The sequence below is a fragment of the Seriola dumerili genome, unplaced genomic scaffold, assembly GCF_002260705.1.
Source record: "Seriola dumerili isolate Sdu_G_001 unplaced genomic scaffold, Sdu_1.0 BDQW01000716.1, whole genome shotgun sequence".
In the NCBI taxonomy this organism is placed as follows: domain Eukaryota; kingdom Metazoa; phylum Chordata; class Actinopteri; order Carangiformes; family Carangidae; genus Seriola; species Seriola dumerili.
Window position 1 is genome coordinate 388328 of NW_019174971.1, and position 141662 is coordinate 529989.

At 42.0% G+C, this 141662-nt stretch overlaps 10 protein-coding genes across 14 annotated transcripts in view; 5 read left to right on the plus strand and 5 right to left on the minus strand.

Annotated features, from left to right (window-relative positions):
* Positions 1 to 7511, minus strand: part of slc19a1 (solute carrier family 19 member 1) — an 8145-nt gene extending 634 nt beyond the window's left edge. Inside the window, exons 1-7 of the mRNA XM_022765522.1 lie at positions 7456 to 7511; positions 5999 to 6072; positions 5396 to 5805; positions 3134 to 3920; positions 1154 to 1346; positions 726 to 867; positions 1 to 72 (exon numbers count right to left, since the gene is read on the minus strand). The exon at positions 1 to 72 is cut by the window's left edge and continues 634 nt beyond it. Of these exons, the coding sequence (XP_022621243.1) occupies positions 1 to 72; positions 726 to 867; positions 1154 to 1346; positions 3134 to 3920; positions 5396 to 5701 (1500 nt within the window). The 5' untranslated portion in view covers positions 5702 to 5805; positions 5999 to 6072; positions 7456 to 7511. The remainder of the gene's footprint in view (positions 73 to 725; positions 868 to 1153; positions 1347 to 3133; positions 3921 to 5395; positions 5806 to 5998; positions 6073 to 7455) is intronic.
* Positions 7512 to 8133: 622 nt separating this feature from the next.
* On the minus strand, positions 8134 to 10407 carry LOC111236708 (C-X-C chemokine receptor type 1-like). Its single transcript, XM_022765546.1, has 2 exons — positions 10366 to 10407; positions 8134 to 9778 (listed from the first exon to the last, which is right to left on the minus strand). Exon 2 carries the CDS (start codon positions 9771 to 9773, stop codon positions 8700 to 8702), a length of 1074 nt encoding a protein of 357 aa, XP_022621267.1. The 5' UTR covers positions 9774 to 9778; positions 10366 to 10407; the 3' UTR covers positions 8134 to 8699.
* A 4868-nt stretch (positions 10408 to 15275) lies between these two features.
* Positions 15276 to 23153, plus strand: arpc2 (actin related protein 2/3 complex subunit 2). Its single transcript, XM_022765563.1, has 10 exons — positions 15276 to 15496; positions 16622 to 16656; positions 17486 to 17598; positions 19338 to 19383; positions 19690 to 19876; positions 20089 to 20182; positions 20446 to 20572; positions 20711 to 20811; positions 21673 to 21773; positions 22669 to 23153. The coding sequence occupies exons 1-10, from the start codon at positions 15423 to 15425 to the stop codon at positions 22688 to 22690; spliced, it is 900 nt and encodes a 299-aa protein (XP_022621284.1). The 5' UTR covers positions 15276 to 15422; the 3' UTR covers positions 22691 to 23153.
* Positions 23154 to 24278: 1125 nt separating this feature from the next.
* Positions 24279 to 28350, minus strand: LOC111236697 (keratin, type I cytoskeletal 18-like). 3 transcript variants are annotated; one of them, XM_022765523.1, is made up of 8 exons: positions 27900 to 28350; positions 27736 to 27818; positions 27424 to 27580; positions 27153 to 27314; positions 26916 to 27041; positions 26050 to 26279; positions 25623 to 25657; positions 24279 to 24732 (listed from the first exon to the last, which is right to left on the minus strand). In XM_022765523.1, exons 1-8 carry the CDS (start codon positions 28269 to 28271, stop codon positions 24377 to 24379), a joined length of 1521 nt encoding a protein of 506 aa, XP_022621244.1. In that variant the 5' UTR covers positions 28272 to 28350; the 3' UTR covers positions 24279 to 24376. The 3 variants fall into 3 exon arrangements, with proteins under 3 accessions (XP_022621244.1, XP_022621245.1, XP_022621246.1); XM_022765524.1 differs by having other exon boundaries at positions 24636 to 24727; XM_022765525.1 differs by lacking the exon at positions 25623 to 25657 and having other exon boundaries at positions 24636 to 24732.
* On the plus strand, positions 28269 to 32297 carry LOC111236700 (keratin, type II cytoskeletal 8-like). Of its 2 annotated transcripts, none has more exons than XM_022765528.1 (10): positions 28269 to 28356; positions 28520 to 28809; positions 29634 to 29842; positions 29948 to 30008; positions 30131 to 30226; positions 30323 to 30487; positions 30661 to 30786; positions 30881 to 31101; positions 31205 to 31230; positions 31478 to 32297. In XM_022765528.1, exons 2-10 carry the CDS (start codon positions 28648 to 28650, stop codon positions 31663 to 31665), a joined length of 1254 nt encoding a protein of 417 aa, XP_022621249.1. In that variant the 5' UTR covers positions 28269 to 28356; positions 28520 to 28647; the 3' UTR covers positions 31666 to 32297. The 2 variants fall into 2 exon arrangements, with proteins under 2 accessions (XP_022621249.1, XP_022621250.1); XM_022765529.1 differs by having other exon boundaries at positions 31430 to 31542.
* A 25-nt stretch (positions 32298 to 32322) lies between these two features.
* gpbar1 (G protein-coupled bile acid receptor 1) lies at positions 32323 to 36773 on the minus strand. Of its 2 annotated transcripts, none has more exons than XM_022765545.1 (2): positions 36608 to 36773; positions 32323 to 34941 (listed from the first exon to the last, which is right to left on the minus strand). In XM_022765545.1, the coding sequence occupies exon 2, from the start codon at positions 34934 to 34936 to the stop codon at positions 33839 to 33841; it is 1098 nt and encodes a 365-aa protein (XP_022621266.1). In that variant the 5' UTR covers positions 34937 to 34941; positions 36608 to 36773; the 3' UTR covers positions 32323 to 33838. The 2 variants fall into 2 exon arrangements, with proteins under 2 accessions (XP_022621266.1, XP_022621265.1); XM_022765544.1 differs by having other exon boundaries at positions 36538 to 36773.
* Positions 36774 to 39710: 2937 nt separating this feature from the next.
* Positions 39711 to 45380, minus strand: aamp (angio associated migratory cell protein). Its single transcript, XM_022765527.1, has 11 exons — positions 45063 to 45380; positions 44763 to 44909; positions 44552 to 44671; positions 43970 to 44109; positions 43429 to 43573; positions 43171 to 43254; positions 42585 to 42700; positions 42247 to 42341; positions 41628 to 41718; positions 41002 to 41156; positions 39711 to 40862 (listed from the first exon to the last, which is right to left on the minus strand). Exons 1-11 carry the CDS (start codon positions 45151 to 45153, stop codon positions 40787 to 40789), a joined length of 1260 nt encoding a protein of 419 aa, XP_022621248.1. The 5' UTR covers positions 45154 to 45380; the 3' UTR covers positions 39711 to 40786.
* A 10737-nt stretch (positions 45381 to 56117) lies between these two features.
* On the plus strand, positions 56118 to 108062 carry LOC111236691 (histone deacetylase 4-like). The gene is made up of 26 exons (XM_022765515.1): positions 56118 to 56264; positions 69560 to 69628; positions 78657 to 78985; positions 81877 to 82027; positions 83777 to 83900; positions 85693 to 85811; positions 91680 to 91808; positions 91915 to 92024; positions 92641 to 92775; positions 92866 to 93058; positions 94805 to 95028; positions 97746 to 97964; positions 98472 to 98667; positions 99448 to 99581; positions 99687 to 99789; positions 99891 to 99937; positions 100442 to 100549; positions 100902 to 100957; positions 101256 to 101343; positions 101472 to 101591; positions 102138 to 102235; positions 102620 to 102738; positions 102941 to 103074; positions 103685 to 103769; positions 104175 to 104319; positions 105538 to 108062. Exons 1-26 carry the CDS (start codon positions 56243 to 56245, stop codon positions 105575 to 105577), a joined length of 3297 nt encoding a protein of 1098 aa, XP_022621236.1. The 5' UTR covers positions 56118 to 56242; the 3' UTR covers positions 105578 to 108062.
* Positions 108063 to 110310: 2248 nt separating this feature from the next.
* Positions 110311 to 119013, plus strand: prps2 (phosphoribosyl pyrophosphate synthetase 2). The gene is made up of 7 exons (XM_022765556.1): positions 110311 to 110612; positions 114140 to 114323; positions 116001 to 116099; positions 116448 to 116572; positions 116893 to 117066; positions 117153 to 117312; positions 117715 to 119013. Exons 1-7 carry the CDS (start codon positions 110491 to 110493, stop codon positions 117805 to 117807), a joined length of 957 nt encoding a protein of 318 aa, XP_022621277.1. The 5' UTR covers positions 110311 to 110490; the 3' UTR covers positions 117808 to 119013.
* Positions 119014 to 120430: 1417 nt separating this feature from the next.
* On the plus strand, positions 120431 to 122227 carry LOC111236729 (thymosin beta-12). Its single transcript, XM_022765580.1, has 3 exons — positions 120431 to 120538; positions 121822 to 121934; positions 122077 to 122227. Exons 2-3 carry the CDS (start codon positions 121835 to 121837, stop codon positions 122109 to 122111), a joined length of 135 nt encoding a protein of 44 aa, XP_022621301.1. The 5' UTR covers positions 120431 to 120538; positions 121822 to 121834; the 3' UTR covers positions 122112 to 122227.
* Positions 122228 to 141662: the final 19435 nt, after the last annotated feature.

Below are 141662 nucleotides of genomic sequence, written 5' to 3' on the forward strand. Positions count from 1 at the left end.
GAAGATGACCACAGCAGCACAGACAAAGTAGACGACAGTAAGAATGGTGAAGTAAATGAAGTACACCAGGAACTGTAAAAGGAAAAAAAGAAATGGATCTTCAGTCAGACAACACACAGATAGGACAGTAATTATACTGACGGAGAACGCTGTGCTAACTATCACAGAGTGAGTGACAAAAGCTCTTCTTTGCTGTGACAGATATCTTTTCTGATGTGTTTACTAATACTAATAATGTGTTTGTCTTTGCAACCTGCTGGAAATTCTTAAAGGTGAAAACAGCACTGAATGTGTCCTAAATTCTGAAGGAGATAGTACAACTTAACTAAGTTGAAAAAATCACTGATGTCTGTGCCTACATGTTTTCTGAATAAAGCTTGCAAACCTGAGTCTTTAAAGCACTGAGAGAATTAGAGCGCTCTTGTTTCTTTATTGTTCCCTAAACAACCTGGTATTTTGCCAAAGCAGGAAAGTCACAGGTGAAGTTAATCACATTAATTATGGCTCCGTTTCTGCAATGACTGCAGTGTAAAGCAGCAATTAGTGTTATTGATTACACCTGTGATGGCAACTGTAAAAAAAAATCTATTCAGCGTTCACTCTGTATGTTTCCCCCTTGTCTTGTAAATTTGAAAACATGAAATACATCCAGGGGAAGACACAGCCAGTGTTTGTGTAAGACACTTATATACTGTACCTTATACAGTATGAAATGACCGTTTTACCTGAGAGTGCACATCCAATGCCAGGCCCCTCTTGTCAGAAAATATCAGGCTGATGATGCTCTTCAGAATTGTCCCCAAGAAGGTGTTGATGCCAAACACCAGCGCACACAGCTCCTTGGTGAGTGATGAGGCTATCTGGAAACTGCAGAGAGACAATAAAAAAATTATATAAATATCACAGAGCAGTTTGTTTCTGTTGCAACCACACAACCACACGTTGAAAGAGTTAGACTGAAACTTAGTACATCAGCAAGTAAACACACACAATTTACCAATACACAATTAAGTCCCCTGATCTGTTAATCTTGTAATCACTATAACTCTCTATGAAACTATGATCCTATTCATAGAGGATATAACTTCCTGCTGCATCACTTTCATCTCACAATTAAGGAAATAGATTTATTTAACATTTTTTTGGCACTCACGTGGCAATGGGCACCAGGAACTGGTAGAAGCCTCTGAAGAGGACGTAGGCAGTGTAGCAGACCCAAATGTTATTTGTGTTGCCCATGAGGAGCAGCAGACCTGCTTGCAACGCTGTGATAATACCGATCACCAGCTCAGACCAGACATTCCACCGGATTTTAACATAGCCTGCCATGAAGGAAGTGATTGCACCTGGATAAAGACAAACATCAGTCATTACCCTTCAAACTGATGAAGTTCAACTTTATACATCTAGGTTACAGAAAACAAGCGGTTTCATAGTGTAAATAATGTCATTGCTTTTAATGTAAATAACTTTCAAGGATATATTTTCATCTGTATACTTCAGAGAGGTCTATTTGTTTTCCTGTCATCACTGCATAACTAACAGCTAAATAACCAACACTTCTATAAGAGTAGAAAGTTTTGTCTGTTCATTTACCTACGGTCAATTTTTACTTTGTAACGTAACTTTTACTGCACATGACGCAACGTCTAGGTTATTTAAACAAGCTGCTACCTTTGTGCTTTACAGCTGATTAAAGGGCAATCATTGATTGATCTAAACCTGACGTAATCACTTCAGAGTAAGGGTTTGATATCGATTATCCAACCTTTTAAATGCCGTTTACATTGTGCATATGTTTTGTGTGACAAATATGATCCTTTTGTCAGCCTTTTATCTCTGGTCCTGACCCAGTTTTGACATTTTGGTGCATAACACTAACACCATACACTGTCAATAAAGTGTACCATCAGTTAATCATTTCAAGTCCTTCTCCTGCCCTGAATTTCAGTTGGAAACTCTGCCTCAAAACAGATTATGCAGTGTTTGATTTTCCCCAAAACAGAAAAAAAAGCAGAACTCTAGGTTTACAGCAAGGAAGCCACAGGTGGTTCTAATGACACTGACGATGTCGCTGCTCCAGTATTTTACTGTACTGAAATAGACTAATTTACTGTACGAGCGACATCTGTGTTGAGACGCATCTGATGTGAAAAAAAGCTTGCTTTCAGTCTGTTGTAAAGAAAATGAATTGGATTCTTTCACTTTTGTTTTTAGACCAGCAGACTGGCTGACTTTTTCAATGATCAAATTCATATTTTATACTTTTCCAGACTCCAGTCTACACAGGATTTCTTCAATAAAGCCAGACACAGCATTTTAATAGACTTTGTACTTTGTGTTACTTCACACTACACATTTTAACTAGCCTCTCTACGTGACCAGAACCTGCAAGTTTCATGCAAACATTGTACGGATCAACTGATCAGCCATTACATTTCTGTTCATACTGAACGAGAGAGGCAGCGTTACTCTGTGCAATTCTATTATGGATGGAAAGTAAGAGACTGAGCTGAAGATGACTGGAAGATGCTGACAATATGTTCTGTCTGTTTTGCAGTGGTTCAGTTTTATATCCCAGCAGTCTCAAGATTTTTCCCTACAACATGTTAAAAAAAAATCAAAACAAGCTCACCACAGTTTTATAACAGATGTTTTGACAGCAGCCATGTGGGAAATCTGAGCTGCACAACACAGAAGTTCCATTACAAATCTGTGAATTGTGGTCCATCGCGTTCATGTTCAACAAATGCCACTTTTATCTTGCAATTCCTTTACAGAAAATCCTAGATTACAAATTATTATTGAATTATCAGAGGAACCTTTTCATTCATCTTGCAAAGATTCTGCTGTTAATGCAAAGCTAAACACTTCCTGCTGGCCTTGAGCTGGAGGGCTATTGATAGATATCGCCTGTGCTCAACAACATTAAGATTAATGTTGTTGAGCACAGGCGAGTTCCCATTATTTGTGTCTATATTTAACATGCTGGAGATGCACCAATGTGAATAAAATCACAAAGGACTGTGGAACTAACACCCAACAAATGTGCACTATATGAGCAAAGAGCAAAAAACAGAGATTAGACTGTTCTCATGAAAACTAGATTCTGTAGCTCCAAAAAATGTCTCACTCAGTAAGGTAGAAGCTGCCTCCACTCCCCCGTTGTAAACATCCTTGTTCTCAGTGGCTGGGTAGACTTTGTTCCACAGGATGTGGACGTAGAACAACACCAGGTAGTACCCGGTGGAGTTGAACACCCACCACAAGGACCAGAGCCTCAGGTTTGGCCTCCGGATCACGTTTCTCACCTCCAGCAGCATCTGCACAAAGATAGAATCCTTCCAGCGTGATGAAGAGCACGGGGGGGCGGCAGAGGACGCCTCACTCTCTTTCGGCTTCATTTTGTCCAGTTCTGATTTGGTAGCTTCCGATGCAGCCAGTTCCTTTCTCTCCTGATTCCGCATCTGGTTGAAAAACAGGGAGCGTTTAGGCCACGGCAGGCACAATGCGAGCAGCAGACCAAAGCTGACGAAACCCAAAGATATGGCGTTGAGGGTGTAGAAGCTGACGTTGCCCAGAGACATGCAGAGCTGACCCAGCACCGAGCTGGTGAACACCCCCAAGAGGACTGAGGTGCGCGAGTATCCGGCCACTCGCTGGTAGAGGACAGGGCTGACCAGGGAGAAAATGTAGGAGGAGTAGGCAACGCGGCAGGCCATGGTGATACCATAGAAGAACTCCATCATCTGCATCTCAAAGAGGGTGGTGCCCAGCAGCAGAATGAGCCAAATGACCACCTGACTGATGCCCTGGATAATCAGGACTGGCTTGTAGCGCAGAAGATCAGTCAGCAGGAAGGCCGGCACCAGCACGACCATGTAGGAATACGTCAGCACAGGAGTAATCTCATTGGTCACCTGGAAAATGACATAAAGCCCCGATGAATGTGAGAAATCAGTGAGGTAGATGAAATCTTCACTCTATTCAATGCTTAGAGAGTCTATATCAAGTATTATGACATATGACAGCTTGTTGCACATCAGTTTGATTGTTTTATATATTAGTTTGCATACACAAACCTCATTATAATATCAATATATTTTTTAGAACATATTGTCCAACTACAGTCCTAATGCTGTGGGCAACACATTTAATGTACAAAATACTTGGGACTCATCAGGCCAACAACAAACACTGTGGGCTCAACTGAGCTCATCAGCATGCCTTATTAAAAGTAACGTCCCTAATACTTTGCAAATAACACAAAAAATCTTCTAGCCAGATGACAAAAAATTATTAAAAAACAGAGGATGACAAAGAAGTTTAGACAACTAAGTGCAGTTCTGTTGCAGTCTTGGTCTTACAGATACAACACTTATTTTCCTGGCTGATGACCTTTGGTGTTGATGACTGTAAATGTTCCCATGAACAGTTTGGTGGCATGATCAGCAAATATGAAGTCTTATCTCTCCTAATTCCTAAATAATTAACCCAGGGCTGTGTCATTGAGAAATAAATAAACATCATAGCAACCAGCAGACTTTAGATACTAATAAACAATATATGGCTGCACGACGTGACTGTAACAAATTACAATATTATTACAATTATTTCCTCAGTTTGATACATATACATATATATATATATATATATATATCACAATATGGCAAATGTATGCAAAATAACACATCGTATCAAACTGATGTTCAATGCAATATACTTTTTAATACTCATCATTGTGTGTGTGTGTGTGTGTGTGTGTGTGCGTAGATGATGTAGATGATGAAGGGTAGTTTAAATCAAGGCTTATTCACTTGAGCCATTTAAAAGCAGGAATTTATGGAATATATCAATAACACTACTTCAAATACAAACAGACATCAAGACATCATTGAGTATTTTTTTCCTCTCACACTGTCCTAACCAGTCTGACAAACAATTCTGTCTCTGATTGACAGCTTGGCAGGTGACCAACTCTTAGTACGTGGTCGTGGTTGATTGATTCAGGGAAAAAAAAGGGGAAACAAAGTAGTGATCTCATGCCATTCTCCAAATCCTTCAGCCACCATTCCTTGATTATAAACCTCCGCAAACCTATTACATTGACCCAGTTTCGAGGAATGTGAACTTTGACCTCAATAAGATGGATCAGCAAACTCCCCACAGGGCCCTCATTAATTCTACTGTGTAATGACTGTTTAACTGCACAGAGGAAAAGGTGAAAGAGTCTAAGAGTTTCACTTTTAGTCTGTACGTTTGTGGGTGACTAAAATGTTCTTTCTTTCATTGTTGGCTTTGGACGATATTCTAAATGTGGCTGAACTAGTTTTCTTCTCATACACAGGTAAATATAACTGTACAAACACTGTAAGACACTGTGGACACTACCAACCTCTTTCCTGGTGAAGTTCTTCTCAGAGCTGAGCAGATACGGTGTAATGAACGGCTCCCCAGGCTTTATGGATGACATAAACCCATAGAAACACAAGAATATCACAGCCCACTTCCACTTTCTGGGCTGCTTGGCTTCCACTGGGAGACCTTCGGAGAGAGACGGGGCCTCAGAAGCAGAGACAGCCATCTCTACTTCTCCGTCTTCTACGTGGCCATCAGTGTCTTCAGATGCAAGCACTTTCAGATCCAGCTCTTTCTCACCCTCTGATCTGTCTCCACTTCCTGCTGCATCATCTTCTACCATTGTGTCGGCTGGTTTGTGAACCACACTGTGATACAGAGTGTAACCTTTTTTGTTGTGTCAATTCAGCATGCAAGGATTCGTTTTCAGGGTGAACTCCCAATTTCCTGTTTAAAATGAAACAAAATGTAAAAACCCAACTGTTTGAGTTGAAAACATCAAACTCGGGTTTCCCCTCAACTCCTCTGCTTCTCCATGCCAGAGAAGACTGAAACACTGAGAATGAACCATTTAACAGGGTGATGACAAGGTAGTTAAAATGCTACATGCTGTGGTTCGTATGTAAGAGAAAATGTTGACCTTTGCTTCATTCCACTCTGTGACATTGTCCGACAGCAAGCTATCCAGCAGCTGAGTCTGGTGTCATTGTTAACCTGAAATGATAACAATGTTGTTAGTTAGTCAGACTGTTTTGACACTGTGCAGACACTGCAGCTGACATTAGAGCACAGCTGTGTTTTCTACATTGGAAGCAAATCTGTGGCAGATTATGACACGCTGCTGTGACTCAAACAGGGCTGCAACTAGATCTTATTCTCATTATCACTGTATAGAAAAGTAAATAATGGTAAACAATGCCCATTACAAGCTCCCAGAGTGCTTGTTTTGTCTGACTAGCAACTATTCTGATCTATTCATCCGTTTTTTCTCGCAAACACAAATGCCAAACAGCTTCTCAAATGTAGAGATTTGCTCCTTTTCTTTGGCATATACAACAGAAAAATGCTATTATGCTAATATTTCATATTTTCTGGCATTAGATCAACAAAACAATTAATCAGTTAATCAAGAGAATAATAGGCCAATTAATCGATAATGAAATAGTCATGTTTAGTATCGAATATGGACAAGAGAACTAAGGCTACAACTAACAGTTATTTATCAAATGTGTTCTCTTGTTTGACCAACAGGCCAGGTTTACTCTGACATAAAACAGGGGAAAAAAACAGAACATTTTTCTATTTGAGAGGATGAATTGTTTTTGCAGCTTTAAAGAAAAGCACATATTCATATTGAAATTGAAACTGGAACCATTAAACGATTATGATATCCAAAGTGCTACCAATTAATGTTTCTATCAATATTTTCATCGATATTAATATAATTAATTAATTGTAATTAACTCATTATTACAGCTCTGAAGTCAGACATGTAAGATTGTACCTGCTGGATAACCCACAGTCATGCTTTGACACATGATGCACCCCATTTTTGTTTGCAGTTAAATCTGTAAGTATAATGTAATTAATATATTCTGTCAAAATGGTGGTACTTACTAATGAGATATATAAAAGTGAAAACTAGACATGTATTCCCCGAGGAATGAACCTCAGTTACGTGTCAGGGGAAATGCAAACAAGTTACACAAGCCATTCAGTGGGTAACACTGTGTTAGCATACTAATGCTCCACAAGGCAGCACACTGAAACATAAAAGCTTGATTTACTGTTACGTTAGCTGCTAAACGTGCTAAACCTCGCTTTGAATGGGTTGTCTATAGGACAGCGAATCACTTCAACGCACAATTCATGATACAGGTACGAAGTTACAGCTAGCTAGCAAGGTGGCCAACGATATTTGAGTATACAAACTAAGCATTCTTGTTGTTTTTATTGTCATAAATTCATCATATAATATTTATGGCGAGTAAATGACAGCCCGTTTACACAACAAAAAGCTGGCTTTCCGACAGGAAAGCATAATTTACTTGTTTGTCATATTAAAGTGTATATATAAGTCGAGTTAACGTTTCTTACCTCCTGTGCTCCATCTAAAGCTGCAGAAGTAGCCAACCAAATGCTTTATTTTTCACCGCGTTGATTTCTGGGAAATGTAGGTCCACAGTTTAGTTTTTGTGACAAAGCCGGAAAAAACTTTATTTAACCTGACATTTGAAACAAAAATCAACAAATTTTCGGCTTATTTGTTTTTATGAGATCAATATACCGAGATGGCACAATGTAAAGACAACAAACTCCTTACAATTCAGATTTTATTTCACATTTTTGGTTTTAATAAGAGCTTTGTGCCTAAAGCTCTACATCTGCTGGGCAAATACTGCTACAGTGTGTTAGTACAAATATATAAATACAATCTAACTACTACACTAATAATAATAATAATAATAATAATAATAATAATAATAATAATTCAAAAATTCAATGCATTCAAGCATTAATAGTTGTCCTGGGGTTTTTGATTATTCCACGTGATCTTTATCAGCAGATACAGTTCTGCCCAGTTGACATGGTCAAATTTCCAAATCTCAGCATTGTGAGGACTTCTTGTTCATGGTGGCTCCAAAGTTGAGACTGAAAGATAATTGAAAGTTCATTCTTCATTATTTCCATGTGAGAATGATGATCTAATGATAATTGTATTGGTTGGGAGGACCCTGTGAATATGGGTCACACAAGTCTACAGGAATAAATCAGTCATTTCAGGGAAGGTTGCAAAGTTTTTTACTTTTACTGAGAAAAACAGCAATATATACAAACTTTTAAGCTCATACAAATAAATAGAAATACAGTACATAGGAAAGTCTGCTACAGTATGTACATTGCTTAAAAACACAAGAAGCATACAGATCCACAGAAAGGCTGATCTACTCTTGAACAACAAAAATACTTACGGTAATAAGAAATATAAACACGGACTTGATCAAATCAGAGGCTGGAAATACAAGTTTTTAATAATAGATGTGTAGGTGAGAGTGAGCTCACTAGATGGCAGCAGTATACCACATTATCCAAATGTAGATCAGATCAGAGACAGTCGGGTACATGCATACTGAAATATCCTATACAGTGTCATCAAGCAGTTTTCAGATAGAAATTACTTGATCCCTGGCCAAGAGAAAAAAGGGACCTATACTCTAATAACTGATGTTATTTCAAACCTCACCGCTTTTACACTGGCACAAGGGAGAATTTACAGTAGCCTAGGGGGGAACAACAATAAATATAAAGGTATGCTGTACATAAAAAAGTCCACCAAGGTTTCAGAGAACAGCTCCGTTTCCATCTGATGTCTGAGATGTCGACCTGCTGAACCTTGTCCCTGACACCCTCTCCTGCCTGAGCTTCCTCTGAAAAAGCAGCAACATTTTTTTCCTGAATTTCTCTCCCACGAATGCATAGAGGACAGGGTTGATGCAGCTGTGGAGCAGAGCCAGAGAGTTGGTCGCAACCAAAGCCACGTTCACTGACTTCCTCATAGCACAGTTAAATTGCACCATATCGGCCCTCAGGATCGTGTCTACTATCATGGTTATGTGGTACGGCGTCCAGCACAGCACAAATGCAATCACCACGGCTATGATCACTTTCATTGCTCGGTGCTTCTGGAAACCACGAGTTCGCAGCAGCCTTGCGATGGTGATGCTGTAGCAGGTCAGCATAATACACAGAGGGAGCAAAAAACCAAAGAAATGGCGGAAAAAGCGTGTGGCAAGCCTCCATGAAGAGGCACTGCCAAAGTCAAAGCTTTCAGAGCAAACCAACCTCTCTGAGTCTTTGTCAAACTTGTAGGTTTCATTGAAAAGTGCAGGCAGACTGAGGGCCCCACCAAAGGCCCAGATTGCTGCACAAAGGATCCGGCTGCAAGTTTTCTGGTGGTTTCTGATGCTCTCACCGGCGTGCACGATCGCAAGGTAACGATCAATGCTAATACAGGCCAGGAAGATGATGCTGGTGTAGAAGTTTGCTTCGATGATGAGGCTGAGGAACTTGCACAAGAAGTCTCCAAAGATCCATCCTTGGACCAATGCTACAGCCGAGAATGGGAGGGTGAGGGCCATCAGACCATCTGCTATTGTCAGATGAAACAAATACACATCCGACGGAGTCAGGGGCTGTCTGCTGGTGCCGATCACCAACCCCACCAATAGGTTTCCTGGTATTGCCAGGAAAAAGATGGCTATGAGGATGAAACACAGGATCAGAGCTGCTTTAGGCTCCAGCGGTGTTGTCTCACATGGTAATGTCTTTGGATCAATGTCGAATGTTTGATCGATGGAGAAGGTATAATTCAGTTCATCAAAGAGTTCTTCTGTGAAGACATAGCTGAGTGACATGACTCCTGATGGAAAACAGATTGATAGTAGTTCATTATCACAGCAGTACAAAAACAGTGACTCAGCTTCTGTATTGTGTTCCTCCTCTGTTCTTTACGATGTTCCAGACTTTAAGTTGCACAAAGCAAACACAATTTAAAACCCTGTATATTCTCCTTTGTTGTTCAGTGTTGACATTGTAAAAAACAACAGAATGAGCGAGAATAATATCATTATTTCTAATTTAAAAATTAAAAAAACGCTATTTCCTACAATTTGTGAAGTTCCATTGTACAACTTTAAAATGGGCTTTTTCAACAGTGGTCACTGTAACTACAAGTGACAGTTTTGAGACAACGGCTAATCTTAAACTGAACTGACTCAGGATCATCAAATTACACAGAAAGATATGAAAGGTTGCTAACATCAGCTAACCCTGGCTGCAGCAGCAAAATCACTCAAGGTGGATTTATTGTTTATGAATGCAACTTTTTATGTATATGAAGAAGATTGGGTTCTTTCGTTTTTCAAAAGTTACATAGTCTCACTTTAATACTCACAAATTTATCCCTCTAGTTACCACCTGTGGGAATAGACTAGTTCAGATACTCACCTCCTGCAGAGGCTTGGTTACAGCTTTCGAAGATGACAACAGTTTGACATACAAGGTTGTGCCAAAGAACATCCTTTTATATGTGATTTATTATGGGTTTTTTCTTAGCCAATTTCCTGCCTGCTTCCCCAATATGTTACTGCATCGGTGTCGTCAAATGTTTTTGCAGCAACAGAACATCCTCAGACATTTTAACACGTCACAGTATAGGAAAAAAAGTACAGGTGTAAATGATGGAACTAAGGATGGCTGGATTTCATTTAACCAGTTCAACCTCATGGTCCTGGCACTGTACATGCTGGCTCACAGTCACATCCTGTGTCCTGACTTACTGGGACATATTAATAACACCTGTGCTTTTCCTGCTATGACAAGTCAAAGTCACTGCTGTGAAAAACGTCTACTGTTTGACCTTCTGATTGAAAGATTGAAAAAAAGAAAAGATGCCATAAGACAAAAAGGAATATAATTGTGTTCATTTGATTTGTTAAATCACTATATGTAGCCTTACTATAAGGAGATTCAGTTTATTCATCCATAAACATATGGGCATTACAGTGCTCACATCCTAATCAACCAACAATTAAAAGCATGATGAAAACAAAATGAAAATATATTCCTAAATAAAATACACAGCCTTTGAAAAAAAGAGACCTCATCATCAGAATAGTAAAAGAAAATCCTCAATAGCTCGATATTTCACATATAAATTAACTGATACATTCAAGAAAGTCCTGAATGCATGTTTTGGAATAACTAGTTGTAACTCACAAGATAACATGAGGTCTTAGTACTTGTTATCTGACCCTGTATAATGAAGTTATTGGGTAATCCTGGGTGTGTTGTAAAGTGTATTTACAAATCGGCAGGTCAGGATGTCAGCCGTGAGACTTTCTGGAAATGAAATGCTGTAATGTTCTCTCTTGCTGTTGCAAAAGTCAAAGGTAATTCCCCTGATTTGATGCCACACTGTGTCTACTGTTAAACCTCTGAAACAAGCTCATTTTTCCATCTCTTATTACTGAATAAAACTGCTGTCGTTCTAAACCTGCATGAGGAGGAATGAGCCCCCCCCCCCCCCCCCCCCACATCTGTCTACATCCATTTTTTCATATATTTTCTTGCATATTCTGTTTTTATAATTTATTTTGCGAGTATTTATTTCTACAATTAGATGTATCTTTTTATTTTATCCAGCTAAAAGTTGAGATTTCTGTGATTTCGTTGAGCCAAATTTCTGCGTTACATGGTGTGACAAAGACGCAGAGAAAAATGACAAACATACATCTGTAATGACAGGGGACCCAGTTGAGTTCCTCCCCTTCTCCATCCTACCGTAAAGGTTAATGTGTATTCAAACACAAAAGCATCTTCCCTCCCTCCCCTTTGTCTCCATAAATCACTTCATTCACATCTTGATAGGTAAAACACACAATAATCAACATAGTAGCGTGTTGCATCACTGCCGTCGCCCCTAAGACTGTCATATATCGGCAAGTAAATGGAGCCTTAATGACAGTCCTGTGCTGTTGCCAGTCTCCATCAGGAAGCATGACAGCCCCTAACCAGAATGGCCTGTTTTTAGGCTGTTCAACAGTGTGGGTTTATGTGCGTTTGTGCATGTAATGTCACAGTTGGAGATTTTGTATTTCAGTTGAGCGAATGTGTAATTGCCATGGTTAAGTTTATCATGCATGTGAATGAAAAACATCAGTAGGAGGAAAATAAACTGACCTAAACATGAGGAATAAAGCATGAAGCAAAAGTAAATTTCAATTTTGTTTTAGTCTTATATTTGGTTGTTGTCATAGTTTCATCTCTTTTTCTTGTAGTTACAGGGTAAAAATTATTGTTATTGCTTAAATTATACAATTCCTCTGCAAACATATACAGCATACCTGCTAAAATACTAAAGCACTAAAATGACATCTGAAACTCAATAATTCTTTCAAAAAACATTTGGATTAATGAAAAAAAAATGAAATTAAATAGAAGTAAAAAAGAATAAAAAACTAATCCTTGAGTGTTATTGTTATTTGCAACAATGCAAAAAGTCAGATATCGTATAGTTCCTAAGAAAGCATGCAACTGAAGTGGAATCCACTCTGACCACTGGGACGTCGCGTGTTCGCTGTGCCACCTGCTCTAAGCATGAATTTGCCCTAATGAACGTGACAAATTTTGCACTTTATGTCTCTTCAATCAAACAGTGTGAAACTTGGCATAGACCCTATCTTCTCAAGAAACCCAAATACTTTCCCCTTCTCTGGAAATGCTTGATCGGCATCTGTTTCATCTTCTTCCGACGAAGAGAAAATATTGACTGCCATCTTCATTCCTTCCAGGTCAGAGGATGCACATGAACATACTGCATATGACTCCATCGTCTCATCAACACGATTTGTTTCTAACGTAACATTGGAAACTGGAGATGAGTCCTGTTGTAATCCCTTTCACGTGTGGCGGTATCTGTTCTTTTTTTTTACGAGTTTCACTGTTTTACAAGGCACTGACCTTGTGACATTATTTGCTATCACCACCTGAATGTCCTCTCAGCTCCTTTTTCTATTAGTTTCTATATTGACTATATTGGGATAAAACTTCATAATCTGTATGAGTGCTTCCACCACTTCTGATCACAGATTTTGGCTATGATCAGTTTTACCAAGGGCTATGAAATAAAATTGAAATTCCATTCATCTCTGTTGTCTAGTGGGGACAGCTCATCTCACAGATTTATTACTTACAGCCTCAGCAGTGGCATCAGCACAGCTAAAGAACCAAAAGGAGTTGGGGAAAAAAAGCTTTTTTTGTGGGTGGATTTTGTAATTTGGGTGAAGTGACCCTTTTAATTTGTCTTTGGCTCAGTTCAGCAATATCCCTGTATAGTGCTCCTAATTCTAATTATTGTGCAGACATTCTATCTGGATCGGTCATGTTGCTGTTTGAGAAATGAAAACAGCCTCTGAACTCCACAATGTCTCTGTGACAGCACGGTAGATGCAGCCATCTGATCTGAGAACCCCTATTGTTGTCCCTCAGAGTAAAAGAGAAAGAAAACAAGGAGGGAGGAAACAAAGACAAAGTGTTTATTTATCCAAATTACACAAGGGCATGCTGTGAATACAGGCACTCTGATCTTCCTCAAGGCAGTTATTTTTCTGTGGCACTCTGTTCCTTTAGTTGCATATCAGGAATGAAATCTAGCACGGTCGCTAATCTCTTATCAAAATATACTTCACTTCACAAGAAGGAGCACCTGATCGAGTCCAGTTTTACCTGAGCTCGTACAGGACAACAAGACCAAGCCTGAATGGCACAGGTCATGCGTTTGATCTACTACTATCTGTCATGTGTTGCTCCATCAAACTCAAATACATTTTATCAATTATATTTAATCACTTATATTTTTTATTATTCATTTTCATTATCATGAAACTGTTGATGATTTGTATTACAGCCTAAAAACACACCTGAAACAATTCACTGATTATCAAAATAATAGTTGATTAATCTTCTAATGAATTATTATCTCTACTGAAAATGGTGGTTAAAATCACATGTTCAGAACAGTCTTGTTGACTGCTGTGCTGCTATTAAGAATTTGAACACTGCATTAATATATGAGCTGTTATATGTCACCAGTGGTACTGAATGCTGGCTGTGTCCTTCATTAATGTATTATCATTATTATTATTGATATTATTATTACTATTGGTAGTTTATTACATTCTTGAACTTCTTCTTTCACCAAACCACTGAACTGAAAAGCTCAAAATTACTGGATAATGAGCTGTGACACATCAGTAAAACCTGGATTGTGTTAGCAATGTCAGAATCTACTGCTGATAATTATTTTTACATACCTTGTAATTAGACTGACGCCTGTGTTTTCTTTTACTACCACTTATATTGATCATGTGAAAGGCTCATGTATGTCGTGGTTGCTGCCTGTCTGTCTTGTTTGGCAGATGCGAAACACAGCTAGGTATCTGTATTACGACATCTGCTTTAAATAAACCACAAGTTGGCAGTTTATTAGGTACACCTCACTGAAATTTATTCAGTCTAATACAACAGTCTTGTAATAAATTCAACTTTTCTTCAGTTTTTATTAAAATTGTTTTAGAGAGGAGATTAATAGTACTGCATCATACAGAGAGGAGTTTCTCTTATTTAGCCTACCCTCAATGATATAAATGGGGAGGACAAAATAATAAAAACACCTGTTAGTATAACACAATGCATGGCAACAACATTAGAGACTACAACCTACATTATCATCTAGTTGGATCAACACCTTTAAATATGCATAAAACCATCCAAATAAAGTTTTTTTTTTTAAAAATCAAATTTTTTGATTAGTTGTATAATCAATAAAAAAGAATACAGACAAATATCCATCTCAAGTCTGAGATGAAGTTTTAAAATGTGGACCCTGTGAATTTGGGGGGGGTTTAATTAAAAAGAAAAACTAATCAAATTAGTTGCAGATTTTTTACTTTATTTTACTCTATTTGTGTAATTCCCTTGCAATTAATCAAATTCCTAAAACACAACTGAAAAACCATTGGCTTTGGGGGCCCTGCTTTGCTTGCAGTTTGTAGTTTGCTCTGCTTTGGGGCTCATATTATTTATTTTACATACTGTGGGGAAGCTTGTGAAACCCCCACAAACAGCCCCAGGGTCAATAATGGCTTATTTTGTGATATAAATTACAGTATTTGCCTCTGAATAATAGTGGATCATAGGTATGAAGCAGCATAAAATGAAATGGAAATACTCAAATAAAGTAACAGAGCAAACATAGTAGCCTATTCCACCATTACAGAATTGTTATTGCGAATTTATTACAGGCAAGATCGCAGCCGTCCTCGTTTAATCGGGGTCCTGAGTGTAAAATACGCGGAAGCGACAGGCGGAAGGAGCCTCGACGGAAACGGTTTAGTCTGTCAAGGGAGGAAAATTTTGCAGAAATTGACACAAAGAGGTTAATCCCACCTCATAGCTCCATCTGATCATTCCCCCCTTTTCCTCGACACCTGCGGTCCGCTGCGATGATCCTGTTAGAAATCAATAACCGCATTATAGAGGAGACGCTGACGTTGAAGTTCGACGGCGCATCCAACGGGTGAGAAATCATTGTTACACCTGGCTAGCACTGCTAACGCCAGCTAGCTTCCCCTTTAGCGTTTCACATAAGATGACGGCTGTATTAAATGAAGCGGCTGATAAATGCCTACAGCTTTGCATAAGTCAACTAGGTCGTCTTTCATTTTGGGTGTAAAGAGAAAAAAAAAGCAAAATACAGAGTGAGTTGGCTTACCGAGTCGCTGTGATAGGGTTTGCCTGAAGCTGGGGTGTGTCTGCACGGCCGGTGTTGTGCCAAAAAATGTCACCCAAATTAATTCGTATTCCCCCAGTGGAATTAAAATAGCAAAACATTTCAGGTTATTTTGCAACCAATGGCCTGACTAATATTAAATAAAACATTTATATGGTTTTAGGAGATCGCAGATCGCAAATAATCGCTGGCCGAGTAGCAGTTGTAGCTAATGTTTGTAGCTAATTTAATAAATAACGGAGGAATTCATGTCAAAGCACAAATGAATCTTTATTAAAAATATTTTACCTGCATTTAAAATGTATTAAAATAGCTTTCATCCCCAGTGAAACACATGGGAAACACATTTTCTTAAAAGTTTTAGACACAACAATATAATAGAAACTGCTCGTGTCCGACATTAACCACACTCTTTCAACATAAGGATATTTATATCACATTGAACTTGTCGTTTCCCCTCAATAAATCCCATTTATTTGCTTTGCACAAAAGCACTCAGTGGCTAGTTATGAGCTAACCATAGGCCCCCCTCTCTGTCCAGCTTCCGCATTCCGGTATTCAAGCTGAGTCAAGTCTGTGCTCAGCTGAGCTGCAGCTGCTTGGAGCAGGCACACTATGCAGCCTGGACAAGTTGCTGCAGCATCTTTTAAAGTGTTCATTTATCACTGTGCATCCCCCAAATAAAAAAAAAGACCACATTGTCAAGGTGTTTCAGTAAAAGTAAAAAATACCAGTGTTTTTAGACATAAAGATTTATGATGGCAGCTGTTGTAAATCCGCAACTAATGATTATTAATGTTACAGATTATTTTATTGATTAATTGAGTTGTTGGTCTATAAAATGTCAGAAAATAGGGCTTACAAGTTATTCTCTTTATGCCTCATGAATTTCCAAATTTTGTCTCCTTGCAGAACCAAACCAGAGGCCGTCGATGTGACGTTTGCAGGTGAGGTTATATGACATTTTATGCAACAGGTTGCTATATGCTGTGTGTAGCTTCTTTGAAAGTCATTGTTTTGGTCTGACCACACAGTTGCCAAACAGCATGGTTGTGTTATGATGGTGTTATAAATGAGGGCAGCACGGTGTTAGTGCTGTACCTATTGTAGTTTGGATCATTTCTTTAAAATCACTAGTTCACATGTTTAACAGTTGAGTAGTTGTGCATGAAGATTGTGGTGGTGATTGTGTGGTTTCCTGTACGTTTTGTGCAGTAGCTTATTGTATTTTGCATAATGTCCTACAAGTGCTTTGTGTAATATTGTGGAAATGGGCGTATCAACTGTCGTGGTCAGTAACTTTCGATGGGGTTAGCACTGCCTCAGCACCACTTTTGTGACAGGTTACAGCAAATGTTTGGTATTTCTACTGAATCAACAATTAAAACAGACAATCAAAGTTAGAGTTAACACATTTTCTCTGTACTTACTTTGCTGTTACTGGGTGGTGATGCTGATTCTGTGCTGTGCTTGTTGTTGATCCTGCTAGTTATCTTCCTGTGATGCAATTAACCTATTGCACATGTTCAGCCCTGCCAGTAATCGCTGATAATGACACAAAGTGTTAGTTCTCAAATGTGAAATTGACTGAAATAATCTTATGTACCAGCATGAATTGAGGTTATTAATAAAGATGGCACATTTAGTACAAAATGTGTTGGTGCATGAAGTTATTATTATTTAAGTGTACTGTTACATCTTCTGTGTTAAGAAGCTGGAAGTAAAGGGTGAGGAGTTTGTCTGTTATCACTCACCCAATGTTCCTCTCTGCTGCAGATTTCGATGGCGTCTTGTACCACATCTCCAACCCGAATGGGGACAAGACCAAAGTGATGGTCAGCATCTCCCTGAAGTTCTACAAGGAGCTGCAGGAGCATGGAGCTGACGAGGTACAACACACACACACACACACACACACACACACACACACACACACACACACACACACGAAGAGAAAGAGGGAGGAACATAAACATAATTTCTGGAAAATGTTTCTCTGTGCCTGCCTAGACAGAGATGAGGCCTCACCAGCAGCCACTTCTTCACATGTGCACATACTCAAAATTCACATCTAAAATAACCCAGTGTCACTGCAAGTCCTGGAAAAACCTCAAAATGTCTAAAATTATGTTGTCGTTTTTTCAAGAGCTTAAACCAGAGTGTGAAATGGTTTAAAATGCAGATGTGGCTTTCTGACACATTTATTCCTCTGGTGCAAAAAAAAAACAACTACTGATCTTCTGAGGTCAGCAGTTGCTTTCATGGCTACTTTTGATTTCTGCAGTGATATTCTATAGAACTGCAGTTGAGCTGTAGTCACCCGGCAACTGCTGCAAAACCATAGTCATTAATAAGTCAAGGATGCATTTAGGTTGGTTTCTGTCAGATTTTAGTGTCAATGTCATTTGATAAAGCAGGATGAGGTCATGATTGGTATCTACACACACACACACACACACACACACACACACACACACACACACACGCACACACACACACACACACACACACACACACACACACACACACACACCTACCTACCTCTACCATAAGAGCTCTCTTGCCATGTAAGGAAGAAAGCAGTTGCAGAGGCTTCTGGTCGAAACAGGAAGTGAGTTTGTGTGACTCACCCCGGGCCAGGAAGTGCTGACTGCGAGCAGCAGCCACTGTATGAATGTATTGGCTGCCATCCAGCCACTTCCCTCATTGTTCCCTAAAACTCAAGAGCAGAGGGATAGTGAGCAAACCGTCCAACAGTGTCACATTCAGTTACTCGGCCTGTGAAAAGTCGAAGTTGGAAAGCGCTGCAGTGTTTATAGTGTGTGTAAAGGGTTTGTTTATCCTCACACATTATCTGAAATCCTGCTCAGATTAAAAGTAGGAAGAATATAGTACACTACACTTTCCTTCAATGACTTTTGCTTGTACATTATCACAATTCCCGAGCTTCATTTGCATATTCCTTCTAAGTCGACCTCAGTTCATTCCACAATGACAGGTATCCATTATAGAGGGGCCCCTGTGTAGGGAATGTAACCCCTTCAATTACCACAAGACGACACACCTCCCTCCGGCTACATCTCGTCTTTTGTTGTACAGCAAATTTGTTTAGTTTTCTCTCTCTCTCTCTCTCTCTCTCTCTCTCTCTCTCTCTCTCTCTCTCTTTCTCTCTTTCTCTCTGTCTATCGCTGCTTTTGATGCTGTTGACATTTGTGTACCTTTCTTCTCTTCTCTTAAACCACCTGCCAAGTCTCAGGGGATTCTGACAGGCTCAGAAAATCACTCAGGTGTTTTGAGAATCAAAGGGTGGCTTTGGAAGTACCCGTTCTACATTTTTTAAATTTTTTTAAATTGTCAGTCTCCTAAACTCCCGGGGCCCTTACTCTAGTCTGCATTAAGGCCTTTTTAAAAGCTTGTTCTTGCATAATGTACATGAATCTAAGCCATTATCCAAACCTTTAAAAAGCTTTTTATCGTCCTGTATTAATTACTTTGATCTAAGATTTTGCTCTTGAGCTTTTTCATTCTTCTTTCTGCTTTATTTTTACGGTTCGTCTGAGAAGTGCTTCATGTGAAAACTGCATTTAGAGGAGTGCAATATGAATAAAGATCATATTTTTAATTTCAGCTGCTCAAGAGGGTCTATGGGAATTTCCTGGTCTCAACAGAGTCTGGTAAGTTTGGTCTCCTTTTCAGAAATCACTGACAGCCACTGAATTCTGGTTTGAGACTATTAGACACATGGGCTCAGTTTTAAGATTTTAACACTCTAATACAGTATGTAAAAGCCTCAGACAAAAGTGTGTCTGTCTGCCATGTTGCAGTTTTAAATGTCAACTTTGTTCCTCATTTTTAGGACATTTATCTCCAGCGTTTATTAGCTTGTGGCAGCTCACATGTTCCTTTTAATAGAAAAGTGTGAAATTGAATGTGGTGACTGACTTAAATCTGGAACCTTCACCGCTCCGTCTTCCTCCCAGGCTACAACGTGTCCCTCCTCTACGACCTGGACGCACTACCAGCCAACAAAGATGAGGTTGTCCACCAGGCGGGGATGCTCAAGAGGAACTGCTTCGCCTCGGTGTTTGAAAAGTACTTCAAGTTCCAGGAAGAGGGCAAAGAGGGCGAGCAGAGGGCCGTGGTCCACTACAGAGACGACGAGTCCATGTACGTGTGGGGGAGAGCTTGAAAGCTTTCAGTTTGTGTGTTGTTAAGCTGAGACACATTTGCTGTAGTACGTCTTCAAGTATGGGAAATATTGTGTAGCATTCACTGGACTCAACTCTGAAAGTCAAAGAAATGTTACCCGTTTTATGGTAATCCTCGTTTCTCTGGGGGCGTTAAACCTCTGACACATCTGACATGTTGCATCCTCTCAGGTATGTGGAGGCCAAGAAGGACAGAGTGACGGTTGTGTTCAGCACAGTGTTCAAAGACGACGACGACGTCATCATCGGCAAAGTCTTCATGCAGGTTTGTGAGGCCAGATGAACGTAGAAGTTATCCATTGTGTACATGCTACATACATACTGGCTGAGTGCGGAAAAAAGCTTTCATATCAGCCTTTTAGTTGTAATTCTGACTCTCAGACACAGGGATTTCTGACAGCAACAATACTATAATATCCAGTTTTATAAAAATGTGTCATAAACTAATGCCAAAATAGCTGCAAAGCTGTTACATAAGCATAAAATCAAATATAACTGGTACTGTACACGGACATCTTCTGTGTGTAGGAGTTCAAAGAGGGTCGGCGAGCCAGCCACACGGCCCCCCAGGTGCTGTTCAGCCACAGGGAGCCGCCGCTGGAGCTGAAGGACACAGACGCCGCCGTCGGGGACAACATCGGATACATCACCTTCGGTCAGCATCCACCGAGATAAAACGCATCCGAATCTCCTTCACCTGTCGCACAACTGTACTGATTACATGATTAATGTAGTCATTTTATATTCACATTTATGCTTTTCATTTTTATTTATTTATATTTTTTCCCCCTAGTCCTGTTCCCACGTCACACCAATGCCAATGCCAGAGACAACACCATCAACCTCATCCACACCTTCAGGGACTACCTGCACTACCACATAAAGTGCTCCAAGGTCGGTTCAATGAACTCACTCATGAAGATGTCTGCCTAGCAACTGCACAGCAGAAACAAAACCATTGATTTTTTTCATATTTAAATCATGCCTTTTAGATATTGTTTGTTTTTCTTGACTCCACTCGCATGTTTTAAGCACAAGTTCATGAGGAATGCTTGTTTTTGGAATATTTATAGCATTTTTAAGCTTTACTCTGAGCTCTTTGGCCTCATGAGACGTTTTGGGCCCAGTATCAGTTTCCCTAAAGGTCAGCCACATCTAAGTCAATATGAAGGAGGCACCGGATGAACAGGCTACAGGCAGAAAGTCTGCCTTAATCACAGGCTACAGCAAGTCATTCAGTCCTCCCCTGTAATAGTAGTAGCAGTAGTAGTAAAGCAGCTTCTCCACAATAGAAAGTCCAGTGACAGGTGAGATCAAAGGAAGGCCCCACTTGAGGATGACTTGCTCTACCACCCTCAGTGATCATACAGGTTTCTGCTGCAGCGTGTGGGTGTTTGTGTTGACAGGTTAAATTAAATTTTTGGATGACTTCCATTTCAGAGGTGTGTGTTGTTTTGTAAGCATCTGGTTCTCCGGCTACAGACACTGTCCTGGATGTTTTCACCCCAGACTGGAGGGAGTCAGTGTCGGTGATATAAGAGCTGGATTTATGGTCAGGTGTGGTTGGGTTAAGCTTGAGAAACAAGTGAAAAATAAGTGATCACTATGTGACCCATGTCTCTGCCGCACACTGTGTATCATTATCATATCTCTTTTAACATTCAGCCCAAGATTAGATGACGAGTTATGATGTGTTTTTGCGCTTGAATACCCGATGAGAAATCTCCATCATCCACGTCTGCGTGTCTTCTGCAGGCCTACATTCACACACGCATGAGGGCCAAGACATCAGACTTCCTCAAGGTGCTGAACCGCGCTCGGCCCGACGCCGAGAAGAAGGAGATGAAGACCATCTCGTAAGTAGCCTCCGCTCCCCTCCTCTTGTTTCGATCCCGCTGCACAGCTTCGTAGTTACTGTCTGAAGTAAGAAGAGCAAGATAAGGATCAGTGTTTTGGGCTAAGAAACAATGATCAAAGAAGTTTTTGAGTTTCGTGAAATCTGATCACTGCTGCAGGGTCTTTATTTAAGATGACTCATGAATGGTTTTTGCAGTTCAAAGCAGAATACAGCCAGATTTAGCCTTGAGATACATTATCTGTGCAGTGTTTTTCTTCCGCCTTTTATGGAGTCCTTCTACGAGTCTCTGTGTGTTTTTGAGGTGTGTGGCAGTGAGTCAGGAGATTTAACAGCTCTCCACTCAGCTAAAACCTCCCAACAGCCACAAATACACTGTTAGCCTTGTAGCTCCCCTGAAATAATTCATAAATTTATACTGTCGTAGCATAGAGAGTGTCTTTGTTCTGTGGTTAATGTGTTACTGGAATAAGCAGGTAACCCCCCCATAGCTGCCAGCTTTGTGAGTTTCAAATACATATAAACATGTCATGACTCATAGGTTTGGCAATAAGGTAGAAAAACAAACACAAGAATCACAAACTAGAGACCTAAGAGATTCTCAGGGACATGGCAGAGAAATGCATACCACAAATATCTCACATTTATCAGTACCAAGTTTAACCACCAAGTATTTTCCAGTAGCTTCCATTGTGCTGGTAACTGGCGTGTTCCAAAACGACAGGCACAAGGCTGAAGATTGAGCCCATGTCTGTGTGGTAAATATGAAGCTACAGCCGGCAGCCAGTTAGCTTAGCATAAAGGATCTAGTTAAAGCGGCTAACAAACCTGGATGTTGCTGTTGTGATGTCCTGTGTTTACCATCTAAATCTTGGATTTTTTTTTTGTTCCTCCAGTGGAAAGACCTTCTCCCGCTGAGGCGGACCCCCATCAGAGAAATCCAAACCCCTGTGGACACGCCCAAACGCGCCACACTGAGACTTAACGCCACATCAGACAGGACTCCAGGATGCCTCCAAATGCCCCCGCCCAGCCCCAAAAATGTGTCCAGTCTTTTTTTTTTTCTTCTTTTTTTTTTTGTTTGTTTAATGAATAATAACGTTGGCTCTACTTAGGGAAAGCCAAGGCTCAAGATAAATGGAAAAAAGGGCATTCCTTGCTTTGCATAGTTAAAGAGAATTATTAGTCCTATATAAATATATATATGAAAAAATTTTTGATACGATATCTTTTACTCCATTTGGTACTCTTGCTTGCCCCTCAACCCTCACCATGCAATATACATGTACTGGATGATTTCAATCCCCCCCTTCCTCCCTCTCTGTGCTTTCATGTCGTCTGTACCATTGTCATTTGAAAAAATAAAAGAAATCACTTACAAAAAAAAGCATCTTTCTGGCAGTGATGTGACTGTGTTACTCCTCTGCTGTCACTTATGTTATTTTTCTTTTTTTTTCTTTAGATTTTTATCAATCCACACTGATCATTATTCTACTTATTGATCAGAAATGAGGGCAATTTCTGAGAAGAGATCATATAAAATCTTGAAAAGCTCACCTTTGATATCAAGGTGTTTCTAAACTGGTTTTAACGATCTGAAAATACATTTCATTATGAAATATATGTAAGCTTTCTAGTGTAGATGTCCAGAACTTTGGCTTTTATTTATCTCACTTCAGTTTAAGGATTACGTGATTTTGTACTGGTTGAGACATGTCTACCATCCACGAGCTCATAGTATCATTTTAAAGCAATTAACAAACTTACTGAAATCATGTGGATGTTATTTAACACTATTAGCAAAAACTGGACATTGATCCTGTGTTATTTGTTTCATATGTTTTAGGCTTTTTCTCTCCTTTACAGTAGGTTTGATCAAGTTTGCATTCATACTGCTACACAACAGAATCTGAAAGTTTCAACTATTGATTGATTACTTTTATCCGTCTATTTTGACTTATCTGCTCATTTCCTATCTAACTCATGCACTCTGACAGGGTGATGGAAGGCATGTTGTGTGCAATAAACATTGGAGCTACAACAACTTATTGATTAATTGATTAGTCGACCACGAGCAGCATTTTTCAAGCAAAAATACCAAACATCTGATGGTTTTTCTTATAATAAATTGAATACATTTGGGTTTTGAACTACTGGTTGGACTAAACAAGATGTGATGATGTCACATTGTGCTGTAAGATAGTATGATGGGCATTTTTCAGAATTTTCTGATATTTTATAAGCCAAAAAGAGCAAGAGAAGATAATTGTCAGATTAATTGATATTAAGCCTCACAACAATCTGTTGGAGAGGAGCCCTATGTATTTCCTTGCCAAACACAACTATGTTTATGTGTGTATTTTATTTTACCACGTCGTAATCCCTGCTTTTTCAAAGGAGATACCTCACTTTGGTGAATGAGTGTTGGAAAAGTCAAAGAACAACAAACACTGCTGGGTAATTTTCAAAAATCAAATGTATTTATTTACTGACATCTGAGAAAAGACACTTGAGCAACCTCATGGAAGCATTTCAGGTTCGGCAGCAACAGCAGGATAAAGTTTAAGGTGATAGGAAACAGGGCAGAAAAAAGCTTTTTAAAGATCAAGCTTGGGCAACTTCATCCTCATTCTTGGGCTTTTTGCCTTCTTTCTCAGAGTCAGAGGAGGAGGAGGAGGAGGAGGAAGAGGAAGAGGAGGAGGAGGAGGAGGAAGAGGAGGAAGAGGATGAACCCTTCTTAGTTTTAGCCTTGGATTTTTTTTTCTTTTCAGTGGTGCCATTGTTCAGCGCAATTGGAGCTGCTGCTTTATTGGCAGCAACCGCCTCGGCCTTGATGAGGTCTCCTTCCACCACTTCAGGGGGGTTGGATTTGTTGGGGGGGGCACTTTCTTGCTTCACAAGGGCTTCTCCTTTCACTTCCTGCTGCTGCTCAGGCGCCTCGTTGTTAGGCTTTTGCTGTTCTGGAAACAAGAAGACGAATCAGATTTTACAGGTTTCAAGCATAACACTGTTTTCATCCTTCAGCTTTCCTGCTTCTTCTTCCAGAGAGTCAATGAGTGGAAACACAAGACAAAGAAATGATATTTTCATTCTTGGGATTGGTTTTTCTTGTCAAAATCATTACATTTCTGAATACCATGTGGTGTTAAAATTGTGGTGTGTTTGCATGCAGTTACAGGGTGCAAAGTGACAACAACACTTTAGTGCAGTTTAGTGATGTGTAAGGAAATAGTTCAACATTCTGGGCAATATGCCTATTCGCTTTCCTGCCGAGAGCTAGATGAGAAGATTAACACCACTCACACGTTCGACAAACAGGGCCTTTATTCTAAGATATGCTAACTGGCTGCTTCGCTGCCCGTGCTTCACATTTACCGTACAGACAAGAGTGTGGTGTCGATCTTCTCTTCTCACTCCCGGCAAGAAAGCCAACACACATATTTTTTGCGAAACTACTCCTTCAATCAAAAGTGATGTGAGGGTTAGAGTTCAAGCTCAACTCTGCATGCGACGCTATAATCCCTGCTGTTGATTTAGAAAGAATGAAAGGTGTAAGCCACATGATTATTGCATCCACATTAAACCATTATTTGATCCTCAACTGTATCGCCTGCACCTTTTCTAGCTCTTTCCAATCTACAGGGAAGACGAGGGTCAAATTCTGATGATTATCTTTTTTTTGTTCTTTCCTGTTGGAAAGGCCCCAGTTAGATTGCAAAACCAGACTGAAGGCATCTCAGTCAGTATTGACTCCAGTCTGTCTTGGCGATAGAGGCAAGCTTATCAATCAGGTCACTGTGATGTCATTTTGAAGTCATGTGTTTTTATTCCAGCCAGGTCCATAACTCACCGCTGCGCAGTGCATCCTCTAAAGAAAACTCCGTGCTGTCAGGGAAGAAGAAGATAAGTATGCTAACGTACCAAGTGGGAAACATGTTCACTATGTTAGTTTTTTTTGTGTGTGTGAATTACAGGTGTGTTTATGCTATCCTTTTAAATCTTTAGAAGAACTTATAGTTGGATATTTTCAGATAGATGGGAAGATGCGAGAGCTAACAGCTGTTTGGCAGAAAAGGTGGAAGCCAGAATATCAAACTTTAAAGCCACATTAGGCAAAAATTTATGGAGTGAGAGACGAGCATCCCATCCTTTCTAAATGAGAGAAAATGCTAGCTATAAGATGGACATGTTTTCTAGCCAAAGATTCAAGGGAGGAAATATAATAATATTGGGAAGAAAACACACAACCATCACGGAGTCTTTCTGACCATCCTCACCTTTCAGTATCAGCCGTCATCCCATTGATCAGCTGCTGGTAGCCGTTGATTTCCGACTCCAGCTTCATCTTGACACACAGCAGGTTCTTGTTGGTTTCCACCTGGTTCTCCACCTGTGCCCTCACCTTCTCCAGCTCCGACGCCAAGTCCATGATCACCTTGTTGAGAGGGGCCAGTTGTTGACCGTACTCAACTTCGGTGTTCCTCAGGGTTTCCTCCAGATTTCGGATCTGAAAAGAAGACATGAGGTGAGTCTAGGCGTCCCATAATTGGATATTGGACCTCGGGGGGGGGGGGGGGGGGGGGGGGGGGGGGGGGGCCTCAGAAGAAGACATAGATAAATCAATACGTCTTCTCAGGAGCCGTGACCTTCATATTCATAGTTTGTTTTTGTTTCGCAGGTGCAAGTCCAGGTGCCTTGTCAAACTGCAGTGAGATGGGTCAAGAATTTACCTGGTTTTAAGTTGCAGGGTTACAGTATAATAACAGGGTAGTCAGGAATGCTTGTGAAAAGGACAGGTCAGAAAACACGCCTGCGGGAGGGTTTAGCATTCCTGACGCTTTAGGCTTCAGCTTAAGATCTGATTTGGGTCTCCTGTGTATCAGATGTCACTGAGTTATGCAAAAACTGAAGGGTAATTATGTGAAAACAAAAATTGGGGGCCAGTGTGTCAAAACAAGACATTTCCAAACTTGTCTAGAGAAATGAGCTCCCTATTCAAATCTACAGTAAAAACCTGGCCCCTCTCTGTGCGTGTGTGTGGTAGGTTGTGCTTTCAGGTCATTTCACATTGTTGTATCTTCCTTGCATCTTATGGCAGAGTGACAAAGTGACATGCCGTTTGTGCGTGTGTGTGTTTGGTTACCGTGCTCTGCGAACTCTGGATCTTAATTTCCAGAATTTGTTTCTGTTTGAGCAGATCCTTGAGCTCCGTCTTTCCGGAGTGCAAGACCTCGACGTTCTGGGCCTCCACCACCTTTATGTTCTCAAACTGGAGAGGGGAAAACCAAGGGGGAAAACGGTGAGATAAACAGAGGAGAGGGAGGGAGATGGGAAGGAGAGAGAAGGAGAATTTCACAAAGGAGTCCTGCAGGTAATATACCTTGCTCTGGTACCACTCGTCAGTCTCCTTCAGGTTCTTCTTGGCCAGTTCATCGTACTGGTTGCGGATCTTGTTGAGAATCTCGGCCAGGTTGGAGTTCTTGGAATCAACCTCCACCTTCACCTCGGACTCCTTGATCTTCTCACGCAGGACATCCACCTCCTACAAGAGTCACAGTCACAACGTTGCCCTAAAAATGTCACACAATGCAATTTGGGAGATCTTAAAGTGTGCGTTTCTAGGGATTTGTGCGTTTGGTTTCCAGCCTCACATTCTTGTGTTCCTTCTTGATGCGAGCAAGCTCGTCCTTCACCAAATCAGTCTCTTTCTTAGACTGCTCGCAGTTCAGCTTGGTGTCCTCGATGGTCTTCTTCAGAACCTCCAGGTCTTTTTCCAGTTCCTTACGGGCCTTTGTCTCATCGTCCAGCCTGTGAAGAGGCGGGAGGAATCCCAACAATGATCCACACAAACACCACTCAACTTCCTTTTCATCTAAATTGTCCGAATTATTATGTTTTATTTCCTGAGCATCCTTTTTCAAAATAATGTTGTTGTTTTTTTGTCTAGACTGCATGAAACTCACTTGTTCTTGAAGTCATCATTGGCCAGTTTGGTGTTGTCAATCTGGAGTAGCAGCTTGGCATTGTCCATGGTGATGTCTTTGATCTAAAGTGGAAAAAATGTTATTTAATTTCATATTTTTCCTCCTATAATTAAATAAATAAATACATAAATCCGATGACAAACCTTGTTCGTGAGGTCTTCCAGGGGTTTCCCAGTCTCATCCCAATCCCGCCCCTCAGGCGCCTTCCTCTTGGCCACAATCTCACCAATCTGTTTCTCCAGATTGTCGTTTTCCTCCTTCAGCTGCTTCACCCTGTTCAGGTAGCCGGACAGACGGTCGTTCAGACCCCGCAGTGTGTGCTTGTCATCAGCGGGGAGCGGAGCAGGAGCGGGGGCAGCGGCAGCGGCAGGTTTTGCTGGAGGAGGAGCGGGCGAGGAGTCTTTGTCCGTCTCGTTGCGCATCACGTTACGCAGCCCCTCCAGGCTGGCCACGGACGCCCTGGAGCCCCTTCCTCCGGCTCCACCAAACATGCTGGCAGCGGTGTTTGAAGGCATGATTACAGCTGGATGAGAGAGAGCTGACAAGTGCACACAGAGTGATTCAGCTTGGAGAGTCGCCTGATGGATGTAAAGGACACAGGTGAGTCTTATACCTGTTTTTTACGCACAAATCCGCCCCTCAGATGCCATTGGCTCCTGGTGCCCGACACCACCCCTGGACAAACTGGTCCAGAGTCGAAATTCAAGTATTTTTTCATTTTTCTCACTGTAATATTGCACTTGTCCTCTTTTGATTGGAGCAGACAGAGAAGTGGAGAGGTGATGGGTGGTCCTTGTCTACCTTAAAAGCAGGTGATCTGGAGGGCTCTAGGTGCCATCACCGCTCACCTGTCCAGCTTCTAGACCTCTTGTCGCTGTTACAAGCTTCAATATGTCTAAACCAAGAGATTACAGCAGCCAGTCCTACTCCCCCAGCGGCACAGGACCCGCCAAAAGTCTGCCGACCAACAACAAAATCGACTCTGCGGGCAAATCCAGGGAGAAGGACGACATGGTTGGACTCAATGACAAGTTCGTCCAGTTGATTGACAAGGTTTGTAAATGACATTATTATTTTTTCTGTGTTTTCTGTGTGTTTGATCAAATCAGTTGATACACTTTCTTTACGCAGAACAAAGCCACGTGTTTTACATTGAACCAGGATTAAAGACTGCAGATAAAATTATTCAGTTAAAAATAATACAAAAAATAAAAAATCCAACAATAATATAAGATAAAATGAAAAAAAAAATAGATTTAAAAAAAGGTGAAGAAAATGTAAAAAAAAAAAAAAAGTATTATAATTTGCCTCATTTGAACCAGTGCAAAATTTTCTAATCAGTTCTGAGAGCTATTTTTTAATTGTCAATATTCAATATTCAGTTTAAGTTCAAAGTAAAAGCAAAGTAAAAGGGGTCAAACCTGTTTCCGCTCCTGGAGCCTATTTGCTGCATTAATTCTGTGACCTGAGGCCATGAATTGTGTTACTGAAAGCTTCACCTCATGTAAACAATGCTGGAAATGCATGTAGGACGCCCTCTTGTGGACAATTAGAAAACTTTAAGGGTCATCACTCACTCACCATAACCAGAGAAATGGTTTGAGGGACATTGATGCTTTTTAACTGAATGAAACAGACACATATATATTTGATGTATATGGAAAACAACAACAAACATGATAATAGGCTACACATACATACTTTGAGTGTGCAAAAACATCCTCACCTGTCATTATCAGCATGGACCACATAATAATAGCATGTGAAACTTGGCATCCAGCTGCAGCAGATATGACATTCCTCAGATTTACTGCTGCTTTGTTCGCCTTTTTTCCCCCCTCCTACACACTCCCCGCCTTCGTCCGTCTCTGTCTCAGGTGAAACACCTGGAGGACGAGAACAAAAAGCTCGACACCAAGCTGAAGATCCTCAAGGAGCAGGAGGACTACGAGGGGAACGTCGACGACATCGTGAAGCAGCTGAAGAACGAGCTGGAGCAGCGGATCGAGGGCCTGCTCCGTGACCAAGACAAGCTGCAGGCCGAGCTGCTCAAGGACCAAGAGGAGGTGGAGGACACTAAGAGGAGGTGAGCAGGTCACGCTTTAGAAACACTAAACCTCCATCAAGTTTGAATGTCTTTAAATGAATTCTGATTAAGCTGACAAATGCGATTATATTCAATTGGTCTCAGGTATGAGAAGGAGTTACAAAAGAAAGCTGACCTGGAGAATGATTTTGTCGTCACCAAAAAGGTATTGTGAGCTACTTATACTCTATTTCTAATTTCCGGTCACAGAAATGTATAGTTTTGCTGTGTTTTATAGAAACTGATGAGTGAAGCTCTATCTGTACTTTTAATGTGTGTGTGTTACAGGATGTGGATGAAGGCCACTTGAAGGCGGTGAATCTGGCTCTGGAGCTGGAGGACCTGATGGGAAAGCTGGATTTCCTCAGGGTTGGCTATGATGAGGTAATGACAGATTTTTTTTTTTCTTATTAACTGACGTTATAACAATAGCAGATAATACATACAGCAGTGTCTTGTCCTCATGTCTGCCCCCTGCAGGAGATCAGGGAGCTGGAGTCTCAAATCCAGAACAAGACGGTGATCATACCTGACAACAGCAAACGGACTCTGGACATGGACGAGATCATCCAGAATGTCAAGAATCAGTACGCCAACGTGGCTGCCCGCAGCAGGGAGGAGGCCGAGCAGTGGAACCAGAGAAAGGTGAGGAGGATTACACTGAAACAAGTGACGCATTTTATATTCGTGACAGATTTGAGATGAACACAGTTTGATATTTCCATTGAAATTTATTCCACATCTTAACACTCTTAGATAGATCTTTATGTGAGGCCAGATACTGTTCTCATTATTCACATTTCCCCCCCTCCGCCTAGATGGATGCCATGGTCTTAAATGCAGGACAACGTGAGCAGGAAGTGCGTGATTTAAAGAGGGACATCTCAGACATGTTGCGCCTCATCCAGAGGCTCAATGGCGACCTGGAGGCTCTCCTAAGGAAGGTTGGGAATCACACAGACACACGCTCATGGATAGATTTGCAGCCCCCTCCAGTCCAAGTGGCCTCTGATCTTCTCTCCTTCCTCTCCTCTGCAGGAAGAGTCCCTGAAGAAGGAAATCGGCGATGTCAGGACAGAAGGCGACGACAAGTTGGAGCAGGCCCGGGAGGACATCGCCAAGCTGGAGGAGGCCTTGAGGCGGGCCAAGCAGGACTTGGCCGGACAGATCCGCGAGCACCAAGAGCTGATGAACCTGAAGCTGGCCTTGGACATCGAGATCGCCACCTACCGCAAGCTGCTGGAGGGCGAGGAGGAGAGGTATGTGAGCAGAGGGGATGAGCGCATTGTTTTCCTAAGCTTCTATTCGTATTCACACCATTAATGCTCGCGCTAACAACTGTCTCTCTCCATCTCTGTGAAGGATGAACGACCTCATGCGCCACGGAGGTGAGAACAATTCTGTTGCTTCTTTTCTGAAATCAGTGCAGCCATAAAAATTCTTGACATGGCATTCCAAAAATTATTAATCATTTAAAGCACACAGTAGCAGAAATAAAACAACACAAGAACCTGCATGCATCTCATACATTCTCGTGGCTGATTCATGTTTTGCTTCCCACTAAAATCAAACCTCTCTTTTGCTCAGATTTCTAAAAAACAAACCAACCAATCCAAAGTCCTTACTTGCACGCAGACGTTCGCCTGCCATCCAAACAGCATCTGCCAGAGACGCCACCAGCTCCAGAACCCGCCGTCGTCACGGCAACCACCCACAACCCGGCGGACACCGTTATCCCGGCGGCCTCCAAGAAACGCCTGCTGATCCGGGTGGAAGTGGAGGCAGGCAGAGTCGTGTCCGAAAGCTCCCAATACACTGACTGAGAGTGTGCATCACTCCTCTGTCTGCAGCATTACACTACATATAAATATATATCCTCAAAATGTGAATTCAAACACTTCAAATTAAGTTAAATTAAGTTACTTTTAATGCAGTAATGAAACTTTTGTTTGTGTGCTTTCTGGTAGAGCAACAATAGCTTCTTGGCAGGTTGAACGTTTTTCTGAAGAATTTGTGCATGGAGGTTGGAGATGTTTTGTTTATGTGGAGCAGTGTTTCTTAAAGGGTTTTCTTATCTTGTGGTGTTCCTGGCAGCATCAGTGTGTTTTTCAGCTGTCGCCGCAGCTATTTCTCTCCTGCCTTTGTGAGTAAGATTTTGTCTTTGCGAACGTTGTAAAGGTTTCTTAATGAATGTTCTGTTGCACCATATCTTGGTCATATCAGGAAGGAAATGCACAAAGACGATGTTTGATCTGAGGTAGAAGCTGCATACCTTAAATGGCTTTGCATGGTTTTTGTTGTCTGTGCTTCCCTGGTGTTATACTGTTTGTCCTTCATGAGGTTCATGTGAACATCACATGTGTCAAAGTAATCATGAGGATACCAGAAGATGGTACAAAGTGTGTGTGTGTGAAGTATTTGCAGTGGAAAACAATTAATAAATAAAACAACACAACATGCAATATGTCTACTGTCTTTCTTTTTCTTTCAAACAACACACAGATTATTAATTACCATTTTGGGACACATGCATGTTTGTTTTCTTGCTGAGAAAAAAAAAGATTGATACCACTCATGTCTGTAAAGTAAATCCTGGCTTATTCTATCTTAGCTAAAAGCTGGGGAAGAGCTACTTAATACGGACGCTGGAGCCTGACAGTCTCCTTGTGTCTTAATTTTTTCCCTCCTCCTCTTCCTCTCCTGGTTCTTCTCCGTCTTCCTGACACATATGCACACGATATTCTGATGTGGAAAACATGCTGTTGCGTGGCTTTGCATGGCAACACAAACAAAAGACATACAGATGGCATACCATTGACCCCGTGATGATATCCCATATCTCCTCATATCCCGCAAACAGTTCAGACCTTGTTTGCCCTTTAATTTGATTAAAGTCTGCTTTTACTCCTCAGCTCATTTACTGTCCGTCTCCTTCCCACCCACATACTGTACGCACACATTCAAAACCACATTTAGTTCGGGGAGACAAATAACACGACATTATATTCTGTGTTTAATCAAGTCTCAAATAAAAATCTCATTTCCTGTGAATGGATCTTTACAGCAAATAAGACTTGCTTGCTTCTTCAGTTTTCAAGAGTCCTGTAACATTTAATCTAAATAGGGCAGAAACCGGAAACTCAGCTAAGTTTCAACTCTTGCAGAAGGCCTAATCTCCTCATGTCTTGTAGATGTATTAAGGATAGTGGGTGCATCCCTCTCCCCTCTTCAGCTTGCATACCAGTATATACATAAACACCGGCGAGGGAAGAAGGAGTAAACATCGCAGGCAGGAGGGTGACAGAAGAAGAAAATGTACCACTGGTTCTGCTGATGTGCAGAGGAGGCAACACAAAGAGAAATGAGCATCTTTGAGCTATATTTATAGGATGTACAGCGCTCATACAAGCGCGGTTTTATTTAACCTTCCTTCATTGTATCATTTGCATTACAGCGTTCACATTTAGCTTGCTTTTTGCTCTGCCTTTTTTAAAAGTAGTTCAGTGTGAAATGTGACTTTGGCGTAACAATGGAGGAGATGTTGAAAATGTTTTTCTTAATCTCATGGACGGAAACATGTTAACACCAACATATATTCCTATTTGGAAACCAATGTGACAACAGAAAAATACAACACATCAAATGGGCTGTAGTAATGTAAAAGTGGCTTATTTATTCCTCATCTTTTCATTTATGTCTAATGTAAACTGGAAGGCTAAATCTTCAGCAATGGAGACAAAAAAAAATATTTCCAAACCCAGTGTAGCGGTGGTAAAATAAGAGTTGGCCATTTTTTAAAGACACGGATGTATAAATTATGAAAGAATCAATACAAATGTGCAAAGAAAAATTCATAATAAATGATCTAGATCTGCCCCCAAGATTTAATGGTTTCCTCCCTGGCCCCTGCCCCGTCCCTCCACCAAATGTAAACAGACATGGGTGGAAACATGACCTCCTTGGTGGAGATAAATATTCAGATTCGTAATTATTTTCTCACACTGCCACCTCCTCTGATTCCCGCATCCTTCGCCTCCACCTGTCTCTGAGTTTCTGGAGAACTTTGTATGCCGGTTCCGTGTACTGCTTGTTGGCAAGGCCGAGCACCAGCGGCACCACGGCCATGCTTCCGATGCCGGTGCAAGACAGCACAATGTGAGTGGTGGAGCTCCACTTGGTGTCAGTGATCAGGAACGCTATGCACACGTGCATGTAAATGAGGTAGGGAACCCAGCATGCGAGGAAGGTCAGCGACACAGCCACCACGCAGCGAGTGTACCGCAGGTTCAGCCTCTGCTCTTGGTCTGAGGCCTGACTCCCCCGCTCCACCGAACGATGGAGGCGACAAATGTCCTTCAGCTGGCCTCTGGTGATCCACAGAACGCGGCCAGTCATGCCAGCGATGGTGAGAATTGCAGGTAGGACGAGCCCATACACCTCCAAGTAGATAAAAGCATTGGGGAATACTCTGCGGTATGAGCAGCAGGTGGTTGCATTTGCTGAACAGTTTGAAAGTGGAGTCAAATTTTGGCTGCTTGCACAACAACAGCCGTCCCAATCTGGTCCTGTCCAGTTATTCCACCCAAAGGCAGGTAGACATGCATAGAGAAGCGGGGGCACCCACACCACAAGCAATGCTAGAGGAAAACTGCGATGCATCCACAAGTTATTGTAATGCAGGGGGTCGACGATGCAAATGAAGCGCTCATAGTGAACCATTACAAGGTTGAAAAGGAACGCCAAGAAGAGGAAATTTGGGAAAATGTGAGCCACCAAACAGGAGCTGAAACTCAACTCCCGGTTTAGGCCCATTAAAGGTATGAAGGGCAGCGTCACGCCTGTGCACATGTCAGCCACTAACAGGCTGAGGAAGAAGTAGTTGGTCGTGTTGTGGAGCTGGCGGTTCCAGGCGATGCCCAGGATGATGACCAGGTTGGCCAGGATGATGGAGGTCGACAGTGGTATGGTGATGGTGTAGATGAGCTGCTCCCCAGAGAGCAAAGTGTGGGAGTCGTTGTAGTCCATCGTTGTAGTAGGTGAAATGTGGAGACTTCCTCCCATTTGCAGCCCGGCTTCACTCCCATCAAGGTACATCTACCCTGCAGAGGAAGGAGAAACGTTGTTAAAGTAGTAGTGGTTCAGGTAGGCTACAAATGTCTAAATGTAAACCAGAGCGGTTGCCATTTGATTTAACTAGAGAGCTAGTTCAAGTTCAAGTAGGTTCACTTCAAGTTAAAGCAACATTGAGCCAGTGGATTTGAAGTTATGTGATGATTTCAGAGCTCAAGAATCAGCTCAAGCTTCGTTACACTACTATCACAGCAACCAAAGAGCAGCTATCATTGGTAATAAATGAAGAGAGGCCCTGTAGGTGGAAGAAAGCACATTGCCAAGGAGAGAGTAATGCTCAGGCTCAAAAAGGAAAGGATTTCAGATTATTTCTCAAGTAAAGAGTGGAAAGAAGGAGCTTTCACATGATTTATTTTCACTTCATGTAGAGCAAAGACGAGGACCAAGGAATCATAACCAACAATGACCCAAGTTCATCCAGGAACACATTCAGAAGGAGACGCATTGTAGGAAGATGAAAACGACCACATTCGCTGGAAAAGATAGTAAGATAGTAGATAGTAAGAACAAGTATATTTCTATTTCAGTTTAGTGATACACATTGTTTCTGTGTCCATGGTGCTTATTTGCTTTTTTTTTTCTGGCGAGAGTAGACAGATTGCAAGAGCTAAAATTTAGACTTGCACATTTTCTCTTTGCGGTCTCTTTATATGAAAGAGAAACCTACAGGGCCGTTGGGGAGGCTCCCAATAAAGACAACAGTAGAACTAATAACTGTAGCTCGCAGTGCTCCTTCCTGTCTCCTCTTGACCACTGAAACTAATGTAACCTCTTTGTTAGTTTACAGCAGAGAGTACATGTTAATGGATGTGAGGCTGCTGTCATTCAATAATTCATCAGCTTGGACTCTGAGTTACACCTCCCTTTATATCCATTATCTTTTAGAAAGTGATACATGTCCGGAAGATAATTTAACACTGTTTATAGTAGTTCATAGTCACACAGTAAACCACAGTAACTCACACCTATATATTACACATAGCTTTATGTCTGTATGTTTTATGATTAAGCTTTATTATGTCTCTCTTTTTATGTCAGTGTAAGTTCTTTATAATAAATGCCAAAAACTATAACTCTTAAAAAAAGGAGCATCTGCAACAGTTCAACAATCATTTTTAAACCAGAAGATGCACACTATATATATGATAATAACATTAAAAAATAAATATTGCAACATGCCAGTATTTCCAGTGTCCATATACATGTAAAAAGCTGACACCAATTTGCGAGCAAACAAGTTCAATGAAGGGGATTTTATGGTATCAAAGTCCTGTTACAGTTTCAGCAAATACTGTCTTTTAAAAGGCGAATACACTGAAGCAAAATTGGTTTTTCATTACAGTTTAAAGCAGTTTGGCATCATTTCATGCTTTAATGTTGCATTTCAAGCCAGTTTTTCATTAAATAAAATAGAGTTTCAAAATACATAAATAAAATATCATGTAATCCTGTAATCTGATTACTATTAATGATATGATTAAAAGGATATAAAAAAATAGATGATAATCTTTTGTTTATGATGAACTTTTTCAAACAAAAAAGCGACAAACTGGTAATACTTTTACCTTTTAGGCATGCACAGTCCAGACATGTCTCCTAAGCCAAAGGAAATTCAAATAAAATAGTGTCTCTCACTCTCTTAATAACTTGAAGCCTGTTCCCCTGCATCCCATATCCACGAACACGGTACAGCCTCCACAATAAAATACAGGAGCTTCTTTTATCCTTGCAGATCCTTTGAACCCAGCAGCCGCTTCACAGCCTCATAACACGCTATGAGAGAGGCAGAGAAAGCGGCCAAGTGTGCAGCGGTTCCTCTCAGATACTTTAAAGGGGAAGTGCACAGTGAAAGGGGGAGGAGGACAGAACAGTTAAACTGTATGACTGTCTTTTCCTGAGTCAGGTCTGTGGCCATGCTGGGGATGGAGCCCCTTGACCTACTAACTTGTTTTTTTGTTTCTTTGCACTCTTTGTTGTACTCTCTTACATCCATTGGGACCTTTTTTCACCACTGTGCAGGACTGAAGTGCACGTCCATGAATGGAAGAGGATGGAGAGCTGTTATCACCGCAGCCTTAAAATGATAAGAACATTCCAGGTTAACATCAGTAGGCATGGCATGTGTCTTCACACCCTCCATCATGGCCCATAGCAGCTGTACTGACACTATTCTTTACATTTTTGTTTTTTTAGAAATGTGGACAGGAACAATAAAGCAACAATAAAATGAAACAATGAAAGCCAAGCTGCTGTTTCTATAGGCTGCTTTGAGTTCTGAAAACACTCAACTTTCATGGTGCCACCTTCATGAATAATCATATGTTATACTTATTTTTGTTTTAGTCATTCTGGTGTTGAAAGCTGTTCTAGTAATCGTGATAGTGTCAATGTACTTGACACTCTCTGTAAAACATAAGTCTCTGCCATGCTATACCCTAAGCAGGTTAAAATAAATTCTAAGATGTATTGGCTCCTTATTTTTGGCCCTGGACTGCCCTAAACATATACAAACAACACGTGTGTACGTCTGAATTCATAACAGCTGTCACGGACGTCTCATATTTAAACACAGCGTTTGACGGAAGGCCAAACACGGAAGGCTCCTTCACTGATAGTTCGGAGCAGACCTGGTGCTGGCAGAGATGGACGAGCTCCAGTCAGATAATGGTTTTAAACAGAAACGTTCCTGAGCCTGAGAGCGTCTGGAGAGACACTGCACAGGGAGGACAGGCTGGACGTGAAACCACAACATCTTCACATTACAAAGGAGGAGATGGAGCATCTTAGCTTTCCTGGAACACTGGGTCCTGCACAACAGTACACCTATGATCTAATCTGGTTATATTTTTACACACAACGGAAAAATGAAATGTAATATGAATGATTACGCACTCATGGAGCCATCCACAGACTTCAGCTGCGAAAAGAGATCAAACCTAATGTAGTCAAGCTAACATTATAGTTGAATAAAAATAAACATAAAGTTGAATTAGCACGCCTCTAAAACAACTGAATCTTCATGCATTCTGGATTTATTGATTTATTAGACTGCATTAGCCTTAGCTTTTTATTATTTCCATGTTAACTGCTATTTAGCCTTTTGTGGTTTATTTCATTTTTTTTTCCAAAATGAGCTGAAAACCATGAGTTATTAAGTAAAAACAGATATATCTTTGTAATCATATTATAAAATGATTCAATAATTTAATATGTTACTAACAGGATTGACTGAAACTTCTTCCTTCTTAATGATATTTTGTAATCAGTATCTCTATTTTTATCAAACAGATGTGTTGTTAATGTGTTTGTCGCTTGCCTCCTCTTCCTCCACACGTGTTTACCTTGGCAGCAGCACCTGTCTCTCTCTGCTCAGCCAATTTGTTTGGCATCTGCTGTCAGCAGCCTGCGGAGAATATGAGCTGAAATTGAATAGATCGGGCTTGAGTCCCCCGTCAAGGTCTAAAGGTGATACTCCTCTAGGCCACTCCTAGCCTTTGTCTCCACACAGGCTGACCTTTGAGGCCAAACACACTGTTGTGACAGATGAGGAAAATATCTTCCTGCGGCTACTGAATGCCACACTTAACAGGTGTTATTTTCCCCTGATTGCCAGTTGAGCTCCCGCACAGCTGTATGAAACAGTGCTGCTGAAACACTATTGGAGGATGTAACACCTTTTATTGTATGTCTGTTTTATACTGCAACTGGCAATTTCAGACAAACAATGTTCACACAAGGCACAACCATGTTTGTGCGTGCAAGTGTTATGCTGCCTGTCTGCGTGAGTGAGTTATGGAGGGCAGCTGGGAGTGGTGCTGCGGTGGTATTCAGAAATCATATGTGTGTTTGATTCACAATCAGCTTCCTTCCTCTTAAGTAAGTTTTTGGCTGAGTCTGATCTTTATCGGAGTCTGACCAACCAAAGCTACGACAGCTCACCACGGAATCTCATATCTATTAATACGACTAATTGTACACTAGAAAGTCAAGTATGCGTTGCAGTGAGTCACTGCTGAGGGAATCTTTTTTCTTTTTGTCTAACTTTTCACCAGAAGCAAACCAATAAAGTGCAATAATGCTGTGACCTTCACATTTAACAGATTCTCCCTCTTGTGCACACACACAAAACACTAATACGAACACAGCAGCTTGGCCTGTGTTAAAACTCTGATGTAGCAACAAGCAACAAAGTGGCAAAAGGCAGCATTGACAAATTGATGACTGATGTCAAGTTTTAAATAAATAAATTCCACGCTGAAGTAATGAGGGAAAATCCATGAACACATCACTGATCACTGATTTCAAAATAAAAGTCAACCCAGCATTGAATTGATTCATGTGAGCAGGTTAGAAGTGAACATTTGAAACGCTCTATAAAACTGTCCGTAATCCCTCCACTATCACTGCTCAAAGGTCCTCAAAGCTCAATGGAAATTTCATATTATTTTTTACTGCATTTTCTCAGTTTTGAGCCTCCATACTCGCATATATCTTCAACTGTTGAACTCATTATTCCATGAAAAAAATAATTGTACTTCTAAATATTGCCATGGAATAAATGTTTCAGTCAGAAAACCAGGGCAGAGGACAGACCAACTATTGTTTTTCCCAACATAATCATGTTAAAAATGTTTCTGCTAAGGAGACAGACAAAGAAGGATACAAAACCCAATAAAAGGAAGGATTACAAATTGTAATAAAAGGCAGGGTACTAAGTATTTGGGTTTGTATCAGCCACTAAAACTTTACTCTCCACTCCCACAGTCACAATTTTCCTTTAATCATATCATGTTTATCATCATTATCATGCAATGCAGTTTCGGGAACATCTCCTCCCTTAAGGGTCCTGTCATCTCTGAACGGACTCATCCCCTCTCTTTACTCATATCCGATAAAAACAGATCTGAGTTCAAACTGAATCAAATGATAGTCTAAACAAACCAAGACACCACTTGAATTCAGAAAGCTTTTGCAGTGGGTTGCATCTTTTTCCCAGCTTTCCACACTGTGACACACAAAATGACCATTTTTGTGTTTAATGTTGGACATTAGTCACAAACAACGCAGGCCTTGGTTGAAAATGAATTTTAATTGTTACCAAGGAGGTATATTATTTATTATTTTGTATTTACACATTAGTTTTTCATCAACATTTGGTGAGATAATTTGACCCAACAATCTGTGTGAGAGCTGGAAGACCACACACCCTCAAAAGGAAAAACTGGGACTGAGAGAAATGCAGTCCTGACATTAGCAAACTAAAAAGATCCAATTATGGAAAAAAAAAAAAAAATCATCAAGACCAAAGGAAAATTTTTTATCTCTAAAACATTTTAGAAGACAGAACATTAAGCGGGATATCAAAGGCAGGACACTAGAATGTATCCCTCGCTGAATTCCACTTTGTTTAGTCTCTTTCAGAAACGGTGTATTTAAAAAGAAATGAGAACAGATTGTTTTAAAGAATCACACTTGAAACTGTGTAGACAAGAAGTTCTGTTCTCTGTCATTCAAACAGACCATAAACTCCTTTTTTTCGCTCAGTTACATTAGGCACGCTTGAATTAGCTTTATCGTCTGCCAATTAAGCTCCACTGAAGTACTGATGAAAACCGAACAAGTCATCTTTTGGATGCTACAGTCCGACTAAAGCAGGTCAGATAAGATGGTGAGAGCAACACAAGAGATTTTTTTTTTTTAAATCCTGAAGAGAAGGGAAACGTGTTCTCCAGTGATGGAGAACAAAAAGTCTGATCAATCCAAAGTCTCTGCTGTTTCTGCTAAAATACTTCTTCTCGTCTCTTCGTGCTCGATTTACCGGTCAGGTCTTTGGAGGCAGAACACTTTCACCTGGTTGTCCCCTGAGGCGGTTATTGCGAGAGATGCTTCCCTGATAGGAGAGATTGACAGAGACAGCCAGGATGAGATGAAGACAGAAATCAAATCAATCACACTCCAGCACCGCAATCCCTGCCCAGCGTGCTGTTTGATCTCGACGAAATGTGGCAGGTAATTAGCATCTGTCGTACCTGTTTATGGCAAAGTCGAGGATCTCGGCGGTGTGGCCGCGGTACTCGGACACCATGTTGCCAGAACGAGCGTCCCACAGGCGCAGAGCTCCGTCTAAACAGCAGGTGGACACCACAGAAGAAGACTCTTCCCACTGCAGGTGCACGATGCCAGCCTGGAGGGACACAGACAGGAGTTTCAGGTGACAACAGAATGTTAAGGCAGTTATCTGTGTGGCTTAAGCCAAAATATGGACATATAATTGGTATTTCTACTAATCACACGTCTGTATTGTTTCCCAGTGATAGAATTTATTTGTGATTTGTTTGTCTTCATTTCTCACTTACATTGTGAGGTAAAAATACAAATAGCTGAGGACTGATGTAAACTTGTGCCACTGCATTCCTTAATTGGATGTTCTCTCTCAGGTGTCTCTCTATGTATATGTTACAAGCAACATTAACTCAACTCGACCTCCCTGGCGGCACCAGAGGTGGTTGCCAGGAGATTTGTGATATAACTGCAAAAGCCTCCATAAAGTATATATAGTTAAGACAAGTGAGAATGCATGGCGGTATGCATGGGGAACTAAACTAAACACACAAGTGCACACACACACACTCTCCCTCTTTCTGCTGCCGGTTACCTCGTGTTGGCACCTGTGCCTCAGGACCTGTGAGGAGAGGTCGTATATGGCCAGAGTCCCGTCTAGGTACGCCACAGCTATGAGAGGCAGGCTGGAGAGGACAAGAGAGGAGAAACATTTCAGGAACTGGAGCAGAGCTGAGAAACTGACTTAGGGATTTGTACAGCAACTCTGACCCTCTCAGCTCTAAGGACTCTTGAGTATTGGAACATTTTCTCTTGTTATTTATTTAATCACGAAGTTGTTTGTGCCACATTTCATCTATCAAGAAGTGACAGTTCATATTTAAATAAAACACTTGCTCCTCACCCCCTGATTTAGAGCAAATGACACTTGAGCTACACATCCACAAACAGCTTTTATTTGCACTAAATTGCCTTTTTTTTTATCCTTCAAATTGTGATGAAAAGGAATTACAGGATCTCAAAATCAATACAGACGACTTTATCGCACACCGACGCTTCAGAACCTCAGGAAATAAAAGAGGTGAAAGATAAGTTCCTGATTCAAGCTGATGTAAATCAGCGTTCATCTACATAACTATCAATTTCAGTAAACCAGAGCAGCAGCTAGGAGCCTAAATATAAACCTATGCTTATTTTGTCAGACTACAACTCACATGTTACAGAATCCCACAGACTCCACAGAGTTGGAGTCTTCCTCGTCCTTCGATCCTTTTGCTTTGCCTCCCTCCAAAGAGAATGCTCCAACCACCTTCACACACACACACACACACACACACACACACACACACACACACACACACACACACACACACAAATAAAATATCTACATAACATTGTGTTTGTGCTGTGATTTCATCTTACTTTATTCTATGTTTAATAATTTGTATTATACTATACATTTATTATACTAATTATAATACTCCTTATATAAACCTGTATTATTTGCAACACAAGCCTTTAATTCCTCTCTTAGCGTTGTCATGACACCCACCTTGCCTGTGACGGTGTTGATGAGCTTGGCGCAGCCGTCCACTGAACCCGTCAGCACCAGAGAGCCGTCCTTGTTGCAGGCCAGGCAGGTCAGCGCTCCCTGGTGTCCGTCCTGACCTGTCAAACACCAAATGTTACCACAGCTTAGAGATGTGTGTTGAACATGAGAATCAGAGAGCTTCCTACTGTCTTACAATTTTAACCTCAGGGATAATGACCATGACTTTTGGAACTTATCCTAGTTTCCTATCCTACTGTTTTTGTATAGGATTTTCTAAGGAGGGAACATTATAATTTCTGTACTGTAAAATCTAGAGGATGAAACTTCCTTCATCTTACTACATAATGACATTTTAAGTCATCACATTAAATGCCAGAATAACACTGGGTTTGGAGCAGCAGAGTCACACAGAGTCAATCTCCTCATTGTCTCTCCTCAGTTCTTCTATAAATACATCCGTCTCTCTATGAAGTTCCCGTACTTTTGCCTGTAATCTGTTGCACCTAGATAACAAAAACCTACTAAAATCCTAAAATGTAAAAGGTATCAGCAGGATGAAGCAACAAGTTAGAGCTGCCAGACTCACCTTTAATGACGTGGGTGGCGTTGCCCTGCTTCAAATCCCAAACACGGACTGTCCCGTCCTCATAACCAACCACAGCCCGTTTACCTGTGGACAAATATAAAAAAAAGAGAATATACATTTAAACACAAACAGAAGGCTAAAACTACCCATATACTATTTCTTATTTACACATTTAACACATTATTCTGGATTTTAAACGGTGCTAAGTGGCCTGTAAAACATCCCAGTGACTTTGTGTCTTGTTTCCTCATCTCTCACCGTCGGGTAGGGCTTTGCCACTGGTGGACTGGCATGCAGAGCTCTGGAAGGTTTTACAGTCTCCTGCAGGGATCTTCCACATCCACATGTTGCCGTCGTCTGTTCCCGCCAGCAGCACCGGAGCGCAGGGATGCCACTCCAACCACTGAGGAGGAAGCAGGGCAGACAACCACAAATTAAAAGCTACTTTACACACAGATTATATTCCTCTCATTTCCACTGCAGTTTTCTACCAGTGGCAAATGAGCAATTCTTATAATTATATTGGGTTGTATGCTTCCCTAAAGAGCAACTCAGCAGTCGTGGTTGAGCAAGGGGAGAAATGTCTGATCACTCACTTCCACCATGAGACCACAAATTCTCGGCCTGAGTGGCCATCCTCTCCTGTTTCCACATAAATTCCTTCAGTCCCAATAAAAGACTTTACACAAGTGCTTACAGATGCACAAATTAAACACACACACAAACACACATTCAGGCTGATGCTGTGTTTTTGGATTAGACTCTTAAAAGACAGATTCTCTAAACTGAAGCCCTTTACCTCCAGATCTCCCACTTCGAAGGACCAGATCTCCTCTTTGGTTTCCACTTTCCAAACTTTAATCATGCCGCTCATGTCACCCGACGCCACCAGCGAGGAGTCGTGGCTGAACAAGGCACACGTCACGGAGTCTTTGTGACCTGTGGAAAACAAAGGAAAAGTCATAATTAAACTTCACTGGTGTGAAGACAGCCAGACAACTTCAGCAAATATGAGCCAAGACAAGAGCTGGCCATTTTGCAATGTCATGGCTCTTAAAGAACATGACTTTTTTATTAGGTTTCCTTTACAGATTAACCCTTGCACTTGCAGGGTCGTTTGCTACAACTTCTTCAGATTATGTTCGAACTCTTATCAAACAGCACCACATCTGGCTTGGAAGAGGACTGAGTGTTTCATTAATCTGGCTAAATCTGAATATGTGTCATCTGCTCTCCATTTTGTCCCTCGACTGATGACATAACAACAACCTCAATAAGATGATCATCAGAAAGTAATCTGCAGTTATTTAGATACTTGATTAATACACATCAACAGTGTTTTCAGATTTAATCACGTTGCCATGGATGCATTATTACTCACCTGTGCACTCCAACAGAACCTCTCCATCGCTCACCCTCCACACATAGGCCTTATCATCCTCTCCTCCTGTTACAGCCAAGCTGTTTGTCACAGGATCCAAACTCACACAAAACACTGAGCCTGGACACAAGAAGGGAGGAAACCAAATCAAACCTTTGACAGACTGAAGTGGTCTGACAGTAACAGCACAAATCTCACATAAGGGTTTTACCAGTGTGTTTGGAGAAGGTGAACTCGCTGTCATCCTGCTCTGCCTCAGCCTCCATCTCGTCCTCCGTCTCCCAGCCTTCATTGTCATCATCATCTGCGTTTCCAGCATCTTCAAAGTCAACGTCCTCCAAGTTATCAGCCAAGTCATCTTACAGAAGCAGAGAGAGCGAGAAACTTTATCAACAATGAATGGAAAGTGGTGATTATTACGAAAAACAAATATAGCAACATAGGCACTGGTTATCACAGGTAACTGGTGCCATAGGTGATCAGAAGAGTTGTAGTCTGTTTTTCTACTCACCTGGGCCAGGCTCCGTCTCGTTTAGGTCGATCACTTCAATAATTTCCTCATCTCCGTGGAGCTCAATCGCATTTTCCTCCGTGTTATCCATGCTGTTAGCTGGCTACAAGCTAGTATAACAACCAAAGAGCAACCGTGCGAGTAAAACTAGCTAACCCGAGTGTGGTCTATCACGCTTTCAGCTACTTACAGAGTCGAGACGTGGAGTAAAAAGTTACACAAACGTCGCATTTAGTGATTTGTGAATTTACATAAGCAGCATTTACATGTCAAACTAACTGCCTCTCCATGTTTTCTTCACATGTTGCGACAGCTGGGGAGACAGACGCACAATGATGACGACAGAACCATAGTCCCGCCTTTAGCGTTGTTTACCTTTCTGTCCACAAGATGGCGGACATGCATAACGAACACACCATAAACGGCTCAAAAATACGGTATGTGCAGTTTTAAGTGTGTTTAAATAGTTGGAACTGATGTCTAAAGATGCTTCAACTCCTCATTGTTTTATTTGTCATTAATATTGAACTAATAAAGGGGTTTTGTATAAACCTTTTATTTCCTACGTCTAATACAAAAACTGCTACTGCTACATTTCAGTGGTGGAAGAAAAGAGCCGCATAAACACGGTGTAGAAATACTACAAGTAAAAGTCCTACTTTCAAAACTTTATTTTAGTAAAAGTATAAAAGTATTGCATGAAAATAATTCTAAAAATTCTAAAATCATAAAGACTATCTGTGCTTTTTTTTCTACATGTGTAAATGTCCTCTTCAATGAGTCAGTGTGGACTAAAGAAAAAGTCACCAGCATCAACAACATCATGCAGGTAATGATAATTATTGAACTATCTCCAGGAAAGTCTTTGCATGTGCAAAAATGTCTTGTTCAGTTACTCTCCTAAAATCTAATAATCATGAAGAGTTCCTCATTGTGTGATTTCAACATGCCTCTTTCTCTCTGATTGTGATAATTCTTTTCCCCCTACAAAGTGATTATGTTCTGCTCCTTCTTGTTATAACAGATGTTTGACATCATTCCCTTTTACTCATTCATTCCCTACATGATTTACACTCAAGCTCATTCATTTCTCTGCAGTGAGCAGCTGACTGATTCAGTTCAGGCACTTATGAATCATCATTATTCTGCTTCACCGCTGATTGGTGTAGTGTCACAAAACTATAATTTACACATGTTATTACAGGGGCAAAGGTGGAGCATTGTGGAATTTCTAACTGAAAATAGTGTACATGCTATTGACACTTTCCATTTTCCTTCCGTTGTGGGGATTAATGAGACCACTGTAGCACATAAATCACAGTAAATATAAGGCGAGGGCAAATAGAGCAAATAAGGAGAGATTCCATACACAGCTAGTGGCATATTTTTGAGTGCTATACTTAATCTTAATTAATTTTTATTTTACTTAATTTTTACATGCTGCTACAACCCATGAATTAAAAACAAAATCACAATTTCACAGATGGCTTTGCCAAAGAAACTGATGCTGACATTTTGTATGTATTGTATAAAACAGGTAAATAACATTACAATGCTTTTCAGCATCTGAAGCTAATTAGAAATTTGGGTGACATGTCGATTATCTCCAGATCACCCCAGTGAAAAAAAAATCTGCTGCAAGAAGCTCAGGGCCAAATTTCAATTCTTTGCATTTCCACCCACAGGTATTGACCCTGATGAAATTTCCTCGAGCAAATTGTACAATAATCATTGAATCTCTGCCTCTCCAGGGACGCTGAGCCTGACCTTTGACCTCTGTATGCAGGGGGAATGAGAGGAAAAGGCACAAATCTGACAGTCCATACAGTTGTTCATATACATTCTATATACAGCCTATATACATTCATTAGACTGCAAAGTAAAGCACTGCGATAACACAATAAGCCAAGCAGTGCTCCAATTTAAAAGTAGCTCTCCCCTCTTTCTTAACCCCTCCATCAAACACTCCCTGGCCAGAGATATTGAGATATTTTATGAACACTTAACACAGTTTGTCTACATCAGGTTCTTTGGTTGAGGTTTTATGTCTCTCGCTATATGCTGCTGGCAGTGCTCACGGACTGCATGCCCAAATAAGTTTTACTGGCTGCCCAGGGCCCTCCATTTCAAACCTTCCCTGGAAAAATACAACCGTCTCATGATGTGGTGAGATGTGGAAACATCAGGGTGTACGTTATTTAGGCATTTTAAATCTGCAGTGAGTGAGAGATTTATAAACTCTCCTTTCGGTTATGAGAAACGCTGGAAGAGGCTGTTGAACTTTCACTCTGGAAAGTTAGATGACATTAGTTATGACGCTGGTTACAGACGCTTTATTTCATCAATCTACTTTTGCAGTTTATCGTTTTTTCTGGCCAGCAAAGGACTTCATTCAGCTCCTATACACATAAGTTCAATTTGGGTTTATGAATCATGTTTTTAGGCATTTTTACTAGAGCGGGTAGCAGTTGATTTTGAAGGATGATACAAATACTGATCCAAGAGCTGATATTTTCCCGTATAATTAAATTAATTCATTTTCATACCAAAACATGGCAAGTATTCACTGGTTTTCCCCCCAAAAAAAGCCTTTGAAACTGAAGTTAGACCATCATGAGACATTCAAAGTCATTAAAACCCAGACTTAGGAAATTCTTTTAGGCTTAGCAGCTGCCTCAGGCGGTGTGGTCTGTAAATAAAATTTAGAAAATGTCTCTAAAAATTAAAAATAAAAATTGACTGGTCACATCAAAGATTGACAACATGACTGAATAAAGACTGAGAAGGCAGAGCGGTTTAATCCTGATCAAAGAGCATGGACTGTACATACAGTCTCTGATCAGGAGTAAGAGGAAAAACCATATACAGTATGTAACAGTGACCATGTGCTGGTTTGACCTTGTGATTCAGTTCTCAGAGCAACCACAAAATGTAATGAAACATATATCAAGGGAGAGAGTAAATTATTTAGTTTGTCTTGTCCTCAGTTCTTAGAGAATCTTTTGAGGTTTTGAACTAATTTTCCATATTTTTTTCACAGATTGTCTGGATTAGCAGGTTTTTGGTTGTGAACTTTCCAGAATTGAACATCAGCAGTGATGCAAAGTAAGTACATCTACTTAAATGCTGTACTAAAGTTAAACATCTTGTCGTTCTACTTTACCCCTCCACTTCACCACATTTCATTCTTTTACTCAAATAAGTAAAACTATCCAATAGTTTAAGAAGATATTATAGAGAAGTCCAGAAAAGGAATCCAGATTTGCTTTGACATCATTTTAACCCACATTTTGAGACGATAGGAATGATGCCTTTGGGTGTAGCAGCTCAGAACTTGTGGAGGTTTTCTTTCTCTGAGTGCTTTCCAGTCTGGTTTTGTCTTAGTCTTCTGAATCTGCCTATTTTTACCCAGGCACTCTGGAAAAGCACATTGGGTGGGCTTCTCTCTGCCGTCATCAGGACAGCAGAGACCAGGGGCGACCCGTCATAACAACATTTCTCGGTTTATCACTCCTGCAAGCTGGTTTATGTCTGAAAAGCAGAGCACTCCAGGGTGCTGTTACTTTATAGGCAACACACACACACACACACACATGGTAAACACACACTCTGCCTGACCAGGACATGGAGGCGTATTCATCTACTATGTGTGTATGTGTGTGCAGCAAATGCACCTTTACACGCTCTCACACACACACACACACATGCACGCACACACAAACAGTATCAGTAATAAGGCCTGGGAGCTGTTGCTGTGTGAGAGGTAATTACTCCATGCAGCTCAGCGAGGCTTTGATGGAAAGTTTTAGACTAACTGGCTCGACTGTAAGAAGCCTTGACTCTGCTGCTTTTTAACAAGAAGTCTTTATGGCTCCTTTTTGCTCTCTTTTCTCTCTTAAACACTACAGTTTCATGGCACCCTGGAAAGATTTTATGTCTCATTTTTAAACAAGAGCAAACTAACATCGTAGAAAAGGCCTTAATTCACATAATCCCACTGATTCATGTTAGAGGCTTTCATTGCACAGTCCCATCACATGCTGTCAAATGCACCGTGAGATGTTTAGAAATGTTTTCTTTCTTGCCGGCAAAGCAAAGCCTCTTTATGACGCTGAGGTCTGCCTCCTTTGTCTGCACGCTGCATCTGACTCATGTGGGACCGCGTTGGGTGAGACGACGGCTTCCCTTCTCAAACCACTAACAGCCAGTTCTGTGTGTATTGCAAGTGGTCTGGTCCACAGCCTGTGTGTGATGTGTCTGCTGTGGTAGCAGAACGGTAGTTTGCGCAGGCCCTACACGCTCGCCTGTTGACTTTCTAGCCTGATTGCTGCTCCTCTTCCAGCCGCTGGCCAAAAACATGGTGTATTTTTGGAACATCATTACTCAGGATCTGTGTTTTTAGCCAGAGCCATGTAAGGTACTTTGGCACAGATGCTTTTAAAGGCATCATGCTCCAATATAAGAGGACTTATAGAAACCCACAATGGATATAAACCTAAAGTGGAAGGAGGTGATGGCCACTCCACTGGATTCAGAATAGTTAAACTAACATAATCAGCGATTTGGCAAACCTGAATGTGATGGTCACTGAATTGCAAATGTGCTGCTCTGGGCAATATAAGCCAATCTAATCCCTGCTTTGACATCACTGCTCTGGACACACTCACTCACACACACACACACGTATACACACATTTGAGTGTTTTATGCATGTCTGCGTCAGCAAAAGCCTGTAGACAAACAATGCAGATGCAGATGTCCAAGAGCAATTTGTGCTCCCTGACAGCACAAGTAAAAACTCTGTGCTTTTGTTTAGTGTCTGTGACAATGAAGTATATAATAATTCTTTCTGATTTGCAATTTATCTGCAGAGAATCATAGTTAACACAAGTCTATTCATAGGTTACATTTGGCTCAATTAACAGCAAAAGTTTTTATTAGCCGTGGTAGCGCTGTCCACTACTTTGGCGTAGATTGAAACACCTCTACAACTATTGGATGGATTGACATTAAACTCAGTGCAGACACTAATTGTGCCCACAGGATGAATCCTAAAACACGTTGGTGATCCGCTGACCTTTTCTCTTGCACAAACATGAGGTTGATATTACTAGTTTTGAGTGTAGATTTTTTACAGATATTCATTTTCCCCTCAGGATGAATTATAAGAACTTTGTTGATGCTTTAACTTTTCATCTAGCATCACCACAAAGTCAGAAAATGTTAACTTTGTACAATATAAAAATGACATTCCCATCAGCCTCAGCTGCAGGCTACTTTCTGTTAAGTGCTAATTAACATTAGCATGCTAACAGGCTTAACTAAGATTGTGAACATGGTTAAAATGCATAACATTACTATGTTAGCATACTATAATTGACATTGCGAGCATGCAAGCATGCAAATGTTAGCATTAAGCTTAAAGCGTTGCTGCAGCATCACTTTGACATGGCTGTTAATATTAGCACTGTTATATTAGCCTTTGTCTTTTTTGACAAACATTTAGTCACAGTCGCAGCTTTAGTGTTTTTGGGAGAGGGGGTAGTTTTAAATGTAGAAATTATTAATTTTCAGGGCAGATCCTCACAAATTAAACCAAAATTAACACTGTAAATAACATCATTAATTCTGTTTTTTGAAGTGGTATTCTCCCATTAAATTATTTAAAATGAATGGATGTTGTCCAGCATGTAAACAGAAGGAATTTAAAGGGCCCATGCCCTCTGAAATATGTATTTTATGTTTGTATCTAAATACAGATGAAGATGGTCAGCAGCCATACATCTCTGAGGTTTTAGCCCTAAAGAGCTTATTCAAGGACAACATCAGCGATGCCTCCAAGACAGACCGCCTTACGTAACTGATGCTCCGTAGCTCATCCACAGAAATTATAATCCTCTGTTGCTATGGATACGGCTGTCCCAACCGGCTTCCCCTGTACTCTAAATGAGGAACAACCTCGATTAATGAATGCAAGTTTTCGCCGAGCAGCACAAAGCTGGAACTGAGTTGAAAATGATTTTAAAAGAGAGGTGTGTTGATGTTAATGATAGTGGTGACAGTGACAGACAGAATGTCAGGGCTCATGAAAGCAGCTAAGCATCTGCCCTGCTAAAGTGCCCTTGAGGAAAATGAGGACTTGCTTGCAGACCCTGACCTCTGATGGTATTTGCCCTCACGCAGCAGAAATTTAAAGTAATGAATAAAAAGTTAGCTTGCATAAATGTTGTGAATAAACGGTTGAAATGAACGAGGGGTTGAGAAAGTGAAAGTAACATTTTCCCTTCAGCTAACAAAAATATTCCAAGTGATGCTGAGGAGGAACTCAATGCGTTCGCTGTCTGAGGAAAATTAAATGCAACAGTTGGTGTAATGCTGTTTGTCAAAGCTTTCTTTCCGTTGCTGAATGGCACCCTGGCATAAATCTGGGCAGTGATGAAGCTCAGTCATGTTTCAACAACTTCTTCTCTTTGGTGTGTTGGTTCATCCAGGGCCAGAATCTAATCCTTCCCAAATTTCACTGTGAACTTCACTGAGCCGTCAAAGGAGCCCGGGGTTATGAGACAGAGGAACCCAAGAGAGCAGCCTTAACTCATAGCAGAGCTGCGTAGTCTACCTACACTTGGTGAATAATAACTCTGTGTCTTTCTGCAGATGTAGCCCAACTGGTTAGCATATTCCAGTAATCAAGTTGGCTAAACCAGGCAGTGCTGTTGCAGTTTTGCTTGTGGGTGGCTGCTGAGATGCAAAATCAAATATAAAGTAATGGAAATAAAAGCATATTGGATTAGAGAAGGCAGTGGGGAAGGCGTTTCATGTTGCAATGAGCGAGAATTGGATAAAAATGTTTGTTTCATTTTGCCATTACTGGTTATGGAAAATGTTGAATAATGGAAGGAAGAAGCTCTCTGTCATTACAACACAAATGTTGTAACATGAAATGTGCGTTATTTTATAGATTTATGACATAATAATTTTGTAGTTGTGCCGATCGCTGACTTTAGACACATTTATAAATTAATATCAGTGTTTTTTCAAACTTGTTTGTTCCTTGAAAGCAATTATAGCAACCAATAGTACATTTTGCAATGATATCACATTGGCAGGAGCATTTGTCATAACATAGGAGACTTAACATATATGTGTATACAAAAATCAATTTTAAGGTACTCAGACCAGCTATATAATTTATAGAACAACTACAGGAACTTCCTGGAAATGTAATTACACCGCAGCAGATGAACGTGTCATAAATTAGGATAAGCTTATTACAAACACACCACTGACATACACAGGCCAACTGTAAATGACAAACTATTAATATGTTACAGTATTAACTTCCGAGGAAGTGCACCCACTAATTATTGGTGTAAATATATTATAGGGGATGTTCCTAAGGATAAAAACACTAAAAGCTGGTATAAAGTTATAATTAACTCATCATTAACACAAAATGCATCATAATATAAATAATGTAGGATAAATTATTTAGGATAAATGTCGATATGTAGCGGCAAAGCAACACTATAATGATGCCATGGTCAATAAAAATGCAGGAAAAACTCATTTTTGTGCACCAGACATACATGCTGCTATATGAATATTACAGAGCAGTTACAGGAGATGGAAAACAGCATTAAGTAGGATAAAGTTATTAAAAGTAAAGTATTGACAACATTAGACACACATGAATTGAATGTTGGAATATTACAGTAATATTTCTTACACTACAGACCACGCCCAGAGACTTTTTCCTTATTAATGACACAGCCATAATAACAACCTTTCATCCAGCCCTCCACACACACACACACACACACACACACACACACACACACACACACACACACACACACATACACACACACAGACATGCACACAGGCATACACACACATATCCCGCAGCATGCTAGTAGATCATCACATTTTCATCAGGCTAACCCCGCCTCTGGTAAATGCAGGGGCGCTCCATGTGACGCTGCTGGGGCTGTAACAAAAATCCAGTATGGCGGAATCTGTCAGGAGATGATTTTTTTTTGCTCCCCCCCCACCTCCTCCTGGCGCTGAGAAAAACCCCAGAGTCTAACATGGGAGAGAAATAAAAGCCCTGTGGGACACATGTTGGGACGGCTGGCCTCCTCCTGGCCCTTGTAGGTGAGCTGTTGGTGTGTTTGTGTCCTCTCGGGATGAATGTGTAGCCGAGCTGCGCCGCTTTGATGTTGATATTCAGGCAGGGATGCGATGCACAGACAGGATTCATCAAAACAATGTCCGGCTGAAGTTTCCACTCTGCTCCGCTTCGGCTGCGGCTTCCCGGTTATTTTTTAACTGCTGCTTTCAAGCCTGAACCGTGTTTAAATCTGGTAGGAGTGATTTCACATGTTAAAACCATTCAGCTAAAATTTTCCGGACGGTTTCTTGCACTGTAGCGGGCGGGAAGTGTGTAAGGGGGGGAACGGACGGGCGATGTTTATTATGCCGATTGTTGCTGAGCTATTTTTAGTGCACGGCCGAGCCTTGGGCTTTAATGCAACATACACTGTGTCAACACGACTCTGTCGCTTTACAGACGTGTTATTGACAAGAAAATGGGTAAAATGAAGGTACAGGCCTGCTGAAGTGTGTGTTTGAGTGTGTGTGAATGGTTCGGGATGGGCGGTGGTAATTCTCTGCATGCGTCAATCCTTTTTTTTTTTGTGAATGGGGGCGTACGGGTTGTTGGAGCTGTTAAAGCTACATCAAAACAGCATATTAGAGCTGCTTTAAAGTGTGGCTAGGCTAACGAAACGGTGTGTAGCAGCACTTATTAGCCAGACATGGTCATATTTTGTATTTAGATGTGTTAGGGAGTTTGAGTTTGAACTGGAGTGCAGGGTTAGGCTAACTGAGTGTACCCACCTTTTTTGAGACACTCATTAATAGCAGCTAGTGTTATAATTAATGCAAGTTATTTGCTTATTTTATGCTAATTGCTGAATTTATGGAGGAATATAGCTATCTTTGCTAATTTTGGTGGTCTGGTTTTGTTTTGTTTTTAACCCAGTCTGTGTTTTTATTATTTCTTCACTTTGGGCTTCAGGGCTTGTCTCCCCAGATCTGTCACCCTGAATCAAGCAAGCTCTTTTTAGGGAACAAAGTGCCTAGGAACCCCCCCCCCCCCCCCACACCCACACACACACACACACACACACACACACACGAATACCCCTCCTGAGACAGATGAGATGCCCTGGGAGAATGGTGTTGCATGAAGCCCCCCTGGAGTGTGAGCTACACACGCGTTCGTAACCCCCACCGGCCCCTCCTTGTCTTGCTTTTCCATCACAAAGCGCAGGAGTGCGTGCACTGTGCAGTGACCGACTTTTTTGGGGGCAATTTGTCCTGCGGCTGTACTGTCTGGCTCGCTTGTCTTGAGACCCACCCCCTTAAATGCACACACACTCACACATACACACACACACACACACATGCATCCATTCTGCTTCTGAGGACCTCTGAGACCTCTGCCAACACACACACAAGGGCGTGAACATGCACACTACCCCCCATGCCTACGCTGCGCCCCCTCCCCAACCACCCACCCACCTCGCCCTCAGGCAGTTTTACCCCTTTCTATTTGTGGTGGTAAAGTCGACTTGATGCTTTGGGCTCGAGCCGTGATTACATCTGACACTCCTGCTCCAGGCTCGAGGAATTCAGGCTACTCTCTGAAAACAAAGAAAAGAACAATCATTTATTTCCAGAAACAACAAAATGACCAATCAGTCACCTCCAAAAACAAAGAAAAGAGCATTTATTCCTAAAACAAACAGAAGAATCACAGGTTTGTGCTATGTCAAATTCACATGTTCATGAAACTAATGGGACTTTTCCACCCATGTCTGCAGTGAAAGTAATACATCTTACTTTTTCCATATTATTTCTTAATCTTGGAGCACCCTACTCAAAAAGAAACTACGCCTGGAACAAGCAATTTATTGCCCGATTGGTTTACTGCTTCATGCAGTGTAAGCACGAGGTCGAATATGAGGTCGTATTGAGTTTTTGATGGTGGCCTTGGATCTGCATGGCCACAGTATTTTACTGTTTTTAAGAAGCAGTATTACTATTTGGCTCAATAAACATAAATAAATAAGAATAATTACTCAGTTTTAAGTGATACTTCCTACTATCTACTCACCGAAGTTAGAAGACGTTTAACATCTGTGGCTGCTTATTTTGTACTCCAGCATGATCCACAATGCATGTTGCCATTTGAATAATCTATTTTCTGTGTTGGTATTAAAAAATTATTTTTACCAAGGTTTTGGAAAGTCTAGCAGTCCAGTTATTACACTTGTTCTTACACAAGTCTAGAGTGTTTAAAACTGAAATGTAATTGCTTTGATGGACTTAAAACTGTCACAGTTCTTCTAACATTTATAGATGGCCAAGACATGTTGGCTCTATACTGTAAGTGGAATCCAGGACTTCAGTCAACAGTTGTCATCTCCAAATTAATGTCACTGAAAAATCAATACTATAAATAACTTGAAAATCGAGCTGTGTGTGCGCCGCACATTAATATCCAGCTTTTCCTCTCCTGCTACAAATTCTCATCCCTCAGCTCATAAAGTGATATCTTTTTCACAAATTTAAGATCTACAAACTTCATTTCATGAAATGGAACCAGTATAAATAAAAGCCTTGAAATATCAGATGAAAACTGGTGTTACTACATCAGCAACTAGAGATTTCTTTTAAAGAAAAGTAGTGATAAAGTGTTTTTCTCCTCTCTGTTAGGTTGGTACCGGTGTGAGACATCAAGCTGCCGCTCTGATTGGAGTAACCAAATCAAAAACCTCATGGGGATTGGCTGCAGCTGGACGTCTGCTTCCTGTTTCCAGCCTTGAGAGATTCTTGAGGGGCCGTCCTGAGTGTTGGATCAGCCTAAACACACACACACACACACACACACACACACACACACACACACACACACACGCACGCACCCACGCGCACACACACACACGCACACACACACACACGCACACACACAGAGTTTTGGCAGGATAGTGGCCTCCTGATTACCACCCTGTAAATCACGCACACACACACGCACACTCATCTGCAATACACAAACAAAGCTGGGTGCTCGCTTGCAGTACTCTGTGGACAGCCACCTGACCGACCTGTCAGCGATGACATCACACAGCCACCAAGGTAAGCGCTTTGTTTCTGCTATTACACATGTTTGTTTTGAACCAGGTGGGAATTAAAACGTCTTTCCTGTGCTAAACACAGTTAGGATAAAGGTGCAATATCACAATATGACTAAACAGTTTTTTCTGTGTCATTTAAAGTCTTATGTTAAAGGTTAGATCAATGCATCCAGCTGATATTTGCCTATTTCCTGCAGCTATTCATTCATGTTTTTGGAAATTAACTCTGCATTTAAAAGCCTAATGTGTCAGTTGGATAGGTAGTGATGATCCAAATGAAAGTTGTTGAATGTGGGTGTAAACTTTTTGTTATTTGTCACTTTAGTGCACATGTACAAGTGAAGGATAAAACACGAGAGATTAAGTTGAAAAAAAAAATCAATTTTCTTGTAAGGAGGGTTTTAAAAGGGACAGAGCGGCAGGCAGTCGATGAAATTTTGTAGCATCTTCTCGGCGTCTGCACTGAAAAAACAGCGATCCATCACTGCTGCATGCTGGGAATCTTTAATAGAAAGAGTTTGTAACTGTGGAGTAATGAGAATGTAGCTCCTCAGTACAGTCACATTAAGGGAAATCTCTCCGCTGCTACATCTGCTGTGCTGATATATGTGAACATTTTGATTAGGAACACAGACAGATTGCAGCTCGCTAAAATGCAATATAACATTTTAATCTGGTCTTATGGCTGTTAATTTTCCTGATTCAATATGAATGTGCCTCCAGAGGGTGAGAAAAAAATGTCTATGACACAGGCTCATTAGGAGAGTCTGCTTTCCTCTTTGACACCTAATCAAGCTCAGTTTAGAAGCTTTGGCTTGTGTTTTAGCGAACTGATAAATAATTCGGTAAGCAGCTGGCAGATGAAAAGGTTAGCTTCCTGCCCAGGTCGTTGTGGTACCTGACAGTGTCGCCCATGTTTGCTTTGTACACCTGGGAGTGTGTGCACTATAAATACCGCAGCTGAGGTAACCACCGGGCCCCAAGGGATAAGAATGGGCTGCAGCCTCAGCCGGCGCCTTCAGCCTTCCAACATCTCCATCACTGACACGTCTGAACACACCAAAGACACTCTGGTGCACACGTGTTCGCTGTTTTACCTCCCAGAGATGACATCTTGCTGTGGTGTCAACTCACTTCCCCTCTAACCAAGTAGGGCCAAGCACATTATATTGTTAGATCAACCTTGGATTAGTGTGGCTCAGCAGTAGTCATTAGATAGCCCTTTCTAATTCTCCCACACGTTCACTCGTCTCCATCACAGCCAAGACTGGCAAAACGAAAGCCCTGCTAATACTGAGAAAGGATTTTGACAGTGATATCTGCGTGTCAGTGTCATGTTAAGTAGTCAAACGTGTTGATCGCTTTGAAATAAGTGTGAATATACAGTAAAGTATGAGCGTTGATACTCTTAATTTTTTTTGTCTTGAACCTGGAAGTTTTTATAAAAAAGAAAATTAAACCAGTCCTGTTCACTCACATAGTTTGCTAGCGTATTTTGTGAGAAATTTGAATAAATATTTTGTTAATATACAATAGAATATCCACAAGGCTTAAAAGAAAATCTAAATTTAAAGCTGCTAATTTGCTTCTGGGCTCTTTTTTAATTTAGAAGTAAAAATAAGATTAAACCAGATTTTCACAGTCCTCTCCTAGTTTGTTTTTGAACACATTTTGTGATAAAAAATATTTTATTTATATACAGTTCTGTTGGGACCACAAGGTTTTGAAAAGTCTTAAAATATATTTCATATATTTAAATCCAAGGCTGTTGATTTGTGTCAGGGCTGTTTTTGTGATTTAGAAGTCGTCAGTTTTTAGAAATTTCTTAAAAATGAAATCAAACCAGTCGTGCAGACTTTCACAGTATTCCTCTAATTTGTTTCTGAGCTCATTAATTATAAGTATTACAATTTAAGAGTGTCTTGAAAGCTTTGAGAAGTCCTAAGATAGAGTTATGATATCTAAAATTATGGCTGTGAATGGACTTTAAGACAGTTAGTTGGAGTAGTTAGCATCATTAAGTTTTAATTTGTTAGTATTGCACTTCCATAAGCGGCAGAGACTGAGATATCCTGACTTGTACGGGTCAAGCACTGGAGTGGAGCCAACGTTTCCCATAATGCCACTCACTAGCCTTCGATCACACACACACACACACACACACACACACAACCGACACGACACTGCACGGGGGGGGGGGGGGGGGGTGTAAACTGAACTTCATGTGTAAAAATGGCAACAAGTACTCGCACAGATCAATAACTGCTTTTATTTTGTATAATTTTGTGAAATGATACAGTTCCTCTGTCATTATTTTATCACAATACGATTCTGTTGGAAGAAGACAAACAATGATATTGAATCGATGCCCAGGGCTGAACACAGCCAAGGCAGGAAACTTCATTCTTCTCTGCCCATTGGCTGCAGCAGCTGATAGCAGATAAACTAACCAGCTCCTGTCAAAATGTAATAAGATTTAGCTGTTTTTAAATTCCCACCCTGCCCTCCACTGCCTCTCATCCCCACAGTTGGCTTCCCACTGGAGGGGCCTACCCAGGATCTCCCTCATGTTAACTCACCTCTCACCAAAACAAGACTAGCTGTGATCTTTTTGTGTGTGAGTCCAGGAGGGACGACTCATACCTGCAGCTGCTGTTTCTGTTTCTCACTGTCTTGTTTGCCTCTGAAAAGCCTTCAGAGGAGACAATCTCGGCCCTCAGAGCGCTGCCAAGTGTGGGCGTCAATTTGAGGTGTTGCTTCTCTTGTTTGAATGACAGCTCAGAGACGGTCTTGTTGGATGTCGGCGCATAGAGAGACAGAAACAGGCAGCCAAGACGCGTTTAAAGGCATGAAATGTGAAGAATGTGCAGCATTCTGGCCTTGTGGCGCTTGTCAGGCTTGTCCAGTGGCTTCTTTTTTCACTGAAATGTTTATGGCGGTGAAGTGAGAGGGCGAGGAATCTGTTCTGTCTTAAGCGATGCCTCAGTTTGATTTCTGTGTTATAACTGTCCTTTTGAACAAAGGATGCGAGGACATTGATCCTGTGGCTTCAGGTTGCATCAGGGTTGTCTGCTGCTGTCCCTGTTGAATTGAATGTGTTTTACATTAAGTGCAATTAGACAACATTGGCTTTGTACTCAGGGTGAACAATGAGACTTTCAGATCCACAGCTTTGTTGTACTCTTGTATTTGCAGTGTAACTCAAAGCTGCCAACTTTTTTTTTTCCTGAGCTTGCTTTGCACTTATTTACAATCATCTACCAGCCCTGAGTGTGTATGTGTGTGTGTGTGTGTGTGTGTGTGTGTGTGTGTGTGTGTGTGTGTGTGTGTGTGTGTGTGTGTGTGTGTGTGTGTGTGTACGTGTGTGTGTACGTGTGTGTGTCTGTGTTCACCCTCATGCAGCAGCTCTTGCGGGTGTTTGTGAGCGTGCCTGCCTGCTTGTGTGCCATTTTTTTTGTAATCTGTAAATGAGCTTACCAGCACGCGTGTTTTTGATCCAGGACTTACTCATTTTCTTTATTACAGCAGCAGTGGGATTTTTAGATTAAACACCATTTACCATAAATCTCTTCCTAGAAAAGTGAAATGTAAAACGCTTTGTTGGGTTTATATTTCCCAGAACAAAAGGGGGTCAGGCTGATAAGGCCTTCACATCAGTCTTTTTGCAGGCGTATCTGTAAACAGCCGTGAGTGTTTGCACAGGAGTGATTACTCTGTGTACCAAGGGCTTTAGCATGTTAGCCGGTGACATTTGTTTTACACTCGTGCTTAGCAATAAGCTAGCATGTCGACTGTGCTTGGTCGAACAAGGTGGTTTCTGTCACGCTTAGGGTGATTTGCACTAATTGATGACAGTTAGGCTCAATATGAAGTACGGTATATTCAATCATAAGCATAATAGTTCATCATCAGCACAGCAGGGTAGTGGCTGAATAACATATTTGTTTACTTTTCTGTGGTCACCTCCATGTTGAGCATTTGTTTTGGATGAAAGCTTAAATGACTAAATTACAGCAAAAAAGCTTAAATTCAGTATCTTCAGTCAATTAATGATTCTTTGGTTTGTGATTCATTAGGTCTTAGCTTTCGATAGTACGTTACCCATTACTCAGAAATGCCTCAACTCAGGGTTCATCTTGAGATATGAGCGTCTGTCTCATAATTTTCTGGGGCACCGTTGTGGTTGTGGTCACTTGCCAAGAACGCTCATCAGTTCCTGGTGATAATCTTGGTTTCCCCCTATTCGGATAGAGAGGGAGACTGCAGCAAACCACATCTCTGTGGGTTCAGACCACATCCACGAAAGATAGAAAGGACAGTGACAAGAACAATGGCAATCTCCAATAGGAATCCAATGTAATTTCAGAGCAACATGTCAGACAGTGCTCTCCAATGAGGGATATCTTTTGCACAAATGGTGTCCATCTCCTCAGTAGAGTTCAGAGACTTGGAGAATCAATGACGATGAGTACTTGAGCTGTTGTAGTGTGTTATTAAAGCACTTCAGTGCCAAATATCCACATGAATTGTTCTTTATGTAAGCTCACTCACCAGTGGTCAGAATACACATTAATGAGCATCAGTGCTTGTCAACTCAACCAACAATTTGAACAGATCGATTGCATTGATGACTTACCTTGATTGCTACTTCTGTCCTTAAATGATGCTGCAATGACGTGGTAAATCTCTGTTGCACTTTAGTGTTGCATTTTCCTTTCATCCAAAAAAAACCAAAATTGAGAGAAAATGAACTTAAATTTAATAGTTTGTCTTGTACTTTAAAGTCGCTTCTCCAAGGACATAAAGACTATGAAAAGAAATGAATCAATAAATACTAGAGATGCACTAATATGGAATTTCAGGGCTGATAACAATACGTGATGATTATCTGTTTGTTGTGCCTGATAACGAGTTGTAGTTGTAACGAAACTTAATATTAAATGTTCATATTTACAGGGAAATGGTTAAATCAAGAAGCTCATATAAATCATTTTATTTTTAGGGTTGTTATTTCCTCATCTTTATCTAAATAATTGGTCCATATTCATCACTCGTGCCAATTCTTTGTTGTGAACCAAGCAGAAACCCGATTCGTGTGAGATTGATGCAACTGTGAGTGAAAATGAACAGATGATTTTGAAAAGAGCATCCAGCTTCCTGAGGTGTTAGTGTCTTATTAAAGAGGGAAGGTGATGCCACTAGCTGGCAATGATTTGTTTTCATCTATCTTAGTCAGAAATGCACCGGCTTTTCAGGAAAGTCTGCAGTGTTTACCACTGGAGCAAGAACTGGGTATGCACATGAGTCATACACACACACACATAGACACCCAGACACACACACACACACACACACACACACACACACACACACACACACACAGAGAGACCAGTAAGTAGTTGGTAAGTAAGTGCCAGGTATAGTAAGTGATTATTTGTGAATGAGAGGTTTGAACTTTACAATGTTCTATGCAAAAAATAAAAAATTTACATATTCCACGAACACTATCGAAAGCATGTCATAAGCAGGATATAAACTGCGCTCAGATGAGATTTTTTACTGCTTTATTTTGCAGCGCCTGTGTGGGTGTGAGCACCTTTTACGGCTCTGAACTGGTGAACTTGACACAGTGCTCCTTTCCTCGAAGGCTCAGTGGTATCTAGGTTACAAGCGCAACAGCTTCTATTCGGCTTTGAAGAACAACAAAAACAGTCAGGGAAATAAAATAAAGTAAAATAAACTCAAATGAGCTGGGTCAGAAGCTTGCATCTTTCCGGCTGGCACCCAAGATTAGATAAGTCACTTCAGTCCTGTAGATTTATTGCTTTGCATATATAGATTTATGTCTTATACAAACTAGTGAAATTCTGTTTGCAGTCAAGATTAGATTTATGGACACAGAAAATACCACAGTTCTGTTTGTGCACCTGACAGTTTCCAAGATAAATTTTTAATTGCATGTGCTTTTTTTTACTTTGTTGATTTCTAAACACAAATCCAAATACAAACGAAACAGTATGAGCAGACACTGAAACTTGTATGGCCACATGTTTTTAAGAAAGTATTTCCTCGTCTCATTTTTTTCCGAGAATGTCAGGTGGTGGATGATAAGCAGAGTGTAATGTGACGTGACACTGATATGAAAACACAAACATGTAGCTTGCACCACTGTGAAATAATAAGCATACTGCTGTTCAAAGGCAGAGAGAAATAAACAAAAGAAATGGTGAAGGTGCAGTGATGAAATTTTGAGGATGGGTGGCCAACCCGAGCAAAACATAGTTGTAGATTATCTATACATCTATAATCATTTAAGTATGTGACTTAAAAGCAGCTTAACCACGTCAAACTATATGAATTTCACTGGAGTCAGGAACAGCTACTCTGCTAAGATAGGTTAGTTTCCTGGTTTGATTTAGCATCTGCCTCATTAATGTGGGATAACTAAGATGTTGGATAATATATATATATATATTTTTTTTCATTTAGCTGCAGGAAACTTGTAGGAAGAAGTAAATCCATTTAGCTTTAGCTAGCTGCAGCTTTCTCACAAGCTAACCTCTAGCTCTATCTTAACGTAGCCTTTGCTTTTACTGTTGGGAATGTTCTTGGCTCTAAGTCACGGCAAACTTGTGCAGTAAAACATGTAAAAAAATATTAAATAGATAAATAAATAAAATACTGGTCTTAACTCAGTTTTGAGCAACTATGTAGTTACTGTGTTTTGGCTTTTTACTTCTGCATTACTTCATTGTAATGTTTTCCACTAAAGGAACAGTTTGAATTTTAAGAAAGAGGCTTATTTGTTTTGTTGCTGAGAGTCAGACTTGAATATTGATTTAATGCAATTCAATTCAAACCTTTATTTATACAGGGAATACAATTAAGAGCAAGCTCTTTTTTTAAGGACACCTTTAAACTAAGTTTACAATATGAGAAACCGTAATCCTTAACATTATCACTCTCCTGTCTGAATGGTGAATATGAAGCTACTAATTAATGTCATTGTGTGTGCAACTGTGAGTGCACTTTTACTATCTGATCAGTAGGGAGTTTTGGCAGGGATGGCGAGGGACTGCCGCTGACGTAATCAGTACTACAGACAAGGTTGTGACACACACATGTCTGTACCCTGGTGTGAGGTTGCTTCCCTTGCTGTTGTGGGATAATTAACACAAGGGACACAGAACGATGTACCACACTGTACAGTAGAAGTAGAAGCATGCGTCTACTGTTTGGTTTGTAACAGACGACGTCTTAAAGAATTGTGTCCCAGGGGAGTTGTAGGTGTTAAACACTCGCATCCTGGCGATCTTGGCCTCAAATCTCTGCTCCTGCTGTGTTGTGCCTGCTTGTCCTCACAGTCCTATCTGATGTGTTGATTAAAAAAAAAAATCCAATAGGCAGTGTCTAGCTTTGTCTCTCTGGGTTCTCATACTTTAAAGGTAATTGTTGTCGTGACAAAAATCTAATCTTGTAGGTTTAATAGGGCAAGTTCTAATAAAACTCAGGCTCCCTCTCTATCACCCTGCTGCTTGTATGTACTTACTGAAAAACACATTCTGTCAAGGATGTGTTTTTTCTCTTAGGAATTTGACTTTTGAATTGTAATTTTTGCCAACCAGCAACTTTGGATGCTAATTTCTCCGGAATAACTAGACTTTGCCCATTTTTGCCTCATCTGGACCATCTTTGGATCTTGACTGCATCTTTTATAAACACTACACACAGTACGGACACGGATATCTGGATGGCTATAAGTCTATATTATGGATTTGCTTTTTATTACACCTGCCAGATACTATTAACAGGGCAACGTTGGCGTAGAGATTTAAGGAAGGGACTTGGGACAGGAAGATCACTGGCTTGTACTGACTGGTGAATGTGAAGAAGGTTCCCTTTCCCCAGTAAGAGAAAGTGAGGAAACTGAGTTGCCCTTGAGCAAGACACATAATTCATAAGTGGGCCAGTAGAGCTGCCACAGTAAGGCTGTGGTTTCCCTGGGCATGTGTCAGATCTGTAACTGCTGAGCAGAACTGTGAAAACGAAGCTTCTTAATGAGTCATCTTCTCAAAAGTTTAGAAATAGTAAGTAAAATAAAAAGTGAAAAGCTTCTCTGCAGTGGTTGCCTATAGAGATATGAAGATAGTGCATAGATGGTTCATGCATTGAATTTACATTTCTCTTTCCATTCTAGACCCATTCACTGACCCCTTTTCATCCTCTTCTCCAAATGCATGCAATCCCACATCACACTGCTTAAATCCAGGGGTGAAGGGGTTAAAAGCTTTCACTGCAATAAAGAGGGCCCGGCTTATCCCTGAGTCTATTTTTAGAAACACACACACAAGATATGCGCACGTGCATCCATGGTGAACAAACAATCATTATTTTTGGTCTCCCGTGTTGATTCTCCTCTTTACGATTGAACGGCTTGTTGCCGTGTGTGTCGTGCAGCTAAAAACGGAGCACGGGACGACTGCACGCATGACACAACTGCTGCCTTTTGTGCGGCGGTCATTGTGATCCGAGCATGAGCCTCATCAAGGGTAATTTCAAGCCGTATTGTCACGTTTGTCTGCTGTCCACTTGTGCTGACATGTTGTTTCTATGCTACACAACCACATTACGAAATTGTGGCAGATTGCAAAATGCACTTGAGCGGCGTGTTCCCACAGTGCCGCACCCTCCCTCCCTTTGCCGAACCCTCTGAACAGACATGAGGTTCCTGCCAGCCAGACGGTTCGTCAGTTCTGACCACCCATGTGCCACCAACTTGGCTGAACATGACTATCAGTCCATCTCAGAACAAAACCAGGGGGTCTCTTGTGCAACGACTGACTCCCTACATGTGCAAGCTCTGCTTTGTCCTTGCGCAAATAGGGTGCAGCACCCACCCCCTCTCACTGTACCCATCCTCCTCCAAAAACAAACACCTAATCATGGCCTTTATACAGCGTGGATGTCCTGGTACATTAGAAAAACTGTTTTTAATTGATAGTAGGACAGAGACAGCAGAGAGGGAACATGAGCTAATGAAAGGAATGGGACGCATCCTTTGTCCCTGTGTCTTTTGTCTCGTCCCAGCTGAGAAACTGGATACACTGTGTTCTGCCAACGAGCTGTCAGCGGCAATTACGGTTTACACTGCTGCCTCGGAGGCCTATCCTTGTGCCTTTTGACATGGCGCTCCACAGGGCTTGACACGAAGCATGGATGTCTGGCTTGGGCATCAAGGAAATCCTACCGTTATGCAACTGGATCAAAGTCTGATCTTTGCTGGGACTTGAAACAGACAAACCCTTGAAAAAGTCAAGAAAAATATAACAAGTATTAAATGGTGCACCTGTTACTCTGTATGCATAGTAGATGCAGAGCAACTGTCATCTCACATGTTGTGGGTGTTTGTTGTTGTAAGGCATTAGGCCCAGCTACTAAGGCTTTACAGTTGCATCACAAATCTCCTAGCAACAAGTGTAGGACCATCATGGACGTCCATAAAGAATCGACTGTGTGAAAGTGATCACTAAGTATATGGATAAAGAGAGATAACGTACATGAAAAGTGGTGCATATAGGTCAGGTCAATAATTCATATATCTATGCATCTTCGATATTATTGCTACACTGGGTCACAATGTGTCCCAGAATGCACTGGGCAAAAGTCAGGAAAACACCCTTCACAGATCTACTTCTTTGCCACTGGTGCAGAGCTTTGGACTTCCAATATGGCTGCAAGAAAGTGTGTTGCAACACCCTTCACGTAGGGTGATGTTGCTTGTTCGCTACCAGCATGCATCATGTTGTGCAGTAAAATCTTGAAATCCTTTCAAAAGATTTAATGAATTTAGACAACAGGAACACGCCAGTGAGAGGTCCTGTTGTCAAAGTTGGAAATTAGTTTTACTGTTCTTTAATCAGGAAGAAAAGGAATCACTGTTAAATTTGTTCAAGTGCAATCAAACAAATTAAAGGTGTCAGCCTCTCCGCAGGTTTTCTCCACCTACAGTTTGCTTTGACCGTCTCTTCTCCATCAAACTGCAGCTCACACCCATAAATTTGCTGCTTTTTAAACAGAAGTTCTAAACTCCTTAAATTTTGAATGAGCTAACAAATCACACAGAACCCTTATCCAACAGTCACAGCCATATTAAATTCATAAATCTGAACTGCAGATTTAACATGGGCATTACCATCAGTGCTGACACTGAAAAACCAACAGATTGATTCTGAAGCTTATTCCCATGCATCTTAGTTTTTGTGACTTAGTGAATGCATTTCTAGCTCAAACCTCTAGTTTTTTGGCTTCTAAACTGATCTGCTGACCTCATCACTTAAATTCGATTTGGATGTGCAACAGACACCCACAGTCTAATTACCAATTCCCAACTAATTTGTGATTTTATATCAAATGAAGGTATTCACCGAGAAGCACAAAGAAGCACTAAGACACCACGCCAAATTACATTACCGCTGTGTTTCTACGACTTTACCAGCATGAAATGAGGGTCAGATGGTTGTTTCCCGACTGTTCGTGGGATGCAAACTGGTGGCGGCCCACACAGGGGTCACCCATTCTCTTTTATCAGTCGCCATGACGTCAGCGCTGTGCCCTCGGGAAGCAAATTTGCGACCCAGAGGAAAAGGCTCTTCAAGGAGAGGCGTGTTTGATTAATCGTATTGTTCCTGTCTGGATCACCTTGCTCACTGGAGTCACCCTGGACGAAGCAGCCAGAACGGAAGTGCACTGAATGTAATGAGGCTGGAGCATCCTTCCTCTCTTTCTCTGTCGCTGTTTCTCTTTGTCAACGCCACTGTAGCAAAGACAGACATCTCATTCTCATTCTCCTACATAACAAAGGCCTCTGTCAACATACAGTATGCACTCTAAGGTCAAGCTCGGCTGTCTCTCCAAGCTTTCACAAAACTACATTTAGCAAATGCAGAGCTCCCTGTCATTTTCTTTAGCTCATTACTCCTGCATCCTTTCCCATTTACAGTGCAGATCATAACAACATGCATGTTTTTGACGAGCGGTAGCTGCATTAGCTTGAGTTGACTGACTCTCTGCCTTAGGCTAGCCGAGGCTATTTATAGCTCCCCGTCTCCCGATGCGTGCCCAGTGGGACCAAGAAGAGAGAAGGATGGAGAGAAAGAGAGAAAGAGAGAGGGAGGGAGGAAAGAGGGAGCTGGAGGGAGGAGGGGGCTGCTGGGTAACTAGGCTACATTCAAGATTGATGGACCCTGTTGCCAAGGTATAGGGCACTTCTCCTCTGCAAGTGTGTAGTGGTTGCGTATGTGGTTTGCTGCTTCATTACGATGCTGTCTGTCTCAGTCATACACACACCTGTGCTCTCTCCATGAGCGTCTCAGGTATCACTTGTGCGGTTTGGACTGAGAGCGTGTACACTTTGTCTAACTAACCACAGACAAAGACGTCCGTCGCCCCCTCTAATAACCCACACTTTAGTTGCAGATGTAAAGCTGCTGCCAGCAATTTGTGCAAAAACAGACGTAGTATTACTCCAAGCCACAGGTGTCATCACACACAGATGCACCTCATTTCCATTGCAAAATCCAGCAGCGTGCGTGTCATTTGAATAGGCTCATCAAGAGATATCAACTATCATTGATGTGGATCTGTTTGTTTTGGAGAGGCTGGGATGTGTGAGGCGGCGTGACCACCTGTCTGCTCTTGCAGTGTTTCCTCACCTTTTACATAAAGCCTGACACCGTGCATGTATGTGAGACCGCAGATTTGACCCGCGCCTCGTGTCTCGCAAAAGTTTGAATCTGAATTTGAATGGCACCTATTTTGAGGTAGCTTTTAAAATCATAAAACGCCAGACAGGCAGGGATATCTGGCGGCCACTGGCGAGAGGATTTAGGCAAATAAACCCATGTGTGTTGAGATTCGTTTGAACAGGACCAAACGTGACGAGTCCACACCCAAGTCCTCACAGAGACTGGTGCATCGGGGGTGCAGCCATTCATGCAAGGTAGTGCGAGACGAATACACACACACATAATCAGCGTGTGATGCATCCTCCAGCTTCATGGCTAATTAAGTGTGTGTGTGTGTCTTTGCCAGTCTGGTCCAGGGAGAATTCCAGAAATAGATCACGCACAGTGAGACGCTCTACTGTTTTCGTCTCTTTTATTCCTCCAAAGGGATTTTACATGGGTTTTCATCTGCTATCCAAAGGAATAATTGCATGTTTGTGCGCTTCAGATGTCTTTAAGCCTTGTGCTCAGAATATATATGGCTCAGGTGCTTATGAGTACTAAAAATACATTCATATATCGAGAATGTGTGTGTCAGTAGTCACAGATTTGTGTGCAGTCGCAATGCATGTCAATCCCATCCGCTCTGCTCTCCTCCCTTTTTGCGCCGTTTCGTTGTTTTTCCTCCATCTTTCCATCGCCTCCTCCTCCTCCTCCTCCTCCTCTCTCCCCTCCTTACCTCTGTCTTCCCCCTCTCCCCCGATACGTCCTCCTCCCCCTCTTCTTCCTCCTCCTCCTCCCCCAACCCTCTCTGTCGCTCTGCTTTTTATAGCCATGTCTTCCCAGGGCTCGGCAGCTACAAAAGCCTTTTCATGTTGCCACTATAATTACAGCCTACACACTTGCACACACACACCCACGGACATGCATGCATACACACACACAAACACGCACACGCACGCACACAGGAGAGGAGTGCAGCAACACCACTGTGTCTTTGTGTCTGCATGTGTGCGCGTTGTGTGTGTGTGTGTGTGTGTGTGTGTGTGTGTGTGTGTGTGTGCGTGTGCGTGCTCCGCATGTGCTGTTATACACAAAAGGGTGAGCTATTTTTACCTCTCTCCCTCCCTCCCTCTCCTCCTCTCCGCTACCCCCCTCTCCTCCCGCACCTCCCCACCCCACCATCCCTCTCTGCCGCTGCTGCCAGCCACATTTGCTATGCTGAGCACAGGCAGTATCAGTCGAGCCCCAACATCCCTCTTCTCGCACACTGAACTCACACACAAGCACACACGAGCTGATGAAGGCTGCTCCCTCGGCATCCCTCCGATTCCAAGCGTATGTTAGAGCACCACCGCAGCCAAGCATCTCCGCAAAATCACAGTCATGGACCAGGCAGTTGCTCAGGTGGCAGTAGCGGCGCCGCGGCATGCGCTCGCTGCTGTGCAGATGACCTGAAGCCCGCTCTTTCTTGGACTGTGGTCTTAACTGCCTGGTTAGCAGGTTTGTTGCTGGAAGCCTGTCTCAATGTTGCGGACCATATTTGAAGCGGAGTGTTCTCTCTCTCCCACAGAGGGGATCCTGGGAAAGGAGCAGCCGCTGGAGGTTCTGAAGACATCGGCTCTCAACCACATCCCAACAGGTTGGTCTCTGTATGTGTGTGTGTGTGTGTTTGTTTGTGTGTGTGTGTGGTGTGTGTTTGCATGAGCTTCTCTAAACCAAAGCCTGTGTGTGTGTGTGTGTGTGTGTGTGTGTGTGTGTGTGTGTGTGTGTGTGTGTGTGCACCTACGTGATTTCACTATTAACCACATCCTGTGCGACTTTGCATGCATAGGTGTTCTTCCTTGGATGTGTTAGGTTGGCATTCAATTATAATTAAATTGTTTTTGCAATGACCTCACTTTAAAGATCAGTCATCTGTTCTTTTGCAGCAGCAGCATTTTGACAGTTGTTACTCACAAACATGGTTTATGTAATTGATAGTTGATAGAAGTCTTGAGAGGAGTCCATGCTTGCTTCCGTGCGTTCCATTTGTGCACTTATCTCACAGTGCCATTTTGTTGAATGGGAACCCAGCGCCGTGAATGTAGACGCTCTGTTTGTGAGCTTGTGTGAAACTGTTGTCGGATGTCTCAAGAGAAACAGCTTCCAAAAATATCCAGCAGAACGAGCTACTGTGCGTCTCGGTGATGTGTTCGCTGCAAGTTCCTGACACAGTTTAACGGTCCCAAAACAAATCAGAGCCACCTTTTTTCTTTTTTTTTAGTTCCCTCTTGTAGGTTTTTGCCTCTGAATTCCCACCTGCTGCAAGTATTGTCTCCTGTGTTAGAACATAATCAAAAACACCACCAAGTTCTGTACTGTATTTACAACAGCTTCCTCTACCTCCAGTGAAAATAAAGATACAAATCATAGGGAAAGAGGAAGAGGAAGGGGCAGAGATGAAGCAGCACAGAGGGAGGCGAGAGTATAGAAATGAAAGGGGCTGATGGAGATGAGGTAATGTGAAGGAGCATGAGTCTGAAGTAATATATGCATAATGCATTATCTGATTCCATAATTGGGAAGCTTAAACTGTTCATTTTATACCACAGAGAACAATTTGGATTTTCTCCTTTAAAAAATAATGAAAATAGTAAAAGGCTGATTCATAATTTACTCCCTATGCTGCTCTGCAGATTTGTATGATTTCACAGAGCAGCAGGAAGCAGGTAGGTGCTGTTAAACACAGCAGTAAGCTCAGCCAGCCTGTTGCTGAAGAAAAACAACAAAGTTTTATCTTCACTTTGACCCAAAACATTTCTCTCTTGTCCTAAACCTTCACAGGCTTCACACGTTCTTTCATGTTGTTGTTGGGGTTATTTTCCGCGTGCCTCCGGCTAGGCTGATAAAATATTGAAATTCACTGGAGTGACTTCATCACATATTCTCGAAATCTGTTGTCTTGGATACGGAGCTGCCGGCGGGGCCTCCACGTTGGTAGCGTGTGTGTGTGACCCGCGCCGTTTTGGATCTGCCGCTCGCAGGATGAGGAAAGTGCACCTGTCTAAGAGCATTTGTACTGCACTCAGTTGCAATCCCTCCACTACAGAGTATTTTCCTCATAGAAAATGTGAAATGGTGTTGTTACTTTGTTAAAGTCCTGAAAGCTTTGTCGTCTAACCTCAGTGTAATCAGATGCTGGTGGACGCACTAAAGCAGACACTAGGAGTGCTTTTTTTTTCTTAAGGATGCAAAGCAGTGGTTGCTGCACCTGCCGGTCAAGTTACATGACTCAAAGAAAACACCTGAGTTTGGTTTCACTCAAAGCAGCACGGCTGGTTTACAATGACTCTGATTTTTGGACACGTTGAACTTTTGTTATGAATCTTTTAACCAATAATTTCACTTTATGACAGAAGCTGAAATTAGAGCTGAAGCAATAAATCTGTTAGACAGAAAATTAATCAGCAGCTATTCTGTTAATTGAATAATGGTTTAAGTCATTCTCTGGTTCTGGCTTCTTATCTATGAGGACTTCCTGTTTCCTTTTCTTATGTATGCATAAAGTGAGTATTTTGACACATCAAGTAATTTCAACATGTCGTGCGGCCTTTAGGAAATCTCGACAGGAATTTTTCACTATTTTCTGACCAAATGATTAATCGATTGTTGGAGAAAAAATGGTTGGCAGATTTAACGATAATGAGACAACAAGAAACAAACAGAAAACATATATGGAAAACATCAGTAGTCTTTCAGATATGAGGATTTGCTGTTTTATCTACTTTTTGAAAATAATTTCTTCTGCTTCTATGTCATTGTTAATTGGATATTTTGAAAGTTTTAAACTATTTTCTTTCTTGAGAAAATAAATAAGTAATTCTTTTCATTGAATTTTTATCTATCAAAAAAATATTTAAAATGATTTCTGCTCCCTCAAAAATAACTCCTACAACAACGACATATTACAAAATTACAAAATAAAAGTAAAGAAATAATATGTTGATACAGTTGATCCAGCTTTTATGTTACACATGTAGGCACTATTTGTGTTGCCATTTTTAATCTTAATTATTCTACTAAACTATTATTATTATTAATTAAATGAACAGATTTGTATTTATGGGTCTGATCACTGCAAAAGTGTTCTTTATCCTTGACACCAGGGTTGACCCAGGCAGTGACACGTGACACAAGTCCTGGTCCAGAGGCTGAGATGCACGTACTGCACCTCAACCTTCACACGTCGTCCCCCTCTGTGTCTCATGTGTTATGTCTCTGTCTCACGTTCACCCATCTCCTTCCCCTTAAGCTGCGATGCTGCAGACCGTTGTATGACGTCATTGAGACCGCGACAAGCCAGAGCTTGCTTTTGGCAGAACAGGACTCGCTGCACCTCGACACGTCCCTCTGTCACACCCACCCTGTTCCTTTACTTCCCCTGTCAGAGCTATGTCTTGTTTTTTTTTTTTTCTTTTTAAAGAGGTCATGGTGCCATTTTGGAGCGAGATCACAATCAGTCTTTGCTTAGCCTATAACCGAGAAGGTTCTTATCGTCTCCAAGAGTTTGAGCTTCCATGGAGGCAAAACTCTAATTCAGAGCAGCTGAGCGAGTCAGCGGGAGAACGTAAGGTACGCTGATGTTCACCCAACACACCCTCAGAGACCAATCAGAAAGCCGACTGCAGCTTTTTTCCGCTATCAACAGATGTGCTACTTGTTGCCTCTCATCTCGCCCTGCTGCTAAATTCACTGTGAAACCCTTTACAGAATATCTCCTCTTCTTTGTCGTCTCTTTGCGTGGTTTAAAGAAAAAAAAAAAAAAAAGATTTCTGCCACATTTTACTGAGGCCGCTCTAAACGGCTCTGCTCGGCTCTGCTCGGCTCAGTATGACATCTATTAAGCCTAACTAGTGTGGAGCTCAGGCAGTCAGATCGTGGGATATACACTCTGTGAACTGAGTCTCAAATCAGAGACGCCAGCCCTCTGCATTGTCTGGTATAAATAGATCTGCAATTGGAGCCAGAAGAGTTGTTGAGGGTGCCCGAGGGGATGTAAACAGATTGTGATTTGTTGCGGGGAGATGGAGGGAAGAAAGGTGGGAGGGAGCTACCGAGCGGGGAAGGACGCCGAGAAGGGCCGAGGGATAGGACAAGAAGAAGGAGAATGAAGGGTAGAGAGAACAGGAACCTGCTGAAAGGGAAGGTGGTGAATCAGTTCAGAGGTGGAGTTTAAGGAGAGAAAAATAGTTCCAAAGAGTGGAATAACCTGTAGTAATGGCCATGAAAGCACAGTCAACAAAAGATCCATAAGAAGATGTATATGTGTTTTCTGAGTGATCAAATAAAAATATAGTAGATTTCAGGTAAATACTCAGAGAAACCAAATCCTGCAAGGTCCAGGTGGGCCGGGCTTGGAGCATGGCTGAGAGCGATGACTTCTTTGTTGTGACATCACAAAGTTACAGAAGTCCTGATGGCTCGCCTGAAGGCTCAGTTTTCTGAATACAGTCTGTGTGCATTTCTCTGTGGACTGAGCACTTTGATACTTTCAGAGTATTAGTATAGAACCTAGACCTGCTTTATAATCAAAGAACACATGGAAAGGCACACACTTTCTACAAAATGGGACCCTTAAGGAAACTGTAAATGCTCAAAGAATAAAAGAGAACAGGGAAAGAAATGCTCTCCACTGAAGGCTGCGCTGAATCAGATGCTGAAGGAAACTTTATTTAGATAAAACACCACTCGAATTGGAATGAAGTCCTTGCTCTTGTCAAATACGTGCTGATCCAGGTAAAGTTGTCAGTTGTGTAAGAATCCTGGAAGCTCCTCCGCTGTCGCCCGAGACGGCACGTTGGTCTTTGTTTTGCTTTTCTCCGAGTGCCCCCATATTGTCTTCTATCAGTCGCACATCAGTAAACTGAGGTACGTGTTTGACGTCACTGCTTGTATACAAAGATATGCTGATATCAGAGTTTATCTTAGTCCAGTGGCCGCCACGTTAGTCTGATGGGTGTCTCATTGGCCATAAACTCCTGTGCACCTCCACGCAATTTTCTGTTCAGTTATGGGTTTCTTCTGAACTGTACTGCAACTGTACTTGAGCGTGACCCGTTTAGGGCTGCAACTGGTGAATATTTTCATTATTGATTAATCTCCTAATTATGTTTGGTCAGAAAATGTCTCAAAATGTCACATAAGTGAAATGTTCAGATGCTGAAATGTGTCCAACCAGCAGTCCAGAACCAAAGATGTTCAGTTTACTGTCATTTCGGACAAGGTAAATCACATCAAATTCTCACTTTTGATAAATGTCAATCAACTAATGAATGACACAACTAGCTATTTCAGCTGTAACCTGATATAGATCCAAAATCCAAAAGATACAAAACTTTATTGAAATTTGTGCAGAAAAAGATTTGTAATTTTAGATGTTTACAGGATTTTTTAAAGAAGTTTTTTTGTTTTCTTATTTACACACACATATACAACAGCATAAAACCAGATAATATAAATAAAACAGATGTGACAGGAGAATTTGAGAAAAGGAAAAAAAAACTAATAAAGACGACATGATTTAGCAAAATACAAAAAGAATGCAATAAAAAACAAACAAAATGAACAGAAGAGTTCAAATCAGCAGACAATAATCACAGACAATAAAAAGAAAAAATGTAGAAACCTCCTGTGCACATGCATGTACACACGCATATATACAATGAAACAGAACTTCTATGAGTTACAAGCAACAAAATGTCCAATTAAGAGGCCTGCACAATACAGAGATAGACAACAATGAATAAAGAAAGAAACAATAACAAACAATTATCCTTAATAGTGATGCCTTATTTTATCATGATGCTTCCAGAATGTAAATATCTGGGGAGCCTCCCTGTGGGGAAAGTCCTTACTCGGCTTCACCTGAAAGCATTTTGTGGTTTTATTTGTTTGGGAGATGCTGGCAAATTCCAGGCCAGGAATTTGAGCACACAGTATTAAACTGCACGAGAGAGAGACAGAGAGAGAAAGAGAGAGGTGGTTATTATGCTGTAAGTAGAGGAGGATGGGGGGGGGCATGCAGCCGAATGGGACGTCTGCAAGTGAGTTGGAGAGGGAGGCAGAGACATTTGAAGCACTACAAACCGGCGTGGAGGGTTTTCCTTGGCCTTAGAAGCAAGGAAAGCAGGTCGAGCGGGGAAAAGAGCAGAGAGGGTAAGGAGAGAGAGAGACAGAGCGAGTGAGAGAGTGTGCTCTGTGTGTGTGTGTGCGTGTGTGACGTTGGTTCCTGGAAAAGCAGAGGGCTGCAGAATAAACAGGCTGCATGCCTGAGACTGCCCTGTGATGTCACCACTGGGCAAACGAGGGACGAGGGGAGGAGAGAGAAAGGAGTAGAGAGAGAGAGAGAGAGAGAGCAAGGAGAGAGACGCCCATCAGGTTAAAACAGGCGAGGGGATGAACGAAGAGCCAAAAGTGACGGAGGTGGAGAGCAAGAAGAGAAGTCCGATGAACAAGAAAGGGAGCGTGCTGTCATTCCCTGGAACAGACTGAAAGGAGGAGGAGGAGGTGCAGTGATAAGGAGGAGAGGAGGCTGCTGAAAAGAGGAAGAGGAGGAGGAGGAGAGCACTGATGGGTAACGACAGCACCGATTCCCACCCCTCTCTCTCCCTCTCTCTCTCTCTCTCTCTCTCTGTGTATCCCTCTTTTGTGTGGTGAGCAATTAGCGCTGCCGGTGTGACAGAGATGCCATATGAGGTGTGTTTTGTGCATTTGTGTGCGTCACTATCAATAAGTGTGTGAGGTTGTTTGCATTTGCGTTTGTGTCAGGGACTCAATATCTGTGGAGGAACATTTTGTACGAAGAGTGTGTGCACGCGTTTGTGTGTATGAGTTATGGATTTGCATTAGCCAAGATTGGAGCCGCAATGCTTTGACAAGTGCAGTTTTCAGTTATAATCACGTCTCTCCTGTCCTGTCCTTCTTTCCTCGTCTAATACTCTTCTTATATCAAAATTAACTTGCTCCTATTGTAGTTAAAACTAAGATTAGATAAGAAAAAAATATTTAAAAAATATCAAAAATTAGGCCTTTTATTACCTGGACGTCACCAGTCACAATGCATGTTTACCTTTGACGTCAGCTTGCAACTGAACCTGAAGACTTAATATGGAGTCCTTGCTGCTTTCAGTTTCAGCCTTTAGCCAAGAGACCTTAATAGTCAGGAAGACATTGACTCAGGATCTCAGTGACTTGCACACGTCCAGATAAAATCGTGACATAACTACAAGAACTTTTTGTCAAGAAAAAGTTAAGCAACTTCCAAAAACCAAAACATCATTGTAAATAAGAAGTTTTGATTGTTTTCAGATCCGGCGTGCTGTTCCTGAAAATTCCCTGATGCGAATGCAAACTTTCTCTACAAACTGATTCACAGTCGCTTCTCTGAAATGAACAAGGGCCAGAGAATGCCCAAAAAAACCCAGAAAACGAGGGTGTTGCTGCATTTAATTAAATATCGAGAACCTTGTTAGGCAGATTCAAAAATTGGCAAAAATCTTGTAGCTCCTTTTCTCTGAGGGAAAATTGACAGCTGAAGAAAGGAGACTGAGGGGAAAAGGGGGATGAACGAAGCCTCACGTCCTGCGGGTTGAAACAAATAGACTAATTTCCACTTTGAATGGCTTGTAAGCAGATTACTGACTCATATGTTGTTGTCATCCCACACATGACGGCAGTCCATAAGGACCTGTTGCATGTTGTTGCCCTGTTCTCCCGTGGCGTTGATGACTGTAGCTGCGGGGGTGCGTTTCACCTGCCGCACGAAAACACAAAAGAGGAAGTGGAGTTTTTAAAGATGCCAAACAATAAGTGATAACGTGGCTGCTGTTAGTCTGCACAAAGAATGATGTGCAGAAGAAGAAGAAGAAAAGCTCTTTCCAAGCTTATGTCTGCAATTCATTTAAAGGATCTTCTATGAATGCTTTACGGCTTTACTTTTCAAAAACGTGGCACGTCTGAGAGGGTGATGTGTTGTAGATCAAATCTGGAGAGAGTGCGTCTGTTTTGTGGCCCCGACAAATGCAGGAAATTAGGTTCCCGTCTCGAAGTTGGAGTGGAAATGAAAATATATCAGTAATATTCCCATAATGATGCTTCTAGCAAGCGAGATGTGTCTGTTTCTTGTCTGACACCCCTCAAGTAAGTTATTCATAGTGGGCCTGAGCAGTGTATTTATGGTCATCGGAGTCTTCTTGAAGGTTTTTTCAGATTTTTGTTAAAGGCTTGAGTGCAACTGTGACAACCTAAAAATAATCATGAGAAATCTCTCTCTGGGTTTTAGGCGTCCGCGCTTGAAACCGGTGCAGCCCAAGTGTAAATTTGCCACTGGATAATACTCGCAATGTATTTCCTCATGCAAGTGGCTGCACAGGCGTATCTGTGCGTTTGTTTGTGGCTCTGTAACCCTGTTATTAAGTGTGCAGAGTGGTGGTGTGTTTGCCTCTTTATTAACACAAAGTTCCAGGCAAGTATCTCTGGCTCTTGCCGCGCTCTCTGTAAACATGTAGGTAAATAATCAGCCAATCGACTCCTATTTATTCAGATTTAATGGGGAGGAAGCCGCGTGATTGGAAGGCTTCCTGTGCAGTGATTTGTGGGTGGCTGGCCCGGCTCGAGGCCTGCACCTCGCCATGTCAATGCAATCTTTGTCAGCTGTTGCCGGGCTTCATGTGTAACTGCAGCATCAGTCATAGGTAGAATGTATGCAGCAGGTTTTTTTTAATTTATTTATGGTGTATACGGAGGAGATGAGAAAAAAAGACATCAATGTTCAGGAGGTCAGAGGTCAGGGTTAGCTACTGAAAAAAGCTCAAAGAGCAAAGATGCTCACCAACATGGGGACTTGCTGCCTTTAAGTATCAGCTAATACAGAGTACAAATTGATTACTTTTGACACATATTAAAGATTTAGACCTTTTGTTTGGGACTTCTGGTCAAATAACAATCAATACTTCTCAATTACAGGCGTATATCATCTTACACAAAGCTATAAATGTCTGATAAATATAAATGAAACTCTGCTAATTTGATTTATCACTCTGATATCACTGTTTATGGTTTAGGTTAGCCTATTGGTTAAGTTTTAATAGCAGGTTTTACCCAACTCTAAGCACATTTTCAACTAGTCATTTCAGACATATCTACATGCTATAGATGTGCAGTGTTGTAGGTCCCTCACTAAAATTACAGAAGAGCTACAGAAACTTTTTTTTAAAGCCCAATTCTGTACTACTGAGCAGGTACACACATTAAATAACAGTTTGAAGAGCTTTGATTTAATTCCTTTCAGCCCCTTGCAGTTGTACTAACTGTGCAAGCACCAGTGTGCCTTGGAGGATGATGCACACGTGTGTTGCAGTGATTTCCTTGAGGCCTTACACTGTGTTTTCATCCTTGATTTTACATCTAAATGAAGCTTAACATAGGAGGCCTAACTCTTTGTTCAGCAGGTGACTGAATGAAAAACATTAACATCAAATTACAAAGTTACTAAAGTTACTAAATTATCAAAAAGAATGTTGTCTGTTATGTGTCCTTGAGTATTTTAAAAAAGCTGTGTTGTGTCTTCCCCAAACTGTCCTGTGTGTTTGAAACCCCCATTCAAACGTGTCTTTCTTCCTCTTTCTCAGTGGACATCAACTCGGCGCTGCCCCTGCGTCTCCCTCCAGCCGCCATCCCCATGGACCTGCGCGTGGACCATCACCAGCAACAACAGCAGCAGCAGCAGGTGTCCTCGCTCTCCCCGCCCGGTCATCAGTCGCCAGGCCCGCTCGGAGGTACGGGCCAGGCCGGCGGGGGCGTGGTGGCGGCCTCGGTGCGCGAGCAACAGCTGCAGCAGGAGCTACTGGCCCTGAAACAGAAGCAGCAGATCCAGCGGCAGATCCTCATCGCAGAGTTCCAGCGGCAGCACGAGCAGCTGTCCCGCCAGCATGAGGCCCAGCTCCAGGAACACATTAAGGTATATCACTTATTATTCTGAAGGGTTCAAAAAGCTTACTTTTTTAATGGAGTTCCCATTGCAACTCAAATTATTCCTGTGATCAGCCTCCTCAAATATATTTGGCCTCTACTATCAAGACAAAAGAGCATCATCAATTAAATTTTAATTAAAGCTGCAGCCGGAACATGTAAATAAACAAATACAATCAAAGCTGTGCAAAAGAACAAGAGTACTTTTTTATTTAAGTCCTCCAAGAGACAAGAATCTATAATCAGCCCAGCAGCAGACTTGTCTCCCAAACCTATTTAAAATTTTACTAAACAAAGCAGGCGAAGCTCTTAATTTCTCCTGCCACAGGATCCTTCATTAACAGACTGAATTTACAGACAGAGAGCAGCTCCATCAGCTTCACATTGCTTTATTCTGAGCAGAGAGCCACTTTGGCTTCATTCACTTCAAGGATGGATAAAAACAGTATAAGGATTTGTTTAGAGTCGGAAAAAAAAGTGTTAAAGACAAACTTTTGTAGCACTGCTGGTGTGTTGCATAACTCAACCCATATGCACCAGCCTCACTTTATATATGAGCATGGAGGTACACATAGTGTATGTTCAGAAGAAGAAGGAAAACGCATGAACAGTGGATAGTATTTGCTTTTCAGAAAATAAACAAAAAAGGGCACTTTGAGTCTTTTACGTGACGAACAGTACGTGACATATAACAGATCAAGCTCGGATCACATGACCATATCGTAGTGACCTGGAAATACAAAGTGAATCTAGATCAGCACGCCCACACTCTGAAGCTTTAATACATCGGGGCCCATGAGAGCAGCGCAGCGTTCCTGTGGGGCTGAGATGTCGTATAAAAATATTCCACTGTTTGTTCTTTTTTCCTGTGTTACTGCTGTAATGTGAATTATAACACACAGCTGAACTACTTCTTTTTTCAGAACTTAGAATAAAAGAGAGTTTAGGCTCTTTCTTTCTTTCTATCTTTCTTTTTCAGTGTCCTCTTGTCTTTCTATTTTCTTTTCTTCCTTTTTTCATCTCTTCCTTTCTGTCTTTGCTCCTTTCGTGTCTTCCTTTCTCTTCCTGTCTTTCTATTTTCTCGTCGTTCCACCCTGCCTCAGGCTGTTTGTTTGACACGTCTGTTATCACCACTTAAGAGCATCTGTCGTAAATCAAAATCTATACAGGAAATAATTGCGGATGCTTCAGGTCTGACACATCTCACCACACTCCTGCAGGTAAACAGTATTAATGGACTCATTGTTCTTTGCTGCTTTTCCTCTTGTGAGATCGTTGTTGCTGCTGCTGTTGGGTCATGTTGTGATGCTGAGGGATGAGGGATGCTGTCCGCAGTGCCGTCTGGCCTGTGGTGGGGCTGCAGGACCACTCAGGTGGAGGCCAGTGACGCACAGCCTGAGCAGGGAGGCCCGGCCTCAATCAGCCCCATTCACAGCCCCTGTGTACACACACACACACAGACACACACACACAGACACACACACACACACACACACAGACACACACACACACACACACACAGACACACACACACACACAGAGAGTAGTTTTAGAGGCATTAAAACATACACATCCTCTCAAATGTCAGCAAACACACTGTCACACACTTGCCCAGTTTGATTCCACATTAGGGGCAGCAACACACACAACTGCGTGCACACATTCCACACATACAGATGTCTACACACACACACACACACACACACACACACACACACACACACATTTTTTGCGTGTTAACAACAGGAAACTCAGAGAGTGAGAGATATCCTGATGCTCTTGAGAGCATTAGTCAAAAGGAAAAAGGGAAAGTTTGTGTGTAGATCTCTGGTCTGTCGAGCCACAGGGGTTTTGGGTGTGTGTGTATGTGGGTATGGAGGTTACTTTGAGCCTTCCCACCCACTCAATCCCAGATCCCTAACCTTGATTGAAAGGCAAAAGGATGGAGGCTTCATGCTGGAAGCAGGCCAGCCACAGAGCCGATGGTGCTTTTCTCACGCCTCACCTTCCTCTCACCTTCAGCCACTAATTTATACACACTGTCTCAAACATTTGATTCTCCTGGTCAACACGAGTGCATGTCCCAGCTACTGAGCGTTTAGAAGTTGATTACATGCAGTTACGGTAACTGATCAAATATTGCCATTGGGGGTGCGATGATGAGGGGGAGAGGAGGGCAGAGTGTCGATTCCTTGGCACGTCAGAGAGAGGTCATTATGTGGCTGGCTGAGTGCAAGCACAGACAGCTTGCCTATTTATTGTATATTACAGAGACATTAAAGAGTAATCGGTCCTCTTGATTTGGTGCCTTAGGTCCTCAAAATGCATTAAGGCTCCAAAGAAGGTGAAAGCGTGTTTCACTGGGCGTTTGTAGCATTTAGTTGATGCTCTGAGTTCTGAGTCTCATTCAAGGACACTTCAATGGAACCAAAAGGTTTTTGTGAGCATATTTAGGCTTTTATCTGGATTTTATTTTTGACCTTTTGGTAACAGGACAAAACATCAGTGTGTTTCTTTGGTATAAAGGCCTGAGGAAGGAAGATTTTTACATTTGAAGCGTTTAACGGATGCTCATCGCTATCTTTTCTGGAGTGATGAGGAAGTGAGTAAATTGGATTATGTGTCTAGCTAAAGCCTCATCCCCAGTTAAAGTGTTTATATTTAGTTAAAAGCTTAAGCTTGTGGCCTAAGGTTCTTATTGTATTGCAAAGGTTTTTTTTTTATTATTTCAAACACCTGTTGGACTTAATTATTCCTGATGGTGACTGAATCAGACCAGGAGTGGGATGTAAAATAGCTGCTCAAGGATGAGCTAAGCCTCTACGAGCATCAGATGGCGACTTCTTACTGACGTGATCCTGATGTTTTTCCTCCTCACAGCAGCAACAGGAGCTGCTGGCGTTGAAGCACCAGCAGGAGCTGCTTGAGCACCAGAGGAAGATGGAGAACCACCGTCTGGAGCAGGAGCTGGAGAAACAGCAGAGGGAGCAGAAACTGCAGCTGCTGAAGAACAAGGAGAGGGGACAAGAGAGTAAGTTTCAAGATGGGATAAGAGATATCTTTCATTAGGAGCAGCTCAAACCTGCTTTTTTCTCACTTAACTGAAGGTATAACATATTTTCTTTCATGAAAACTTGTAAATTACACCTCGACTGTTAAACATCAGATTTTTACACCTGAAACTGCTTCTTCATGTGAATATTTTTGGGGACCCCCCTAACACTGCCGATGATGAAAAATCAGTTTCCCGTGTTGACAATCAGTCTGTTTGGTATCATGTGCCAGGGTTGAACTGAACCACTCCATTCACAGTGTGTTTCTGTGCATGCAAAAGTGTATGTCTGTGTGTGTTTGCATGTCTGTGTATTTCCATTTTACTTGGAGAACCTGTGTATTTACTGTGGTGAGTTGTATTAGCCGGTGGCCTTGGCGGCGGCTAAGCCGAGTTATTACCGCTGCCTGCTGGATGTCTCTCAACAGTTCATTGAAAGAGAGTGGACAGGAGTCCTTGAGAGCAGTTTACACACTATATGGAAAGTGGTTACAGATTGAGGCGGCATCCTTGTGCGTCCAGTGAATGTGTGCGAGAGAGGGAGAGAGGGGTTGCTCAGTGTGTTTGCTCTCATGTGTACATGTGTGCCTTCAATCTTCTCAGCATTTTGCAACATTTTCATTTCTTTTTCCTACTTCCTTCTTTTTATACAATTGTATAAAATGGGAAAAAACTGGATATTTGGTCAAAGTGGTTGCAGATTGATTTTCTGCCAGTCGACTAATTGGTTAATCGACTAATCGTTCATGCTCCAGGAGGGGACATCATCATGAGCGGTACTTAGCTAAGATTGGAAGACACAAGAAGACTTGTGATTCAACAAATCAACTTTAAATGGACTGAAGCTCTTATTTTCAAGTCATTTCTGTTCCGATTTTTATAATTAGTCGTCTCAAGCAATATTATGGTAAAGTGAGAGCACACTGGGTCAAGCTGGTGGCCCAGGGGTTTAAGACGTTTAACATGTAATCTTAAATTTTGAATCCGGACAGGGACTTATCATCCCATAGCTCTCTGCTTTCATGTCCTGTAAGCTCTCTGCTCTCTACTGTGTTATAAAGGAAAAAATGCCTCAAAAACTGTTTCTCCCAAGTTATTAAAAACCTCTTAAACCTGACTGAACTGCTTGTGGGTCAGTCGTTACAAATCCATTCAGTGCAGCCAAACTGACTGGAAATCGAAACTATTTTTGGGAAGCAAGTATTTATTAAAAAACCAAACATGTCAAGTGAGTGTTTTGGGGGATAAATATATATAAAATGATAATCTAGAAGATTTCTATTTGAACATCATATAACCACAATGAATTGTTGGAACAAGGCAAATATAAACAGGATATGATAAACAGACAGAGTCACACAGAGGGGAACAGGAGGATTTGTTTCAAACTTAAAGAAAAAATAAAATGGGGAAACTGAATGTTGAGATAAAAATAAATCTTGCTTGGTATAATTGTGGCAAGACATTTTAATCTTTGCCGCAGACTGCAAGATAACATGTGCCAACTCTCCATGATAACTTGGCCTATTTTTTACACTCCAGCGCAGACTTTATACAAGGTCTTAATAATCAGTTGATGTGGCCAATTTGTGATTGTAATTTTAAATATTTCACTCAGCTTATTACATATCAAATGTAGTCAAAAGCGGAGTCACTTTTCCTCCAATTTTCTGTCTCTATTCTCCTCAATCTCAATATAAAAATCTTCTTCTTACATTTCTCCATCAGGTGCCGTAGCCAGCACCGAGGTGAAGATGCGTCTCCAGGAGTTTGTCCTGAACAAGAAGAAGGCCCTGGCCCAGCGGAGCCTCAACCAAGGAGGCCTCCCCAATGATGCTCCCTACTGGTACCGGTGAGGAACAGTTGCTGCTTAGAGTCAGACAAGCAGAATAGACGCATATGGATCTACCTGGCGTTCACAGTTATACAGTAAAGCAGAGGCCTCATGGCATGTTTTGACATCATCACCTGTCTCACATGGAAAAATCAATGTCAACCCTGGCAGTTAAATATAATATAAATATAAATTTGGAGGGTAAATCTCTCTCTGACAGCAGATGAATAATGTATTGGACTGTTTCTTAATCTATCAGTAAGCTTCTCCACTCCCTCACCTGCCACACTATATGAGCCTGACTGAGAGATGGAACGAGCAGGGCTGTAAAACAAAGATGGGACTACACGTGCACGCTCACACACATACACGTGAGGGCAGGATATTGGAACCTGATGATAGGGGCTCTTACACTGAAGGCCTGGCCTTGAATGTTTATTGTAGCATCTCTGGAGCCCTTTGCAGGTGTGTACACTTGCTATTTCCTCTTTGCTGTGATAGCCGCCCATCACATGCATTCATTGTCTGTGAGTAACCGTGTATACTACACATGACTGGAAACACAGTCTTGCAAACCTAAGAATTCATTATGCAAATTGAAATGTCCGCTTTTGCAGTTTTTTAATGAACAAACAAAAATAATCATTTAAAGTAAAAGTCCTACATTCAAAATATTACTTAAAACGTAAAAAGTAAAAGTACAGAAACAAATTGTGTTAAACGGTATACTGTATATTCTACTATTATAATTACAGATGTATTAATATGTGACCATCATTTTTGTTGTAGGTGGTTTGGCAGTTTAACATGCAAAACGCCAGTGTCATGAAGCCATTTTTATCTGTAACTGAGTCCTAAATCTTATTTCGAAATGCAATGTGTTCACATATAAACAGAACATAAAAATAAATAACAGTGGCGTTGTCTGGAAATATTTTAGTATTCATGCAACTATTTTAATCAGGCATTCATTTGGTTGGTGTCATGTCTCATATAAATGTTCCATTTTTTCCACTTCTTTTTAAATGTATTCTCTCTGACTCTCTAAAGATTTGTCAACTTTTCATATGAAAAATTAACTTGTGATTATAGCTGTCGGATAAATGTAGTAGAGGAAAAAAAACAGTATTACCCTCTGATATGTAGTAGAGTAGAAGTTAAGTACAAGTACCTGTGCAGAACTGTACAGTACATGAGTGAATATGCTGGTTTGTAACATCATCTTACACAACCCTAAAATATTTGAACACTGTAGCTGAGTGCTGGACATAATTTCCAAATTATGTTCTGCATGGTTATGTTTCATTTTGACACAATAAGAGCACCAAAACCATAAAATGCAAACACACAACCAAATAAATAATGTTACATAATCTAGATGTGTGACCCAGTGAAACACCCACAAGTGTTGACTTTAAACAGCTCAGTGATACACAGCGTCTCCTTCTATATCCCGTCTCCCTCCTTTTCTGTGCCTTTCTCTCCATAATGTAAATTTTCTCCACTTGCCGGACTCTCAGCCCCCTCACTTTTGGAAGAGATGAGCATGTGTACATCCGGTTGTCAGGAACATGCATTTGGGTCGAAGCCAGCTCGGCTTAACTTTGCCTACAAACACCACCTTATTCTGTAGGCAGTGAACAGATGGCAGCACATGTCTGCAGCCTTGCCAGGGCATTTGCACGATGCTTTAATCATACAGATCTATGACAGCCATGAAGTTTGTTACTTTGTTGGGATTATTCATTCTGTCACATGTCCACAGTGTTTGGCCTTGTTTCACATGATTCTGTGTGTGTTTGTTCTATAGCAAAACCCAGCACAGCTCTCTGGACCAGAGCTCGCCTCCACAGACTGGTGTGTCCACCTACAACCACCCTGTGCTGGGCGTCTACAACCCCCGGGATGACTTCCCGCTGCGAAAAACTGGTATATCACACACACACACACACTTTCACACACATGCTTACACACTTAGTTTTGGCAGTTCAGACTTTGTCTATGTGCTCCTGTGCAGGCTCACATTTAGAGAGGATTAAACACACACACACACACACACACACACACACACACACACACACACACATTTTGGACCTGTAACGTCCAGTAGCTGCTATGCAGACTCACGTCGAGCATAATTTAGATGGCATCAGAGCTCTGCACCATTAATCACATCCACATTAGGCTGTCAAGGTCTCCCAGCATCCCCCACATGAGAGTGTTAGAGAGCATCTGAGCGTAGGTGGTTCGAGAGTTCAACAGAATGAGAGTTCAATAGAGTGAGAGAGGTTTTTTACCATTTTAACACCTGATGTTTTATTAGATTTTAATAGTTTCTTCACCTCAGGGGTTGTTTTGAATCAGCTGTCGTTCAGCAATGTCTGAGGAAACCTGTGCTTCATGCTTACAGTCTTAATATTTACAAAATTATGTTTTTTAGCCAAGATTTAGAGCAGGCAGCTCAGAATCTTTACGGTTTCAGCTTGTTTAAGATTGCCAAGATATTTGGACCTTTCTGCTACCTTTAATTTGTTTAATAATTGCATATTAAAACTAAGTGGCTCTGACAGATCTTACTTGAGGGCTACGTCAGTTGCAACAATTAGTTTTGGGGTTCCCCAGGGCTCAATTCTTCGCCCTTTATTGTTTTCAATTTATGTGCTACCTCTGGGTCAAGAAATTCACAACAGCAATATTTCTTTTCACTGTAATGATGATGAGGCACACAATAAACCCATCAGACCTCTCCTCTGTGTACTCACTCATAACCTTGCTGACATCAAGGCAGTAGTTTACTGGTGTAAATGGGAAACATGTTTTGCAGGCTCTGGTCCAACTGGACGTACACTGCAAACAGAAGGCCAAAAATCTTGTGGGGATTTTTGTCCTGAATTTAAATTTCACAAAACATTTTAGTGACATAACAAATCTGTCAACTCCAGACTACTTTCCAAGAAATTAATTGACCTCTTTCAGCTCATACAAAACACAGCTGGCACATTCAACCAATTTCTGGTCCAGCTATGTGTACACCTCAACAACAGGCCATAGATTTTTGGGTAGTTTTTGACCCAAACTTTACTTACCAACATATTCAGCCATCTGTACTCATTATCTGTAATACTTTCCAAGAATTCAACTGACCTGTTTCAACTAGGCAGGGTAATCACAACTTCTTCGAAATTCAAGCACATTTCATCCAATTTTGGCCACCCTTGCAACGATTGCCTCAAATTTCTCAAATAACTCATGTTATTAACTACAGTATGTGTGGTTTATTATGTTCTTCTTGTTCTAAAGCACTTTGTAAACTTTTTTTTGCAAAAGTGCTATTCAAATAAAGGTTATTAATGGACTGCACTTGAACACAGAACCACTTGCACTTCAAGTAATAGCTGTACTACTACACAGAGGAGATCCAAGGTTTTTAGAAATGGGGAGAGTTTCTTTTTAGTGGGTGACAAACCTTTTCAAAAGTCATCACAAGTGCTGAGACTATACAGAATGCACCAGTGGAAAAATAGTTTCCTCGTGGTCTACAATCTAATGTTTTCAGGCTTCACTGCTCAAAACAGAAGCCCTCACAGAGTAAAACCAGCTGTTTGCAGTGTCTTTTCGTCAGGTGTGTGTATGTGTACATCTTTGCGTGTGTGTGTAAAGTGTGAGTGGTGTGTGCGGTGGTGTAGCTGTGAAGCGGCGGTCGTCTTACAGTCCAATTATTCACTTAGTGCGGCGGCAGGCGGCTACAGCCAGCGCTCCAGCCCTGTTGACTCTGAGCCTTCGGGCTGCTGGATACGACAGCAGATAGACCACAGTTGACACTGGCCCACACAGCCACATTCCACCCTGGGAGAGCAGAAGAAGAAGAAGAAGGAGGGAGGGAGAGAGAAAGAAAGGAGGAGAAATAGGGGAAGAGGAGGAAAGGAGAAATGATGAGGTATGAAGGATGAAGTGGAGGGAGATGGAGAGAGAAAGGTTAGTGGAGAAACTTTGGGTGGCTTTGCTGACAATTTAAAAGACCTCAAAACACTTTTTTTTACTTGAGATGAAGGATGGAGGGAGTGTCGGTTTCTTTTCAAAAGCAGAGAAATGGAAGATGAGAGCACAGAAAATGAGGGCTGACAAGCAGGATTTCAGCTTAATCCAGCAAATGGCACAAGTGATGCAGCGCTCCCAAAAAACCTGCCTCACGTTAGACAAGAAAAAAGGCGGGAAGATGGCAGGGAGTGAAATGATCGTCCCTGGAGTGTCAGTTCGTCTCTTGATTTCTATAAGGCTGGGGATTGTGCTCGACTGCAGAGAGAGGAGGGGACCTGTGCCACCCTGATATTTGCCCACAGCGATGACGTGCTTTGCGGGGTTTACTTATGGTAATGCCAGCTCGGGAGAGGTTAGAGGCCCTTTTATATCACCGCCTGGCCATAAAGTAGACGACTGGCACCCAGGGCTCCCAGCAACAGTCAAAGGTAGCAACAGCACTCTTTTATGCATATCCCATCTCCCCTTTTTACGTTTTAGAAACTTAGTGCAGCTGATACGCTCAGCCACTGCAAAATGTAACCAATGTGACAACAGCATAAAGCTGAATGTTTATGACAGATAGTGTGTAGGTCTTAAAGTGGTAATCCTCAAGATTTCAGTCTTGGTTACTGTGGTTACCATGGTAACTGTGGTAACAGCAACAGTGTAGCGATTAGACATTGCTTATAACTAGATATAGGAATTTTTTTACTCCCTAATATTGGTATCGGTATCGGCCCCAAAAATCATATTGGTCGGGCTCTACTTATAACTCACATTTCCTTATGATACTTTGTAATACGAGTTGTGTGACAAGAAATGCCTCCTGAAAACCCAAGCATCAGCCAAATGGGAGCCTTTAGCCATGAACAAATTTAGGGGTGACAAAGCATCACATGAACATAGAGTGTGCCTTGTGTGGCACATGTTCTTGAGGGGTGGGAAAGTTTGAGGCCCTGTGCGTCACTGTGCTCTTTGATAGGGGCAGAGCAAGGCATACTGTTCCTGTCTTTTCACTGGTGAGCAAATGAGTGTTTTTGTGGCCTAACTGGGGCAGCCCGTCCTTCACATGGATACAATGGCACATAGGCAGACTGGTAGTGTACAGTACAGTTGATAACCAGACTGTGCTGATCGCTCATGAATAGAAAGCACCGTGTTGCTGTCTGAATACAGGATGCCACTCGCTGAATACACAGCCTTTTTACCTCCGATCTGAGGCCCATTTTAACAGGGCAACAATGCACCATTTGTGCATTGATATCATGTGTGATTGCATGTACTCATTCTTCCCTAACATGTAAAACAGAACCTTTAATTTTTTATGCAGTAGTTGTAGTAGTAGTAAAACTGACTGGCTCATGTTAAGGCTTTTTAGCACTAGGTATAATTTACAAATAGATTGTGTTGTTTTCTCAAAGAGCAGGGAAAACCTCTTCTCACAGGTATTGACATTTTCTCCATTGATTCTACCTGCCTTTGACGATTTATTGTTATTATTCTGAATCCTGTCATACTGGATCGTTCACCTTTTTAAATTTGCTTTCACTCTGTAAGAACCAAAAACCTAATTACTGCTTCAACAGGCTAATGACTGTGCTTTTGCTTAGTATTCCTTCCTGTCCTCCGATCAGATTCTGAGAAAACAAGTCCTGTCATGAGTCTTCGAAGCTGCAAACGATGTGTCATGGCTTTTTATGTTTTGATACATCATTTCAAATCGTCATTGTTGTAATCAGACTTGATCATGACTGGAAATGCATAATTAAGATTTTTCCCTCATGTCTAAGTGTTTAAACAAAATCACTTTCTAAAGCCAGACTGAAGGAATCTCTTGTCATCCTTAAAAAGAAGGTTTGCCACAGAGGACATTTGGCACTGGCTCACCTTCATGAAGGTAGCCTCAGCTTTTATCCTACGCACAGAGTGGAGAGATAGCCAATAAGGTATTATTTCTCAAACAAAAAAAGTCTTTAATTTTTTATGTTAAAACCCCAAAGCATCATTTCACAAAAGCAGACAGCAGTAACTACATAAAGAGTGAAGAAGCTGAGAAAAAAGGGGTTTGAAGGTTACTTAGCTAAAAGTGTGTGTAAGTTTGAAAACCTTGACGCTTGACATTTTATGTTTTTTTCAGGCTGTTTGGACCTTATGGTTTTCTCCATTAAGATTAGATTTAGTTCCTGCCTCATTAATGTGGTATAATAAAACTCAATTAAATGTTGGAGCATTAAAATTGATTTTTCAATAACAAGAAACAGGTTGGGAAAAGTCGGTAAATTAGCTTTAGCTGAGGCTAGCTCTGGAGTGCTGTGGTTTTTACCTTTGTTTTTGTAGTTCCTTTTTTAGAGAAAATTACACATTTTATGGCATAATGATTTTATATGTTAAAACAGATGTCATAAAGTTAGATCCTGGTCTTAACTCAATTAACCAAATATTTAGTTAGTTAGTTATTTTTTGGGGTAGATACTCTCCATTATACCCTGTTTTTTTTGTTTGTTTCCAAATATCTAACAATCTAATTCAGGGACAGGGAACTTCAGAAATCCTGATTAGAAATAAATTGGCTCCACAAACTCAACATTAACTGGTTTGCCTCCATCTGGACTGAGCTCTCCCTCCCACTTTGTGCTACTTTACCATCACACTTTGTAGTTCACACTTCACTCTATTCCACACGTTTATTTATAACTGACACTTTATGGGAACAAGTTCATTTTTGATGATTGTTTCCTAAAAGGATTTCTCCGGGGAAAGTGGATTTTCAGTATTTGTCCCTGCACCTTCGGTTTTCAAATAAAAGCGATGGAGTAGCAGTTTAATCTGGTTGTGTCATAATCATGGTAAGTTGTGTTCCACATTTGGATTTAGCTCTCCTTTGATGATTAAAAATTGGATAATGAATAGTGAAATTATCCAAGGCTGCTGATTGGCAGGGCAAAGTAAACAGAGCATTAGCCTCTATGGCCAGAGCCAAGGTGACATGCTGTTCCCCTCTCCCTGTCTCCATTCACAAGTCTGTGACAGCAAACACAAAAGACCAAAAGGCCTTTATGCAATCAGACATGGCTCCTAAATTAGAGCTAATTGCTTTTTAGCCGCAATGTCTTTGGGAAAATGGATCAGTATTTGGCTCGTTCAGAAATCATCTGAATAGGAGGCAGGAATGACAGATCAATGTGAACAGCTCCCACTTTAAGCCAAAAGCCTGTGAGACTGTAGCTCAGGTAACTCTCCCACCCTTTGCATTGATTTGTCCAAAGCTGCACAGCCGCCAGTTATCTGTTTCGCATCGCAGACGCTGACAGGGGTTCTGGCGTTTGAGCTGGAGTTGGCACGAAGAACAAAAAACGCCCAGTTTGAAGTCATAGAAACGGATGAAGATGTTAGTTTAATACTTTAATGAAGCACTGTTCAAGGTCCAAACTGACTAAAAACATCAACATTTATTCATTTGTTCCTTCAATTAACAAAGCGGTTTTTGACCTTTCCCGGGCTGCAACAAGAGGAGGGAGAGGAGTATTTGAATAAATGACAACATGAAAAATGATGTAATTTAGTTTCCAGTGATGCAGATGCTTTTCCTGTTTGAAAAAGGCCCCACACTGACTTTCTAGACTTAAAAATACCAGGCGGTGCATGTAAATAGATCAAATGATGCATAAACAGTGTTAGAAATGCCATACTAGATTGGGAAAAGAATGAAGTGCCACAATGTAGCTATTTTTGATGAATGAATCAGTTATTTATGGTCCGTCTCTCTCCTCCTTTCAGCCTCGGAGCCCAACCTGAAGCTGCGCTCCCGGCTGAAGCAGAAGGTGAGCGAGCGGAGGAGCAGTCCGCTGCTGCGGCGTCGAGACAGCCCCATCACCACCGCCAAGAAACGCTCGCTCGACATGGCAGGTAAGAGACACGCAACCACCCGGTGTTCAGAGTTTTGTTTTTTATTTTAGGCTGCTGTATTTCCTTGTGACTGTGTGTATTTGATTTGTGTGTGTGCGTGTTTCAGACTCTGCGTGTAGCAGCGCTCCCGGCTCAGGCCCTAGCTCCCCAAATAACAGCTCCAACAACATCCCCAATGAGAACGGCATCACTGTGTCAGTCTCCAACAACACAGAGGTAACACACTCACACACAGAGCTACTAAGCTCAAGTGTTTTGTGCAATTTATACAGATTATTCGTTAATTTTGATTTTAATTATTCTAATAAAGGCAGTTCTACAGTGTATCTCTCTAACCCTAAAGCTGGGACTTTTTTTGCGAACACTAAATATAACTTAACATTTTTAGCATAAAACTTTCACAGACACACAGAAAGGCTTTGTATGAGATGAATCATTATAACTGAGGAAGTATGCATTACCACTCTTGCACATAACCTACAAAACTATCAATAAATTATGCAGCCTTTTACTGCCAGAGTAGCTGTGCTCTTTTGTGTGAATGCTGGGCTACAGGTGCTAGTTATTGGCTTTTTAAACTTAGCAGCCTGAAGCGCGTACAAAGGCTATGAGTGACGGATGTTCAGATGATGGGTCGGCAGAGGAGGAGAGCAGCTGAGGAGCTGGTGAGATGTTATTTGTGGCAGCCATTAAGGGCACTCAGGCAGTGTGGAGGAAGCTTGTAGCTGTGACGATATAAACCGCCAACTGTTTTTCCCCATGCATGGATGTATGCTTTCGTAGTGTTTACGCGTGTGCTGAAGTTTTTAAATCATTTCAATGTGCTTCCCAGGCGTCTTTGGCCCAGAGGCTGTGCAGTGGCGCCGAGCGGGGCTCCGTTAACCAGCTGTCCCTCTACACTTCACCATCCTTACCCAACATCACCCTGGGGCTGCCCGCCACTGCCACGGCCACCGCTGCTTCCAATGTAAGGAGGAAACTATTGTCAAGCTATAAGTGTTGTCTGTGACAATTTATTCAAAAATAGCCTCATATTCACTCTCTCTTTTCTTGCCAGGTGACCTCGGCCCAGCAGGATGGAGGCCTTCAGCCAGCCCTCTCCCTCAGCCCCCCCTTCCTTTCTGGTGGCCACCTGTCGCCTTACCTGACTGAGGCAGGGGCCGGAACAGGCGGACATGGCGCGCACAGTCCGCTGCTCCAGCACATGGTGCTCATGGAGCAGAGCCCGGCACAGAGCCCCCTGGTGACAGGTGAGAGTAGTAAAGTTTCACTGAAGTTAGCAGTGATTAATGGTGACAAAGGTGTCTCTATTAGTGGACAGCAAATCAAATGTAACAGTGACTAAAAGTAAAATTATTCATTTTGCTCCTGACATTCTCTGGCGGCACGCACATAAAGAAAGCCATCAGCATACTCACAGAGATGTGTGTCCGTGGTACACTATGTGCCTCACACTGACAGACGTCCATTCATTAGCTCAAACTAATGAGCTCCTTTCATATGACAGCGTATGCTTGAGAGAGTGTGACATGGCAGCATTGTGCGCCCTTTCCCATCGGCTCATTCACTGGCTACAACATTGCTGCTATTTTCAGCAGGACATTAGCAGTGAATGGGCAGTGACGCAAATACAGAAGCATGTATGTGTGCGTGTGTGTGTGTGTGTGTGTCCGCACACAAAAACGTACAGACAAGGACATGTGCATGCCCACACACAGGCCGGGAGCAGAGAGTGAATTTTTACAACCCAGATGCAATAAATTACTTCTCAGTCCAGATAAGAGAAAGTCGTGTTTTTAGCCATCAATGAAAACCTCTCCATATCCAGTTACCACAAAGTTTCAGCTCCTACTTTTCTAACTATTTCTATCTCCACTGTGCCATGTGGTTGCTGTGCATCAGCAGGCTTTTCGGAGGCAGTTTGAAAACACTCTGGTAATCATTTTCTCTGGTGTTTGCACAGTAATCAAGCTTCTCAGATCATTTCCCGGGCTGGACTCGGGTCTGTTTTCCTACTTTTGTCATCCGGATGGTGCACTGCAAACGCACTGTTCACTTCTTCTGGCTTGTATCATCACAATAGAAGAATCGCAGTATGGCAGCACAGATGGTAGCTTTTATTTGGTTCACAAATACATCTGCTAACTAATCTTAGGTCCAACACCCATAAGAGTGAAATTAGGAATCCATGTGTTGATGTGTGTGCATCATATATTTATCTTATATTTTAGGAATTTAGCTTGAAGGTCTTACTCAGGTGTCCTGCATTTTAAACCCCCCTTCATTCAGACATGAGCAACACGAACCTTTCCTCTCTGCTTCTGACTTTTAATCTGGAAAAAACATGGCGGCTGTTCTGGAAAAGCTGTCATATTTCCCCTAAACTAGCCACCAAAATAGACCCTGTAGTCACGCAACCATGAATCACTATGACACCTAGTCTAAATAGTCGTTCTTAAGGTTCTGGAGCTTGGAGACACATCATCATTCAAACACTTGCCATAGTTCACCATAGCTTTTCCTAAACAGCTTGAAGAGCTAAAGTGGCACTGTTGAGCCTGACTGTACCTCATGCAAATATAACTAAGCTTGCAAGGAAGGAAGGAAGGGAAGTTGTTAGATGGTCATTGGGCATTATGGGGATCAGACCCTTAACATAGCAGATCTAGTAAAAGATGTCTTCTTTAGAGGGAAAGTATGATTCTATAAGAAAAAGCAGGAAATGGAAAATTAATTCTTAAATGAATGAAAACATATTAAAAATCCCAAGCTTCAACCCAAGAACAACACACCATGTCACTGTAAAGTACAAAGTAGAGCCTGATAATACAGTTAGGAATATGAATGTCTTTGTGTCTTAACTGAACAAACAACATAAAGCAAACCTGTCAGACTGTAACAATGAACTGTTCTTGTTTTCTTGGGAACTGAGGTCTTGCCCAGACAAATATCTCCTCTGTGGTTTTGGGTTTCACCTCCTCTTGTTCGTGTCCCAGGTGTAAGCGGCCTTTCCATGTCGTCGGCAGCATCCATGGCCAAGCTGCAGCGGCAGCACCGGCCCCTGGGGAGGACCCAGTCGGCCCCGTTGCCCCAGGGGAGTGCCGCCCAGGCTCATGCCCAGGCCCTGGCCCTGCAGCAGCTGGTGGTCCAGCAGCAGCACCAGCAGTTCCTGGAGAAGCACAAGCAGCAGTTCCAGCAGCAGCAGCTCCACCTCAACAAGGTGAGGAGTGGAGGCAATGCGTTTCGTCAGGTTTTTTTTATGCTCATTTTCCATCTTTTCCATCCTTTCGTCCACACTCTCACACACTTTGAACCTCTAATTATGATTTCCATTGTTTTCTTAACTCCCCAGATTCTGTTGGTTGTTCATCAAGTTGTCCATGGTATTGTCATTATTGTTATATGATATATTATGAGCTGTTGGATAGAAGAGGCCACAGATCTGAACTTCAAATAAACTGGTAATTAATTAGGCCTATAAGCCACAGCGGGGCCTGCACAGGAGCTGTAGTGTAGTTGTTTGTGTAGGCGGCAGCCAGTAACACAGCCAGTAATGTGTTGTAGCTGTGTATGTGTGTGAAGTCCTTGGTTTTATTCAGCCCTTTTCTTTCTGTCTCTGCTCGTCCTGTAGTATTTTTGTTTGCGAGTAGGCGGAGGCAGGTATGGGTTAACATCGTTAGCACTATGTGTGTGTGTGTGTGTGTGTGTGTGCTTGCGTGCTTGCGTGCGTGCGTGTGTGTGTGTGTGTGTGTGTGTGTATGTGTGTGTAAGAGAATGTTTGCATCCATGTCTCTGTGTGACTGTGGCTGAGACAGTTGCCACGGGCTGCGAGGTAACTGCGTGCTGCCATGGCAACTGAGCGGAAGCCTTTGCCTAATATGGTCAGGGAGGAAGTGAGCAGCCGCTGCTCTGGATGGCTTTACCTATTCGAGCAGAGTACTCGCTGGAGGAGAGGTGGGTGGATGAAACAAGGGATTTCCTCTCCTCCTCCTCCGCCTCCCCCGCTCTCTCTCTCTCTCTCTCTCTCTCTCTCTCTCTCTCTCTCACTCACTCCCTCCATATGTTTCAGAGCTCTCGAGTGGCAGCTTTTCACACAAACATCTCTATAACAGCCTCTGGCTCGACAAGGATGGATTCTGCAGGAGTTTTGTCTAAAATGAAAATGTCCTCATCAAGCTTTGTTTTATTCTTTAGAGTTAATCAGAATACAAGAGGGTGAAGAGTTTTATAATGGTGGAGAAACCAATAGTCCATTATTTGATTACTTGATTGACAACAGTTCTGATCTGTTAAGATTTTCTACTTTTCCCTGTTTGAAGGCCTCTGATACCAAAACAGAGTCATAGTGATCCAATAGTTCTCTTCGCTAACTTTAGCTTAGTTTAGCACAGCATAAAAACCAGAAATGGAGAAACAGCTAGCCTCGCTCTGCCCAAAGGTAACATACATTCTGTTTGTTTAACCCGTTTTACAGGGGGGTTATATGGATGGTTATTTCTTGGCTGTGTGCTGTGACTGTTACACAAAACTTCTTAACTACATCTCGAAGCATGTGTGCATATTTTAATTATATTGTTCGAAGCAGTTTATGAGATTGCATTGTTACAGAATTTGTCAAATTCGGCGAAATTACAGCATCACAGTCGATACCACTCTAACAGATCAGTTTTGTACATCCCTAAATCCAATACAGACAGTGTTCACTCATAGTTGCAGCCTTAAATGTGACCAATTCAAAGATCTGCACCTCTTTTTGATTATAGATTAACCGCCTCAGTCATTTTTCCTCCACACACCCCAAAAGTGTACTCGTTGCAGTTTCTCAAATGTGAGAATTTGCCGCTTTTCTTTGTCATACATGATAATAAACTGAATATGTCTGAGTTTTCTGACTGTTGGTCAGACAAAAAAAGCAATTTGAAGATGTTTTGGGTTCTAATAAATTGTTAAGGGCATTTTTTTCATTATTTTCTGACATTTTATTGACCAGTTGATTGATCACATAATCAAGAATCAATAGCTTGAAGCTCTACACATCTTTTATTCTTCTTTTCTGATAGATCAACAGAAACCCACTGCTTTTGTGATTGGTGAGCAAATGAATGAATATCAGTTTGAACCAGATGAAGAAGAGGTTTGAGGGAAATTAGAGCAAAGGGGGGGTGGGGTGGGGTGGGGTGGTGGTGTTTCGAGGGAGGAGGTAAAAAATGAGGGGGGAGTGTTACAACAGTAGAGCAGAAGGGGGGGGGGGGCTGAATGAGAGCTGGTAAATGCTCTGACGTCAATGCTGTGTCCCCTGGCACAGAGCCAAGGGACCCAGAGGCTTGCAGCTCTGGGAAACACACACACACACACACACGCATGCACGCACGCACACACATGTACACCCCCTCCTACACACACCTGTAGATATAGCCCACTCCTGAGACTTCCAGCAAACACTTGTTCTCTTCGTCTCTGCACCATAAACACTCACAAACAAGCAGGCGAGCGCTCTGCAGCCTTGAATGGCACTTTGAATTGTTCATGTCAGTGACAGTGAATGAATAGACAATTGAATCACTGCTCGGTTAACAACAGGCCCCAGAATGAGTCGGTGAAAAGTGGCACAACGGGGAGTGTGGAATGTCTCTGTTCGACGAGACACATTTTGCCCTGGAGTACAGTCGGCAGAGCGGCCACTCATATTCAATTAAAACGGATAGGTTTGAAATGAGCAAGACACCAATCTGACTGAGTAATCCAAATTAAGCTTGTTAAAAGAAGAATGCTCCAGAGAAAGGAGTTATCTGCCAGGAATTTGATTCAGAGAAGAGCATGCTTGTTTGTCTGAATGTAGCCTCACACATCGGAGGGGATTTGTCACATCCTGCTTTTTGATTGTGTAATAAATTTCACGTCACCCTCTTCTCTTCTCTCCCCACCTGGGTCTTGTAGATGATGGCCAAACCCAGTGAGTCACCTGTTGGGCGTCAGCACCAGAGCCACCCTGAGGAGACGGAGGAGGAGCTCAGAGAGCACCAGGACGGGGGAGCTCTGCCGCCGGGGGTCACCATCAAGCAGGAGCCCCTCGACCCACAGGAGCTGCAGGAGGAGGCCATGCAGCAGCACAGGGAGCGGGAGAGGCAGGCAGAGCAGGAGCTGCTCTTCAGACAGGTAGAGGATGGGGAGTGGGTAAAGAAAAACATCTGCTCTGGTTTACAGCTGTAAAACAACGTAGGCTGAGAAATCAATATGATGTTTCACTGGATTTATTCCATCTCTGCTTGACACATCTGTATCGCAGGTGTTCTGAGAAAGTCCTGGAGAGGTGAAAACTCCAAAAAATCACACACAGAAATGTAATTTGGGCTGTGAAAATGTTGCTCTGTGTCCCATTGCAGCCATGTGATTAAATGAAGAGGGAAAACTGCAAAACTGCAGCGTTTGTTTTGGCTGCCATCTTTTGGCCAAAAGTTGCACTTGCAGTATGAAATAAGTCAAAGTATTTTTCCTCCCTTTAGTCCTCTAATACATTTACATTTTAAGTGTTTCACAAAATGACCTGAGCATCACAACTGGAGCCTTCATCTTCTTTATTTGTGTGTGTGTGTGTCTGTGTGCTTGTGTGTGTGTGCGTGCATGCATGCATGTGTGTGTGTGTGTGTGTGCGTGTGTGAGCAGCAGGCTTTGTTGTTGGAGCAGCAGCGGATTCACCAGCTGAGAAACTATCAGGCCTCCATGGAGGCTGCTGGCTTGTCGATCTCCTTCCCGGGACACCGCCCCCTGTCCAGGGCCCAGTCGTCTCCGGCCTCGGCTTCCTCTTTCCCAATCAGTGTCCCAGCCCCTGATCCTCCCGTCAAACCTCGATTCACCACAGGTCAGCATCGCAATACTCCATCACTTAGGTTTTCCTAATGTCTGCGTACCTGTGGATGTTTTTGCTCATGGTTGTATCCTTTTTAAATCATAAATAGTAGTCTAGCTGCCAGTAGTATTTATCGCCACAATAGTAGCCCCCCTCTGGTTTGCCTCAGGCATTTATTTGAGAAATTGTTGGCTCCAGTTTCCATCCAAAAAGCTGATGAATTGGCCAGGAAATGGTTTAATGGTTCTGGTTTCCATCTAAAAGCAATAATAATGACTAGATGACTAAATCTCGACCAAACCTTTTTTTTCTCTCCCACTCTTTACTCCTCTCAGACATGAAAATACTAAAGGGATTTAAGGACGAAATCACTCCTACCAGCAGCAGACATTTGTACTGATAAGTGTTATCACATGAAGCTGGTAAATATTTTGACAGTTACTGCATGTGTCCACTCCGTTCCAAACTCCATAGAAAAAAAGTGGCATGAGAAGGAGAAGATCAGGCTGTAGAATGTAATATTTCAGCCGTGCAGAGATGATTGACCTCCTGCTTCTGCTTTTCAAAGTAAAGGATCATTGAGACACATGCCATCTGTAAAGTGCTCCAAAAAAGATGGATTTTCACAGTTGTAAATTGCATTATTTAGGCACCAATACTTCACTTTTAAACACGACTAATATGTTTCGTAATCTGATGAGAAAAACAAAATGGTCAGCGTGACTTAAAAGTAAAAGAGTACATGATATGAAATATGTTTGTGTGTGTGTGTGTGTGTGTGTGTTTCCTCAGGTCTGGTGTATGACTCTTTAATGCAGAAGCACCAGTGTATGTGTGGAAACACCAACAGCCACCCGGAGCACGCAGGACGGATTCAGAGCATTTGGTCGCGGCTGCAGGAGACTGGACTCAGAGCGCAGTGTGAGGTACGTTAAGACTGGAAACATCTCCACACTGAACATCAAGCAAAGTAGTAAACTGCATATGAGAGTTGTATCCCTCTGTGTGTGTGTGTGTGTGTGTGTGTGTAGTGTATCCGTGGGAGGAAGGCCACTCTGGAAGAGCTGCAGACGGTTCACTCTGAAGCCCACGTCCTGCTGTATGGAACCAACCCTCTCCGACAGAAACTTGATTGTAAGCTCACACACACACACACACACACACACTACATCAGCAGTCCTCACAATTTCATTTGTATTCACTAAGTAATTTAATGTTCATGTCCTGATCACCAGGTTCAATCACTCCCATGTTTGTACGGCTACCGTGCGGAGGAGTGGGGGTAAGTACAGCTATAGATTTTTGCAGCGTGATATAAAACTGACACACATGTTATAATGATGCCTCTCCCTCATACAGAAAAGCCATTGTTTGACAGAGAGAATATGGGTTCATATGTGTTGCACCTCTCAAACACAGAGGCAGCTCATAATGCCTTCCAGAAGGGATGCATAATGCATTAGAACATTTCCAAAACACACATTCAATTGAAGTGGAATTAAATGAATTAAAATGAAAAGAAATGGAAAGAAAAAAATGCATTAATTACAGTGCAGTAATAAGTTTTAATTTGATAAAGAAAACAAAAGTGCACAAGCAGAAAATATATCAATATTAATAAATGACTAATTCACTTGAAACGTATTAACATTAGGAGGAGGGGAAAGTAATAACGTGTGTGTGTGTTGATAGGTAAATCTGCACCTTTCTCAGTTAGTTTAAAGCAACTCTTAACTTCCGTCCTTGTCTTTCTAGATGAGTGAGAAACTGTGTTTTGTGTTTGCAGGTGGACAGCGACACCATTTGGAACGAGGTCCACTCCTCCAGCGCGGCTCGTCTCGCTGTCGGCTCCGTGGTGGAGCTTGTTTTCAAAGTGGCTACCGGAGAGCTGAAGGTAACCGCGGTCACACTTGTCTGGCTGTTATCTCAATCTACAGTGTCAAGATAAAAGCCTTGGCTCCTTTATCATTTTAAACCTCTCATAGACTTTGTATTGTTATCTGAAGTTTAATGCTACAGTGGTGCTGCAGCTCTAACAGCTGTGCTCCTCTTGCTATAATAGCTTTAGTCTTTGTCTTTAGCTTAAGTCTGGTTTAAGTCTCCCATTCAGAAGCAGCATTTCTAAACATTGCAGTCACTCCTCTTTGTGTTTGGCTAAATAACAGTGTTTTTAGCAGTGGTTCACCACTACTTAGTAAATGCAGAGGAAACACTGAGTGGTGATCAGTGCTTGTCTGTCTTTCCAGAACGGTTTCGCTGTGGTCCGCCCTCCTGGACACCACGCGGAGGAGAGCACTCCCATGTAAGGCCACAACCGTCACCACACTCAGTTGGAGACACTTAATCTATGCATATACAAATACCAGCGTCTGGAATAGAAATTACATAAACCATTGAGTTTATTTGCACATAAAGTACTGAGTGCCTTTATTCTGCCAGCTGTTTCAAGGACTGCTCTATTTATTTTTCATATCCCTCTCACAACGTGTTTCAAAGTGCACTATAAAAACATGAAAATGGAGCAGGGAAGTGCTTTGGCACGGCTCAGTTTCATAACAAACAGGACGACTCAGCCTTCCCTCCTTCTGCTGCTGTTTCAGGGGTTTCTGCTACTTCAACTCTGTGGCCATCGCAGCCAAACTGCTGCAGCAGAGACTCAGCGTCAACAAGATCCTCATCGTGGACTGGGTTAGTCGCTTGAGTCACCACATCTCTGTAGTGTGTGAGGAGCTGTGAGATTTTATTTGAATCTCATCTGCTTTTAAGAAGCATTGAAAGGCTCTTAATTATATCATGTGTGTACTATCAACCTTCAGGATGTTCACCATGGCAACGGCACCCAGCAAGCGTTTTACGATGACCCCAATGTCCTTTACCTGTCCATTCATCGCTATGATGACGGCAACTTCTTCCCTGGAAGCGGGGCACCTGACGAGGTGTGTGTGTGTGTGTGTGTGTGTGTGTGTGTGTGTGTGTGTGTGTGTGTGTGTGTGTGTGTGTGTGTGTGTGTGCGCTTGTGTTTGTTACAGCAACTGTCATCAGACCTGAACAACACATTGTCTTAACATGTAGCATATTAAGATAAAAAAAACTTGCATAACACTATTGGTGAAGTTGTGATGTTACATGCAATGACGATAGCTTTAGAGCAGTAACTTATGATCATTTTCATCAGATGAACCCGTTGATTAGTTTGTTAATTAATCTACTAATTGTTGAGTCTATTAAATGTCAGAAAATAGTCCGAAATCCAAACATATTTATTTTACACTGAGGAAGATAAAGAGAAAACCAGATGGTCGCCACATTTCAGAAGCAAAAGCCAAATGCATTAAACAACAGTTCGTTTTCCACAGGTATTTAAAATGTATTGGAGTGGTATTGAAAAAACAAACCATCTATGTTTAGCTCAAGGCAAACTGAACAGCCAGCAACCAGTAGACATGTACATATGAATATCACGACGGTGTTTCTCTCTGCAGGTGGGCAGTGGTCCTGGAGTCGGGTTCAACGTCAATGTTGCCTTCACCGGAGGCCTTGACCCCCCCATGGGAGATGCAGAGTACCTGGCTGCCTTCAGGTACCAGATACACTCTGGCCAAATCACACACAGACGAACCAGTTCTGCTTCAGTTGACAAGTCTGAGAGGGTTTTCCAGCTCTAGTCCTACTTACACTTCCAGTGATTTTATACATCAAATTGGTTGTTATGCCAACATCAGAGTCATTGTGTACATGTGGAAAACAAGTTTTAAAGGGTTTTCAAAACTGAAAAAAGGTGTATGTATATGAATAATGATGAGAGGAAGTAGCCAAGATGAACCCCCCTCTTGGTGAAATCTTTTCTGGGTCATAAAATAGATAATAATCCCATTTTTATTCTGTTGGGAGTATCTTCTCCATTCACATTGAAATATTGGCTGTTACAGTGTATAATCTTTATTCTCCACCCTCCTGCTCTCAGGTCAGTGGTGATGCCCATAGCCAATGAGTTTGCTCCGGACATTGTGCTGGTCTCCTCAGGCTTCGATGCAGTGGAGGGACACCCCCCACCTCTGGGTGGCTACACGCTAACGTCCAAATGTGAGTGTGAGATTATCTGTGTGTTTCTTATCTCGTGCTCTAGCAGTTGACCGCACAAAGAAAACACATGTGAGACTGACAGAGGCTGGAATTCGTGTTTATCGGGGAGACAAACTGCTAAAATGTAAATTAAATTCAACTGCTGTCACATCGCACAGACTCATTTACATACATTCACCACCTTCCTGTAACCTTTCTCCAGGTTTTGGATATCTGACCAGGCAGCTGATGACCCTCGCTGGAGGCCGGGTGGTCCTGGCTCTGGAGGGGGGTCACGACCTCACCGCCATCTGTGACGCCTCCGAGGCCTGCGTGGCCGCCCTGCTCGGCCAGGAGGTAAGAAGGTCACTTTGCCAACGCACAAGATCTGAATCCTAATTAATCCTCATTATGCTAAATCAAAGGGTTGAAGCTGGAAATGAAATGAACGGGACAAAGCAGAGTGTTGGATTCTGGGTGTTAGCCAGGCATCTCATGTGTTAAAATCAGGCCCACAAACCCAAATGAAGTCATTTTAATAAGTAGATATTTCATTTATTTTAATCTCATGTTAATCTGCTGCGTTGGAAACGGAATGAAAATAAAAATACATTTTAGAAAAACTGCAAAAATATTATATCGTGGTGAGGACAAAGCTGCTCGGATCCTACTAATTCCATGCAAATGTATCATTACTCCAGCTGTGGTTCTCCTACTTCTTCCAGATGTGTGATGATATACAGAGACAGTGGTGGAATTAATAGAGGAAGATTTTTTAAAATCACAAAGGAATCTTTTGTGACTCATTAGGCAAACAAATCAAGTCAGGCAACAAGCTGACAGTGGAAAGAACCGATGTTACGTGGTGCAGCATTTCCAGGTCGACTCCTTGTGGAACGTATCAGAAGTGCAGCCTGTTAACATGCTTGTGTTTACATTCTCTTGTGTGTGTTTTTGTTCTGTGCAGCTGGACCCGCTGCCAAAGGCCGTCCTCGAGCAGAGGCCCAACCCCAACGCTGTGCGCTCTCTGGAGAAAGTTTTAGAGACTCACAGTGAGTTCTGCCTCAGTAACATGACAATGATAAACACACACACACACACACACACACAATTGTCTTTTTTTCACAGGTTACTGATATTTTGAGGCAATAGAGGCAATAGTCAGAAGTCACAAACTGTTAATATTAAAAGAAATCATACAAAAACAAAGAGCAAATCTACTGTATGTTTATGAGAGATTTTTTACTTGCTTCACTTTACTTGTGAAAATAGGAAATGGATCTTTTTTTTGCTTTTTGTAAATAATTGAACACACCTTGGGCCAAGCTCATTTATCTGAAGACTTTACCTTCAAGCACAGACATCCTTCACCCTGCTCCACCGTCTGGTTCAGTTATTCCCTCTGTTTCTTTTCTCTTTTTCTTTTTTATCTTCTCACCACTGCTCCATCCTCTCAGGTAAGTACTGGCGCTCTGTGCACCGCTATTCACCGCGGCTGGGGTTTTCCCTGCTGGAGGCCAAAAGAGGAGACTCGGAGGAGGCTGAGGCCGTCAGCGCCATGGCCTCTCTGTCCGTGGCCAACACCAACACCATGGATCAGAGGTAAAGGATGCAAGATCACCACAGCAGGGAGAGACAGAGAGAATGAGTAAAGTTGGAAAAATGTTATTAATACTGTAGGTATGGTTGAAGTCAACTGTATGGCAGTCATCCATCCGGATTACTCAGTGGCGATTCTTGAGTCTGGTGGGGCAAAAAATTGCCAAGGGACACCATTAATGACCATTAATTCTAAGTGTTCTTGTTTAAAAAAAAAAAAAAGATTATAAAGAACAATAAAAACCAAAATAAATAACTAAACTAAACTAAATAACTTCCATGTTGTCACATTGTAAATAACCCACATTATAAGCCCAGTGTTCATCAACAGATAAAGCCCCTTTAGGGAGGTTTCCCACTGAGATGTCATTGCAAATCATCCATTGGTTGTTTAAGGGGGAGGGAGCCGCATTTTGACACTTTGCTGTGGAGTTAAGTTTGTCAGCCCTCAGGGGACCCTTAACAGCCTGGGGCCCAGAAGCGGGTGCCTGCCTTGCCTGTTCACAAACTGCGCCTCTGGGTTTACTATATATTTAGGAAGTAAACAGATGCATCACAACAAATCAAGCTCAAACAAAAAAGTTGCTAAGCTCAGGTTTTCACATTTATTAACTGAGAAGATGAAAATAAAATGTTCACCCTGGAAACCTCAAAATTAAAAAATGTAATATAATTTATTCATGTTAACCAGTTAACCAAAAGGGCTTTTTTTCATCTGTGGATCATTATATTTCAATATATTTAAGTTCTTGAAACCATTTCTAAGCATGCAGAACAATAATAACAAGAGAATATTAATTCCATAAAAAAAAGCATACAGGTCAAAGCCAGCCACTAACACAGATGCCCATAATACAAGATCATTCAAATGAGGAAATAAGGAATGATTAAAGGATTCATGGGTGAATGACCTGTTAGTTCAGTCGAAGTGAAGCCAATTGCTTCTGTAATTTAGAGTTTTGTACCTACAGCTACATTTAGAGACGTCCCTCTCAAAAAGTGTGTGAGAGGTGAAGAAGAGAGAATATATCTGAGTTAGTGTACATGCTCGACAAACAGAAAGCGGGTTGTGAGTCCTAAGTCCATGAAGGTCAGGAGGTTATCTGCATGTAAAGTATAGCTGCAGTGCAAGATGCCAATTTACAGGTGGTTTGGTAGGAGGTGTGTTGGCTAGCCCGAGGTTTCATATCTGTTCATATGTCTTGTTTATTTTCTCGCCAGGCCGGAGGAAGAGCCAATGGAGGAGGAGGAACCACTGTAACGGCGGGAAACGAGGGTGTCACACTGTTACTATTGACCTCTCCGGAGAACGCCTCTTTGAGCTGCGAAGAGTCACGACTGATCCCTTCATTTAGTCCCCCTAACCCCACTCACCACGTCAGTCACCTTGATTGGCGGCCCCTCAGCCAAAATGAGGGAGAGGGGGTGGGCTCAGCCTCAGAGTAGGGAGCCAATCAGGAGACAGAGGACTGAATTGGGAAAAAAAACATATTAAACATAACAGCGCTGCTTTGGCGGCACTCGCTCAGAGACACTCATTTTTTTCTGTCAGTCTTCGCACCCCCACGTTAGCGCACAGCGGCTAACTGAGTGACCAAGGCAGCGGGCGGGTGTATTTGCAGCGGGGGCGAGATCAGGTCTCACCTTAGAAAGGTGTGATAACACCTCTGCAGAAACATACGGTGCTTTACACAGCTGCCCTCTGACCACACACAGTATGGACACCAGGGACAGCAGACGTCCCGAGCTGTCGAACGCAGCTCGGGGATTTTCTTTTCTCTTTTCTCAACTATTTTTCCCGACAAAATAAGGGCATCGCGGCAACTGAGATAATATTTTACAAGATGCATTCACTGTGGACTTTGGTCGGCCGAAGTTTGAGTAGGCTCTTACAAAGATTTGATGGTGAGACTGTCACCTTGCTGGACCAGCCTGTCGTTGAGGGTTGACGAGTGAGAGGAGTGCCTTGGGGAGGGTCCGCTGGATTTCAGGATTGTTCAGGAAAAGATTGCCTTAAGTTAAAAGATTTTTCTCGCTGAGGAAGCGGTGTGAGGGCGGGAGACGGAGAGTTTCAAGTCCTTTCGGGGACGAGAACGACAAAAATAAAGCAAACAATCTTTCAGCATGTTTACTTGGATCGTGATGAAGACAACATTTATGTCTCTCACAGCCTCTCTTGAAGAGTTACTTTACTTTTGGATGGATCTATTTTTCTGTAAAAAAAAAAAAAAAAAAAGTAAACGCTTTGTAAAGGTAGTTGCCAGCTTCAGTAGAAAAAGGTGCAAACATGGAGACCTTCAAACAAGGAAATTAGATTGAACACTGTCAAAAAGGTTTAGCCTTTAATGTAGCTTCCCTTTAACCGAAATCATTGCTTTGTAAAACACATAAAGCATGCGTTTGAGCAGAGAGACCGGACATTTCTGCAAGATTTTTGAATGTTATCCAAAAGAGAAAGCCAAGCAAGAAAAGCCAAAGCATGAGTTTGCATATACAGTAGTACTTTCACTCCACTTAGCTGGCAAGTCGACAAACATTTCTCGTATTGGCCCTTTTCAGATAAGGCTCCCAGTACCCAGTTCAATGTTTACTAATTTAATCCTTCACAGATCAAGTGAGCATTTCTTTACCTGTGCTGATCGACCTCCCATGCTTTGCCGGTTGGCAACTACCTTGGTTACTGGTGTGAGCTAAACATTAGTCATGTATATTGAATTGAATATATTTTGAGAGGCAGTAATGGAGTATTGCCTGTTTGTATCTACATGTATGATTTCCACATCAAGTTGTCGATTTACAATATCAAAAATGTGTTTGGTAAGCGTGTCCACTTTTTATTTTTTATTGTACAAGATTATTTTTCTAACTTTTTTCATCCATAGATTTTGTTCTGTGTTTTTATCCGTTTTCTGGATAGTTATAGGGCTGCCATTCACATAATTAGTACTATTGTCACCTCTTGTTCAGAAACTTTCTTTCTTTCTTTCTTTCTTGTATTTATCAAAAATAAGGAGCAACACTTCCTTCCTTTCTTTCTTTCTTTCTACGGCTCTCTAAGCCCTTCTGCATTTTCATCACTTGTGTATTTATAACATGTACTGTTTATAGGAGATTTGTATATGGAAAATTTATAAATGTACTCTAACTAATGACAGCTATGATATTGTGAGCGAAAAGCAGTATGGTGTATGATATTACTCCATGAACTTAAAAAAAGCAGCATATTTAACTCGTCATCAACTGCACTGTTGCCCTTAACTGAACCGTGGTCATTATATGGCACTGCAATTGACTTTTTAACAACCTTCAGAGTAAGACATTTGATCACTTTGTTGCCTAATCGATACATTTTTCCTCTTGTGCATGGGCGATATGCACTTAACCTTTCGACTGTGACAACATCACACATCCCAAGAAAAAAAAAAAAGAGGTTTAGAGGCCGTTTTATGTAGCTAAGTTTTCCTCGGCGGGAAAAGAAAAGACGGAGACACGGATGTCAAGAAAAGCGGAATTGTAACCAGTTTTGGATGGAAAACATTAACCGATAATTTTAACAATCTCTCTCTGAGCATGCGTTGCACTGTCACGTTCGACTGTCCATAACATCAGTTTCTTCCTCTTCCCTTTTCCTGCTTGAATACAACCAACCTGACACTACTAGTAGAAATTACATTCAAATAATAACCCCCATTTGTCAACTGCTTTGTTAAACACCTGATTAAAGACGACTATCATGATTATTTTAAGTTGATATCATTTTATAAACTTGTAAAATTTGAGATTAAGTTGATATTTTTTCATGTTCTAACAAAACATTCCACTTGTTACTTGTTTAATTTGGCCTAACATTTTTTTTTATTTAAGATGAATTTGAGGTTTTTTGTAGAAACTTTAATACTACTTTTTCTTTTTTGCTGTCTGCTCGCGCCAACTTTAACTCTTTGCATGGTTTGTGAGTCAGCATGCCTGCTTGTCTATGTAATAAAAATGTATTTGCACAATAGAAGAAGAACACTGGAGGACTTAAAAAGCAAAACCTCCCAAAGCAACTCCCCCAAGAGCACCAGGCGGGACGGTTTTCTTCCTCTCTGGTGTTCAAACAATTCAAAAGACTTTTGTCCAAATGACTCCACTGAGAAACATTTGATATTGTTCTTATTGAATATCGTTTCCAATAAGTGATTTTAACAAGATTCAGCACTTAACAACATGTATGGACTGTGTTTAAGAGAATGTGCTCTGCCAAACCTCTGCTACATTCACACCTTAAAAAAGACTCTCCCAAAGAATGTTCCTCTTTCAAAAGGTTTTTTAAACGGGCACTATTAACGGTAGAGAAATGACGGATATCAGTTGAGAGAAGGTTTGGAAAAAAAGGGCATCGTCGTTTGATTGTCACACCCACCTCGGCCAGTTCTCTATATATATAACCACTGTGGCTCAAGAGCAATTCTTGGTTTACATGTAAATGGATTAAAAAGTTATTTTTTGTTTGTTGTTTGTCTCTATTGATGAAAAATGTTATCTTTCTTTGGGACCTACGCTTTGGACATTTCATCTCTGACATCATCTATAAAATATATTTCTGAAAAATACAAGCATCTGTGGTTGTATTGGCTTTTTTTGCATGAAATTAATGTACATAAAAGCTGTTCAGGGGTTAAAAAAGGTCAAGATTGGGGAACTTTTGGTGCCATTTCAGGAATTTTCATATCATACGAGTCAGATTATCAGATGACAGAAGGCCTGAGGAAGCTTTTCTTTAGTGTCCCCGTTTGGCGTCTTTCTGCTTTTATCAACTCAGTGAAATGATTACTCAAAGTCCATGTTAGCACAGTCCAAGTGTAAATAATCAATAGCACTGGTTGTAGTGGAATTCCTGAAATGTATTTTAAAAAGACCAGACAGCTGGGAAACCATCCACATTTCTTATTGGCTATTTCCAGAATCTCTACCATTCTAATTCCTCAAGTTTGAGTAAATTAGCTGCCCAGCACATGACAGTAATGATGATATAAAGTATGTCACCAGAGTGAAGAAGGCAGGTCTTTGGTTTGAGGAGACATATGAGGAGCACAAAGTCTCAGCTGACTTCTCTCTGAGTGGGAAATCTAATTACGAGACCCGGTATCACAAGTGTGCACGCTGGATTGAAGGCAAGGTCCAAAGCAGCAGCTATCAGGCGACCTCCTTTGTTTTTCTGTATGAGTTGAGCTTATTTGATTGATTTCTCTGGCTGCAAGAGTGCAGTGAAATTTTCTGTGATGAGTTTCAAAACTAAAGGCAAAAAAAGAACTTTTCATTATTGGATCAATGTTTGGTTTTTAAAATGTCACTAAATGGTAATAAATTCCCTTTATTATTTCCAAGAGCCCTGGTTGAAACTGTCTAGATATTCAGTTTATTATTACAGAGAACCAGCAGAAAAATATCTTAAAAGAGGATGGAAACAGGCTTTTTTGATCAAAAAGTATTGATCACATGCAAGTACTGCTGGCTGAAGAGAATCATTAATAGTTCATAAAAGAATAATTACAAGCAAAGGATAAAATAAACAGAGGATGTAGGCATCAGATGCACAGGGTTACATAAATATAAAATATGAGAAAAGGTTTTATTGAATGCATTATTTAATTAATGGGCGGATTTAAAAAGGAAATTAATATATTTCTGTTCCTCTTGTGATTAATAATAGTTAGATAATTAGAAATGAATAGGAATATTTAATAAACAATTACTTTGGAGGGTTTTCACAAGCTTACATCCTGGCAGCCTAACAAATGGGACTTTTTATTTTGGTAAGATGATCATATAGTATTAAAGGAAACGAGTGCTTTAAAAAAAAATCTAAATATAATAGAACATAGAGCATCATTTCAAATAGTCTTTAAAAAAAATGTTGGAAATCGGCCTTTTTTGTTGTAAGTGTACATGTGTCAGTGGGACTACTACACTGTCCAATGAGGAGAGGGCACTTCCCTTTTACCATGCAAATACTGACCTGATATTTCCTCTCTGCCGACGGTCCCAACTGCTGCACCAGTGCAATGCTCAGGCTGCAACATTAGCAACCTCATTTTCCATTTTTTGTAACCCTTAAGTGGGGATACTCGTCTTATTCTTTTTTTCAGTCTTCTTTTCTTTTGTTGAGCAAACTGCACCAGGTTTTCGGACATGCCTAACATCGTGCTTTTTAGCGGGAGCTCTCACCACGACCTGTCTCAGAAAGTAGCTGATCGGCTGGGGCTGGAGCTCGGCAAAGTGATAACGAAGAAATTCAGCAACCAGGAGACATGGTGAGTAGACTTTTAATTTTGTATACGACGCATGAGATGCATGTTTTTGCTGGTGAAGCCCATGTTGCTTCTGCTTCGCTGGCCCCCATGTGGGTATGCTAGCTCGAAGCTAACAATAGTTAACTACACGTGACTAGCTAGCCACATGTAAACACACCAGGCTAGCACACTTGTAGCTAGCTAAATTCGGTGTGTCCAATATCGGACAGCTTTTTCGTTGAGTTTTCTATCAGAGAATCTGCTTAACTTTGAAGTCGTTAAAGTAAACCAGCCTGACAGAAACAGCGAAGTTGTAAAATGTAACGTTATATGTGGTTGCGTGTCATGCTAACGAAGCTAACGTTAAACTACGTCTGTTTCCTGTGTCATGAGTGAATATGGAGGAGGGCAAAATTTGTACTTGTGTCTTCCCTAAGCCCAAAGTCTTCCTGAAGCCTATTCTTCTTCGTCTTCACTATCTGGAACAACCCTATGTATGAAAACTGGATCGCTGCTTCTCTGTGATCCTGTTAAACTCTTCAATATGAGCGATGAAGTTTCTAATTTTGAAGTTGGAACAGATTGTTACTGGCATACAGAATTTGACGTAACACCTTTATGCTTGCACCTAGCTAGGTGGCTACTGTTAGCTGGGTACGTCCAGGAAAACCTGTGGATATTACTTAATTCATACAGATTTTGGCACAGCTGATTGAACACTGTAGTTTAGATGCATATATTATCCAATTTATACGGAAAATAAGCACAGTAAACAAAGTTTTTAGGTTGTCCGATAATGGGTGCTATCTAGCTTACTGTCATTAGACGTGGATTTACGTTAACTGGCTAACCACAGACGAGAACGTATCTCACTGCAATTACTAACACCAAACAGGGTTGGACTGCACAATATAAACAACCACAGTGCTTGCAGTTCCTCAGGGGTATTAAATGTCAAGTACTGTCTCTAATATGACAATTTGCACAAGCCCTCTGGTAAAACTAGAATAAAGTTTAGCTCTCATTACTGCCTGTTTTGCAAGGGAAGCTAGTTAACTGTCCAATGCTTAAATCACATGCACTTGATTTGTGCATATTTCCAGAGCAGCCAAGTTGACCAATCAGTGTCTGCAGGCTAGCAGCTAGCCTCATTTAACAATAGCAATTCAAAGGACTTTTATTACTTTGACTTTCTTTGTTGCTGATTTGAAGCCTCCTGCAGGATGACCTTTTGGATTCATGCTGGCCTATTTGCTGAACTCTGTTTGAATGTAATTGTGGCTGAGGATCTGGCCATTCAGCTTGCCAGCCATCTTATCTTATCAAGTGTATTTTATTCTGTCTGATCCAGTAATAGGAAAACCATGCTCTGCATTAATGTGCTTTGTGATGCAGTGAGCACAGCTTTAACATTGTCAAAGTTGGATTTCATTCCCACTGGATTCACTCACTGATGCTCTCAATGTACTGTAATGCACTCTGGGTAAAAGCATCCTGCATCCACCAAACTGCGTAGGTCGTGTTGTAATCTTCCCATTGCATTCCAACACTGTTGTTTTCCTGGATTTAACAGGTGCCGTGGCATCTTTATCTCTTTATAAGACCCTCTCTGCTGGTGATGTTTCCACCCACAACTCTTAAAATCCAGTGAAAACTCTGATTATCACCGCCGAGGTTTCTCTCTCGGGAACTGCAGCTGTTTGGGCGACACAACGTGCAAAACAATTATTTTCTCATCCTTGCACACTAACAGGGAGGTGAGAAGAGTACACTGATAGCAGCTCTTCTCATAGCTCCAATACAGGCTTTGTCAGATGTCCTGCAGAGGTCACATGCCGAAGCAGAGTGGATTCCTGGGAATAAAATACTTTTTGTTTTGCGCAAGGAGGAATATCCAAATAAAGATTTTATTGACAGTGAGCTGCTTGGTGTCAGGACATAATTCCTCCTAATGTATGTCACTGTGTTTTGCATGTATAGTTGCTTTTTGCATCCCGTTTTGTCACCTTGACTGCAGTTTAATTTTAGCACCTGTGGCAGGAAATGTTTTGTTCAAGGTGGCGGTGGTGGCCGTCTTTCCTTAATGCGTGTACATAAGGTCGGCTCACTGTTTCTGTCAAAACAGAAGTTTTAATCAGCTCCTGTATAGATGTGTTAAACGTATCAGGACAGTGCAAAGGAAGGAAATGCAGACCTGAGATTTGCACTGGAAGGAAATATTTGTTGTCATCAGCAGACTGTAAAGGTGTCATTCAATCTGTGACTAAAATACAGCTACAATTAACTGTTATTTTCACGACCAATGAGTCTCCTGAACATTTTTTCAGTTGCAGATTAATTTCCTGTAGATGAATCAAAATTCTAGCAGCTGGGTATTGCACCTGTATTTTTTATTCTTTTTGGGAACAGGCCAAGCTGTGTCCACAGCTCAGAGAAAGTTGGCATCGTTTAGCTTAGTAATCTTGTTGACTTGTTCTTTCATGAGATAGTTCCTGAATTCAGTCTAAAGGTAGCCACTTTTTTTGGACAGATTTTATTCAGGCAGACTTCTTGTCAGCTGTTTGTGTTTAGAACTTAATTATTTAGAACTTGTTGGCTTCTTTTAATAAATGAGTAAAGAGTTTTGTAGAAAAGCATGTTATATTGGAAAAAGTATAGTTTTGCTATCTACTGAAGCGGCGGTGTTGTGTTGGCACCAGTATCCAAACATTTCAACTGCCAGCTGCGTTGCTGCTGTTGCAGATTGTTTTCGGTTATGGCTGTGGTCCCAGTGAAAACGAACTGTTTCCCCTCGAGTTCATCAGATGGTTTTGGGTTTTTCTGCGATGATCTGTTAGTAATAATAATAATAATGCTGCATCGGTTTGCGACCATTACAGGAGGGTTCAGACTGATTTCTCAGTGCTGACCCCTCCTTTCAAAAAAAAAAAAAAAAAAAAAAAAAAAAAAAAAAAAAAAAAAAAAAAAAAAAAAAAAAACTCACGTGACTGTCTGTGCGGACCGGCTCTCACCCTGAACAGCTGTATGTGTTGGTTGATCACATGCCCGAGGCCGGGATGGACCTGGTCGTCTCCCACAGAGGAATGTTTCACACACATGCTGCCTGGTCTGGGTTCGGTGTCTCCGGCAGGTTCACACTGTACACGAGTGAGAGTATGTGAGCGTTTCCAAACATCCTCGGATCAGCGCAGGGACTCGGCCCATATCAGTTAAACATTCAAGGCTGATCTGTTATACTGAACCTTGATTATACAGGGTTTGAGTGAGACTGAGTGGATGAACACTCTCTGCTCATAGATGTGTTTTTGATGCTGATAATAAAGTGTATGACGTTTAATTCTGGAAAGAATCGTTTCATGTCGGTACTTGTAAATGAGGAGTTGAGGATGTTGTTGTTGTTTTCCTGTGGATTCAAAATCCACATTTAAAACATTCATATCACTTTAACATTTCCAATCTTGATTTATTTTTATTTTTTTTAACCCTACAGCTGACACTGTCCCTGGAATAAAACGTGTCCTTCTTCCTCCACTTGTGTCTTTCAACAGCGTGGAAATCGGGGAAAGTGTCCGAGGCGAGGACGTGTACATCGTGCAGAGCGGCTGCGGCGAAATTAACGACAACCTGATGGAGCTGCTCATCATGATCAACGCCTGCAAGATCGCCTCCTCGTCCCGCGTCACCGCCGTCATCCCCTGCTTCCCCTACGCCCGGCAGGACAAGAAGGACAAGGTAGATTCACACACTTACACACAGATTATCAGTCCTAAATCTAGCTGTGCTGTTTGCTGGATGTTTGCTAGTCTGATTAGCCGCATCCTTTTCTGATTTTGTTGACCTGAACTTCCAAGAAGTCGTAAATCTGACAAAACAGGTCACCGCAGCTTCGCCTTTTTAATGAATGCTGAATGTTATTATTTCCCTCCAGCAGTGCAGGTTGACATGTTAACTTATTTCGCAGTCATGTATTAATGAGAAACTCCACATCAGCTTTACTGCGGCACTCCCGTGTGCAATTTGAGCCGTTTGCCGCGCTCGGAAAATCTGAAATGGACACATCAGACATTCCAGCGGGCTGAGAAACTGGTTCACGCGGCCTGCTTATCTTGTAAATCATTATCTCACGTCGCCTCAGTTGTTAATGTAACTGCAGCAGGAAATCAGGTCCGCATGAAGTGAAAGGAAAGCTCTTGTTCACACACAAGGAGAAAGAGAGAGTTTTCCTGTGAATTATTATCAACTCTCTCTCCCCCCCCCTCCTCTCTTCCACTCTGCCTGTACATGCAGTTCAGTACGTTCCAAAGAAGTGTCTCTTTTTACTCACATGAGGGTGTAACGTGTGACCCTCACACAAAGCTCTGCAAACACTTGGGCTTACGTCATCCACATGTTGACTTCAGGGGCAGATTTCACTTGGTAAAACGTGCCGCTTTACAGACTTCAGTTTAATTTTCACAAAACTGACAGTTTTTTTATGGATGTGGGAAATCGCAAGATGAAGAGTAAAAAAAACATATTTGTTGAAATAGTAAGAGCAGCGTTGCACATTATACCCAGCAAAAAGTTGTTACAAATGGACAGTTCAACTAATTGTGAAATGTTATATAATGTCTTGATTATCTCTCCAACTCGTCAGACTCAGGTCTTCAGTTTATCCCGTGGTCTTAAACATCGAGTCGGCCTGAATCTCCAAACTCTGCCTTTTCTCTGAGCGCTCACACAAACACAGCTCTCACATCATTTCCAGGTAGACGAGTGTTTTGTCAACAGGCCCCGAAGCGCCTGGCGTGACGCGTCCATCTACGCGGTTGTTGGCTTTTCTTTCTAGAGTGAACACATCAGCTAAACAGAACAAGCCCGGGGCGGCGGCAGGGCCTACATTTTTTTTAGAGTAAGGCACCACAATGGAAAGGTCATAGGTGAAGTTTGGCCCAACAGCCTCGAGTCCTTGAAGTTCAGATGTAAAGCCAGGAGTCTAATTTGTGAGAGTTCAAATCAGCACTCACAACTAATACCTCCAACCATGTGTTGATACAGGAACCACTAGTTAATTGAAACCCAAATATTGGGCGACACAAGGACGATGTTTTTATAGTAGCTCCAGATTTGTTTCAAAAATATTCAAAAGACAATTCCTGCAGAGGAGAGCAGGCGGGCTGAAAACCACTTGATGTCAAATGCAGACCAATCAAGAGACCATGAGCGACTTTGAGTGAGTTATTCTTTGAAAGGCATTGCGGATTCTCAGAAAATGATTTTAATAACAATGAATTCCCGACATTGCATTTAAAAAAAAAAAAAAAAATCGAAAAAAAAAAAAAATCGAAAAAAACCCCGGGTGAACAGTATTTTTGATATTTTCTTCTTACTCACTCACCTCAAGCGACTGTGTCTTGATGCTTGTCCCAGAGTCGAGCACCCATATCAGCCAAGCTGGTGGCAAACATGTTGTCTGTGGCTGGCGCCGACCACATCATCACCATGGACCTCCACGCCTCACAGATCCAGGTCAGTACACAGTGTTACACCAAATTACACAACTCTGTGTGAATGGGTAAAGAAGATCTTGGCATGTGGTTACAGCCACTAGTAGTGTTATTGTTATGTGTGGGTCCCCGTTTTGTTTATTGTCTTACTTGTGCACATGGACATGATGCAGATAGGAGAAATAAGAGGTCGAGCATTGAATCGCAGATAGTTTAGGTGTGTGTGTGGTGTAGAGGACAGAGGAAAATAACTCTAAAAGTGGTTTTAGTTCCGAGTTGCTCTTTACATTGCAGTACATTGAATACAGTAACGTCTGTGCCTCTGTTTTCTGGGCTGTCTTTTGTTTCAACTTTCTTTTTTTTCTTTAAGGGTTTCTTCGACATCGCTGTAGACAACCTGTACGCAGAGCCTGCTGTTCTGCAGTGGATCAGAGAAAACATTCCTGAGTGGAAAAACTGTATTATCGTGTCTCCAGACGCCGGCGGAGCAAAACGGTAAGATCGCTGATACCCAACGGCGTTTCACAAGCATCAAAGATATAACTGGTTAAATAGCACTACATTCTTATTGCAGGGTAGATTGCTGTCTTGCATATTGTAATCTGAATGAGTTGTAGACAGTTTGTGTGCATTACGACTCCTGTTTAAAGCCTCTAATTCAATTCTGAGACGTGCAGAAGTTTGTTTTGATCTGCTCAGTTTGATGCAGTTCTCTGCACTCCCTGAAGATGACAATGATTAATCAACTGGTTTGATTGAGAAATAAAGGTTCGGTCTCACTCGCCCTCATTGCCTCCTTCCTGTCATCTTTCCAGCGTGACGTCCATCGCCGACCGTCTGAACGTGGAATTCGCCCTCATCCACAAAGAGAGGAAGAAGGCCAACGAAGTGGACCGCATGGTGCTGGTGGGTGACGTCAAGGACCGTGTGGCCATCCTGGTGGATGACATGGCCGACACCTGCGGCACCATCTGCCACGCCGCTGACAAGTCGGTATCATTTAAGTGCTTTTATTTCCGCGTAGTAGTGGAAGAAATTCATCTCAAATCACCTGAAATGTGTTTTTAACTTTCAGGCTCATCGATGCGGGAGCGATTAAGGTCTACGCCATCCTCACACACGGTATTTTCTCCGGTCCGGCCATCTCTCGCATCAACAACGCCCCGTTCGAGGCCGTGGTGGTGACCAACACCATCCCACAGGAAGAGAAGATGAAGGCGTGCCCGAAAATACAGGTAAACACGCACAATCACTTTCTGCCCTGGAATATGTGGAATGCTTTTCTTTCCTTTTATAAGGCCCTACCAAGACTTGAGCAGCGCGAGGTATTTATTTTGGTCTGACATTAATATCTGAAACACATTATCTACTGTGTCTTCAGATGTTTATCTGGTAGAAAATGCTGCTGTTCCTCTTTCATAGAAGTGGCAGCAAATCTGTTTATTTATACATCTTATACTTCTGTACAGCACATGACACCCTCCTTCCTTTGTCTCTGTGTTCAGTTCATGAATAACTTCCTCAAAATATTTGTAAGAGGGGTCTCGTTTCCAGGAGACATGTGACAGTGGACAGAAATCACATTATGGAGAAACTTTTTCTTTTCCCCCACATGACGCCTTCATTGTCTCCTCCAGGTCATTGACATCTCCATGATCCTTGCGGAGGCGATCAGAAGAACCCACAACGGCGAGTCAGTGTCTTACCTCTTCAGCCACGTACCCTTGTAAATAACGAGAGAGGGTGACGGCCCCTGGCCCTCTCTGCCCCCCCCCCACCATACTCCCCGAGCCCTCTCCCCGGTCAGGCCGCTCAGCCGGCACTTTTGGCCACATATTCTCCAGAAAAGGCTCAAAAAATGCCTGATGATTTCTGGCCAACCACATGTGGCTGTATAACGGTCACACCCCCCCACAAACACATACACACATACACACACACACGCACACACGCACATTTTCTTTGACATTTTCACCCAGGAGACAGCGAAATATCACTTGCTTCTCTGAAGACCAAGTTTGTATTTATGACTACCTTCTTTTTCTCTCTCTGTTTATTTTTTCTCTTGTTTCGATTTCAGTCTCTAGCAGAGGCCAGGCCTTCACTTTAACCAAAGGGTCCATTATGTAATATTATGTATTATTTGAACCTCACTTTAAAAGAGGCATTCCACCCTGTTGTGTGATTTTCAAATATTTTGGCCCTTTCTGCTTCGCAAAGTAATAAAAGTAGTGAAAAATGTGAAAATGTGCACCTCCCTCCCCCCCAAGTGTTTGCTTTAACAGCTGCTAAAAGTATTAAAAATAGTTATTGCCTAACCCTTAACTAGCTAAAGCTCTATGGACTTTGATTGTAATAATAGTTTATGCTTAACGCTATCATAAGGTCCATAACAGGACTTGCACCTCAAGTCAAATTGTGTTGATGTGACCACAGACAAAAATAAAAGAGTAAAATTAGAGGATGAACACACTTGATTCACTCAGTTTTAGATCTGTCTTTTTTTTTTAGTGAGGTGTACCAAATGTGCTGTCGCATCTTCTGCTGTCACCCAGTGGTGGCACATCTGTATAACATCCTTCCTGTTCAATACCTTTTAATTCTGCTTAAAATATATAAAGTTGAACCACAACTTTCCGGTCTTGTCTGTCGTCGATGCAAGGTGTTTTTGGGTGCATTGCCCATTTTCCAAAAGGTCATGATAAATAATTGAGCCCAAAGCTTGGTTATAGTATTAGGAGTTCAACCATGATTTGTCAGAATAGTGTAATTGTCACAGCTGTAGTGGGTGATGAGGCAGGTTTCACTGTTTGCCTGTAGGTGGACAAAAAGTTGGTGAAAAGGCATGATTTAATTTTTTTTTTTTTTTTTTATATGTAACACTTCAAGCTGTTTCTTTGACAATAAAGCTTTGACAATGGCTTACGAACACACTGCCCTGCTTGTCTTTGTGTATTTAAAGGGACATTACAGCAATTTAGTATTAGATGTCTTAATTGAAATGTGAGATTGAAGCAGTGGAGGGTGACATATCCTTATTTTTAGTCCTTTGTGGCTCAAAAAAGGCTGTATCCTACACCTCCCATAATGCAACTCAATAGCCTCTCTGCACATGCGCGAGCCCAAGCTGAGATATCGCAGATGGCATCATTATGACATCATCAGCCCCTGATTTAACTCGCATTAATGAATCTGATCTCAATGGTTCACGATAAAAACAAAACAAAATAGATGTGGTTGAAAGTTCAGGGAAAATTCCAGTAAGTGAACCTTTAACGCAAATAATTATTTGTTTCATACCATTAATAAGTCCTTTGAGATGTTGAAATGTGTTTTGTTAAATAGTTTGATGAATTGCAGTGATGGGAAAATTTACTAAATGTTTATATTCAAGTGCTGTATTTAAATCATTATCAGGTACTTGTATTTGAATATTTCCATATTGTGCCGCTACAATAAAAATTGCATATTATTTCCATATTTATCCAACAGCTGGAGTTGCTGGTTACTTTGTAAATTTTACATTAAAAATGTAGAAAGATTGTGACTCTTTAGGAATAAAAAGGAGCATCTCTTTGGACCCCTTGTCTCATCCTCATGTGTCTGAGTTGTTTGCAGCTTTACCATGAGACTTCCCTTCTAAACCTTCACAGATGATTTAACAGAGACTCAGAGATAAGATAAAATAAAATAAAATAAAATCCAATATGTCACAAACAAAAGATAAAAGTCCAAAAAATAAATACAAATTTGTCAGAAGTTCAGATTTCTCTCTGGATGAGTCAGACCCATCCAACTGTACAGAGAGCTTTTGAGACTATCTCCATCTCCACCTTCAATCGCACCTCATCTATTATTAGAAAACAATAGAAACACTGACTGGCCTTGCATCTGCTGGAAAAATGAGAGGAGTGGTGCATTCAGGGATCATGAATGTGAAACTGCCACCAGGAGGCGCCCTCTCTGCATGAATGTGCAGCCACAGACAGATGAAAGCAACGAGAAAGGACACGTTTTGAGCAATTTAAGTCACAAGATAAGTTATTTTCAACAGAATGCAGGGCAATCTAAGGGTACATTTGAAGTAAAGCAGCTGTGTTGACGCTAAACAGAAGTGTAGAGGCTCTTGATGTGTAAGAGAGATAAAATAAGAGATGGAGTGGAGCCTTCAGCGCCACGTGGCTTACAGTAAAACGCACAATAAATCCTTATATTTCCATTTCTCTCCTCTGGGAAATGATAACATGAAATCTTGAAGCCCTCAGTCTTTGCTCTCAGAGGCATGAGGGTGGAGGTTCCGTGCCTCTCCAGCAGGGGGACACAGGAGGATGGAGGAGAGCCGGTGATGTCAGAGTCATTAGCATATTTCTGACTATATCAGATGCTTGCGCAAAGACGCGCCACTACTGCTGCAACGCACTGACCAGAGACCTTCCAGACATCCCGTCAGCCAACGCTCCGGTAAGACCTGTTCACCAGCTCATTTCACTTCTTTGTGCTTCGCTGGCTGCAGCTTTTAAAAGAGTGAAACTGTCACATCAGTGTGAGAAATGTGGTCAGGGCGTTTTTTGTGCCAAATAGACAACCAAAGACAAAACATGAAATAATGTGGTTTTTCAGTGGATGCAGCTTGTTTTTTTTTTTGTTTTTTTGTGTCCTAAAAGCTTAAGAGTGTGATGTGACATCAGAGGCAGACATGTGAGGTTCGTCTTTGTCTCTAACGCAACACATTCATGCACATCAGCCTGTTTCCTTTGTTGCCGTTTGTGCTCGAGCTGCGTGCGTCTGGTCCCATTATTTAAGACGATGCCTTCACGTGTCCATTGCGCTTTTAATAGCTCATGAGCACATGTTTTTTTTTGTTTTTTGTTTTTGTTTTGTTTTTTTGGAGTGTGAATTGAAATTTGCGGAGTTGAACTTGGGGATTTTTTACGACCAAGATGAGTGAGCAAAATGCCAAATCTGGGCGGTGGTTCCTACAGATTGCGCCCCAAGGGGAGAAGTACGTGACAAGTGAATGCGGATGTTGCACAGCGTCCATGTGGAAAGCCCCTGAGTGGACACTCATTATCCCTCCTTTACCTCCAGAATATGACCATTTTTTCACCATATAGTGTTATTTTTTTTAAAGATAATTTGCAAATGAGCAGCAGTCTTTGTTTTTTTATTTATTTTTTTTCTTGCTCTGCCCAGCATGGGAACTTCTATTGTTATGTAAATGTCGGATTTGAACGCCTTGAACTGGCCTCATTGTCTGGAGCAGCCTGTCCCCTCTGTGTGCAGCATCCCCGGGATTGCGCGTTGGATAACGGGCTGGATGTTCAGTCAAATCACGCCGTGCAAGAGCCGCAGGGCGAACAAAAGAAGGCGGACACATCCGCGCACATTAGAGGGAAAAGTAGTCTGCGGTTGCGCATGTAGTTAAACTGGACAAATGATTTCTGGCCACTGAGATTTTAGGCAACGCCCTTCGGCTGATCCATAGTCAGTGTAGACCGCATGCTCTGGTGGGGGTTTTTTTTTATTTTTTTTTTTTTTTTACCTTTTTTAAAAACCTCTAACATTTTTAACAGAATACATATTATACATTAGATATATATATTTTAAGGAATCTCTCTCCTCAGCTGTTTCTGTGTGGAGATTACAGCTGGCCAGCACCTGTAGTTTGCACATTAATAGTGGTGTGGTGCAGTGACCAGAGGACTGCAGGTCTCTGACAGTCTGCTTCCTTCCTCATCTTCCAGACTCTCTGCAACCATGAGTGACAAGCCTGATATCTCAGAGGTGACCAGCTTCGACAAGACCAAGCTGAAGAAGACAGAGACGCAGGAGAAGAATCCCCTGCCTTCAAAAGAAAGTAAGTGTGTGTGTGTGATGCATTACATCACATTTCTTAACTGTTTCTGTGCCGTTAACCAACACTTCTACAGAAAATGCAGCTTTACTGTGTAATTTTATCTCACATCTTTCCTCTCCTCTCTTCTCTTCTCCCCCTGCAGCCATTGAACAGGAGAAGGCAGCGGCGACGTCGTGAAGCCCCTCCCTCCCGTCATGCACTGTACACCCCCCCCCCTCCTCCCGCATTGCCTTGTTTTCAGTCACTTCTTTTAGCTGTATAACTTTGTAACCGAAATTATGAAACGACAAACATAACCAAGCTGCACAGCCTGTGGACGGATGACGCCTTTCGTCAGGGCAGCCGGGCGGCCCCCGTCCCCCGTCCCCTGTCCCCTCCCTTCCATCAGCAAACACCACCTTCACCACCTTCACGCTTGTCTTTCTGTCGGGAGATGAGGAAGATTTGCCTAGAGACGGAAGCAGGGGAGGAGGAGCAGGGGACTGCAGAAGACAGTCCTCAAGGTGCACGCCTCTTCTTTAACACCTTCACCACCAAAATCGACGTGCAGCGGAGAGGCCCGAGGGACGGGGCGTGGCCTCTGTCCCAGGAAGCTCATCATCGTCTCCCCAAAACCACCAACACCCAACTTCCTGTGTGGCTGCTTTTGCGCCAAAGCTGAGGCGTCAAGCTTATTATTTTTCGTTTTTATTGTTTTTTCGTCTTCTAATTTTCGGTAAATGCACAACTTTGTTTGTACGCTGGCCAAAATGTAAATGCCCCAAAAATTGATACTGTTGTCTGTCACAATGTTTTTTCTTTTGTATGTACACGAGGATTAAAAAAAAAAGTGTAACGGATTCCACCTTGATCTGGGAGATACTCAAATGGACCTTTATTTACGGTTTAATTGTAACATACTTTGGCTTTTTGTCAGAGTTATTCGGGATAGCTTTTGTGTTGCAATCCGTCTCTGAATTGTCTCAAATGAGGAAAAACAAAAAAAAAATACTGGCAATTGATTCCATGTGTTTGCTTTCAACCGTAGATCAAAATTCTTTGGAGTTTTGTAAAGTCCCAGCAGTCATATTACTCTGCCACAAACCATTACCAGAAATGGAAAACCGTGAAATGTTGTAATAAAAAAGAATTTGTTACTAAAGAAGTGTTCTGCCTCGAGACATTTATCCACGCTTCGGCTTCTCACTGAACCAACGCTGATGCGCTATTATCACAATCCGCACTTTAAAGATGCAGTTAGCCTCATTTTACACGCCTTTAAACGTCTGTGTAATATTGTTGCAGCTTACACTCGCACTGCTCGTCTTAGTCTAACCCACTTTTCACACTATCTGACACTCAGATGCCAAACAATCCTTTAGCATTACTTAAGGGATGAGGCTGTGCTCGACTGAAAGGCTTAAACGTGACCACAGTGAGCCGCGCAGGGATTTACCGGCACAGGAGATAAATTGTGTGTGTGTGTGCGGAGGGGAATGGAAATGAAAGTTGTTAAACCACCTGTCATGGAGGTCTTTTCTTGAAGATGTCAGCACAAAGTTCACTTTTAAAGCCAGTGATTATTGCAGAGAAGCTCAAACCACGGAACAAAATTATCCTGCAATCCAGGAAGTAGACAGTGCCTAATTTAGAAACTTCAGGCTTTTATGAGCTAAACTGAAGAAGGCAGAAGGACTCTTGTAGTATAATATAATATATCTTGTAATATAAATGCATGATAGAGCATATTTCTTTACTGTATCCTTCTACTTTAAAGGACTTGTACTACAAAAGCAACAGAGGAACAAAGGTGTATCAGTAACATTGCACATGTCTCACCAGCTGATTTGATGCATAGGTGAGCAGTGGCTTATGGGACAGCGTGCCATGACCCAGAATCGGGCGTAGCCTCAGTGGGAGATTTACTCAGGCCTTCGTCCTGAACCGCCTTTGTCCTAAATTAGCCACTGCCTCCAAAGCCTTAATGTCATTAGCATGATGAGGCTGACATTTCCTTTAAATGGCTACCTGCATGTAATTGTACTGTCATTTCATTCAAGTCAAACGTGAAGGGGCTTTTAAGGAGGAAATCCCTCATTGGTTTAGTCAGCATGGGTGCAGAGATGATCCATTTTGAATGCTAAAGCTAACAGCTAGGAATTTGAGCATGTGAGACATGACTCGACATTTCAGACGCATGTTTGTGACAGATGTTGTTTCCTGTGATTCTATGTTCATGCATGAAACGTATCTTCAAATCTGAGACGTGATTAAGAGAGTTTCTACCTGGGTCGACGGTGTGATTGATCTCAGCCCACGTAATAGTCTGCAAATCTTAACATGTTAGTGTAAGTGGATTGGTGTTAAGTCAGTTGCTCTTAATAAGGCATTAATCTGCATGGAGGAGGGGGGGTAGATGGAAGATGTGGAAGTTAGTAGGCTGGTGCAGGGCGACGAGGCCAAAACCTTGCAGGTCCTCCCTCAGATGGGATTAACACCTCCCGTCTCCCATTTCTCCCCCACCCTCCACCCCTCCCACCTCTCCTCTGCCATGCTGCATGGCTCCACGCAGGGCCTGCAGCAGAGCCCCTTCGAGAAAGTGGCAGAGGATTTAAGGTGGAGCAGCAGATGGGGTGGAGCCGCTGTCCATGGGGGGAGGATTTTTTTTTTTTTTGTCAGATGTGTCAGCACCAAGCTTGTTGGGATCCTACGGCTGTCCTGCCTGGCGTGGTAACCCATGGCAACAGCTGCTGCTGAGTCACTTCCTAGGGTTGGGCGGTCGGATGCCTGTTATCCTGGTGGAGTGTTTCTCCCTGGCGAGCGCTCGTCATCAGCCTGTCCTGTTGGCGTGTTTCGAGTGCTCGGGAGATTATGATGTTATTTAGATATATTTCACCATCTGTCTCTCCTGCTGCCTTGTGTCTCCACTACAGGCATGTCTTTGAAACTGGCTTGATTAACAGTCAATTATCTTTCTCTCGCTCGCTGAAACTCACAAACCCTGAGTCCGCTGTGGATTTCCACGGCAACCAGCCACCCAGGAGCTCCATCTCCGTCGACCGCGCGTTAACACCTGACCATTATCTTCATACGCTGAGAAATATCCACCGTATCCACCGCTACAGATACAAACAGGAAAGGCATGTTTGTGTGCTGCATGTTTGCATCATTATTATGGTTTCCTGTCCAAACCATATCTCTGTAGATTGTTTGTGGTCTTATTGTTGAGTGCGGACTGTCTCAGCTGTCAGCCGATCGAATGATAACACATAAAGAGCGAACACGAGTTTGCTGCACCCTGTAAAATATGCAACATTTGTCCCTGCTCTGCTGCTGTGTCAGAGGTCATCAAACACAAATGCTCACCACTGGTGTTGTTTTATCCACATATGGCGATGACAAGCACATGAGGTATGAGCAGCCACGTTTTGAGGATCAGGGGCCATATGTGTGTGTGTGTGTGTTAGCTCACAGGATGTGACTTCAGAGTGTAATATAATACAGCTATCAACAGCACAGTGTCATATGGACGAAACTGAAGCCGCCTGCAAACCTGAAACTAAATAAGGTTTGATTTTTAGGTAGATTTTCTGTGGATGGTCATGACAAAACAACAACCATAATGCACTGCTGGGGCATAATGGTATTCATTACCCGCACACTGTTACTTTCATAGGTGGTAGTACTGCTAAAAAAAAATCTTCACAAACAAGTTTAGTATGGAGTCCAAAAGAGACAAAATCTGCCATGTGATGATATTTTCCAACATATTGTCATTGTTCTTTAATCACCATGCATCTCCGAAATGCAAACTTTTCACAACATAAGAAAAACAACCCTTTTTTTTTTTTTAGTTACATAATGTTTTTTTTCAGATAATCCAGCTTGTTTTCTAAATGGTCTTTCTGTCTTAAAAAGCAACTCAATCCTCCAGTTTACCAAAATCACCTATTTTGGAGATACATGGTTTCTACTGGACAGCTGCAATGTGCCACATTAGCTAAATATAGCATTGATGTCTCTCTGGACGATGGTTTCTGTGTTTGTGATCCTTCCTGACGGGAATCTCCCCGATTCTTATCTAATGTGGATCTGTGAATCCCCTTTAGGCAGCCAGTGGATTAAAGTTCGGACATTTGCAACTTGACATGAAAAAGAAATGTGGCGGCATGTATTCAAAGCATCCAAGAATTTGCTTTATTGGAAATGTGTGAAATGATCTCTTGTTTTGTTTTAACGTGTTTAAGCAAAGTAGTGGATTATATAAGTCGTTCACTTACACTGTAAGCAAATATATTACAATGTTTTTCACGCAGCAGCTCAGGCCTCAGAGTGTCTCACCAGTCATGTCCTCTTTGTGCAAAGTGTTTACAGATAAGTGCTGTTCTGTGTCCGGAATTGGCAGGAAAGCAGGAACTAACTTTTTATGGTACTTTTCTGAACAAAGACACAAAGTGCTGAGAAATAAAAGGGAGCACACGAGCCAACGCTTCGATGTAAGAAGAGCAGACATGTCGTGTTGGCTACAGAGAAGCATAAAAACAGCTCAAAATGTTGTTCTCCTCCTATAATGTCAGCGCTATCTCTCTTGTTGCATAAATGATAATTACATCAGATCCTGTGGAATAAAAGTCCGTTAAACAGTTGTATGACCACTAATTACACCATCAAACTGATGCATAAAAGCAGAGCCAGCTTATTAAGATTCAGAGACCGGGCGTGGTCCAGCATTACACACAGCAGGCAGAGCTGCCTGTCTATAGCTTTGGTTGATTATCCCAGACATGCTCTATTAGTCTGGCCCCAGGTGGGGCCTCGATCAATGGTGTCTAAATGGTGTTCACGTTCCCTATTGCTTCTAAATGCATTAGCCCGAGCGCTGCACAGAATCGATGCAGCTGCATACACAGCAGAGCCCAGCGCAGCACATCACAGTGTGTCAGGCCGACTCACTGTGACTGGACGAGGTGTGCAGGAAAACATCCACTCTGAGGTGATGAGTGAGTGTGATTGTGAACAAAAGAGTGAGTATGACTCCTGCAGCTGTGCATGCATGTGTGCGTGCGGAGAGAATGCATGATCAAATGAACTGATGCTTGTGCGACTCGCTCCCATGCGTCACCTTGGTGCATCCGTAAAGTGTAAACACAGAGAAGCTCTCAGTGGCTGCTCTCCTGAGGGCTTATACAGACTGACAGCCTTGACATTTCCTCTGAGCGGAGAGGCTGCGGCTGCCACGCTGCAGATGAGACACTTCCTCCCTCGCTGCAGACACAGATCTGGGCCACTCACTGCATCTCCTCTTCCTCCTTGCAGAAGATGCTGCTGCTGCTGCTGCTGCAGACACCTGACACTTTTGGTTTCTCTTTAACAAAGCTCCACAGAGAAACTATAGTACTTTCTGTACCAGAACCCCTTGATAGCTACAAATTTGGTGCTTTCCAAGTTACAGATTGATTTCTCATATTGGAAAATTTTGAATTCATTTAGAAAAACATGGGATGTTGCATTTTTGGTAGATTTTAAATTCAAAAATGCAAGGAAATGCAAAAGTAGCCAAAAAAAAAAAGCAAAAAGTATTGTGGAATCCTTTCCAAAAAGACTAATGTCCTGGTCCTCAAAGACATGCAGCAGAAGCAAACATTACAAATTCAAACTTCTTCTTTTCACATCTATCAAAATAAAAGACTGAGGCACATGTTGCATCAGAAGGAATAAAACAACTTAAATATTCAGATCCAAACCAGAGTAAACAAAAAATGATTCTTGAAAAAGAAAAAGAACGTTATTGGACCGTATAAAAATTCCCATCTGGCTTTTGCATCAAATCTGGTACTGTAATCAGTGAAACAAGAAAACCTTTTTATAATCTTAATAATCCAAAACGAAACTAAGCAGCAGCAGAGATGTTTCTGCTTTATGAAATTCAAACCTGAGAGGAGTGTGGCGCCCTGAAACTCCCGGTACTATGGTGATTATGAGCGTTAATTACCCTGACTGTCTCAGGAGAGAGCTACTTAATTACTGCCCCCTTGTTAATAACAAGCTAAACCGTGTCATGTTCTTATTTTGGTTTTGTTAATCAGCATGAGGCTAAAGGGGATATTTGTAAGTCTCTTCTGCTGCTGGACATGGTTTCGTGCCAGGGGGGGCAGGTGGTGGTGATGGTCATTTGACAGGAGCTTCAGCCCTAATTGCATTTACAAGACACGAGGTTATAATATGTCCTTCAAGCAGTGCTGCTTGTTCAGGGCAAGGCAGGGCGCTATAGTGACTCAGTATCGGAAAGGGCCAGACCAGGGCCAGCTGGTTAGCATGCTAATTTCAGTAGAAGAAAAGAAGTGATACGAAGCAAAATGAGTTAACATTGTTGTGCCGCTGGACACAGCTCTTGGCGAGTAAAGGGAGGAAGTTTTGTTGCCAAACCTGCAATGTTACCAGCTTTTAATTCTAACATTGGCTATGTAGCAATAGCAAAACTTACAAATAGCTCTTTTAAGAAGTGTTAAGTGCTTCTCCAGGCTGCAAATAAGTAAACACGTATTGGTGTTGTTTGGAAACATTTGCGTGACTGTTTCTTTACCTGCTGCCACTGTTCCCTGATCATGAAACTGATGGATGGCTGGATAAATAAAATTCCACCTAAGCTTCAGCCTAAATGTGCCTCAGCTTGAAGTGACTTGAATCACACTGATTTTACTTTTAAGTTCCTTTCTGCAACGTTCTTGGCGCTCCAGCTCTGTATATGCAGCTAAAACACCCAAGGATAACAGGTTTGTGTTGCGCAAACGTTGATTGATGATTCAGTTTTGGGAAGGCGCCCGAGCTTTTCACACCGTCCTAACTCCAACTGTGGGCGACTGAAGTTGCTCTTCTCTTGCGCTAATCAAGAGAAGTAGCTGACCTCATGCTGCTTACAAATGAAATCAGGGATGAATGGTGCCTCTCAGTGGAGGTGCAAACATTAGTCAGTTTGTGTCTGAGGAGCTGCACTGATAATTGAATCTGTGCCTGTGTGTGTCTGTGTTAATTCCTCAACATTACCTCTCTGTTTGTGTCTCCTCGTGGCCTTCAGGAAGAGTTATTATTGCAAACATGAATAAGAAAGGCGTGAAAAGGGCCCAGAGGTTAATGACATGCTCATACTAGATAGCATTCAATACCTCCTCCTAAGCCCAATACTCCTCATCTCATTTTTCTCCTCAGGCTGTCTACAAAGGCTCCTCATGATGTTGCATCATATGGAGTGTGTGGCATGAGATTGGAAGAGTTGCTCAAACACTGTTGCTTAAAGGCCTCATTGTGCAACACCTCGCTCAGGACACTGTCACCGCAGCCTCTAATGAATCATGTGTTAAACGGGGAGAGCTACACATGCACACACATTCGGAGAGCTCGGGGGAATTTAATACGATATCAAATGTGTTTTCGCAGAGAGACACAATCGCAGCTCTGATTGAATCTCACCACACCCATAATCCACTTAACCTCATATCTTGTAGTTCTTTGACATGGTGTTTATTTTCTTATTTCCCATTGGCAAGGTCGGTGCAGCAGCGATAACGCCTGCTGGCATGGCGGTGAGTCACACTGGGCCAAGGTCAGCTCGAAGCTGTGGCAACAACAACAAAGCAGCACACTCATACTCTTAATCTTCTCATCCAGGCCTCGGAAAGAAAGTGTATGAGGGTATTTCCAAAAGGAATATTGAGCTATTCATTTAAAAGGTGGCTATTTGATGACATTAGTGGTTGTTTTCTTCGTGGCTAATTTCAGGCACCCAGAAATATCTTTATTTAGAGGCAGCAGTCACTGGGTATGCAGGGAAAGATGGTCGCAAAGCTGTTTGGTTCCAACTGTTACTGCAACACACACTCCCGCCCGCAGACGCAATCACACACTTTGATGAATGCCAGGAGATTTTAAAAGCGAGAGTCGTCCGATGTTCTTATTAGGGAAGAGTTTTCCCTCATCCTGAGATTTATCGAAGCTTTTTACATCTGAGAATAAGACGCTGGGGGTGTGTGCAGAGAAATATAATGATGTCATTGATCTCACGGTGCCTCATGGTCCCTTGGCCACGTCTGTAGTTTGGCTGGTTTGTGAAGGCATTTGCTTGCTTTTAGACTACAAATTACAATTATTATACACATGACATATGTTATATGCTCATGCACAGCTGGTGGCGTGGTACAGACACATGTTTTCCTCATTATCGCGATGTGAACCTTTCCCTAACGGATTTGAAGAGTGAGACGAGGTTAACGTCTCCCTTAAATTCATCGGTTTTTCTCCACTCAAACAATAGCTGAGCTGAATTCTCCTGGTCCATACTTTGTTCAAGGTCAGCTGCAGCCTTTGCTGTCAACCATCCAGCACGGTCAAGGACGTCAGCACAACACAAAACCTTATTTTACCAAGCATCCGAGGAATTCTGCACCACATGTTTTGTCTAAAGAAAGTGAATAGTCCCATTGAGAAGGCTCATTTTGGCAAAACACAAATGTTATTGCAATGAAAAGGAATGTTGGCAGAAAACCCATTATCAACCCCCCTAATGAATGAAGATGTTATTGACACATCAAAGACTTTAAAGACGGCGTTTCCATGCTTCCAAGTTTGATCAGTGCGGAAACAACAACATCTACTTTTGTGAAGAAATTTAAATCAACCTTCAGAGAGTGTGTTCGCGTCAGGAATCCTTGAATCTCCCAAATCTTTCACTCAGCCTGACCTTTGACCCCGCTGTGGTCGGCATTGAGTAAAATCCAATTTCCCAACATAGATCAACTGACTGCGAGGCTCATTACCGTTGCAGTAGTTTGCAAAACTTGATTTAGGGTCAATCTCCTGCATCTCAGCGACCGAACCCGCACTTAAATCTGGATTGTGATTCGTCTGTTGTGGTCTCTGTCCAGTTTGACGCTGCCAAAGGGTTGAGAGTCGAACCCAAACCCACAACAGCGCTTCTCGTCTCAGTCCACTTCAGTATCCTCAGGGGGTTTTTACCCCACGTGGAGGAATGAGCCCCGATCACCGCCAAGATCTGCTCAGCTTTTCTCTGCCTCCTGAATGTCCCAGCATGCCTTTCCAGTGCTGTTTTTTTAAATTAATAAATAAGGTCTTTTGTTTGCTTGCTCTGTCTAAAAAGGGAAGTCTGGCTGCACTCTACTTCCTCTCACATTGTGTCAGTAATTGCTGTGCTTCTGGTAACAAAGTTTCAGGATTAGTTTGTATATTTAAAAAACAAAAAACAGTCTTACCTCCATTTTGTCAAAGGATGACACATCTTTTAAGATAAGTAAAGGATGAGTTTGAGAGCTGATACGAGGAGGAGAGAATATAATGACACTTAAAATGTAATAAAGAGAAGTGATGTCATAATAACATAAGATTCATTGACATGTTAAAAAGGCCATTTTGACAAGATGCTTTCTGTTCACTTGGTGTGCTAATTGTGCAGGACACAATGAGTCATGTCACCAGGAAGGTGTTACTCATAGAGTACCAGCCATGCTGCATGCTCAGGGTCACTTCTTTATTGATCTAAGCTATCACAGAAGAGATGATTTAACTGTCACAGGACACAATCACCAGTGTTTTCTGACTTCCCAGACTTTGACTCACTGATAGTGTGAGAGCAATCTAGGTCAACACCCAGTCAATAAAGATAACAAGACCTGATTTACTTACAGTGTACATGTGCTAGTAATCTCAATTCTGAAGGTACAGTCGGCAAATATTGTTGATGCTGTTTATCTCGGGAGCTTAAAACCGTATTTGTGTGTGAGCTATCGGATTAACAGTGTTGTGGACATGTCCTGATGTTTGCAACAAAAGTACGAATCATAACAGCTTTCTGTGCAAGGCAGCACAGTCTTCTGTTTCTATTCGTGTTGTCCAAAACCAGACCTGATGGAGTAAGTCCTGCTGTTGTCGCTGCACAAGGAAGTCAAGGAGCTGATTGCTCTTCCTGTTTTTTGGTGCGAATCTTTGGCCCAGCTGTGTCTCCTTTCTGCCAAGTTTCCTCCATCTGAGTATCAAAGGTGAAACCACGTTGTTCTGAGGTCTGAATTAATGAATTATGGAGGGTTTGTGGGCAGAGCGTTTGTTTATGGTGGTTGATAGTTCCCATGGAAGTAATCCGAAGGGACAAAGTTTGAAGGTGGGGTGAGGTTACACACGACTCGACACACGAAAAAGAAACAATCAAGGAGAAATGAAATTGGACTCGTTTGGATATTTGGAGTGCACATGCTGCTGCTGTGTTTGTGCTGTAAGTCAGCAAACGGGACTTCCTGCAAGCTGCTGTTATTCCCCAAAACACTCACTTTAAAGATTTGAGCCGTTGCTGGGTGAATAGAATCCCAGATGCCTCAGTGTCCCTCCGTCTTTGCAGGGAGAAACAGCCGGTCCCTGTGTCTTTTTGTCCGTTGAGGCCCCCTCCCTGCATAAAGGCTTTGGTCAGACGTGTGCCTACATCCCCCCCCCCACCTCCACCGTCCCAATCCCAAGTTCGACTGGACTCCTGCCCAGATGAGCACCAACTCACCCTCTTTGTCTGCAGCTCTGGCACATGACCCCCTCTGGCAACTGGCGTCATGGGCCGAGCTCCAAACACCACCCACGCCTTTATTGTTCCTCGTGCCCCATTTTGCCCCCTAAAAAACTCCCCGCGCCCCAACGTAGGCACGCCGCCAGGACGGGCACAGCAACAACAATGGCGTCAGTGCTCGTGTGTAATGAGTGCGCAGTAACCGCTTCGTTGCAGAGCCTCGGCGGGGCACGCTTTGGCACGGTGTCGCTCTCAATGTGGCGGAATTAAGACAGATTTCCTCATAATAAGTTGAAAGCAAGATCCACATGTATTTACTGTGCCACATCTTTATCATCTGTCTTTGCCCCGCACTCTACATCATCTGTGTGAAGATGTGTTTCAAAGAGTTGTTGTCTTCAATTAGGTGAAACCCATTTGTGCAGGATTTTGTTGGAACCATCCCCAGACATATTTTTCACACCCACTGTTTGACACTTCAGCTCGCAAAATAGGACAGTAAATAACCAAAAGCAAAACCACATGAACCACAAAAAAGAAAAAGAAAAAGAATCCCCACAGATAATGTATTTTTTAGCACAAATGTCAAAATCCGATCAAGACTGAAATGAGATTAGGCGATGTCATGGCGTGCCTCTCAAAAAACAGCTGATTTGTTTCACTTTCTGATAAAAGCCAAACTTTAAAATTAGTCTTTACTGTGTCATGGGTGAATATAAGCAGTGTGTGTACAACAAATAGCGGTAAACCACATCTGAGAAGAAGCGAAAAACCCTAGACACAGGCCTCATCTTCTGAAAGTGCTCTTGTCAGAATGTAAATGTTTAGATTGGCACGGGGGAAAACCGAGGTTTCATCCCATCTGTTGCACAATAGATTAGCATTCCGATGTAGTTCGGAGCTCGCTGGATGTAGGCGGGAATCCTTGACGTGGGAAGGGAGGGAATTTGAACCGTGTGAGGTCGATGTAGGACTATAGCGCCCCCGCCATGCCGGAATAACAAATCTGTGAAGAAGAGAGATGATAGCTGGATGATCCGAGGCCTTCGTGTGCAGGTAACCTCGCAGAAAACAGCTTCCTTTGATAAATATTTTACTCTAACATAAACAGAATAAAGCCAAGAAATGCTCCGAGTGTGAGGATGTGTAAAATGAAACTCCTGTAGCCAAAATATTCACCAGGGAGAGCCAGCTGAGTGAATCCCAGCTCAATCTACCGGCTTGTTTTCATTGGATTAAAGTGGAGAATTTCTCCACACTTCAGCTTGTTGTGAACGTTATTTCGCCCGCAGCTCCGATGAGAAATAAGAGACAAAATAGCAGAGGATTAACATGAGAAACAAGAGAGAATGTCGGGTGGGGAGGAGGCGTAGAGAAAGAGGGCTGCCACGATCCCACAGAACCCCCCCCCCCCCCCCCCCCCTCCCTCCCCCCCTCCCCCCCCCCCCCCTTCCTTCTCCTCCTCCATCCATCCATCCGCCCTCCCCCAGCTTCTCCCTCTCAGAGGTCAGAGCAGGGTTACTTCTCAGAAACAGGCCCACCCTCGATCTCTGTCTCTCCATAACAAATCTTTCCCAAACACAAGAGCACTCGTAGCCCCCGAGAGCTCCAAAGCTTTGTGCCTGATAGAGCTGGATGAGTTCCACACAGCTACAGAATGTGGAAAGTGTATGTGAGGAGTGTGTGTGTGTGTGTGTGTGTGAGTGTGTGTGTGTGTTTGTGTCGTCTGCTGCCTGAAGTGTGTTTTCAGTCTGTGTGAGGTGCTGTCATCCTTTTGTGATCATAACAAAAACTCCCCGTGCTAATAATAAGATGTGAGGAGGGTTTTTGTTTTTCTGTTGCTTACCTTCCTCTCTGGCTCTGCTCCCCCTCAAAGGTCAACGTGGTCAAGGCGTCACAAATTTTCGTGTGACTGCGAAATTCACGCGAAATTAACTTCAGATTCAATTCCACTGAAAATAAATCAGCTTTGCGGAGAAAACGCTCACTCTCGCCTCGCCGGCAGCGAACGCTGTTTTTCAGCTGTACTCTGGCACAGGAGGACCAAATGTGGGTCGGCTCTGGCCCAGACACGGCTCCTGGATTTGAGTGTGTAAAATTTGGGATGATATGAGCTCCAGTGGTCTTGGATCACTTCTTTTATTGATGGCAACTGATGCAAAGGAACCGGTTCAGATACTGTTCGTGTGTGTAGATGCATGTACTGTATGCCTTCGTATCTCAGTAATCCAGTGTGGGAAGACAGAACCCTGCTAATGCTCTTGCTTTACCTGAGCTGGTGCAGCTTTAGGCAAAACTTAGGATGTTAGATAATGCTGCTTTAAGTTTATTACCTTCCATGTTCAGTTAAGTAGTTACAATTAAACAAAACAAAGTGGTTTTATCACTGTAATAGCATGGAAAAATGACTCCAGTGTGTACAGTGCCTTTGAAGTCATGTACGTAAGTGGAGACAAATACAAGAGCAGTTTGAAACAGCCTCCAGCTGAAGTGGTAGAAAAGTCAAATAGATAAAACCGAGTCTTTAAACAGTAGAATTGATATTCTAACTGATTTACATCCCATTTACATTCCACCAAGTTAACAGGGTGATGAGATTAGATAGTGCTCAAGTCCAACCACAAGTTTCTCCACAAAGCAGTCTCTATCAGCTTGTCAGCATCTGATACAGGAACAATAGGCTAATGTTGGAGGACTGGCAGCCTCTCGCATTCCTAACCCTAACCCCGACCAGACAGATCGCCCCATACACAGCCCCGTAGCCATTAGAAGCGAATCAATTTGCACAGTGACGGGAACAACACTGCTAAATGGATTCTCCCTTTTGCACATCTATGTCATATCGGGGCTCGGCCGGGCTCGGCCACGCGAGTGCACAGTTGCCAGAGGGGTGAATTGGTTTAGTTGGATTGCGTGGCCGGGCTCGGTGCCGATAAATAGGACAACTGGTGCTTCTAGCTACAGTAAGGCTACATGTCGGGAGGCTCTCTGCACAGCGATGGCTTGCTTTTCTTTTTTTCTTTTTTTCTCATTACTTTCAATAGAAGGGACATGCCGATGCTTGCTCCTGACAGCAGCAAGAGCTTAGGATGCTTTTATGGTTAAGAAGATTTTAAGTGTTAGCTTAAGAGCATGGGTGTTTGAAGTTTTCATGCAAATTGACTCTCTGGCAGCGAAACCTGGGCTAAAAACTGAACATAAACTCCTGTTGCAATGCAGAATTGTGTTGCTTTAACAATGAACTCAGTGTTTTTGTTTTGCTTTGCCGAGTAATGTCAAGGGATTCCAGGCGCATCCTAATGGCATGTGTATTAATTGGCGCGGACTCCCCCAGCACCCACCACACTGTCAAAGAAAACACACAAACACTCACACACACACACACACACACACACACACACACACACACACACACACACACACACACACACACACTAATCCAGCCTGACAAGATGCTGATCAGACAGAGACTGATGCCAGATTCTTCAGATAGATGTGCAGGTCCTGTCAGGCTCAGTCTCCGGGCTGGGATGTTACATAACTCATGACAGACAGACACTCACACAGATAAGATTTGAGGTCCGCCGGGGCCACACAATTCAACTTTTTTTTTGTTCTTTATTTTTCCTGTTACCCGCTGCTGTCAGAGCTGAGGCTGACATAACTTACCTGCATGTTAGGAATTGTCATCACATGTTAAGCAAGAACTGTCACCCACTGAAAACTAAGCTGAGTCAGCAGGCAGAGGTCCCGGCAAAGGGCACGAGGAAGTGCTACGAATAAAATGTCCAACTCGACAGTAACTGATGGGACTTTGCTGCGGGTTCATTGAAGTAGAAGTAAATTGACTCGACTTTAAATGGACTTTTTAAAAGCGTTTCAGGAAATACACTCAGCAATCCGCTGGCTTGCCGAGACTTAAATGAGAAGACTGATAGGCTACTCTCATGTTTTTACTCTAATTATGATGCTACAGCCAGAGACAGTTATCTTAGCAAAAACTCTTACGTGTTAAATATAGTGTGCTTAATCATTATTGATATATTATTTATTATTACTTAATCTTTCCCGGTTTTTATGCTAGCTGCAGATAATGTCTCCTGGCTGTAGCTTCCTAATTAGTGAACAGATATCTCTTGGCAAGAAAGCAAATTAAGGTTGCAAATGATTACAATTAAAAAACCCTTTTAAATTTTACATATGCAAATTATATTTTGGGAAATATCTGCTTTGTTCAGTATCTTTGATATGGGATAATCTTAGCTTAGCTCAAAGACAGCTAGTCTGGCTCTGTTCAGAGGTAACAAAGTCCACCTACCACCAGCACCTCTGTCGCTCATTAATTAACAAGTTAAATCTAGTTTGTTTAAAACTGAAGTATAAAAACAACAAGAGCCAAGTCTGTTGACATTGTCTATGTTAACCTAAGCAAGTGAAAATGCCAATTTAAATATAATGAAACAGGTCAAATCCTTGATATCGAAACACTTTGAAAATACAAGTAGACATGAGCATGAGTTTGAACAACAGGACAGTAGGAGTTTGTCTTGACAGTCAGTCAGTAACATCAGGAGTTTTTGAGCTTTTATTTATCTCCTCTTCCCAGCTTTAAATATACAATCTGTAATTACCAACTAATTAAAGTGCTGAAACCCCACCATTAGGTCCGCCTGCTGACTCTTGAAACGGGAGACAAACTTCACCCTGCGATTCATTGTCTGTGATTTTGATATTTGAGTATCTCACCGCTAGACATGAGTTTCACACCATTTAAACAAACTGCCACAGAGCTTATTTTTCATTTAACACAGAATAGAAGTGGTCAGATATGGTTCTGCATTGTGAGGGAGATTTAATATCTTAGCAATACCTTCATTGTGACACTTTTACAACACCTCATTCAGCAGGTTGCAGCACTACATAAACTAAATACTAAATAAAGCAACCATACAGGAGTGGGAGTGGACGAACCCTTGAGGAATTGAAAACTCACGTTTAAAATGCAAGAGAAAAGGTCAGAGGAAACAGGATCTCCTCGCAGATAAAAGGAGTAACCTGTTTTCATGGGAACTGGAGTAGCGATAGGGTTTTTTTTTAGATGCGTTGTCAAAACCACTGAGGAAACTTCCTCTAAATCTTAAGTGATTGCATTTCTTGAGATCATATTTTGGTGAGATTCCTGTTTTCAACTCCTTCAAAAATCCCCAAGTATCACTTCTAAAAAGCCTTGTGTACTAATGAAGTTATTTTTCATTCCTGAAAGGCATAATGTTTAAAAATATGTGCTCATGTTCCCAGCAACAGCAAGTTCCCCTCTGTTATGAAAATGTTGATCCAGGATTACAGCTCATATCTGTCAGGTCATATCAGCGGCCACCGGCAGTCATTTTAATAAATATACAAAGGAAGCAGTAGAGAATTAACTTCACCACATGGACAGATTGCAGACTTAAATAAGACTCTCCATTTATCAACACTGCGTTGTCATGGAAATGCTCGACTGGGCCAAAAGTGAGCAGATGGCTCGAGAAATCGATGGCTGTGACTCAAACTAGCTGATCTGCTGATTTGCCTCAGACCCAGGGGGAGAGTGTTTGGACTCGCTCTCAGCTTGTGTTTTCACCAGCTGTGTGTGTGTGTGTGTGTGTGTGTGTGTGTGTGTGTGTGTGTGTGTGTCTTTGCAGTATAAGATAAGGTCCAACGTGCACAGGCCTGCCACTATCACCACTGATTTTGAGGGTTTGTCTGCTTCTGTCTTCTTCTAGCTCTGACAAGTCAGAAATTCCCACTAATGGAAAGAGTGGGTGTGATCAGCAGAGTTCAGGTGAGACTCTCTGAGCTGTTTCAAGCTTAAAGTGGAACTGAAATTAAAATTTGTGGTTGCTGAGAAATCAGTGTATATATATATATATATATATATATATATATATATATACAGTATATATATATATATTGTGAACTTACTAGGTAGGAAGAAGTGTCACTTGTATTTACTTTTCTGCCATGTTAACACTCACTATATTAGTTGTCACTGAGGGAAGGGAATTTTTGGTTCATACTGATAATGTCTTGTGATTGGTGCAACATCTGTGTGGGCAGGTAATAAAAACAGTTGCCAGATTGGGTGGTTTTTCTGCTTTTTCTTTAATTGTGCAGGTAAAAATTAATTTGGACAAGTGGTTAATATTTATTTTTTGTACAATTATGATGGTTTCAAGGTGGGCTGTAATCTAGAGTTTCTCTAACTTCATACCTCTTTTGAGTGATGAGAAGTTTGCACAATAGCTGAAATACAATTATGATTCATATTTCCTCCACAATCACATGCGTTCACTGTCACATCATCTTTTAGAATGACCTGCCCATGTAAATCAAGCAAGCGTCCACTGTCTTCTATTGAAATGGCTTTCAAAAAAAGGCATTTTAATATCCATGCGCTTACGCAACCTTACGTAATCTTGTCTCAACTGTCCATCACTGATTCGGGTTGTTTTTCTTCACTGTTCTGTTTATAATTTTTACCCTAAAACACTGCAGGACTTTTATTTTGAAAACTGCTGCACAAACAAAGATGAATCTCATTGTTTTTCTCTTTGTTTTGCTTCCACAGCCCTGCCACTGTATTAATATGAGTATGAATATCAACAGAGCCCAGAGAGACTGAGAAAACAGTCAGTCAGACGGACTGTCTGCCCTTAATGCAACTTTCCAGTATTACCCATAATCCAGCGAGATGCATCTGTGCAGACCGGTCCAGTTGTCATGCTTAGAAGCAGCCAATCAGACCTCCTCTTATGTAATCCCTGCATCCATCTAGCGGCATGGTGAAGGCAGACAAATTGTGGAGGAGTGGTTTGCATGCGTGCACACACACGCACACACACACACACACACACAAACACACACACACACACACACACACACACACACACACACACACACACACACACACACAAAATTAGACTATTTGCCATTCTCCCATTCTCCCTCAAGATAGATTTTCATCTCCTTTTGTCTTTCAATCTTTCGGCCCTTTTAAACACACTCTCACACACACACACGTCCACTCCACCCGTACCAGCTATAATTGCAAACATTCCTCTTCCACGAGCCAACGTCTCCTGTTGTGCATTCCTCAGACATTAGACCGGGCCGCTGCAGCAGATGGGAATTACTGTAACCGCTTCTGTTCCACTTATGTCATCACACACATTGTATGTGAATTAATAGTGACGTATAAATCTCTGGATGGTTGGGATGTTATGAATTACGATTGTGTTTTGTTAATGCTGTAAGGCAGCGGGCATGTGCAGTGTGATGGTGAATGTGGAAAGTAACACTTCTATTTATTACACTTTAGGGGGATTATGGCTGTAAAATTGTTTAATTGAATTTTATGGCTACAGTGAAGCCAATTTTCCAGCATGTTTATTTATACTTCTATTAGTAGAAGTTATCATGTGGTGTATTTTCCTACTTCTAAATGCCATATACTCTAATTTAACTGAAGTTATATCAAGCTTATACTAATTCCCCTGCATTTCTGCTTGATGTACTTGGCGTTTGTTGAAGCGATGTGATCATAACAAGAATTCAAAGTTCTATGCGTCCATATGACTCAAATTAAATGCAAACCAGTTGATAAGATGGAGATTTCTTGCAGCAGGTTCATTACAGGAGTAGGACATCAGTGAAATCCAGCTTGCTTCAAGTTAACTCTTGGAAACATCCTAACTTTTGCCACGGCAGGAAGTGGCCTTCAAAACTACAATGTGCAACATTTTATCTTGAGATAGGAAGTGTACTGTCACCCCCCCCCAGCCTCATGCACTTCAGTTGATAATGCTCCCCAACAGTCTGTCCAACAGTAAAGCTGCTCCTCCGGATAGCCAGCCAATTCAAAGCTCTCTATCACACGCCACACCACCCCTCTGCTCCTTTCTGCCCATTCCTTCTGTCCCTCGCTGTACAGTATTAACACACCCGTGGCGGGAAAAGCCAGGCGTGCCATTGTCTGATTTGGGGGTGGGGGGGGCCACCGTTAGCTGCGGACAACAGACGACCAATGAGAGGACCCCCTGTTGCGACAGCTGTCGTGCTGTTTCACTGATCTGTGGGCATTCCTGCTCATTAGCAGCCTTTGTTGCTCATTCTGTGTGTGTGTGTGTACGTGTCCGTGTGTGTGTGTGTGTGTGTGTGTGTGTGTGTGTGTGTGTGTGTGTGTGTGTGTGTGCATATAGCTGGGTGATGAATTGACTGTGGCAGGTAAAGTAAGAGGAAGAAAATTAATATGTATGAGCTTTCCCGGACTGGAGGGAAATGTGTGAGGGCATCTTTGTGACTGTTTGTGCACAGCAGGTGCACCGAGCACAGACTTACCAACGCCTTTTTCACTGCCCCTGCTTTGAGACTCCACCTCGGGTCAGGGGTCTGTTCTCTTGTTTTCACAGCATGGGCGTCAAAAAAGCAAGGCAAGCTTTTGCCTTTTGGAGCGTCCGTAAAGGAGAACACACATGAGCTCAAATCTGTCGCTCTTACCTCATTATTCGCTTCTTGCCAAGTGCCAGCAATGAAACCATATTTGGACACGACTGAAAAACACTCTCATTTTCAGGAATTTCTCAATCTGACTCCTTATCTCTGGTAATCGAAGCTGTGATGACAGATACTTCTGGCTCAGAAGTGCACACTTCAGGGAAGAGAATGAGGAAGAGAGTGAGAAATAAATAATGACATGCTATCTGCTTCACCCTCTTAAGAATGGAGGATCCCTCATTAAGATTTTATGCATTTTAAGCCACAAAAATCTACTCTGCTGAGCTTCATTCATCCTTTGTGTGTCACTCTCTGCTGGCCTCTGCATCTACATACCTACTTTTTGCTTTTTAGAGCAGGCATAATGGTTTTCAAACATGAGGTCAGCTCTAAAGAATGTGGGCCGTCCCTTCCTCTGTTACACTGAAACCAGCCAGATAACCTGCCCGTTACAAGGACAATACATTACCACATCAAGAGGGAGTTTTTTTTTTCTTTCTTTCCTCTGCTGTTTGGCCCTGAGCTGAAGAAGCACTGTTTTTGGTACAGAGAGCAGCCATTGTGTCAGGAATGTGGGAGGGATGGTGTCTTTATTAAGGCGAGGACATTAACTCGGGCCTGAAAAAGTCATTCAGCCGAATCAAATTTAGTATTTTTCA

What these genes read in the sequence shown, in the direction of transcription:
- LOC111236729 (XM_022765580.1), top strand. Translation starts at nt 121,835, where the DNA reads ATGAGTGACAAGCCTGATATCTCAGAGGTGACCAGCTTCGACAAGACC. An exon ending in TCCCCTGCCTTCAAAAGAAA is followed by an intron (nt 121,935 to 122,076) that starts GTAAGTGTGTGT and finishes CTCCCCCTGCAG; the next exon opens with CCATTGAACAGGAGAAGGCA.
- LOC111236691 (XM_022765515.1), top strand. Translation starts at nt 56,243, where the DNA reads ATGACATCACACAGCCACCAAG. An exon ending in TCTCCGACAGAAACTTGATT is followed by an intron (nt 99,790 to 99,890) that starts GTAAGCTCACAC and finishes CCTGATCACCAG; the next exon opens with GTTCAATCACTCCCATGTTT. An exon ending in GAAGCGGGGCACCTGACGAG is followed by an intron (nt 101,592 to 102,137) that starts GTGTGTGTGTGT and finishes TTCTCTCTGCAG; the next exon opens with GTGGGCAGTGGTCCTGGAGT.
- arpc2 (XM_022765563.1), top strand. Translation starts at nt 15,423, where the DNA reads ATGATCCTGTTAGAAATCAATAACCGCATTATAGAGGAGACGCTGACG. An exon ending in TTCGACGGCGCATCCAACGG is followed by an intron (nt 15,497 to 16,621) that starts GTGAGAAATCAT and finishes GTCTCCTTGCAG; the next exon opens with AACCAAACCAGAGGCCGTCG. An exon ending in AAGGAGATGAAGACCATCTC is followed by an intron (nt 21,774 to 22,668) that starts GTAAGTAGCCTC and finishes TTGTTCCTCCAG; the next exon opens with TGGAAAGACCTTCTCCCGCT.
- LOC111236708 (XM_022765546.1), bottom strand. Translation starts at nt 9,773, where the DNA reads ATGTCACTCAGCTATGTCTTCACAGAAGAACTCTTTGATGAACTGAAT.
- prps2 (XM_022765556.1), top strand. Translation starts at nt 110,491, where the DNA reads ATGCCTAACATCGTGCTTTTTAGCGGGAGCTCTCACCACGACCTGTCT. An exon ending in TTCAGCAACCAGGAGACATG is followed by an intron (nt 110,613 to 114,139) that starts GTGAGTAGACTT and finishes GTCTTTCAACAG; the next exon opens with CGTGGAAATCGGGGAAAGTG. An exon ending in GGCAGGACAAGAAGGACAAG is followed by an intron (nt 114,324 to 116,000) that starts GTAGATTCACAC and finishes TGCTTGTCCCAG; the next exon opens with AGTCGAGCACCCATATCAGC.
- LOC111236697 (XM_022765523.1), bottom strand. Translation starts at nt 28,271, where the DNA reads ATGCCTTCAAACACCGCTGCCAGCATGTTTGGTGGAGCCGGAGGAAGG. An exon ending in ACGAGTGGTACCAGAGCAAG is followed by an intron (nt 27,042 to 27,152) that starts GTATATTACCTG and finishes TCCCCTCTCCAG; the next exon opens with TTTGAGAACATAAAGGTGGT. An exon ending in TCCAGAGTTCGCAGAGCACG is followed by an intron (nt 26,280 to 26,915) that starts GTAACCAAACAC and finishes TCTTCTTTTCAG; the next exon opens with ATCCGAAATCTGGAGGAAAC.
- aamp (XM_022765527.1), bottom strand. Translation starts at nt 45,153, where the DNA reads ATGGATAACACGGAGGAAAATGCGATTGAGCTCCACGGAGATGAGGAA. An exon ending in TGGCAAAGCCCTACCCGACG is followed by an intron (nt 43,255 to 43,428) that starts GTGAGAGATGAG and finishes ATTTGTCCACAG; the next exon opens with GTAAACGGGCTGTGGTTGGT. An exon ending in GGCACAGGTGCCAACACGAG is followed by an intron (nt 41,157 to 41,627) that starts GTAACCGGCAGC and finishes GTGTCCCTCCAG; the next exon opens with GCTGGCATCGTGCACCTGCA.
- gpbar1 (XM_022765545.1), bottom strand. Translation starts at nt 34,936, where the DNA reads ATGTACCTTGATGGGAGTGAAGCCGGGCTGCAAATGGGAGGAAGTCTC.
- LOC111236700 (XM_022765528.1), top strand. Translation starts at nt 28,648, where the DNA reads ATGTCTAAACCAAGAGATTACAGCAGCCAGTCCTACTCCCCCAGCGGC. An exon ending in TCAGGGTTGGCTATGATGAG is followed by an intron (nt 30,227 to 30,322) that starts GTAATGACAGAT and finishes TGCCCCCTGCAG; the next exon opens with GAGATCAGGGAGCTGGAGTC. An exon ending in TGGAGGCTCTCCTAAGGAAG is followed by an intron (nt 30,787 to 30,880) that starts GTTGGGAATCAC and finishes TCTCCTCTGCAG; the next exon opens with GAAGAGTCCCTGAAGAAGGA.